Source organism: Tachyglossus aculeatus, chromosome 4 (assembly GCF_015852505.1).
Source record: "Tachyglossus aculeatus isolate mTacAcu1 chromosome 4, mTacAcu1.pri, whole genome shotgun sequence".
NCBI lineage: Eukaryota > Metazoa > Chordata > Mammalia > Monotremata > Tachyglossidae > Tachyglossus > Tachyglossus aculeatus.
In genome coordinates, this window is record NC_052069.1 from 107,666,918 (window position 1) to 107,811,096 (window position 144,179).

The 144,179-nt window shown below is 49.1% G+C and overlaps 1 protein-coding gene and 1 long non-coding RNA gene across 2 annotated transcripts; one reads left to right on the forward strand and one right to left on the reverse strand.

The window, feature by feature from the left end:
• The first annotated feature begins 3,071 nt into the window (after nucleotides 1-3,071).
• LOC119927295 lies at nucleotides 3,072-43,599 on the forward strand. Its single transcript, XR_005450396.1, has 3 exons — nucleotides 3,072-3,189; nucleotides 40,140-40,351; nucleotides 43,209-43,599. It is a non-coding gene; the product is annotated as an uncharacterized LOC119927295 (long non-coding RNA).
• A 7,467-nt stretch (nucleotides 43,600-51,066) lies between these two features.
• On the reverse strand, nucleotides 51,067-119,935 carry NOTCH1 (notch receptor 1). Its single transcript, XM_038745877.1, has 34 exons — nucleotides 119,757-119,935; nucleotides 113,169-113,250; nucleotides 86,660-86,922; nucleotides 85,532-85,870; nucleotides 80,803-80,925; nucleotides 79,902-80,135; nucleotides 79,412-79,567; nucleotides 78,450-78,635; nucleotides 76,998-77,111; nucleotides 75,228-75,341; nucleotides 74,312-74,545; nucleotides 73,711-73,821; nucleotides 72,422-72,614; nucleotides 71,911-72,056; nucleotides 70,834-70,947; nucleotides 68,849-68,968; nucleotides 68,121-68,273; nucleotides 66,885-67,113; nucleotides 66,512-66,713; nucleotides 66,206-66,359; nucleotides 65,493-65,677; nucleotides 64,745-64,877; nucleotides 63,915-64,172; nucleotides 63,687-63,799; nucleotides 61,901-62,469; nucleotides 59,946-60,326; nucleotides 58,755-58,903; nucleotides 57,839-58,055; nucleotides 57,477-57,564; nucleotides 56,989-57,154; nucleotides 55,908-56,203; nucleotides 53,744-53,891; nucleotides 53,521-53,618; nucleotides 51,067-52,770 (listed from the first exon to the last, which is right to left on the reverse strand). The coding sequence occupies exons 1-34, from the start codon at nucleotides 119,812-119,814 to the stop codon at nucleotides 51,334-51,336; spliced, it is 7,563 nt and encodes a 2,520-aa protein (XP_038601805.1). The 5' UTR covers nucleotides 119,815-119,935; the 3' UTR covers nucleotides 51,067-51,333.
• Nucleotides 119,936-144,179: the final 24,244 nt, after the last annotated feature.

The window sequence follows — 144,179 nt, forward strand, 5'->3', positions numbered from 1 at the left end:
GATTGTTCTTCCCAAGCGCTTAGTCCAGTGCTCTGCACACAGTAAGCGCTCAATAAATACGATTGATTGATTGTCCTTCCCAAGCGCTTAGTCCAGTGCTCTGCACACAGTAAGCGCTCAATAAATACGATTGATTGATTGTCCTTCCCAAGCGCTTAGTCCAGTGCTCTGCACACAGTAAGCGCTCAATAAATACGATTGATTGATTGATTGTACTTCCCAAGCGCTTAGTCCACTGCTCTGCACACAGTAAGCGCTCAATAAATACGATTGATTGATTGTCCTTCCCAAGCGCTTAGTCCAGTGCTCTGCACACAGTAAGCGCTCAATAAATACGATTGATTGATTGTCCTTCCCAAGCGCTTAGTCCAGTGCTCTGCACCTAGTAAGCGCTCAATAAATACGATTGATTGTCCTTCCCAAGCGCTTAGTCCAGTGCTCTGCACACAGTAAGCGCTCAATAAATACGATTGATTGATTGATTGTACTTCCCAAGCGCTTAGTCCACTGCTCTGCACACAGTAAGCGCTCAATAAATACGATTGATTGATTGTCCTTCCCAAGCGCTTAGTCCAGTGCTCTGCACACAGTAAGCGCTCAATAAATACGATTGATTGATTGATTGTACTTCCCAAGCGCTTAGTCCACTGCTCTGCACACAGTAAGCGCTCAATAAATACGATTGATTGATTGTCCTTCCCAAGCGCTTAGTCCAGTGCTCTGCACACAGTAAGCGCTCAATAAATACGATTGATTGATTGTCCTTCCCAAGCGCTTAGTCCAGTGCTCTGCACCTAGTAAGCGCTCAATAAATACGATTGATTGATTGTCCTTCCCAAGCGCTTAGTCCAGTGCTCTGCACCTAGTAAGCGCTCAATAAATACGATTGATTGATTGTCCTTCCCAAGCGCTTAGTCCACTGCTCTGCACACAGTAAGCGCTCAATAAATACGATTGATTGATTGTCCTTCCCAAGCGCTTAGTCCAGTGCTCTGCACCTAGTAAGCGCTCAATAAATACGATTGATTGATTGTGCTTCCCAAGCGCTTAGTCCAGTGCTCTGCACATAGTAAGCGCTCAATAAATACGATTGATGATGTGGTGGAGTCGGAATTCGAACCCACGACCTCTGCCCCCAGAGCCCGGGCTCTCTCCACTGAGCCACGCTGCTTCTCACTGAGCCATAAATAATAATAATAATAATAATAATAATGATGATGGTATTTGTTAAGCGCTTACTATGTGCAAAGCACTGTTCTAAGCGCTGGGGAGGTTACAGGGTGATCAGGTTGTCCCACGGGGGGCTCACAGTTTTAATCCCCATTTTACAGATGAGGTAACTGAGGCCCAGTGAAGTTAAGTGACTTGCCCAACGTCACACAGCTGACAACTGGGGGAGCCGGGATTTGAACCCATGACCTCTGACTCCAAAGCCCGGGCTCTTTTCCACCGAGCCACACTGCTTCTCTAATACGATTGATGATGATGACGATGATCTGTAAAATGGGCATGAAGACTGAGAGCCCCCTGTGGGCCAAGCCGATCACCTCGGAAGCTCCTCAGCGCTTAGGACAGTGCTTGGCACCTAGTGGGCGCTTAATAAATGCTTCTCGTCGTTACTACGGTTATAATTATTATTATAAGCGCTTACCAAATGACGTCGAGAAGCCCCAAAAACCACCAACGGCCTCGACGACTGTGATGGCGGGCGAGGCGACCCTCCTCCCTCAGCGGGCGCAGCCCGGGCCGCCGAGCCCCCTCACGGCCCCCGCGCCCGCCATCTTGGCACCTCCGCCTCCGCCCGCCGCCGACGTGTCCGACGCCACGTGCGCTACGTCGTGACGTCACCGCGTCCCCCCCTGCGTCGCCGCCTAGTCCCTCCGCCGGCCGGGCCCGTCTCTTTAGGCGGCGGGCCAATCAAGTAGCAAATTAACGACTAATTACCCACCCCCTTCCCCGGTGTCGCGATTGCCTGCAAGGGCGAAATGCAGAGCAATCCCAGGTTTCCTTCTCGATGGCTGCGAAGCAGCCCGAGGGCCGGGATGAGATGGGTGCGCATGCGCCTTAGGTCGGCTTTTTACCAAAAAAAAAAAGGCCTCTTGCTGAGTCCGGGAAGAGATGGGTGCGCATGCGCCTTAGCTCGGCTTTTTACAAAAAAAAAAAACCGTTCTAGCTACGAAGCAGCCCGAAGTTCGGGAAGAGATGGGTGCGCATGCGCCTCAGCTCGGCTTTTTACCAAAAAAAAAGGCCTCTTGCTGAGGTCCGGGAAGAGATGGGTGCGCATGCGCCTTAGCTCGGCTTTTTACAAAAAAAACACCTCTTGCTCTGGCTGCGAAGCCGCCCGGAGGCCGGGATGAGTTGGGTGCGCATGCGCCTTAGCTCGGCTTTTTACCAAAAAAAAAGGCCTCTTGCTGAGGTCCGGGAAGAGATGGGTGCGCATGCGCCTTAGCTCGGCTTTTTACCAAAAAAAAAAAAAAGACCTCTTGCTGAGGTCCGGGAAGAGATGGGTGCGCATGCGCCTTAGCTCGGCTTTTTACAAAAAAAAAAAACCTCTTGTTCTAGCTGCGAAGCAGCCCGAAGTTCGGGAAGAGATGGGTGCGCATGCGCCTTAGCTAGGATTTTTACCAAAAAAAAAAAGGCCTCTTGCTGAGGTCCGGGAAGAAATGGGTGCGCATGCGCCTTAGCTCGGCTTTTTACCAAAAAAACCCCACCTCTTGCTCTGGATGCGAAGCAGCCCGAAGTTCGGGAAGAGATGGGTGCGCATGCGCCTTAGCTAGGATTTTTACCAAAAAAAAGGCCTCTTGCTGAGGTCCGGGAAGAGATGGGTGCGCATGCGCCTTAACTCTGCTTTTTACCAAAAAAACCCCACCTCTTGCTCTGGCTGCGAAGCAGGCCGAAGTTCGGGAAGAGATGGGTGCGCATGCGCCTTAGCTCGGCTTTTCACCAAAAAAAAAAAAATCCTCTAGCCCTGGCTGCGAAGCAGCCCGAGGTCCGGGATGAGATGGGTGCGCATGCGCCTTAGCTCGGCTTTTTACAAAAAAACCCCCAAAAACCTCTTGCTCTTGCCCTGGCTGCGAAACAGCCCGAGGTCCGGGAAGAGAAGGGTGCGCATGCGCCTTAGGCTCGGCTTTTTACAACGAAAAAAAAACCGCTAGCTCTTGCTCTGGCTGCGAAGCAGCCCTAAGTCCGGTAAGAGATGGGTGCGCATGCGCCTTAGCTCGGCTTTTTACAAAGAAAAACAACCTCCAGCCCTGGCTGCGAAGCAGCCCAGGTCCGGGATGAGATAGGTGCGCATGCGCCTTAGCTCGGCTTTTTACCGAAAAAAGGCCTCTTGCTGAGGTCCGGGAAGAGATGGGTGCGCATGCGCCTTAGCTCGGCTTTTTACAAGAAAAACAACAACCTCTTGTTCTAGCTGCGAAGCAGCCCGAGGTCCGGGAAGAGGTGGGTGCGCATGCGCCTTAGCTCGGCTTTTTACGAAAAAAAACCCCTCTTGCCCTGGCTGCAAAGCAGCCCGAGGTCCGGGAAAAGACGGGTGCGCATGCGCCTTAAAAACCTCTTGCTCGGCTGCAAAGCAGCCCGAGGTTCGGGATGAGATGGGTGCGCATGCGCCTTAGCTCGGCTTTTTACAAAAAAAGAAAACCCTCTTGCTCTTGTTCTGGCTACGAAGCAGACCGAGGTCCGGGATGAGATGGGTGCGCATGCGCCTTAACTCGGCTTTTTACCAAAAAAAAACTCGGTTTAGCTGCGAAACAGCCCGAGATGGGTGCGCATGCGCCTTAGCTCGGCTTTAAAAAAAACTCGCGCACATGCGCACATCGTCGGGTGTCTCAATGACAACCGACAGGAGCGGAAGCCAAACTATCTGGAGCATGCGCAGTCAGGAGGGGGCGGGGCTTTGGTCGGTTGCTTGGATACTGCTTCGGGCGTGCCGGTTTATTCATTCATTCATTCATTCATTCAATCGCATTTATTGAGCGCTTCCTGTGTGCAGAGCACTGTACTAAGCGCTTGGGATGTACAAGTTGGCAAAGTCGGACACCAAACAAAACCTACTAACAAAATAAAATAAATAGACTAAATATGCACAAATAAAATAAAATGGGAGGGTTTTCTAGAGGAGGTGGATTTTAGGAGGCCTTTAAAGTCTAGGAGGCTTAGGGGAGACGTGAGTGTCGGGCCAGGAAGCAGCATAAGCAAAGGATTGAGGGTGGAAAATCAAAATTGAGTATTTTCTTTAAGTCCTGCCTCACCTTAATCCAACTTCAAGAGGGACATTAGTGTTTGACGGAGCAAAATGATCGATAACCCCTCCAATGAACAATGTGGCACTGAAGACGAGGGAACTGAGGCCCAGAGAAGTGAAGTGACTTCCCCAAAGTCACCCAGCTGACAGTTGGCAGAGCTGGGATTTGAACTCATGACCTCTGACTCCAAAGCCCAGTCTCTTTCCACTGAGCCATGCTGCTTCTCTGTATATATATATATATGCTATATAACATATACATATGTATATATGTTTGTACATATGTATTACTCTACTTATTTATTTTACTTGCACACATTTATTCTCTTAATTTTATTTTGTTAATATGTTTGGTTTCCCTTCAAAGCCCTACTGAGAGCTCACCTCCTCCAGGAGGCCTTCCCAGACTGAGCCCCCTCCTTCCTCTCCCCCTTCTCCCCCTCCCCATCCCCCCCTTACCTCCTTCCCCTCCCCATAGCACCTGTATATATGTATATATGTTTGCATGTATTTGTTACTCTATTTACTTATTTATTTTACTTGCACACATTTAATCTCTTTATTTTATTTTGTTAATATGTTTGGTTTCCCTTCAAAGCCCTACTGAGAGCTCACCTCCTCCAGGAGGCCTTCCCAGACTGAGCCCCCTCCTTCCTCTCCCCTTCTCCCCCTCCCCATCCCCCCTTACCTCCTTCCCCTCCCCACAGCACCTGTATATATGTATATATGTTTGCATGTATTTATTACTCTATTTACTTATTTATTTTACTTGTACACATTTATTCTCTTTATTTTATTTTGTTAATATGTTTGGTTTCCCTTCAAAGCCCTACAGAGAGCTCACCTCCTCCTGGAGGCCTTCCCAGACTGAGCCCCCTCCTTCCTCTCCCCCTTCTCCCCCTCCCCATCCCCCCTTACCTCCTTCCGCTCCCCACAGCACCTGTATATATGTATATATGTTTGCATGTATTTGTTACTCTATTTACTTATTTATTTTACTTGCACATATTTATTCTCTTTATTTTATTTGGTTAATGTGTTTGGTTTCCCTTCAAAGCCCTACTGAGAGCTCACCTCCTCCAGGAGGCCTTCCCAGACTGAGCCCCCTCCTTCCTCTCCCCCTTTTCCCCCTCCCCATCCCCCCTTACCTCCTTCCCCTCCCCACAGCACCTGTATATATGTATATATGTTTGCATGTATTTATTACTCTATTTACTTATTTATTTTACTTGCACATATTTATTCTCTTTATTTTATTTTGTTAATATGTTTGGTTTTGTTGTCTGTGTCCCCCTTCTAGACTGTGATCCCGCTGTCGGGTAGGGACCATCTCCATATGTTGCCAACTTGTACTTCCCAAGCGCTTAGTACAGTGCTCTGGACACAGTAAGCGCTCAGTAAATGCGATTGAATGAATTTATTGTGAATCGCCGTAACATACTTTATTATTTATTATTAAATAATTTATTTAGTATTAATATTAATTAATTAATATTATTGATTATATTAATTAATATAAATATTACAAAAACTTTATTATTTCAGATCCCAGTAATCCAAATTTCCTGATAATTCGGGTACCAAACTTAACTCCTGTTTCCTCCCAGAAAGAAACAGGATTTTGCCAAAAGCAGGAAGCATTAAATCTCACTTTGATGAACAAATCCTCAGTTAAGCAGCAATAGGACTACAGACGGTCCTCGACCTAAGGAGTTTCTGGTTACAAGGGGCAACATTTCTGCTTCTAAATTTACATCCTGTTTCAGCTTTACACCACATCATTTCGACTTTTCCTACTAGCCCCTTTATGACAAAGCTCCTGAATGAATGAGTGAAAGGAGAGTGGAAGGAGAGGCTCTTGGGGAGAGATTGAGAAAAAATTTATAAAAGCCACGAAGGGGGCGGGGGGTAGTTTAAAGTGGACAGGGAGTCAGAGGCTGGGGGGATTGATGATAATAATAATGATAATTAAATAATAATACTTTTTAGGTGCTTACTATGTGGCAGACATTGTACTAAGCACTGGGTTGGATGGGGTTTGTGGGAAGATCGTATCTTGGAACTGCCCTCTCTAGCCCTATATGATATTTTCGTCCCTTAAGAAGCAGTGAGGCCTAGTGGAAAGAGCATGGGGCCTGGGCATCAGAGGATCTGGGTTCTAATCCCAGAGCCACCACTTGTTTGCTGTGTGACCTCGGGCAAGCCATTTAACTTCTGTGCCTTAGCTACCTCATCTGAAAAATGGGGATTAAGATTGTGAGCTCCATGTGGACATGAACTGTGTCCAATCTTATTAGCTTGTGTCTACCCCGGCGTTTAGAACAGTGCTTGGCACATAGTAAGCGCTTAACAAATACCATAATAATAATTATTATTATGCAGGATGATCAGATCTCACAGTCGAAGTAGGAAGGAGAACAGGTATTGAATCCCTATTTTGCAGATGAGGGAACTAAGATACAGCGAAGTGAAGTGATTTTCCCGAAGTCACACAGTAGGGATGTGGTGGGTCCCGGATTGGAACCCAGGACCTCTGACTCTCAGGCCTGTGCTCTTTCCACTAGACCTCGCTTCTTCAGCCGAGAGGGAGAAAATGAGGGAGAAAGGGGTTTACCCGAAATAAAGATGGGGCAGCAGAAATCCAGGTTGTCTAGTATAAAAGCAGATGAATGATCACCCAGCTCAATACAAATGCATGAATGTAACTCTTTTACACATCAATAATTGGTTTAGAACACAATGCCAGGTTATGTGGCGAAAACTGGCGTCTCTAACCTTGGTTCAGGAATCAATCTCCCATTTGTACCATTGCTCCTAATGGAAAAATTTGTTCCGATTTACAGCGCTTTGAATTGAAGCAATTTTCAGAAACATTGTGCCTGAATTAATCAATCAATTGTATTTATTGAGCGCTTACTGTGTGCAGAGCACTGTACTAAGTTTGAAGACCGCCTGAATGGGCGGCTGGGAGAAAGGGCTGAGTCCTTCCTATTAACATGGTTCATCTAGGTAAGCAGTGGGGTCTAGTGCAAAGTGTACTAAGTGCTTAGTACAGTGCTCTGCACACAGTAAGTGCTCAATAAATACAATTGAATGAATGAATGCACAAACTTGGGCTCCTGAGCTCACTGTGGGCGGGGAATGTGTGGTTTATTGTTGTATTGTATCAATCAATCGTATTTATTGAGCGCTTAATGTGTGCAGAGCACTGTACTAAGCACTTGGGAAGTCCAAGTTGGCAACATATAGAGACGGTCCCTACCCAACAGTGGGCTCACAGTCTAGAAAGTCCTTAGTACAGTGCTCTGTACACTGTAAGCGCCTAATAAATACAATTAAATAAATAAATGAATGAATGACTGGGTTCTAATCCCAAGGACTGGCAGCTTTTTTTAAGTGGTATTTGTTAAGTGCTTACTATATGCCAGGCATTGTACTAAGCGCTGGGATAGATACAAGTTAATCAGGTTGGACACAGTCCCTGTCCTACATAGGGCTCGCAGTCTTAATGCCCATTTTACAGATGAGGTAACAGAGGTACAGAGAAGTGAAGGGATTTGCCCAAGGTCACCCAGCAGACAAGCGTCAGAGCTGGAATTAGAACCAGAATCTTCTGACACCCAAACCCGTGCGCTCTATCCACTAGGCCATGTTGTTTCTACACAGTTGCTTTTGTGTGACCTTCGGCAAGTCACTTAACTTCCCCGTGCCTCAGTTTCCTCATGTGTAAAACGAGGATTCAACTCTCTGTTATACCTCCTACTTAGTCCGTGAACCCCATATGGGACAGGGAGAATATGTCCAACCTAATTATATCTATCCAAGTGCTTAGTACAGTGCTTGGCACAAAGTAAGAGCTTAACAAGTACCATTATCATTTTTTCAAGAGACCGTCTATCGGTATTATTTAAGCCAATTTGACCTCTTTAGTCTGAGCCCAGCATCGAGGCACACAGAAATACACATAGGAATAAACAGATTCAGGAAGGCACACCCATCGTACTGTGATCAATTTGCATTTTTAAAATTCTTCTACAGTTCAGGATTTTCACTAGTTCAAAGTATACTCATTGTTGCCAACTTGTACTTCCCAAGCGCTTAGTACAGTGCTCTACACACAGTAAGTGCTCAATAAATACAATTGAATGAATGAATGAATGAATGGGAAGAAGGGGTTCTTGCATAGGTTCAGCGATTCCTTTCTGGAGCACCTAGTCCACGAACAGGAAAGGAAACAGATTGAATTTAATCATTATTAATGGACAGGACTTGGTGCAGGTGTATATGTAAGGCAATCTGTTAGTATGTTTGGTTTTGTTCTCTGTCTCCCCCTTTTAGACTGTAAGCCCACTGTTGGGTAGGGACTGTCTCTATATGTTGCCAATTTGTACTTCCCAAGTGCTTAGTACAGTGCTCTGCACATAGTAAGCGCTCAATAAATACGATTGATTGATTGATTGATTGACCGCAGCTAAGTAAAATTAAAAATTCTTGGTGGGCGAGAAAGAGACCAAAATTACTGCCCTCTAAACTGTAAGCTTCTTGTTGGCAGGAAATGGGTCTACCAACTATGATGTACTGCTACTCTCCCAAGAGCTTAGTACAGTGCTCTGCACACAGTAAGTGCTCAATAAATACAATTGAATGGATTGTTTTGGAGTTTCTGATAGCCAATTAGGATTCTTTCTACTTTGATATAGAAGGTGGTTTTATCTTTTCCCAGTTAGAGTATCAACTCTTGAACAGGACAACCAACTCATAACCTGACCCTTGAATAAATGACCAGGAGTCACAGGGGAAATGTAAATATAGTTATCAGCTAATCAGCTAACAAGCCACCAGTCCTGGAAGGTTGATGCATTCTCTTGCCTGGAGGAAGGGAATAGGATCAGTGAACTTCTTAAAGTCCCCTCTGATGCAATCAATCAATCGTATTTATTATCATTATTATTATTATTTATATTTATATTTTAATTATTATTATTATTAAAATAATAATAATGGTATTTGTTAAGTGCTTACTACATGCCAGGTACGGTTATAAACAAATTGGGGTTAGACACAGTCCCTGTCCCACATGGGGCTCACAGTCTCTATCCCCGTTTTAGAGGTGAGATTACAGTTACAGATGAGGTAACTGAGGCACAGAGAAGTTAAGTGACTTGTCCAGGATCACACAGCGGACCAGTGGCAGAGCCAGGATTAGAACCTCTGACCTTCTGATTCCCAGGCCTGAGTTGTATCCACTACACCAGGCAGCTTCTCTTATCGGTGCTTATTCATTCATTCAATCGTATTTATTGAGCGCTTACTGGGTGCAGAGCACTGTACTAAGCGCTTTCGAAGTACAAGTTGGCAACATATAGAGACGGTCCCTACCCAACAGTGGGCTCACAGTCTATGCTTATTGTGTGCAGAGCACTGCAATAAGCATTTAGGAGAGTACAACACAACAATATAACAGACACATTCCCCCGCCCACAGCGAGCTTGCAGTCAAGAGCGGGAGGCAGACATCAAGATAAATAAATAAATTCTGGATATGTACATAAGTGCTGCGGGGCTGGGCAGAGTGGTAAGGTGAATAAAGGGAGAGAGTCAGGGCGATGCAGACTCTGGGATTCTAGGATTCCTTCTTGCCTAAGCATCAGATTTGGGGAAGAGAAAAGAAAATGGGGTTTTACAGACCGGACCTTGGAGATTGCATCATTTGGCCCGTCATCGCCTGCTACTAGTATTACTTAGTCGTTTCCTTAAAAAGTGGTTGGGAAGAACCTCCCCCACTGCAAGCGTGACTCACTGGAGAACTTGATGGCTAGAATCACCGTCTGGGAAACAAAGAAAATTTGTTTTCTCTCTTTTTTAGTGGTCACGTGACAGTCCTTCTTGTTAGGTTCCTTTGCCATCTCAAATCAGTTCATTGCAGAGATTCAGATTTCAAGAAATCTGAATGTACCATAAATCCTGGTAGATAATCATTTTTGGTACCCTCCTCCAGGGCAAGTTGGTTAACATTTAGGCGTCAAAGGCTGGAAATCAATTAATCAATCATGTTTATTGAGCGTGAACTATGTGCGGAACGTTGCACTAAGCCTTTGGGAGAGTAAAATGTAACAACAGCAGTTGGTTGATGACAGCTTCGACGGTCCATTGTGGAGCTATACATTGAGTTGTCCTTGGCACTTAAAGACGTTCCTGAAGAAGAAATTCACCTAAGAGGGAGAATTTTGACTGAAAAGCCCAGTGTAGGTCCCACAGTCCTGACCACGGTGTGCTGACAGAAAGACCATCTTTTTTTAACGGTGTTTGTTAAGCACTTACAGTGTGCCAGGCACTGTAATAATAAAGATGATATTTGTTAAGCGCTTGCTATGTGTAAAAGCACTGTTCTAAGCACTGGGGAGGTTACAAGGTGATCAGGTTGTCCCACCGGGGGCTCACAGTTTTAATCCCCGTTTTCCAGATGAGGTCACTGAGGCCCAGAGAAGTGAAGTGACTTGCCCAAAGTCACACAGCTGACAGTTGGCGGAGCCGGGATTTGAACCCCTGACCTCTGACTCTAAAGCCCGGGCTCTTTCCCCTGTACTAAGCACTGGGGTATCATCATCATCATCAATCGTATTTATTGAGCGCTTACTATGTGCAGAGCACTGTGCTATGCGCTTGGGAAGTACAAATTGGCAACATATAGAGACAGTCCCTACCCAACAGTGGGCTCACAGTCTAGAAGGGGGAGACAGAGAACAAAACCAAACATACTAACAAAATAAAATAAATAGAATAGATATGTAGTAGTAAAATAAATAAATAAATAGAGTAATAAATATGTACAAACATCTATACATATATACAGGTGCTGTAGGGAAGGGAAGGAGGTAAGATGGGGGGATGGAGAGGGGGACGAGGGGTAGTCACATGTCTGCTGTGTGATCTTGGGCAAGTCACTTAACTTCTCTGGGCCTCTGTTACCTCATCTGTAAAATAGGGATTAAGACTGTGAGCCCCACATGGGACAACCTGATCACCCTGTATCCTCCCCAGCGCTTAGAACAGGGCTTTGCACCTAGTAAGCGCTTAACAAATGCCAATCATTATTATTATTATTATTATTATTACAAGCTAGCCAGGTTGGACACAGTCTCTGTCGCACAAGCGGCTCACAGTCTCCATCCCCATTTGACAGATGAGGGAACTGGGACGCAGAGGAAATGAAGTGACTTGCCCAAGGTCACACAGCAGACAAGTAGCAGAGCCAGAATTAGAACCCAGGTTCTTCTGAATCCCAGGCCCAACCGCCATCCACTAGGCCACACTGCTGTCTGTTGTTGGGTGGTCATTCCCGTTTGGAGCATCGCCTTAGCTTTCGCCTCCTCGTTGCTGGTTCCGTCTGGAGCCAGCAAAGAGCCTCCCTTTTCTCGATCGTGGTAGGACACGCTGTTGGATCCTCACCAACCTTTTCCTGGGCTCTTAAAACATTTCTTCTGTCCTGCTGGGTTTTGGTTTCCCAGTACAGCACTCTGGATTCACTCTCGCATGTCCCACGCAGCGTTAAACGTGGTGCGGTGATGCCGGGAGACGGACTTCATTCGAGAACCGCCTTGCCGTTCGACGCCGATCAATCAATCAATCGTATTTATTGAGCGCTTACTGTGTGCAGAGCACTGGACTAAGTGCTTGGGAGGTACAAGCTGGCAACATATAGAGACAGTCCCTACCCAACAGTGGGCTCACAGTCTAGCAGTCTAGTCTACCTCCTTCCCTTCCCCACAGCACCTGTATATATGTATATATGTTTGTACATATTTTTTACTCTATTTATTTATTTATTTTATTTGTACATATCTATTCTATTTATTTTATTTTGTTAGTATGTTTGGTTTTGTTCTCTGTCTCCCCCTTTTAGACTGTGAGCCCACTGTTGCGTAGGGACTGTATATGTTGCCAATTTGTACTTCCCAAGCGCTTAGTACAGTGCTCTGCACATAGTAAGCGCTCAATAAATACGATTGATGATGATGATGATGATAGAAGGGGGAGACAGAGAACAAAACCAAACATACTAACAAAATCAAATAAATAGAATAGATATTTACAAGTAAAATAAATAAATAGAGTAATAAATATGTACAAACATATATCCATATATACAGGTGCTGTGGGAAAGGGAAGGAGGTAAGATGCGGGGGATGGAGAGGGGGACGAGGGGGAGAGGAAGGAAGGGGCTCAGTCTGGGAAGGCCTCCTGGAGGAGGTGAGCTCTCAGAAGGGAGGAAGAGAGCTAGCTTATGATCATAGACCATAAACTCCTTACCACTGGCCTTAAAGCGCTCGGTCATCTCACCCCATCCTACCTCACTTCACACACGCGGCTCATCCCCTATCTCATCATCTATCTCCCCGCCGACCTCTTTCCCGCATCTTCCCTCTCTCCCCCTCCATAAATGCCGGACCACCGCTCTCCCTCCCTTCAAAACATTATTCAGGTCACGTCTCCTCTGAGAGGCCTTCCCCACTTAAGCCCTCTTTTAATAATAATAGTAATTATGGTATGTGTTAAGTGCTTACTATGTGCCAAGCGCCGTTCTAAGCCCTGGGGTAGTTACAAGATAATCGGGTTGGACGCAATCCCCGTCCCACATAGGACTCACGGTCTTGACCCCCATTTTACAGATGGGGGAGCTGAAGCACAGAGAAGCTAAGTGGCTTTCCCAGGGTCACAGCAGTCAACTGGCAGAGCCAGGATTAGAACCCATAACCCTGTGACTCACAGGCCTGCGCGCTACCCATTAGGCCATGTTGCTTCGCATACCCGGCTCACTCTCCCTTCCGCATCATCTATGCACTTGGCTCTGTGACCTTTGGACGTTTGATATCCTCCCCACACCCAGCCCCACAGCGCTTATGTACATTTCTTTAAAGTAAATATCATATATTATAAATGACTTATTCATTCACCTTAATGTCTGCCTCCCCCCGCTAAACTGTAAGCTCTTTATGGACAGGGAACGGGCCTGCCTAATTCTTCTGTATTGTACTCTCCCAAGCGTTCAGTACAGTACTCTCTGCACATAGCAAGCGATCAATAGATGCCATCGACTGACTGACTGATGCATGAGATTGTTGAAATAGTTCCAGGAGTTGGATGTGACACCTGGGTGGAGCCCAGGTTTCATGGTCACAGAGGAGGTCGGGCAATGAACGCTCCACCTCTGTAGACCTGTAGCTTGGCCTGGGGGCTGATTCATCCATTCATTCGGTTGTATTTATTGAGTCATCATCATCAATCGTATTTATTGAGCGCTTACTGTGTGCAAAGCACTGTACTAAGCTCTTGGGAGAGTGCAATCTAGCAACAAACAGACACATTCCTGCCCACGACGAGCTCAGTCTAGAGGGGCAGGCAGACATTAATAGAAATAAATAAATAGATAAATGAATGAATAAATAAATAAATGACATTTATATACAGCTATATACATAGGTACTGTGGGGATGGGAGGGAGGGTGAATGAAAGAGCAAGTAAAAGCAGCGTGGAAGGGAGTGGGAGAAGAAGAGAGGAGGGCTTAGTCAGGGAAGGCTTCCTGGAGGAGATGTGCCTCCAATAAAGTTTTGAAGTGGGAGATTCTGATCCCGTACTGCCTTCGCACTCTTCTGATAATTTCCCAAAGGATGGACTGGTCTCCTCGATTTGGTTTTCTAACTTCTTGGTCTATCCATGGCCAAGTGGAAAGAGCAGGGCCCTGAGAGTCAGAGGACCCGACTCGTACCTGCTGGGTGACCATGGGCAAGTCGCTTCACTGCTCCGTGCCTCAGTTTCCCCAACCACAAGATGGGGATTCAATACCCGTTCTCCCTTCTACTTAGACTGTGAGCCCTAAATGGGACAGGAACTCTGTCTGACCCGATTATCCTGTCAGCGCTTAGAACAGTGCTAGACACATAATAATAATAATGATGGCATTTATTAAGCGCTTACTATGTGCAAAGCACTGTTCTAAGCGCTGGGGAGGTTACAAGGTGATCAGGTTGTCCCAAGCGGGGCTCACAGTCTTTGTCCCCGTTTTACAGTCGAGGGAACTGAGGCCCAGAGAAGTTAAGTGTTGGGTAGGGACTGTCTCTATATGTTGCCAGCTTGTCCTTCCCAAGCGCTTAGTACAGTGCTCTGCGCACAGTAAGTGCTCAATAAATACGATTGATTGATTAAGTGACCTGCCCAAAGTCACACAGCTGACAACCCATGTCCTCTGACTCCAAAGCCCGGGCTCTTTCCACTGAGCCACGCTGCTTCACATAGTAAGGGCTTAATAAGTATTAGGGTTATTATTAATAACATCATCGTCATCACCGCGTCATTGGCGAGTGTTGCCTAGGTAGCAGAATTCTGTGATGGCATTAGCTCTGGGCTGCCAATATAATTTTTTTTTGGTTGAGTTCTTTGGTTTCCCTGGTTCCGGCAGATCCAGCCCCGTAGTTTTCTCTAGACTTACCGTCAACCTATAACCCCTGACTGATTCGGTGAAGTGGTCTACAGCGGGCCGGCATTTGCGTGTCTTCTTGGGCGTGTGGAGCTCAGTCATCTTCCTCAGAGGGTAATTCCTAAATGACTGTCTCTAGGACTCTGAATGGCTCTAGCGTCTCAAAGTCTGGGAGTAGGAAGATTTTCCCGGAGGAGCAGAAGCATATTCTATCACGTGATCCAGCTCTGTCGTCACATCGTCCAACAGGCCTGTTAAGAATAAATTAAATCAGGGCCATCGAGGCATCCCTGCTTTACTCCACTGGCAACAGGGAATGAATCCGACAAGACAGCCTCGGTCTCCCTGGCCAGCCACGCCACCGCAAAGCAAAGGAATAGCCCCAGCCCCGATGGCTCAGTGGAAAGAGCCCGGGCTTTGGAGTCAGAAGTCATGGGTTCAAATCCCGGCTCCGCCACATGTCTGCCGTGTGACCTTGGGCAAGTCACTTAACTTCTCTGAGCCTCAGCTACCTCAGCTGTAAAATGGGGATTGACTGTGAGCCCCACGTGGGACCACCTGATCACGTTGTATCCCCCCCAGCGCTTAGAACAGCGCTTTGCGCATAGTAAGTGCTTAACAAATGCCATCATCATCAAATGATTTCATAAGGCTTTTCTATCAATCAGTTGCATTTATGGAGCACTAACTGGGGGCAGAGCAGAGTACAATATAACAGGGTTGGTAGACGATGAAAGTTATGGGGTTTTTTTCATGGTATCTGTTAATCATCATCAATCGTATTTATTGAGCGCTTACTATGTGCAGAGCACTGTACTAAGCGCTTGGGAAGTACAAATTGGCAACATATAGAGACAGTCCCTACCCAACAGTGGGCTCACAGTCTAATCACTTACTATGTGTCAAACACTGTTCTGAGAGGCGAGGTAAGTACGAGTTAATCAGGTCGGACGGTTCCTGTTCTACATGAGGCCCACCGTTTAAATAGCAGGGAGAGCAGGTATTTAATCCCCATTTTACAGTTGAAGAAACTGAGGCATAGAGAAGTAAAGTGATTTGCCCAAGGTCAGACAGCAGGCAATTGGCAGAGCTGGAATACAGCATCTATTAAGCGCTTAGAACAGTGCTTTGCACATAGTGTCTGTCTCCCCCTTTTAGACTGTGAGCCCACTGTTGGGTAGGGACTGTCTCTATATGTTGCCAACTTGTACTTCCCAAGCGCTTAGTACAGTGCTCTGCACACAGTAAGCGCTCAATAAATACGATTGATTGATTGATTAATAAATGCCATTATTACTATTAAGCGCTGACTTCGTGCAGAGCACTGTACTAAGTGCTGGGAAAGAGTATACAGATGGGAATTAATTAATTAATAAATAATGGCATTTGTTAAGCGCTTACTATGTGCAAAGCACCGTTCTAAGCACTGGGAGGAGGATATAAGGTGATCAGGTTGTCCCCCGTGGGGCTCACAGTCTTAATCCCCATTTTACAGATGAGGTAACTGAGGCTCAGAGAAGTTAAGTGACTTGCCCAAGGTCACACAGAATTGAAAAACAGAGTGACCTGGTGGAAAGAGCGTGGGACTGGAAGGCAGAGGACCCGGGTTCTAATTCCGACTCTGCCACTTGTCTGCTGTGTGACCTTGGGCAAGTCACTTCCCTTTTCTGTGCCACAGTTACCTCATCTGTAAAATGGGGATTAAGACTGAGCCCTCTTGGGGACAGGGACTGTGTCCAGCCCAATTCTTTTGTATCTACCCCAGCGTGTAAAAGTTTTTTGGTTATGCAGACCTGTTTTTGGTTGAAATAACCACAACACAGTGCTATTGTTGTGTTTTAGCATCATGACCCAGGAGGAAATTGCCTTGCTTGGCTCTGCGCTCTTCTCTGCCCATTTTGCACCATTTCTATTGCCTCCCCTAAAATCCACTAGCCCAATTCCTCTTGTTCTGTCCTCAGTGGAGACGAAGAGCGATGTTTATATAATAGAAAATATGAAACGATAAGAAATGCCAAACTCAATACTATCGATTAATCGATTGATCCAGGTCAGTATTCTGCCTCTGACAGTGGCAACTAAGGATGTTTGAAGGAACAGTGTGAAGGATGCCTTCCTTCCTCCATTCTTATCATTAGTCAGAGGGGCCTGGGTTCTAATTCCGACTCCACCACTTGTCTGCTGTGTGACCTTGGGCAAGTCACTTCACTTCTCTGTGCCTCAGTTCCCTCATCTGTAAAATGGAGGCTAAGACTGAGCCCCATGTGGGACGGGGGCTGTGTCCAACCTGATTAGACTGTGAGCCCGTTGCTGGTAGGGACCGTCTCTATATGTTGCCAACTCGTACTTCCCAAGCGCTTAGTACAGTGCTCTGCACACAGTAAGCGCTCAGTAAATACGATTGAATAAATGACTGAATGATTAGCTTGTATCTACCCCAGCACTCAGAGCAGCGCTTGACACATGAAAAGAGCCTAACAAATACAATCTTTGTTATTAGAAATCCATCTTCTAACATCCCAGACTTTTCTGATAATGCACAATGGGCCTAAGAGTTTGTTTCAGTCCTTCCACATCTCTAATGTTTCCCTTTAAGAGCCCCATCATGGACTTCTTAACCTTAAATCTTCTTGACCAAGAAGATTTATCCTTCTTGACTATGTTGGTACCTTCCCCTTCTCAATATGCTGCACCCCTTCAGGTCCCCTACGGGCCTATTTGCTCTTTTCCACAGAATAAGAGCATGTGCGTGGCGTTGCACTCATTCATTCAATCGTATTTATTGAGCGCTTACTGTGTGCAGAGCACTGTACTAAGCGCTTGGGAAGTACAAGTTGGCAACATATAGAGACGGTCCCCGCCCAACAACGGGCTTACAGTCTAGAAGGGGGAGACAGACAGCAAAACAAAACATGTAGACAGGTGTCAAAGTCATCAGAACAAATAGAATTAAAGCTATATGCACATCATTAGACATCTTTTAGACTGTGATCCCACTGTTGGGTAGGGACTCTCTCTATATGTTGCCAACTTGTACTTCCCAAGCGCTTAGTACAGTGCTCTGCACACAGTAAGCACTCAATAAATACAATTGATGATGATGATGATGATGACTGTCTCTATTTGTTGCCAAATTGTACTTCCCAAGCGCTTAGCACAGTGCTGTGCACACAGTAAGTGCTCAATAAATACGATTGATTACGATTGATGATCATTAACAAGATAAATAGAATAGTAAATAGGTACAAGTAAAATAACCCTCCCCCAACACATCATGTGACCCAAGCACCAGGCCACCACTAAGTAAGGAAGAGTGATACTGAGCCACGCTGCTTCAAGTGACCCCCTTACATAACACCTGTATATATTGATTTATTTTATTTGTACATATTTATTCTATTTATTTTATTTTGCTAATATGTTTTGTTCTCTGTCTCCCCCTTCTAGACTGTGAGTCCACTGTTGGGTAGGGACCGTCTCTCTATGTTGCCAACTTGGACTCCCCAAGCGCTTAGTCCAGTGCTCCGCACACAGGAAGCGCTCAATAAATACGATTGAATGAATGAATGATAAAGCCAGAAGCGTCCAGGGTGAGGTGACCCACCACACCTCTCCCACGGCCCCCAAACCTTGCATTTAGAGAATAATAATTACCTGTACTTACCTTTCCATGTCCTGCTCCATATCCTGTCACCTGCCAATTTGGGCTTTGACCTTTTCCCACCCCTGGCCTCTGGTGGAGAAAACAAGTGATATTTTCTGGTGGTGCAAGGCTGTTCTAACAGCCAGAGAAAGCAATATTGTCCCGTTTTACATCCTGCTACTGGGAGTTTAGAACGAAGTCGAAAAGTAGGCTAGTGAGGGAAAACCACACCAAAATAATGATAATGATAATAATAATAATAATAATAATAATAGCATTGCACAAACCACTAGCCACAGTCAAAAAGTAGGCTAGTGAGGGAAAACCACACCAAAATAATGATAATAATAATAATAATAATAATAACAATAATAATAATAATAATAATAATAACATTGCACAAACCACTAGCCACAGTCAAAAAGTAGGCTAGTGAGGGAAAACCACACCAAAATAATGATAATAATAATAATAATAATAATAATGATAATAATAATAATAATAATAATAGCATTGCACAAACCACTAGCCACAGTCCATGGAAGGGGGAGTCCCCAGCCCTCTCACCGCACTCCCTCCCATATGGTCCTAACTCTGAGACTCCGGGGAATCCTGCCCTCGGTCCCCCGCTGTGCTCATTCCCCTAAGACAAGCAGCGTGGCCCAGTGCCTAGAGCACCGGCTGAAGGCAGAAGGACCTGGGTTCTAATCCCGGCTCCGCCACTTGCCTGCGGCGTGACTTTGGTCAAGTCACTTCGCTTCTCCGGGCCTCAGTTACCGCATCTGTAAAACGGGTTGCGTTTCTGACTTCATTGATGTCACACTGCAACAAGTCGAAGAGTACTCCATTACCAGAAAGCAAGAGAAGCAATATGGTCTAGTGGAAAGATCAGGGGCCTGGGAATAAGACCAAAGGCTCACCTTCTCTGTCTCCTCTGTTCTCTGTCTCTCCCTTTTAGACTGTGAGCCCACTGTTGGGTAGGGACTGTCTCTATAAGTTGCCAACTTGTACTTCCCAAGCGCTTAGTACAGTGCTCTGCACACAGTAAGCGCTCAATAAATACGATTGATGATGATGATGTTGACCTCCTCCAAGAGGCCTTCCCAGACTAAGCCCCTCTTTTCCTCAGCTCTCCCTTCCCTCTCCATCCCCCTGACTCACTCCCTTTGCTCTACCCCCCCGCCCCACCACATTTATGTATATATGCACATATCTATAATTCCATTTATTTATATGAATACCTGTTTACTTGTTTTGATGTGCATACCTATAATTCTGTTTATTTATATTGATGCTTTTGATGCCTGCTTACTTGTTTTGATGTCTGTCTCCCCCCTTCTAGATTGTTGTGGGCAGGGATTGTCTCTAATGCTGAACTGTACTTTCCAAGCGCTCTGCACACAGTAAGCGCTCAATAAATACAATTGAATTAATGAACAAATGACCCTGAGCCCCATGTGGGACAGAATAATGATAATAATGATGATGGCATTTGTTAGGCGCTTACTCTGTGCCAAGTACTGTTTTAAGTGCTGGGGGAGTTACAAGGTGATCAGGTTGTCCCGAGTGGGGCTCACAGTCTTAATCCCCATTTTATAGATGAGGTAACTGAGGAAAGTCACACAGCTGACTAGTGGGGGAGGCGGGATTAGAACCCACAACTTCTGACTCCCAAGCCTGTGCTCTTTCCGCTAAACCACGCTACTTCTCCAACCTGATTATCTCGTATCTACCCCCGTGCTTAGTACAGTGCCAGGCACATTGTAAGAGCTTAACCATTACCACTAAAAAAAAAAAAAAATTAGGTATCTCCTCCAAGAACCCTGGCACTTATCCAGGTTTCACAGTCATGGAGTTACCGGAAAAGGCAAAGGAAACGGCTGGGCTCCGGGGGCTATTTGGGCAAATTGAGGGTTAAAATCAAAGGGCTCCTGGGACTGTTTAACTCCAGCTGTGAAAGGATGTTGGGGTAAGAAGCAGAGGGAGAGAAAACCACTAAAGTCAACAGCGTGGGTATCAAGCTCTCTAATTTCTCAGAAATGAGCCATATAAATTCAGGATGTGATAAAGCTGTCAGTTACCCGCTCAGACCACAATTTGCAGCCCGGTGGCCCGAATGCGGGCAGGTTTCAGCTTACCCTGCAAACTGGCAAGGCCGAGAAAGGACTTAACTCTTTGGAAATAAGCAAGTGAAGGACTTTTACGAGAAGTCGGACAACAGAGGCCTACATAAGGGTATTACTCTCCACTTCAATCCATACTTCATGCTGCTGCCCGGATTATCTTTGTCCAGAAACGCTCGGGGCATATTACTCCCCTCCTCAATAATCTCCAGTGGCTACCAATCAATCTGCGCATCAGGCAGAAACTCCTCACCCTGGGCTTCAAGGCTGTCCATCACCTCGCCCCCTCCTACCTCACCTCCCTTCTCTCCTTCTATAGCCCAGCCGGCACCCTCCGCTCCTCCACCGCTGATCTCCTCACCGTACCTCGCTCTCGCCTGTCCCGCCATTGACCCCTGGCCCACGTCATCCCCCGGACCTGGAATGCCCTCCTTCTGCCCATTCGCCAAGCTAGCTCTCTTCCTCCCTTCAAGGCCCTACTGAGAGCTCACCTCCTCCAGGAGGCCTTCCCAGACTGAGCCCCCTCCTTCCTCTCCCCCTCATCCCCCTCTCCATCCCCCCATCTTACCTCCTTCCCTTCCCCACAGCACCTGTATATATGTATATATGTTTGTACCTATTTATTACTCTATTTTACTTGTACATATCTATTCTATTTATTTTATTTTGTTAGTATGTTTGGTTTTGTTCTCTGTCTCCCCCTTTTAGACTGTGAGCCCACTGTTGGGTAGGGACTGTCTCTATATGTTGCCAATTTGTACTTCCCAAGCGCTTAGTACAGTGCTCTGCACATAGTAAGCGCTCAATAAATACGATTGATGATGATGATGATAATAGTGGTATCTATCAAGGACTATATTCAGCAGTGGATGAGATACACAATAATCAGGTCGGACACATCCCCAGTCCCAAATGGGGCCCACAGTCTAAGTAGAAGGAAGAACGTAGTACATTCCTGTTTTCCAGATGAGGACACTGAGGCCCATTGAAATTAAGTGACTTGCCCAAGGTCATGCAGCAGACAGGTGGGAGAGCTGAAATTAGAACTAGGATTTTTCTACCTCTCCTTCCCCCCGACTCCCCCCAGTATCATGTTCTTTCCCTAGGCCATATGCTGCTTCCTGAGAGGAGTCCACATATCCTCTCCAGGGTCCCTTCTGGGTCTCAGGCTCGATCCATTCTGTGATTCAGTCCATGCTGTGGAACAACGTAGCCTAGTGGAAAGAACATGAGCCTGGGAATCAGAGGTTCTGGGTTCTAATCCTGATCCTCCACTTGCCTGCCCTGTCACCTTGGGCAAGTCAATTCACTTCTCTGTGCCTCAGTTCCAAGTGTGGCTCTTTAAAAAGGAAAGTGAAAGGGTATTGGCTAACAGAGAGCGAGGAGGGCAGAGAGAGGAAGGGAGGAAAGCTTGTTTTATTAATAACAACAACAACAATAAAATAATAATAATAATATGCCAGGCACTGTATTAAGCACTGGGGTAGATAATAATAATAATAATAATGATTGCATTTATTAAGCGCTTACTATCATCCTCAATCGTATTTATTGAGCGCTTACTGTGTGCAGAGCACTGTACTAAGCACTTGGGAAGTACAAATTGACAACATACAGAGACAGTCCCTACCCAACAGTGGGCTCACAGTCTAAAAGAGTGGGCTCACAGTCTATGTGCAAAGCACTGTTCTAAGTGCTGGGGAAGTTACAAGGTGGTTAGGTTGTCCCACAAGAGGTTCACAGTCTTAATCCCTATTTTACAGCTGAGGTAACTGAGGCCCAGAGAAGTGAAGTGACTTGCCCAAAGTCACACAGCTGACAGTTGGCGGAGCCGGGATATGAACCCATGACCTCTGACTCCAAAGCCCGAGCTCTTTCCACTGAGCCACGCAAGATCATTGTGTTGGACACAGTCCCTGTTCCACATAGGGCTCACAGTCTTAAAACCCATTTTACAGATGAGGAAACTGAGGCACAGAGACGTGACGTGACTTGCCCAAGGTCACACAGCAGACAAATGACAGAGCCAGGATTATTAATAATAATGATAATAATAATGGTATTTGTTAAGCACTTACAATGTGCCAAGTACTGTTCTAAGCACTGGAATAGATACAAGTTTATCAGGTTGCCCCGGGGGGCTCACAGTCTTAATCCCCATTTTCCAGATGAGGTAACTGAGGCACAGAGAAGTTAAGTGACTTGCCCAAAGTCACACAGCTGACAAGTGGCGGAGCGGAGATTAGAAGCCACAATCTCTGACTCCCAAGCCCGGGTGCTTTCCACTAAGCCACACTGCTTCCCTCTAGTCAGGGTGGTGTAGGAGATAAGAATCAAATAATCTTAGGGCTGGAAGGGACCCTGAATTGTAATCAATTCTTTCACACAGCTCACCGTACCTCCCTTTTCGATCACGGTTCTATCATTCCCTCTAGACCGTAAACTCGTTGTGGGCAGGGAATGTGTCTCCTGACTCTGTTTTATTCTACCCTCCCAAGAGCTTAGCATAGTGCTCTGTACAAAGGCAATGTTCAATAAATACCACTGATTGATTGTTGAGTGGAGGCCCCCTCTTTGTCAGTGGCTATCGAGAAGATGTGGTCAGGAATTTCCCCTTAAAACCCTCCATAAGCACGAATGCAGTTCTATCACTCGCTCAATCAATCAATCATATTTATTGAGCAGCTAGGAGGGTACAGTAAAACAGAATTAGCAGACATGTTCCTTGCCCATAATGAATTATGACGGATAATAGTGGGATTTGTTAAACACTAGGTGTGAAGTACTCTGGCTGATTCAGGATGATTAATAATAATGATGATGGCATTTGTTAATTGCCGACTATGTGCAAAGCACTGTTCTAAGCGCTGGGGAGGTTGCAAGGTGATCAGGTTGTCCCACGTGGGGCTCACAGTCTTAATCCCCATTTTACAGATGAGGTAACTGAGGCACAGAGAAATTAAGTGACTCATCATCATCATCATCATCATCAATCGTCTTTATTGAGCGCTTACTATGTGCAGAGCACTGTACTAAGCGCTTGGGAAGTACAAATTGGCAACATATAGAGACAGTCCCTACCCAACAGTGGGCTCACAGTCTAAAAGGGAGAGACAGAGAACAAAACCAAATGGCAGCAAACCTTGTGACTCCCAGGCCCCTACCCTGTCCCCATGCAGCAGATAAATGGCAGCAAACATTGTGACTCCCAGGCCCCTACCCTGTCATCATCAATCGTATTTATTGAGCGCTTACTATGTGTAGAGCACTGTACTAAGCGCTTGGGAAGTACAAATTGGCAACATATAGAGACAGTCCCTACCCAACAGTGGGCTCACAGTCTAAAAGGGGGAGACAGAGAACAAAACCAAATGGCAGCAAACCTGGTGACTCCCAGGCCCCTACCCTGTCCCTTCGCAGCAGACAAATGGCAGCAAACCTTGTGACTCTCAGGCCCCTACCCTGTCCCCATGCAGCAGACAAACGGCAGCAAACCTTGTAACTCCCAGGCCCCTATCCTGTCCCCATGCAGCAGACAAATGGCAGCAAACCTTGTGACTCCCAGGCCCCTACCCTGTCATCCTCAATTATATTTCTTGAGCGCCAACTATGTGCAGAGCACTGTACTAAGCGCTTGGGAAGTACAAATTGGCAACATATAGAGACAGTCCCTACCCAACAGTGGGCTCACAGTCTAAAATGGGGAGACAGAGAACAAAACCAAATGGCAGCAAACCTTGTGACTCCCAGGCTCCTACCCTGTCCCCATGCAGCAGATAAATGGCAGCAGACATTGTGCCTCCCAGGCCCCTACCCTGTCATCATCAATCGTATTTATTGAGCGCTTACTATGTGTAGAGCACGGTACTAAGCGTTTGGGAAGTACAAATTGGCAACATATAGAGACAGTCCCTACCCAACAGTGGGCTCACAGTCTAAAAGGGGGAGACAGAGAACAAAACCAAATGGGAGCAAACCGTGTGACTCCCAGGCCCCTACCCTGTCCCCATGCAGCAGATAAATGGCAGCAACCTTGTGCCTCCCAGGCCCCTACCCTGTCATCATCAATCGTATTTATTGAGCGCTTACTATGTGTAGAGCACTGTACTAAGCGCCTGGGAAGTACAAATTGGCAACATATAGAGACAGTCCCTACCCAACAGTGGGCTCACAGTCTAAAAGGGGGAGACAGAGAACAAAACCAAATGGCAGCAAAACTTGTGACTCCCAGGCCCCTACCCTGTCCCTTCGCAGCAGACAAATGGCAGCAAACCTTGTGACTCCCAGGCCCCTACCCAGTCCCCATGCAGCAGACAAACGGCAGCAAACCTTGTAACTCCCAGGCCCCTATCCTGTACCCATGCAGGAGACAAATGGCAGCAAACCTTGTGACTCCCAGGCCCCTACCCTGTCATCATCAATCGTATATATTGAGTGCTTACTATGTGCAGAGCACTGTACTAAGCGCTTGGGAAGTACAAATTGGCAACATGTAGAGACAGTCCCTACCCAACAGTGGGCTCACAGTCTAAAAGGGAGAGACAGAGAACAAAACCAAATGGCAGCAAACCTGGTGACTCCCAGGCCCCTACCCTGTCCCTACGCAGCAGACAAACGGCAGCAAACCTTGTCACTCCCAGGCCTCTACCCTGTCCCCATGCAGCAGACAAATGGTAGCAAACCTTGTGACTCCCAGGCCCCTACCCTGTCATCATCAATCGTATTTATTGAGCGCTTACTATGTGCAGAGCACTGTACTAAGCGCTTGGGAAGTACAAATTGGCAACATATAGAGACAGTCCCTACCCAACAGTGGGCTCACAGTCTAAAAGGGAGAGACAGAGAACAAAACCAAATGGCAGCAAACCTGGTGACTCCCAGTCCCCTACCCTGTCCCTACGCAGCAGACAAACGGCAGCAAACCTTGTCACTCCCAGGCCTCTACCCTGTCCCCATGCAGCAGACAAATGGTAGCAAACCTTGTGACTCCCAGGCCCCTACCCTGTCATCCTCAATTATATGTATTGAGCGCCAACTATGTGCAGAGCACTGTACTAAGCGCTTGGGAAGTACAAATTGGCAACGTATAGAGACGGTCCCTACCCAACAGTGGGCTCACAGTCTAAAAGGGGGAGACAGAGAACAAAACCAAATGGCAGCAAACCTTGTGATTCCCAGGCTCCTACCCTGTCCCCATGCAGCAGATAAATGGCAGCAGACATTGTGCCTCCCAGGCCCCTACCCTGTCATCATCAATCGTATTTATTGAGCGCTTACTATGTGTAGAGCACTGTACTAAGCGCTTGGGAAGTACAAATTGGCAACATATAGAGAAAGTCCCTACCCAACAGTGGGCTCACAGTCTAAAAGGGGGAGACAGAGAACAAAACCAAATGGCAGCAAACCTTGTGACTCCCAGGCCCATACCTTGTCCCTTCGCAGCAGACAAATGGCAGCAAACCTTGTGACTCCCAGGCCCCTACCCTGTCCCCATGCAGCAGACAAACGGCAGGAAACCTTGTAACTCCCAGGCCCCTATCCTGTCCCCATGCAGCAGACAAATGGCAGCAAACCTTGTGACTCCCAGGCCCCTACCCTGTCATCATCAATTGTATTTATTGAGCGCTTACTATGTGCAGAGCACTGTACTAAGCGCTTGGGAAGTACAAATTGGCAACATATAGAGACAGTCCCTACCCAACAGTGGGCTCACAGTCTAAAAGGGAGAGACAGAGAACAAAACCAAATGGCAGCAAACCTGGTGACTCCCAGGCCCCTACCCTGTCCCTACGCAGCAGACAAACGGCAGCAAACCTTGTCACTCCCAGGCCCCTACCCTGTCCCCATGCAGCAGACAAATGGTAGCAAACCTTGTGACTCCCAGGCCCCTACCCTGTCATCCTCAATTATATGTATTGAGCGCCAACTATGTGCAGAGCACTGTACTAAGTGCTTGGGAAGTACAAATTGGCAACGTATAGAGACCGTCCCTACCCAACAGTGGGCTTACAGTCTAAAACGGGGAGACAGAACAAAACCAAATGGCAGCAAACCTTGTGACTCCCAGGCTCCTACCCTGTCCCCATGCAGCAGATAAATGGCAGCAGACATTGTGCCTCCCAGGCCCCTACCCTGTCATCATCAATCGTATTTATTGAGCGCTTACTATGTGTAGAGCACTGTACTAAGCGCTTGGGATGTACAAATTGGCAACATATAGAGACAGTCCCTACCCAACAGTGGGCTCACAGTCTAAAAGGGGGAGACAGAGAACAAAACCAAATGGCAGCAAACCTTGTGACTCCCAGGCCCCTACCCTGTCCCCATGCAGCAGATAAATGGCAGCAACCTTGTGACTCCCAGGCCCCTACCGTGTCATCATCAATCGTATTTATTGAGCGCTTACTATGTGTAGAGCACTGTACTAAGCGCTTGGGATGTACAAATTGGCAACATATAGAGACAGTCCCTACCCAACAGTGGGCTCACAGTCTAAAAGGGGGAGACAGAGAACAAAACCAAATGGCAGCAAACCTTGTGACTCCCAGGCCCCTACCGTGTCCCTTCGCAGCAGACAAATGTCAGCAAACCTTGTGACTCCCAGGCCCCTACCCTGTCCCCATGCAGCAGACAAACGGCAGCAAACCTTGTAACTCCCAGGCCCCTATCCTGTCCCCATGCAGCAGACAAATGGCAGCAAACCTTGTGACTCCCAGGCCCCTACCCTGTCATCATCAATCGTATTTATTGAGCGCTTACTATGTGCAGAGCACTGTACTAAGCGCTTGGGAAGTACAAATTGGCAACATATAGAGACAGTCCCTACCCAACAGTGGGCTCACAGTCTAAAAGGGAGAGACAGAGAACAAAACCAAATGGCAGCAAACCTGGTGACACCCAGGCCCCTACCCTGTCCCTACGCAGCAGACAAACGGCAGCAAACCTTGTGACTCCCAGGCCCCTACCCTGTCCCCATGCAGCCGACAAATGGCAGCAAACCTTGTGACTCCCAGGCCCCTACCCTGTCATCCTCAATTATATTTCTTGAGCGCCAACTATGTGCAGAGCACTGTACTAAGCGCTTGGGAAGTACAAATTGGCAACATATAGAGACAGTCCCTACCCAACAGTGGGCTCACAGTCTAAAATGGGGAGACAGAGAACAAAACCAAATGGCAGCAAACCTTGTGACTCCCAGGCTCCTACCCTGTCCCCATGCAGCAGATAAATGGCAGCAGACATTGTGCCTCCCAGGCCCCTACCCTGTCATCATCAATCGTATTTATTGAGCGCTTACTATGTGTAGAGCACTGTACTAAGCGTTTGGGAAGTACAAATTGGCAACATATAGAGACAGTCCCTACCCAACAGTGGGCTCACAGTCTAAAAGGGGGAGACAGAGAACAAAACCAAATGAGAGCAAACCGTGTGACTCCCAGGCCCCTACCCTGTCCCCATGCAGCAGATAAATGGCAGCAACCTTGTGCCTCCCAGGCCCCTACCCTGTCATCATCAATTGTATTTATTGAGCGCTTACTTTGTGTAGAGCACTGTACTAAGCGCTTGGGAAGTACAAATTGGCAACATATAGAGACAGTCCCTACCCAACAGTGGGCTCACAGTCTAAAAGGGGGAGACAGAGAACAAAACCAAATGAGAGCAAACCGTGTGACTCCCAGGCCCCTACCCTGTCCCCATGCAGCAGATAAATGGCAGCAACCTTGTGCCTCCCAGGCCCCTACCCTGTCATCATCAATTGTATTTATTGAGCGCTTACTTTGTGTAGAGCACTGTACTAAGCGCTTGGGAAGTACAAATTGGCAACATATAGAGACAGTCCCTACCCAACAGTGGGCTCACAGTCTAAAAGGGGGAGACAGAGAACAAAACCAAATGGCAGCAAACCTTGTGACTCCCAGGCCCCTACCTTGTCCCTTCGCAGCAGACAAATGGCAGCAAACCTTGTGACTCCCAGGCCCCTACCCTGTCCCCATGCAGCAGACAAACGGCAGCAAACCTTGTAACTCCCAGGCCTCTATCCTGTCCCCATGCAGCAGACAAATGGCAGCAAACCTTGTGACTCCCAGGCCCCTACCCTGTCATCATCAATCATATTTATTGAGCGCTTACTATGTGCAGAGCACTGTACTAAGCGCTTGGGAAGTACAAATTGGCAACATATAGAGACAGTCCCTACCCAACAGTGGGCTCACAGTCTAAAAGGGAGAGACAGAGAACAAAACCAAATGGCAGCAAACCTGGTGACTCCCAGGCCCCTACCCTGTCCGTACGCAGCAGACAAACGGCAGCAAACCTTGTCACTCCCAGGCCTCTACCCTGTCCCCATGCAGCAGACAAATGGTAGCAAACCTTGTGTCTCCCAGGCCCCTACCCTGTCATCATCAATCGTATTTATGGAGCGCTTACTATGTGCAGAGCACTGTACTAAGCGCTTGGGAAGTACAAATTGGCAACATATAGAGACAGTCCCTACCCCACAGTGGGCTCACAGTCTAAAAGGGAGAGACAGAGAACAAAACCAAATGGCAGCAAACCTGGTGACTCCCAGTCCCCTACCCTGTCCCTACGCAGCAGACAAACGGCAGCAAACCTTGTCACTCCCAGGCCTCTACCCTGTCCCCATGCAGCAGACAAATGGTAGCAAACCTTGTGACTCCCAGGCCCCTACCCTGTCATCCTCAATTATATGTATTGAGCGCCAACTATGTGCAGAGCACTGTACTAAGCGCTTGGGAAGTACAAATTGGCAACGTATAGAGACCGTCCCTACCCAACAGTGGGCTCACAGTCTGAAAGGGGGAGACAGAGAACAAAACCAAATGGCAGCAAACCTTGTGACTCCCAGGCTCCTACCCTGTCCCCATGCAGCAGATAAATGGCAGCAGACATTGTGCCTCCCAGGCCCCTACCCTGTCATCATCAATCGTATTTATTGAGCGCTTACTATGTGTAGAGCACTGTACTAAGCGCTTGGGAAGTACAAATTGGCAACATATAGAGACAGTCCCTACCCAACAGTGGGCTCACAGTCTAAAAGGGGAGACAGAGAACAAAACCAAATGGGAGCAAACCTTGTGACTCCCAGGCCCCTACCCTGTCCCCATGCAGCAGATAAATGGCAGCAACCTTGTGCCTCCCAGGCCCCTACCCTGTAATCATCAATCGTATTTATTGAGCGCTTACTATGTGTAGAGCACTGTACTAAGCGCTTGGGAAGTACAAATTGGCAACATATAGAGACAGTCCCTACCCAACAGTGGGCTCACAGTCTAAAAGGGGGAGACAGAGAACAAAACCAAATGGCAGCAAACCTTGTGACTCCCAGGCCCCTACCTTGTCCCTTCGCAGCAGACAAATGGAAGCAAACCTTGTGACTCCCAGGCCCCTACCCTGTCCCCATGCAGCAGACAAACGGCAGCAAACCTTGTAACTCCCAGGCCCCTATCCTGTCCCCATGCAGCAGACAAATGGCAGCAAACCTTGTGACTCCCAGGCCCCTACCCTGTCCCCATGCAGCAGACAAATGGCAGCAAACCTTGTGACTCCCAGGCCCCTACCCTGTCATCCTCAATTATATTTATTGAGCGCCAGCTATGTGCAGAGCACTGTACTAAGCGCTTGGGAAGTACAAATTGGCAGCATATAGAGACAGTCCCTACCCAACAGTGGGCTCACAGTCTAAAAGGGAGAGACAGAGAACAAAACCAAATGGCAGCAAACCTGGTGACTCCCAGGCCCGTACCCTGTCCCTACGCAGCAGACAAACGGCAGCAAACCTTGTCACTCCCAGGCCCCTACCCTGTCCCCATGCAGCAGACAAATGGCAGCAAACCTTGTGACTCCCAGGCCCCTACCCTGTCATCCTCAATTATATTTATTGAGCGCCAACTATGTGCAGAGCACTGTACTAAGCGCTTGGGAAGTACAAATTGGCAACATATAGAGACAGTCCCTACCCAACAGTGGGCTCACAGTCTAAAAGGGGGAGACAGAGAACAAAACCAAATGGCAGCAAACCTTGTGACTCCCAGGCCCTTACCCTGTCCCCATGCAGCAGATAAATGGCAGCAAACATTGTGACTCCCAGGCCCCTACCCTGTCATCATCAATCGTATTTATTGAGTGCTTACTATGTGCAGAGCACTGTACTAAGCGCTTGGGAAGTACAAATTGGCAACATATAGAGACAGTCCCTACCCAACAGTGGGCTCACAGTCTAAAAGGGGGAGACAGAGAACAAAACCAAATGGGAGCAAACCTTGTGACTCCCAGGCCCCTACCCTGTCCCTTCGCAGCAGACAAATGGCAGCAAACCTTGTGACTCTCAGGCCCCTACCCTGTCCCCATGCAGCAGACAAACGGCAGCAAACCTTGTGACTCCCAGGCCCCTACCCTGTCCCCATGCAGCAGACAAATGGCAGCAAATCTTGTGACTCCCAGGCCCCTACCCTGTCCCCATGCAGCAGACAAATGGCAGCAAACCTTGTGACTCCCAGGCCCCTACCCTGTCCCTTCGCAGCAGACAAATGGCAGCAAACCTTGTGACTCTCAGGCCCCTACCCTGTCCCCATGCAGCAGACAAACGGCAGCAAACCTTGTAACTCCCAGGCCCCTATCCTGTCCCCATGCAGCAGACAAATGGCAGCAAACCTTGTGACTCCCAGGCCCCTACCCTGTCATCATCAATCGTATTTATTGAGCGCTTACTATGTGCAGAGCACTGTACTAAGCGCTTGGGAAGTACAAATTGGCAACATATAGAGACAGTCCCTACCCAACAGTGGGCTCACAGTCTAAAAGGGAGAGACAGAGAACAAAACCAAATGGCAGCAAACCTGGTGACTCCCAGGCCCCTACCCTGTCCCTACGCAGCAGACAAACGGCAGCAAACCTTGTCACTCCCAGGCCCCTACCCTGTCCCCATGCAGCAGACAAACGGCAGCAAACCTTGTGACTTCCAGGCCCCTACCCTGTCCCCATGCAGCAGACAAATGGCAGCAAATCTTGTGACTCCCAGGCCCCTACCCTGTCCCCATGCAGCAGACAAATGGCAGCAAACCTTGTGACTCCCAGGCCCCTACCCTGTCCCTTCGCAGCAGACAAATGGCAGCAAACCTTGTGACTCTCAGGCCCCTACCCTGTCCCCATGCAGCAGACAAACGGCAGCAAACCTTGTAACTCCCAGGCCCCTATCCTGTCCCCATGCAGCAGACAAATGGCAGCAAACCTTGTGACTCCCAGGCCCCTACCCTGTCATCATCAAGCGTATTTATTGAGCGCTTACTATGTGCAGAGCACTGTACTAAGCGCTTGGGAAGTACAAATTGGCAACATATAGAGACAGTCCCTACCCAACAGTGGGCTCACAGTCTAAAAGGGAGAGACAGAGAACAAAACCAAATGGCAGCAAACCTGGTGACTCCCAGGCCCCTACCGTGTCCCTACGCAGCAGACAAACAGCAGCAAACCTTGTGACTCCCAGGCCCCTACCCTGTCCCCATGCAGCAGACAAATGGCAGCAAACCTTGTGACTCCCAGGCCCCTACCCTGTCATCATCAATCGTATTTATTGAGCGCTTACTATGTGTAGAGCACTGTACTAAGCGCCTGGGAAGTACAAATTGGCAACATATAGAGACAGTCCCTACCCAACAGTGGGCTCACAGTCTAAAAGGGAGAGACAGAGAACAAAACCAAATGGCAGCAAACCTGGTGACTCCCAGGCCCCTACCGTGTCCCTACGCAGCAGACAAACGGCAGCAAACCTTGTGACTTCCAGGCCCCTACCCTGTCCCCATGCAGCAGACAAATGGCAGCAAACCTAGTGACTCCCAGGCCCCTACCCTGTCATCCTCAATTATATTTATTGAGCGCCAACTATGTGCAGAGCACTGTACTAAGCGCTTGGGAAGTACAAATTGGCAACATATAGAGACAGTCCCTACCCAACAGTGGGCTCACAGTCTAAAAGGGAGAGACAGAGAACAAAACCAAATGGCAGCAAACCTGGTGACTCCCAGGCCCCTACCCTGTCCCTACGCAGCAGACAAACGGCAGCAAACCTTGTGACTCCCAGGCCCCTACCCTGTCCCCATGCAGCAGATAAATGGCAGCAAACATTGTGACTCCCAGGCCCCTACCCTGTCATCATCAATCGTATTTATTGAGCGCTTACTATGTGTAGAGCACTGTACTAAGCGCTTGGGAAGTACAAATTGGCAACATATAGAGACAGTCCCTACCCAACAGTGGGCTCACACTCTAAAAGGGGGAGACAGAGAACAAAACCAAATGGGAGCAAACCTTGTGACTCCCAGGCCCCTACCCTGTCCCCATGCAGCAGATAAATGGCAGCAACCTTGTGCCTCCCAGGCCCCTACCCTGTCATCATCAATCGTATTTATTGAGCGCTTACTATGTGTAGAGCACTGTACTAAGCGCTTGGGATGTACAAATTGGCAACATATAGAGACAGTCCCTACCCAACAGTGGGCTCACAGTCTAAAAGGGGGAGACAGAGAACAAAACCAAATGGCAGCAAACCTTGTGACTCCCAGGCCCCTACCGTGTCCCTTCGCAGCAGACAAATGTCAGCAAACCTTGTGACTCCCAGGCCCCTCCCCTGTCCCCATGCAGCAGACAAACGGCAGCAAACCTTGTAACTCCCAGGCCCCTATCCTGTCCCCATGCAGCAGACAAATGGCAGCAAACCTTGTGACTCCCAGGCCCCTACCCTGTCCCCATGCAGCAGACAAATGGCAGCAAACCTTGTGACTCCCAGGCCCCTACCCTGTCATCCTCAATTATATTTATTGAGCGCCAACTATGTGCAGAGCACTGTACTAAGCGCTTGGGAAGTACAAATTGGCAGCATATAGAGACAGTCCCTACCCAACAGTGGGCTCACAGTCTAAAAGGGAGAGACAGAGAACAAAACCAAATGGCAGCAAACCTGGTGACTCCCAGGCCCCTACCCTGTCCCTACGCAGCAGACAAACGGCAGCAAACCTTGTGACTCCCAGGCCCCTACCCTGTCCCCATGCAGCAGACAAATGGCAGCAAACCTTGTGACTCCCAGGCCCCTACCCTGTCATCATCAATCGTATTTATTGAGCGCTTACTATGTGCAGAGCACTGTACTAAGCGCTTGGGAAGTACAAATTGGCAACATATAGAGACAGTCCCTACCCAACAGTGGGCTCACAGTCTAAAAGGGAGAGACAGAGAACAAAACCAAATGGCAGCAAACCTGGTGACTCCCAGGCCCCTACCCTGTCCCTACGCAGCAGACAAACGGCAGCAAACCTTGTGACTCCCAGGCCCCTACCCTGTCCCCATGCAGCAGACAAATGGCAGCAAACCTTGTGACTCCCAGGCCCCTACCCTGTCATCCTCAATTATATTTATTGAGCGCCAACTATGTGCAGATCACTGTACTAAGCGCTTGGGAAGTACAAATTGGCAACATATAGAGACAGTCCCTACCCAACAGTGGGCTCACAGTCTAAAAGGGAGAGACAGAGAACAAAACCAAATGGCAGCAAACCTGGTGACTCCCAGGCCCCTACCCTGTCCCTACGCAGCAGACAAACGGCAGCAAACCTTGTGACTCCCAGGCCCCTACCCTGTCCCCATGCAGCAGACAAATGGCAGCAAACCTTGTGACTCCCAGGCCCCTACCCCGTCATCCTCAATTATATTTCTTGAGCGCCAACTATGTGCAGAGCACTGTACTAAGCGCTTGGGAAGTACAAATTGGCAACATATAGAGACAGTCCCTACCCAACAGTGGGCTCACACTCTAAAAGGGAGAGACAGAGAACAAAACCAAATGGCAGCAAACCTGGTGACTCCCAGGCCCCTACCCTGTCCCTACGCAGCAGACAAACGGCAGCAAAGCTTGTCACTCCCAGACCCCTACCCTGTCCCCATGCAGCAGACAAATGGCAGCAAACCTTGTGACTCCCAGGCCCCTACCCTGTCATCCTCAATTATATTTATTGAGCGCCAACTATGTGCAGAGCACTGTACTAAGCGCTTGGGAAGTACAAATTGGCAACTTATAGAGACAGTCCCTACCCAACAGTGGGCTCACAGTCTAAAAGGGGGAGACAGAGAACAAAACCAAATGGCAGCAAACCTTGTGACTCCCAGGCTCCTACCCTGTCCCCATGCAGCAGATAAATGGCAGCAAACAATGTGACTCCCAGGCCCCTACCCTGTCATCATCAATCGTATTTATTGAGTGCTTACTATGTGCAGAGCACTGTACTAAGCGCTTGGGAAGTACAAATTGGCAACATATAGAGACAGTCCCTACCCAACAGTGGGCTCACAGTCTAAAAGGGGGAGACAGAGAACAAAACCAAATGGGAGCAAACCTTGTGACTCCCAGGCCCCTACCCTGTCCCCATGCAGCAGATAAATGGCAGCAGACTTGTGACTCCCAGGCCCCTACCCTCTCATCATCAATCGTATTTATTGAGCGCTTACTATGTGTAGAGCACTGTACTAAGCGCTTGGGAAGTACAAATTGGCAACATATAGAGACAGTCCCTACCCAACAGTGGGCTCACAGTCTAAAAGGGGGAGACAGAGAACAAAACCAAATGGCAGCAAACCTTGTGACTCCCAGGCCCCTGCCCTGTCCCTTCGCAGCAGACAAATGGCAGCAAACCTTGTGACTCTCAGGCCCCTACCCTGTCCCCATGCAGCAGACAAACGGCAGCAAACCTTGTAACTCCCAGGCCCCTATCCTGTCCCCATGAAGCAGACAAATGGCAGCAAACCTTGTGACTCCCAGGCCCCTACCCTGTCATCATCAAGCGTATTTATTGAGCGCTTACTATGTGCAGAGCACTGTACTAAGCGCTTGGGAAGTACAAATTGGCAACATATAGAGACAGTCCCTACCCAACAGTGGGCTCACAGTCTAAAAGGGAGAGACAGAGAACAAAACCAAATGGCAGCAAACCTGGTGACTCCAAGGCCCCTACCCTGTCCCTACGCAGCAGACAAACCACAGCAAACCTTGTTACTCCCAGGCCCCTACCCTGTCCCCATGCAGCAGACAAATGGCAGCAAACCTTGTGACTCCCAGGCCCCTACCCTGTCATCCTCAATTATATTTATTGAGCGCCAACTATGTGCAGAGCACTGTACTAAGCGCTTGGGAAGTACAAATTGGCAACATATAGAGACAGTCCCTACCCAACAGTGGGCTCACAGTCTAAAAGGGAGAGACAGAGAACAAAACCAAATGGCAGCAAACCTTGTGACTCCCAGTCCCCTACCCTGTCCCCATGCAGCAGATAAATGGCAGCAAACATTGTGACTCCCAGGCCCCTACCCTGTCATCATCAATCGTATTTATTGAGTGCTTACTATGTGCAGAGCACTGTACTAAGCGCTTGGGAAGTACAAATTGGCAACATATAGAGACAGTCCCTACCCAACAGTGGGCTCACAGTCTAAAAGGGGGAGACAGAGAACAAAACCAAATGGGAGCAAACCTTGTGACTCCCAGGCCCCTACCCTGTCCCCATGCAGCAGATAAATGACAGCAACCTTGTGCCTCCCAGGCCCCTACCCTGTCATCATCAATCGTATTTATTGAGCGCTTACTATGTGTAGAGCACTGTACTAAGCGCTTGGGAAGTGCAAATTGGCAACATATAGAGACAGTCCCTACCCAACAGTGGGCTCACAGTCTTAGAGGGGGAGACAGAGAACAAAACCGAATGGGAGCAAACCTTGTGACTCCCAGGCCCCTACCCTGTCCCCATGCAGCAGATAAATGACAGCAACCTTGTGCCTCCCAGGCCCCTACCCTGTCATCATCAATCGTATTTATTGAGCGCTTACTATGTGTACAGCACTGTACTAAGCGCTTGGGAAGTACAAATTGGCAACATATAGAGACAGTCCCTACCCAACAGTGGGCTCACAGTCTAAAAGGGGGAGACAGAGAACAAAACCAAATGGCAGCAAACCTTGTGACTCCCAGGCCCCTACCGTGTCCCTTCGCAGCAGACAAATGGCAGCAAACCCTGTGACTCCCAGGCCCCTACCCTGTCCCCATGCAGCAGACAAACAGCAGCAAACCTTGTAACTCCCAGGCCCCTATCCTGTCCCCATGCAGCAGACAAATGGCAGCAAACCTTGTGACTCCCAGGCCCCTACCCTGTCATCATCAATCATATTTATTGAGTGCTTACTATGTGCAGAGCACTGTACTAAGCGCTTGGGAAGTACAAATTGGCAACATATAGAGACAGTCCCTACGCAACAGTGGGCTCACAGTCTAAAAGGGGGAGACAGAGAACAAAGCCAAATGGGAGCAAACCTTGTGACTCCCAGGCCCCTACCCTGTCCCTTCGCAGCAGATAAATGGCAGCAACCTTGTGCCTCCCTGGCCCCTACCCTGTCATCATCAATCGTATTTATTGAGTGCTTACTATGTGCAGAGCACTGTGCTAAGCGCTTGGGAAGTACAAATTGGCAACATATAGAGACAGTCCCTACCCAACAGTGGGCTCACAGTCTAAAAGGGAGAGACAGAGAACAAAACCAAATGGCAGCAAACCTGGTGACTCCCAGGCCCCTACCCTGTTCCTACGCAGCAGACAAACGGCAGCAAACCTTGTCACTCCCAGGCCCCTACCCCATCCCCATGCAGCAGACAAATGGCAGCAAACCTTGTGACTCCCAGGCCCCTACCCTGTCACCCTCAATTATATTTATTGAGCGCCAACTATGTCCAGAGCACTGTAATAAGCGCTTGGGAAGTACAAATTGGCAACATATAGAGACAGTCCCTACCCAACAGTGGGCTCACAGTCTAAAAGGGGGAGACAGAGAACAAAACCAAATGGCAGCAAACCTTGTGACTCCCAGGCCCCTACCCTGTCCCCATGCAGCAGATAAATGGCAGCAAACATTGTGACTCCCAGGCCCCTACCCTGTCATCATCAATCGTATTTATTGAGTGCTTACTATGTGCAGAGCACTGTACTAAGCGCTTGGGAAGTACAAATTGGCAACATATAGAGACAGTCCCTACCCAACAGTGGGCTCACAGTCTAAAAGGGGGAGACAGAGAACAAAACCAAATGGGAGCAAACCTTGTGACTCCCAGGCCCCTACCCTGTCCCCATGTAGCAGACAAATGGCAGCAAACCTTTTGACTCCCAGGCCCCTACCCTGTCCCCATGCAGCAGACAAATGGCAGCAAACCTTGTGACTCCCATGCCCCTACCCTATCATCATCAATCATATGTATTGAGTGCTTACTAGGTGTAGAGCACTGTAATAAGCGCTTGGGAAGGACAAATTGGCAACATATAGAGATAGTCCCTAATCAATCAATCAATCAATCAATCGTATTTATTGAGCGCTTACTATGTGCAGAGGACTGTACTAAGCGCTTGGGAAGTACAAATTGGCAACACATAGAGACAGTCCCTACCCAACACTGGGCTCACAGTCTAAAAGGGGGAGACAGAGAACAGAGCCAAACATACCAACAAAATAAAATAAATAGGATAGAAATGTACAAGTAAAATAAATAAATAAATAAATAAATAGAGTAATAAATATGTACAACCATATATACATATATACAAGTGCTGTGGGGAAGGGAAGGAGGTAAGATGGGGGGATGGAGAGGGGAACGAGGGGGAGAGGAAGGAAGGGGCTCAGTCTGGGAAGGCCTCCTGGAGGAGGTGAGCTCTCAGCAGTACCTTGAAGGGAGGAAGAGAGCTAGCTTGGCGGAGGGGCAGAGGGAGGGCATTCCAGGCCCGGGGGATGACGTGGGCCGGGGGTCGACGGCGGGACAGGCGAGAACGAGGTACAGTGAGGAGATTAGCGGTGGAGGAGCGGAGGTTGCGGGCTGGGCAGTAGAAGGAGAGAAGGGAGGTGAGGTAGGAGGGGGCGAGGTGATGGAGAGCCTTGAAGCCCAGGGTGAGGAGTTTCTGCCTGATGCGCAGATTGATTGGTAGCCACTGGAGATTTTTGAGGAGGGGAGTAATATGCCCAGAGCGTTTCTGGACAAAGATAATCCGGGCAGCAGCATGAAGTATGGATTGAAGTGGAGAGAGACACGAGGATGGGAGATCAGAGAGAAGGCTGATGCAGTAGTCCAGACGGGATAGGATGAGAGCTTGAATGAGCAGGGTAGCAGTTGGGATGGAGAGGAAAGGGCGGATCTTGGCAATGTTGCGGAGCTGAGACCGGCAGGTTTTGGTGACGGCTTGGATGTGAGGGGTGAATGAGACTCGCCCAAAGTCACGCAGCTGACAAGCGGCGGAGCCGGGATTCGAACCCTCGACCTCTGACTCCCAAGCCTGTGCTCTTTCCACTGAGCCACGCTGCTTCTCTTAGTTTGGACCACAGTCCCTGTCTCAGTTGGGGCTCACAGACTAAATAGGAGGGAGAACAGGAAATTAATCCTTATTTAAATTATTTTACAGATGAGGAAACCGAGGCACAAAGAAGTTAAGCCACTAGCTCCGGGTCACACAGTATACAAGCGGTAGAAGCCGCACTAGGCCTGTATTTTTCCACTAGGCCACCCTGCTTCTACCGTGTCTGCCTGTCCTTCGCCTTCTTTTCTTTGGGCTAAACAGCTCCAATTCCTTTGTCTCTTTCCTCTAGGACCTATTTTCTAACCCTTTCATGGATCTGTCCATCTTTTCTAGGTCCTCTCCTGGTTTATTCAGAACCCACTCAGGCCACTCCTAAATGTTGGGAGACTTTAGGTGACTGGCGGAGAGAGGTTTTCTATCATTATGGCATTTGTTAAGCACTTACTATGTGTCAAGTTCGGTTCTAAGCGCTGGGGTAGATACAGGATAATCAGGTTGTCCCAGGTGGGGCTCACACTTTTAATCCCCATTTTCCAGATGAGGTCACTGAGGCCCGGAAAAGTGAAGGGACTTGCCCAAGGTCACACAGCAGACAAGGGGCAGAGCCGGGATTAGAGCCCATGTCCTCTGACTCCCAAGCCCGGGCTCTTTCCACTAAGCCACGCTGCTTCTCTGCATAAAAAGTGCAGAGAAGCAGCAAGGCTTAATGAGGATGAACAGATAAGGCGGTCAGATACATCCTCGTCTTACACCCGGCATCTAGCTGCCTAAATATTTGTTATTTCTTAGGTTGGGGGAGGCGGGGAAGGGGACACACAGCCGCCTCTGGTCATCAGCAGGGGGTAGCAAAGCATTATTTGAGGAGCCATGGCCACCGGTTCCCGCTAGGAAGGAAAAGGTTTTCCCAAGCCTTTCCATTTCCTCTAGGCCCAGTCCCACCCTTCCATATAGCTAGGAGAAGCCGCATGGCTCAGTGGAAAGAGCCCGGGCTTTGGAGTCAGGGGTCGTGGGTTCAAATCCTAGCTCCGCCAACTGTCAGCTGTGTGACCCTGGGCAAGCCACTTAACTTCTCTGTGCCTCAGTTCCCTCATCTGTAAAATGGGGATTTAGACTGTGAGCCCCTCATGGGACAACCTGATCACCTTGTAACCTCCCCAGCGCTTAGAACAGTGCTTTGCACATAGTAAGCGCTTAATAAATGCCATTATTACTATTATTATTATTATTATTATTATTGTTGTCAGGACCTGAGTTTCCATCTCTTCCGTAGCCAGGCCAAAAGCGGAGGACCGAAAAGCTGCAGACAGGAGGAACTTGGGGCTTCCTCCCTGCCCTACCTCAATCCATGGAGCCCCACTTTTCTTGGTTACCAGGAAGCAGTGTGGCCTAAGGGGAGGAACAGGGGCCTGGCGTCTCATCCCAGCTTCACCACTTGTCCGCCGCGTGACCTCGGACAAGTCGCTAGACTGCTCCGTGACTCAGGTACCTGGTCTTTTACTTGTATATATTTGCTATTCTATTTCTTTTGTTAATGATGTGCATTTAGCTTTAATTCTATTTGTTCTGATGACTTGACACCTGTCCACATGGTTGGTTTTGTTGTCTCCCCCTTCTAGACTGTGAGGGAGAGAGTTAATGGAGTGCTTTAAAGCCAATGGCCTGCTTCTGATTGATGCAGAAAGGGATGCATGAAAGGCAGACTGTGAGCCCACTGTTGGGTAGGGACCGTCTCTTTATGTTGCCAACTTGTACTTCCCAAGCGCTTAGTACAGTGCTCTGCACACAGTAAGCGCTCAATAAATACGATTGAATGAAAGAATGGTCTGTAAAATGGAGATTCGATTCCTGCCGTCTCTCTCCCCTTGAGGCTGTGAGCCCCAGGTGGGACAGGGATTGTGTCCAGCTTGATTGTCTCATATCTCCCACAGTACCTAGAACAGTGCTCTATGCAGATAAGTTGTTAACAAATCAATCAATCAGTGGTATTTTCTTGAGCACTTAGCGTGACCAGGGCACTGAACTAAGTGATTGGGAGAATGTGGTAAAAACAGAGTTGGTAGATGTGTTCCCTGCCCACAAGGAACTTGTAGTCTAGTGGACAAATACCAGAAGAAGTGTGGCCTGCTGGAAAGAGCAGAGGCGTGAGAGTCAGAGGACCTAATCCCATTCCGTCACCTGTCTGCTGTCACCTAGGGCAAAGTCACTTATCTTCTCTGTGCCTCAGTTACCTCCTGTGCGAAATGGAGATTAAATATCTATTCTCCCTCCTACTTATATTGTGAGTCCCATGTGGAACCTAATTATCTTGTACCTACCCCGGCTCTTAGTAGAATGCTTGACACATTGTAAGCGCTTAACAAACCTTGTTATTATTATTGTTGTTGTTATTAACATTGTTATTCTGGCCAGCAGCAGGGTGACCAGTCTTCTGGTTCCCTACCAGTCTAGTTTTCAGCTGGCCTGTCCCTGTCCAGTTCTGATACGGTACAAGATGTTTTTATATCTGTTTTTCAATGATAATAAGAATAATTGTGGAATCGATTAAGTGTTTACTATGTGCCAGGCACTTTACTAAGCACTGGGGTAGATATAAGCAAATAGGGTTGGAAACGGTCCCTGTCCCACTTGGGGCTCACAGTTTTAAGCCCTATTTTACAGATGAGGTAAATGAAGCACAGAGAAGTGAAGTGATTTGCCCAGGTCCCACAGCAGACAAATGGCAGAGGCAGAATTAGAACCCAGGTCCTTCTGACTCTCAGGCCATTGCTCAACCCACTAGGCCACACTGCTTCTCTTGTCTCCGAGGCCCCCTCCACAGCTCAGACTCTGGGCCAGAGCACTTGCCGAACTCGGAGGGGAATGGAAAGACTCTGGAGAATGACTTCCAGACTCTGGAGAATGACTTACTGTACTTCCAGAGTCCGGCCGGGAAAGCGCCCTAACGCTGAGCAAAGTCAAAGTAGTTCCACAAAGTAACAGCTATGACATCATCACAGGAAGCTGCATTTCCCCGACGTAACGTGTGATGTCACCTGCTCTTCCATGTCCAGTGTGCAGCAGATCTAATACTCAACCCTGTAGTGAGCAGAGACTTGGGATTGCAAATGATTTAACTAAAAAAAAAAAAAAATCCTAATGTATCCAAACCAAAGAGGATGCTTTGGATCATTGAGGACAAAGAGAGGTAAAGAGGGAGATTTTCCCATTTTCTCTCACCAGGCTCACATTCAAGTACTTGAATAACACTAGATAAACAATTTCACCTCTCTATTGCTTGGAAATAGACTCTGAACTCAAAATGAAATAGCTGTAGCTTTATCCGCCAAACCCATGGATTTGCAGAAAATCAGTTCGGGTTTTAGAATGTGTAAAACTGCATCAAAGTGGCCTCGGTAGGTCTCAATACTGCTACCGAACGGCTCTCTGCTTTGTCCCTGTGATACTCTATCCCCTGAAAGAGCCTGACTCAGCTTCTCCTTTGACAGATAACAACATCGTTTAGAAGTCAGATTTCTTTAGGATCACTGGATCTTCACTCAGAGCCCTTCCTCCTTGTGGACAGGGAACGTGTCCACCAACTCCACTGTGGTGAACTCTCTCAAGCTCTTAGTACAGTGCTTTGCACACAGCTCAATAAATACCATCGATTGATTGATTTCCGGCAGCTGTGACACTAGAAAGGAAACAGTGCCGAGTAACTCATGTGATAGGGGAGAATACTAACTTTCTGCTCTGAGAAGTCAGGAATGAGAAAGTTGGGTAGTTTTAATGAATCCCAGGCAGTCCCTGAAAACCATTCTTCTTTTAAGATAGCCTTGCAAGTAATCTATCAAATTTATCAGTATTATATATACGTATATTGCTAGCTCATGCTAGCCCCAGTTAGAAAGTACGTGAACATAAAACCATAAGGAATGCAGTCCTGGGTCAAACAGATGGTCCATCCAGCCCAATATTCCATCTTTAACCGCGACAACAAAAAACAGAAGCAGGTAGCCGTGTGATAGTTACCCTTCTTGTGCTACTTTTTTTAAAGATATTTGTTAAACGCTTACTATGTGTCAGATACTGTACTGAGCACAGGGGTAGATACAAGCTACTCAGGTTGGACACAGTCCCAGTCCCACGTGGGGCTCACAGTCTTCATCTCCAGTTTACAGATGAGATAACTGAGGCACAGAGAAGTGAAGCGACTTGCCCAAGGTCACAGAGCAGACAAATGGAGGAACTGGGATTAGTACCTTCTGGCTCCTCGGCCCGTGCTCCCTTTCCTCTAGGCCACACAGCTTCTCCTTGTGGTACCATTTCCCTCTAAAACCCATCCTTTCTTCCTTGCCAGGAATAAATCGTTCCCTGTCTCCGTGAGTGAGCAAGTGATTACCTGCAAGGTCCATTTTAAGGTGAAAATCCTGGAGGGGAATATAAATTACGGTCATTCGCAAACAAGTCGTCCAACATTCCCATCGGTCCGACCAGAAACGGGCAGAGAAGAATGAGCAGTCCGAGCAGAAACGTTAATCAGAGGTCACAATCAGTACAAGAGCCACTTCCCTGGGGGGCCTGGGGCCCCCCACTGCCCTGCCCCGTCAGGAGTGTCTGATGACCATGCCAGAAGTGGAGCCAGAGAAGTGGCCGGTCCACACGATTTCGCCTCCCCGGGTTTGGGGAAGCATCTTGGCATCAGAGAAGCAGCCTGGCTCAGTGGAAAGAGAACAGGCTTGGGTGTCAGAAGTCACGGGTTCTAATCCCCGACTCTGCCACTTGTCAGCTGTGTGACTTTGGGCAAGTCACTTCACTTCTCTGGGCCTCAGTTACTTCATCTGTCAAATGGGGATTAAGACTGTGAGCCCCACGGGGGCAACCTGATCAGCTTGTGTGTCCCCCCCAGCACTTAGTGCTTCACACGTAGTAAGCGCTTAATATCATCATCTTGGAGAAGCAGCATGGCTTAGTGGATACAGCACACAGGACTAGAAGTCAAAAGGACCTGGGTTCTACTCCCAGCTCTGCCACTTAATGATTAATGATGGTATTTCTTAAGCATTTACTACTTACCAAGCACTGTTCAAAGCACTGGGATAGATACAAGGTAATCAGGCTGCCCCACGTGGGACTCACAGTCTTAAACCCCATTTTACAGATGGGGTAACTGAGGCCCAGAGAACTTCAGCGACTTGCCCAAAGTCACACAGCTGATAAGTGGTGGAGCTGGGATTGGAACCCAAGACCCCTGACTCCCAAGCCCGAGCTCTTTCCACTAAGCCATGCTGCTTCTCAAACTTGTCTGCTGCGTGACCTCGGGCAAGTCACTTCACTTCTCTGTGTCTCAGTTCCCTCATCTGTAAAATAGAGATTAAGACCGTGAGCCCCGTGTGGGACAAGGACTGTGTTCAACCTGATTAACTTGCATCTACCCCAGCGCTTAGAACATTGCTTGGCACATAGTAAGCACTTAACAAGGAATAATTATTATTGTTATCTTGGCAAAAGCTGGGGACTCTGGAGGGTTTGGAAAGTAAGCTACCTTCCCTAACTCCTGAACCATCTTATTCCTGAGCTTCTGAGTTAGCAGTTTGGGAAGGTGACCTAAATTGAGTTGGGGCAGGGGTATCCCCACTCTAAGTTTCCTGGTGGTCCCATTTTTTCTAACCATCAGCTATGATCCTCTCCTCTTGGTTTAGCACTCCTCCCCCCACCTCCTGGCAGTCTGTAAATTCTCTTTGGGAGGGGAAGGGTTAGAGATTCTTTTTTTTCTTTTGACTCCTATTATTCACTGTTTTTGTGTAACAGCTTAACCCTGAAGGTGGTGACCCCTTCTCTAGGAAAAGGGCTTAGGGCCTCATTCTCTCTGCTGGGTTCATGACCTGCTCAAGGCTAGTCCTAAGGAGAGGCAAGTGGCATTTCACCGGAGTGGAAGCTTTCTCTTAAAAATAGAAATAAAATTCTCACTCAGCATCCGACACCAGCCCGACCTGCTCCCCTCCTGCTGGTTTGCATTTGTTTCCTCTCAGTGCTTCAGCAGAGCCAAGACCACAGTGACCCTCTAACCTCTGCTCAGCTACCCAGGAAATGGGAAGAATACTTCTGGGTTGGGCTGCCTCATCAGACAAATCCCAAAGTCAGTTTGGAGTTTCCAGTCTGTATTTTTAAAATACAGAGAGTGATGAACGACTTTTGCTTTTAATTAAAGGAGGACAAATTCAGTCAGTTTGTTCATAGTCATGTCTGTCTCCCCCTCTAGACTGTTAGCTCATTATGGACAGGAACATATCTGCTAATTCAGTTGTATTGTACTCTCCTAAGCACTTAGTACAGTGTTCCGCACATAGTAAGTGCTCAATAAATACCACTGATTAAGTGATTGTGGAATCAAGGGACTTCTGATGTATTGTACTCTCCCAAGAGCTTAGCACACTGTAAACACTCATTAAATACCATTGATTGATTGATTGTGGAATCAAGGGACTTCTGATATATTGTACTCTCCCAAGAGCTTAGTTCAGTGCTGTGCACATAGCAAGTGCTCAATAAATACCACTGATTGATTGTGGAATCAAGGGACTTCTGATGTACTGTACTCTCCCAAGAGCTTAGCACACTGTAAATGCTCAATACCATTGATTGATTGATTGTGGAATCAAGGGACTCCTGATATATTGTACTCTCCCAAGAGCTTAGTACAGTGCTCTGCACACTATAAGTGCTCAATAAATACAACCGAGTGAATGAATAGTGCTCAGTAAATATGATTGATTGATTTATTCCTTGCTACTAGAAGTGGTTAAAGAGGTGGTTGGGACAACACATGTCCTTTTTCATTCATTGCTTTTTCATTCATTCATTTCATTCACAGCATCTCTGAAATTTCCATTCAAGAAGGCTTCCCCAGCTCCCCTCATTTCCTCTTCTCCCTCTCCCTTCTGGATTGCCCTTGCAGCCTTTATTCACCCCTCTGTCAGCACCACAGCACTAATGTACTTACCCGTAATTTATTGATATTAATGCCCGTCTACCCCTCTAGACTGTATAAACTTGTGGGCTGGGAACGTGTCTACCAACTGTTATAGTGTACTCTCCCAAGCGCTTAGTACAGTATTGATTGATTACTTTGCATGCAGTAAGCGCTCATTCAATCAATCAAGGCTATGTAGTGAGTACTTACTATATGCAGAGCACTGTACTAGATACTTCGGAGAGTGCAGTACAACAGAGTTGGTAGACACGTTCCCCTCCCCAAAACAAGCTATGATTGATTGACATTGATTGATAAGTGATATCGAGTTTGCCCCAGTGTCCTGATCAACCAATATTAAAGGAGCTAGTTCTTAAGCCTTAGTTGCTTTGGGGGCAGACTCCTTCCTTCCTCCAGATACTTGCATTTACCTAAAAGATTCCCTGATCAATCAATCATATTTGAGTGCTACTGTATGTAGCGCACTCGACTAAGTGCTTGAGAGAGTACGGTTTAACAGCTGGTAGACATATTCCCCAACCACAATGGGTTTACAGTCTCGAGGGGGAGACAGACATTAATATAAATTATGGTTGTCGACAAGTTCCGTTATGAAAGAAATTTCCATCCTTCACTGCATTTGCGGTTTTTATTTAAGGAGTAGGGAGTTACTTCATTTTGCTTGGATGGTTTAAGTGCTTTAAAGTAAATGATTTGGTAATCCTTTATCCGAGAATTAGAATTACTGAAAGTATGTTGTGAGATGGAGGTTCTGAGCCCTCAATGTTATCCTTCCCCCATCCTCTCTTCTGCTGATTCCCCATTGCATTTAGGTATATATACTCTATTGCTTCCTCCTACCTGTAATTTCCCCTCCCAGGGTCACACCTGGAGAATTTTCAGTACTCTACCAGTCTTGACTATACCGGAGGGAGAGTCAAGCAAGAGGCATACCCATTCCATTCCTAGCTTGGGCAGTAGCTAGAGAGTAGAAGGCAATCTGCTACCAGTCAAAACTCACCTGCACTGGGCAGCAGCGGCATGGGAGAGACTCGGGGACAGAGACTCAAGTTTACTGCACGGAAGGAGGCAATGGTAAACCGCTTCTGTATTTTTACCAAGAAAACTCTATGGATCCACTACCAGAGCGATGGCAGATGGAGGTGGGGCGTTCTGGGAGAGATGTGTCCAAGGCGTCGCTATGGGTCAGACACGACTCGACAGCATAAGCCAAGACCTGTAATCTATTTTAGTGTCTGTCTCCCCCGTTCCTTAAAGACAGGGATCGTGTCTGTGTCTGTCGTACTGTTCCAAGCCCTTAGTAAGGTACTCTGCACACAGCATTCATTCATTCAGTGGTATTTATTGAGCGCTTACTGTGTGCAGATCACTGTACTAAGCCGCTTGGGAAAGTACAACAATAAACAGACACATTCCCTGCCCACAACGAGCTTTCCGTCTAGATGAGGGGAGACAGTCATTAATGTAAAAAAAAATTGCAGATATGTACCTAAGTTCTGTGGGGCTGGGAAGGGGGAAGAACTGAGGGAGCAAGTCAGGGTGATGTAGAAGGGACTGGAAGAAGAGGAAAGCGGAGGGGAGCTGTATGGGAAGGCCTCCTGGAGGAGGTGCCCCTTCAAAAAGGCTTTGAAGGGGGAAGACTACTTGTCTGTGGGACTTGAGGAGGGAGGGCGTTCCACGTCAGAGGCAGGACATGGGCGAGGGGTTGATGGCGAAACAGGATGGAGGCACAGTGACGTTAGCATTAGAAGAGCATTAGTTGAAATCACGTGCTCGCTATATTAATTGATTCTACAACTCAAGCGCACTTCTCGGAGGCCAAAACTTCCAGAGGCACAACTGCATTCCTCTTGACCAATCAACTAATAGCATTAATTGAACACCCATGAGCAGAGCATTGTACTAAACACATGGGAGAACACAAGATCCCTGCCAATCACCTTAATAATAATACTAGTAAAATCTAACCTAGAGATTTAAAACATAGCTTCCTTCCCAGGATGTAATACTAGTAAACTCTAAACTAGAGATTTAAAGCATAGCTTCCTCCCCAGGATGTAATTACTTGTAAAATCTAAACTAGAGATTTAAAACAAAGCTTCCTTCTCAGGATTTCTCCCGTCCCTCCATTGAAGCTAATTTCCACCCACATCTGGTGACAGTACAGTGACACTGGTACGGAGAGCGGGGTGGGTCTGTTGGGGTTTTGAATCTATCCTCCAGCTTCTAAGTTGTTTCCAGGCCCTGTTCCAATTGCCTTTGCAAGAGAAGCATTTACATTTGTTTAAAAGCTGATTCTCACATATGGAGGTTGCCCAGTCCCAGACTTCAGTACGTGGCTTGTTGGTGGGAAGGAAGATTAGCTAACCCTAAAGCCTCAAGATGGTTTCAAAAAGCATCTCCTTTAGGAACAAAGAATGTAGCCATAAAGTACAAAACAACTGTGGGCTTTTTCCTTTTTAGAGGGGGCTTTGCCAATCCTGCTCTACCAAACAGAATTCTAGAACTCCGTGCCTACTCTTTCTTTTCTGACATGAAGGCCATGAAGAGTATAATACCCAATGTCCCTCTGGCCCACGGACAGTGACAGTATGCATTTGCGGGGGGGTTCCGCATATGGGTTGGTCAATCCTATGACCAGCCCAGCCCCAAGAAACTAAAGGTCCCAACAGAAGGTGTTGGCTGGGCTCTGAGCTCAGATCGCCTCACCCGGAAACCTATTTACCAAACTGATGCCGCCCAAGCTGCCCTTGTTTTGCCATCCTGTCCCATTTACGCACTGGTCAGTTAAAATCCTTTTAAATGTTTAATTTTCTCATTGCCACATCACCAAGAATGCGACTCAAGTGAGAAGGAACAGGTAGACTGGACATACATGGAATTTTTACGTTATCCATCACATCAAGACCGCCCCCCCCCCCCCACAGCCAAGGAAAGCCCCCGATCTGCTTCCCTGTTGTTTCCAACTGGAGGACGTGGGTTGCTCCAGAGACATTGGCCACCCTTCTTTCAGCTCACCATTGCATTCCTTCATCCAAAAGAAGCCCTCATTTCCTATCCCCGCCCTCTCCTCCTGCCAGAGTAGAAGACCACATTCAGTTTTAGTAAAATCTAGATGCCGGCGGGCATCATTTATTGCAAATCAGTTAACCGGAAAAAATACATCATTTTTGCAAACTACAACTTTGCAGGAAGGTAACTTTATAACAGAAGTTTTTTTTTTTCGTAAACTACACTCTAGTTTATAAAACACAGAAAGAATCAACACCATAAATGTCTAATCATGCACATTAGCGATGCCAAAATATTGGGACTGGAAGATGCTTTGGGAACCCCAATCCGAGAGAATGGGGGACAGACCAGACTGCTTATTTGGCAATTCACTTGAGAGGGAGAATTTCATCTCCTCTCTCATCTTTTTCCTACGCCCTCAATGAATAAATTTAATTCTGCATATGTTCAACCACTACATTCTTCCTGTCGATGGAACTGTGTTTGACAACAATATTCTGACATCTCTAATCACCATGATATGTTTAAGACTTGCTCATTTAGATTTTTGAAACAAAATCCACCGCTTAAGATTTATTTACAAACATTAAATCTGCCACAGGCTTATACTGTATTACGTTTGCTTTTTTCCCCCTCCAACTTTCAAGGACGCTGACCTTCTCAAAGACCCAGCCCTTGAAACAAGCAAGATCATCATGTCGACATTTAAAGAGAGAAACAAAAGACTCAGCTGCCCAGTTCTTGGTTTGTGTCTTCCATTAGGGCTCGTAAAGTCCCTTTTTACAAAAAGAGACGGTTCACACTCAAAACTTGAAAACAGCTGCAATTCAAAGGTCAAGATCCCAAATGGGAAAAGGGTATCTGGGAGAAACCAAAATAATACAGCCTGGGCAGGTGTAATGTTCTGTTATAACCTTTTATTTAGGGTGTTACGACTGGTCTGGCACACCTCCTGTTAAAACAAACCAAAATAATGACAATTTTAAGAAATGATAAAAGATAAGAGCTGCTATCCTGAAAATAAGGACATGATTCCAAGGTCCAAGTGAAGGGTCTCCATTATTCAGTCTGGAATAAACATTCACGGTGGAATGATGTCTCTTTCTCCTGCACTGATGAGGCCATACACTCCCTTTTCCCCTTTTTTCTTTCCCCTAAATATTACTGGAATTCTTCCCAGTTGTTCTTGTAGCATCTCAGGGTGTGGATGATTTGGGCTTGGCCCCTCAGCTAGTACAGCTCTGCAGTCTGAAATTGATACTAGACAGTGTTTAAATACTAAAAGACAAAACATTGAAAGAAATAAGCTCAAGACCAATGTACAACTCTATAATACTGAAACTTTAAACAAAGATTCATGATTGATGTTGGAAAAAGTGTGCCCTCAAGATGCCCGAGAGAACATTTCAACAATCCTTTTCTATTGAAACTCAAAACCTCATTTTTGGGTGGCATCTCAGATGTAATCATTAAGCCAACCTTGCAGACGAGTACAGGCCCACGTGCCCCAGATCAAAGAAATGTATCTTCCATTTCCTCTCATGATGGAATCAGTTAGTTCACATAGGGATGTGGGCTCTTGGATGAACACTGGAGTCTCTGCCAAGTAGATGATGATGATGACGATGATGATGATGGTATTTGTTAAGCGCTTACTATGTGCCAAGCACTGTTCTAAGCGCTGTAGTAAATACAAGGTGATCAGGTGGTCCCACGTGGGGCTCACGATCTCAATCCCCGTTTTACAGATGAGGTAACTGAGGCACAGAGAAGTGAAGTGACTTGCCCAAGGTCACACAGCAGACAAGTGGCAGAAGTGGTATTAGAACTCATGACCTTCTGACTCCCGGGATGGTTATCTTCAATCTGCCGAAAGCTGTAGATAGCGTTAGGAGTAGAAGGAAGAGACAGGTAGTGGCCCTGGTTTACTCTGGATCTAGTGAAAATCTTTGCAGGCCCACAGATTTCATTAACTTATCTGCAATGCTGATTTAAAGTATTCCCTTTCGCTTCGCAATCCCCCCCCCCCCCCCCCCCCCGGCCCCTCCCGCCCCCGCCTCCCCCCCACTCCCCTGACATACCCTTAATGTTTCTTTCTGGGTTTTCAAAGGAAATCAATAAATAACAGGCATTTTATAATCACGAATCTTTGCTTATACTTTACATGCACAAAAAACCTCATATTAATGAAGGAAAAATCATTTCCTCTACAGACTTACAGGTTTAACTTTCTTAGACCAGAACTGAATCGAAGCTATCGTCTCAAGTCCTAAACGATAAAACGTATAAATAAAAAAGGCAGTGTTTCCAGGTAAAATAAAAGTACATAAATAAATACTAAAAAAACAATTACAATTTTCTGTCTTACTTTGTATAAAAAAGGTAGGGAAAAAAAATCCTTCAGTCAAAAGCCCGGCATCCATAAGAGGGCTAAGAACCCTTCCTCTTGCGTTGTTCGGAAGTTCCAGCGCTCCGAGGTTTACTTGAATGCATCCGGAATGTGCGCTATTTGAGACTGCATACTCGTGGGTGGGCTGGAGATGCCTTCGGACCAATCTGAGATGTTAGAGTGAGGGGAGGAACTGGACCACTGGTCGGGTGACTCGGGGGATGGGGTTAAAAAAGGGTGGTCCGGAACCTGGAGTTGGTGGTTGGGTGTGTTGTCCAAGGGTGAGGAGTAGCTGTGCTGAGACGGCGGGGTTAGGAACTGAGTCGTGGTCAGGGGCTGGGCCAGGGACGACGGCAGGGGCGTCGGCAGGATCTGGGTCTCCTGAGGCAAGATGGGGTGGACGGCCAGGCTGGCGCTGCCCAGCTGCTGCACATCCGGCTGGCTCAACTCATTACTGAGGAAATTCTGGCCCATGTGGCTGCTGGCACCGGGGTTAGCACCGAGGTGCTGCTGTTGCTGCTGCTGCTGCATGTTTTGCTGCTGTAGCTGCTGCTGCTGCTGAATCTGCTGCAGCTGCTGCGCCGGCGCCAGGTGCGGCTGGGTGGTCAGCCGGGTATTAGGCAGGCCTTGGTAGCTCATCATCTGGGACAGGGTGGTGGTGGTGGCCAGGCCGCCGTGGAGCGGGGCCATCAGGCCGTGCTGGAGCGCCGGGGCGGTGGGCGGGTGGGCCCCGGCCTGGACGCCGCCCCTCATCGGGTTATACTGGTTGGGGACCATCCCGTTCTGCAGCCTGGACAGCCACTCGCACTGCCCGCCCACCGGGAAATTCACCGAGCCCCCGCCGCCCAGGGCCGCGCCGGGGCCAGAGACGGGGAGGTGCGACAGGCGCGGCGGCGGCGGCGCGGCGTCGAAGGCCAGGCGGTTGGCGCCGCCCAGCGCCGCCGCCATCTCCTGCTTCCCGGCCAGGTTCAGGTGGCTGAGGCTCAGGTGGGCGTCGGGCATGCCCGGCAGGTGGTTCAGGGGCACGGACGGCGACTGCTGGAACGGGGAGGCCAGCAGGGGCGGGGAGGCCACGTCCGAAAGGTACCCGCGGGGCGACTCGAGCGAGTCGACGGGAGAGAGCACGCCGGAGCTGTCCAGCAGGCAGCCCTTCCCGTCCTGCGACTTCTTCCTCCTGGCCTTGATGTCTTTGGGGTCCTTGCCGGTGCAGCCGGAGCCCTTGGTGCTGGGCTTCCGGCTCTTCTTCCCCTGCACGGCGGGCTTCAGGTTGCCCATGTAGCTGTTGGGGGAGCAGAGCGGAGGGGACAGAGTGGGAGCCCCCAGGGGTCCGTTGTGCAGCGGGGGGCTGCGCACCAAGTTGTACTCGTCCAGCAGCCGCACGATGTCGTGGTGCATGCGCTCCTGGGCGATGTCCCGGGGCAGCCGGTCCATGTGGTCGGTGATGTCCCGGTTGGCAAAGTGATCCAGCAGCACCTTGGCCGTCTCGTAGCTCCCTTCCCTAGCCGCCAGGAAGAGTGGCGTCTCCTCCTGGGGACGTGGGGGGGAAGCCAAAGTTTAGGAGAGTTACGCGAGCCAGAAGGAAGAGCCCCGCGCCGCCAAGAAGGTCTGCGGCCGGGATCGTTAAGTACCTGCCCGGATCCCATGACGGGCAAATGTGGGGTGCTCGGTCAGTCTATCGGTCAACCCTTTTTATTGAGCGCACACTGTGAACAGAGAGCACTGTACTATGTGCTTGGGAGAGTACACTATGACAATAAAAACAGACACGTTCCCTGCCCACAATAAGCTTAGAGTCTGGAGGGGGAGGTTCTGTGGTATCTGCTAAGCACCGTACACATCACTAGGGGAGGGGCAAAATAATCATGTGGGGGTACAGTCCCTGTCCCACGTGGGGCTCCCCTTGGCATTGCCCCTTGGTAACGATAACTGTAACGATAACAAAACTGTTACTCACTGTGTGCCCAGCATTATACTACACGTTAGGGCATGTACAAGATAAGTCAGGACTCAACAGTTTCAGTAGGAGGGAGAACAGGTACTGAATCCCCATTTTGCAGATGAGGGAACTGAGGCACAGGAGTGAAGTGACTTGCCCAAGGTCATGAAAGGAGGGATGAGTAGAAGCCACGTCCTCTACCTCCTGCCACGAGGCCAAGCTGCTGGTACTTAGGACGTGACGGGCTGTGGCCTGTTGGAGGCTACCCTGGTGGGGGGCCGGCACGCTTCTCGGTGACAAGGGACCCATCCCGCACGGGCAGGTGCTCCGCCCCATCTCACCTTGTTGTTCTGCATGTCCTTATTGGCCCCATTTTTCAGCAACACAATGGCAGCATCTACATTATTGACGGCGGCGGCCCAGTGCAGCGCCGATTTGCCTGAGGAAAGGACGCATGCTCAAGCCCGATTCCCTCCAGGTCCCTTTTCTCCCCCTCCCCACCCTGTGTCACACCACCGACCTCCCCCGACCCCAGGGCCCAGCGTTCCCCGAGACCCAACACACCTAAGTCATCGACCGCGTTGACATCGGCGTGGCAGTTGATCAGGTCCTCCAACATGCCCTCCACGGCCAGGCGGGCGGCAAGGATCAGCGGGGTGGTGCCGTCATGCATGCGGGCATCCAGGTCTGTGGCTCGGTTCCGGATGAGAATCTGTCCACGGGGGTGAGAGAAAAGGGGTTGGAACCGGGAAGGGTTGGGTCACCATCCCTTTGGAAGGCACTGTTTAGAAAAATACAGACGTGGGCAAGACGAGAGCGACTGGACCGCAAAGCTAAGGGGACGCCGGGAACACTGTCTGCTGTGTGACCTTGGGCAAGTCACTTCACTCTTCTGGGCCTCAGTTACCTCATCTGAAAAATGGGGGCTAAGACTGTGAGCCCCATGTGGGACAGGGACGGTATCCAACCTGATTAGCTTGTATCTACTCCAGCGCTTAGTATGGTGCCTGGTACTCCTCCCCCTCTCCATCCCCCCAGCCTTACCTCCTTCCCCTCCCCACAGCACCTGTATATATGTATATCTGTTTGTACGTATTTATTACTCTATTTTACTTGTACATATTCTATTTATTTTATTTTGTTAATATGTTTTGTTTTGTTCTCTGTCTCCCCCTTCTAGACTGTGAGCCCACTGTTGGGTAGGGACCGTCTCAATATGTTGCCAACTTGTACTTTCCAAGCGCTTAATTAGTACAGTGCTCTGCACACAGTAAGCGCTCAATAAATACGATTGAATGAGTGAATGAATAGTACTTAACAAATACCATTAAAAAAAAAGTTTCTGGGTCATGGGAGGTGTGACGACAAGCAGTGTAGCCTAGTGGAAAGGGCATGGGTCTGGAAGTTTGGGGAACTGGGTTCTTATTCTAGCTCTGCCACTTGCCTGCTGTGTGGCCTTGGCTAAGTCACTTCACTTCCACGTGCCTCAGTTCCCTCATCTGTAAAATGGGATCTGACACCTTTTCTCCCTCCAGCTTAAGACTATGAGCCCCATGCGGGACAGGGCCTGGGTCCAACCAGACTTTCTTGTAACCACCCCAGTGCTTAATACAGTGACTGCAAACAATAAGAAGGGAATTGGGCTCCTTCTCCCTCTAGTGATTTCAGAAAATAGACTCAACACCTCTAAGTAACATGAAATCAAAAGATCTAGCGATTCCACTAAAGTGAAACTGCAAGATCTGAACTCATTTCTAATAAATTAAAAATTATGCAAGTTATGTTTTCTCTACCACCCCCCGCCACAGGCACACCTTTCTAACCTATAGACAGCTAATTATCACCAAGATGGTAATATTATTATTATTATTATCATATTTGTTAAGCACTTACTCTATGTCAAGCACTGAGGTAGATACAAATTAATCAGGTCAGACATGGGACTCACATTCTAAGTAGGAGGGAGAACGGGCATTTAATCCTCATTTTGTTGTTGGGGAAACTGAGGCACACAATTTAAGTGATTTGCCCAAGGTCACACAGGAGGCAAACGGCAGAGCCGACATTAGAACTCAGGACCTCTGCAGGTCCATACTTTGCCACTGTATCGTGCTGCTCCTCCTGGAACAAGAACTGTTCTCGTTTCCTTGAACAAATGTTTTCAATATAATAATAATAATGATGGCATTTATTAAGCGCTTACTATGTGCAAAGCACTGTTCTAAGCGCTGAATAATGATGGCATTTATTAAGCCCTTACAATGTGCAAAGCACTGTTCTAAGTGCTGGGGAGGCTACAAGGTGATCAGGTTGTCCCACGGGGGGCTCACGGTCTTCACCCCCATTTTACAGTTGAGGTAACTGAGGTACAGAGAAGTTAAGTGACTTGCCCAAAGTCACACAGCTGACAATTGGCGGAGCCGGGATTTGAACCCATGACCTCTGACTCCAAAGCCCGTGCTCTTTCCACTGAGCCACGTATGTAATTTGAATACTGCCGTGAAATTAGGGAACATCAGTCCGATCGGATAGAACGTGGAGTAATGCCGGAAGAAACCCGCCCGGAGAGCGGGTTGGGGTGCGTATTCTGCAAATGCAAAATTTTCCTTCCTGCAAGGTTCATCGCTCTGCTCCTCTCCCAACTCCCAGGTTAGAGTACTGAGGGCTCAGTTCCCTAGAGACACTGTCTCTAAAGCCCGAGGAATGCCAGCAGGCCAACGGAGGGTACCTGGAATACTCCCTGAGCATCAGCAGAGACAGCCGCGTGAAGAGGGGTCCGGCCCATGTTGTCCTGGATGTTTGCATCCGCGCTGGCCTCCAGCAGGCGCTTGGCCGCATCCGAGCGGGAATACCTGGCGGCCAGGTGCAAGGCCGTCTCCCCGGTGCGGTCCGTCTGGTTGTGCAGGCTGGCACCTTGGTAGATGAAGTCTGAGATGACGGCGGGGGCATCTTCCTCCTCTTCGCTGTTGCCCGTCTCCAGGCCCCCACCGCTGCACGAAGCGATCATCAAGGGGGTGAATCCATCTGCGAAGGGAAGAGCAGCAGCAATGAAAGAGTCAGCCACATCCCGAAAGGTGGACACCCCCCCGGACCTCCCCGCAGCCCCGGTCCGGACCTATTTCACCTCAACGAAACCAGAGCCCGTTCTGGTGTTCTGAAAAAGCAGAAACTCTCCCTCCCCACCTAATCGTCTTATCCGATGGAGTGGTGTAATGACAAGAGCCCTGAACAGGAAATTAAGGGTTGTGGGTTCTAATCCCTGCCCAGCGGCTGAATTGTTGTGCGACTCGCACAAAGTCACTTAACCGCTCTGAGCTTCCGCTTCCCCACCATTTAAAAATATTCGCCCACGACCTCCTAACGATGATAAGAGGATAAACTTTGGCTATTCTTTTCAGAAACCCCCAATGGCTTTCCTAAACATTTCCAAAGCAACCACTGCACGGCGAGTCCAAGGAAAATCATTTTGGGGAAACGGCTGATGAGAAGTGCTTCCTGAATTACACTTCTGGGCTGGTAAAGCCTTCTTGAAATCCCCTCAAGAACGGAAAACAGAGAGCTCTCCGGGAATCTGAAATGCTCCTTCTACCCGTTTGGCGGGGCAAGCCTCCAGGACGAGAAGCCTGGAGTTCGGCTGATCGGCACGATCGGCGGGGAGAGATGGGGATGGCACACGTTAGGGATGGGAAGAGCTGCTGCAGAGGTCCCCCTTTGGGGAGGTGTTTGCCTGAGTTGTTTAGCTTAGAAATGAAAAGGGAGAGAGTGGCAGGAGATTAAGGAACCGTCAGAGCCAAAGAGCATCTCCTTACCGGGACCTCTCACATTGACGTCCATAGAATCCGCATCAATCTCGCCCTGAGGCGGAGTGGGGGCCATGGAAGAGATGCGGAGGTCGGCTGCGTCCAAGTGCTGCTGCGTCCATTGACGGTGGTCCGCCTGGTCATCCACGTCGGGCAGCATGGCTTGTTCTTCGAACTAATGATGGAAGCGATGCGGGAACATCATTCTCCAGGTGCTCCGGAGCGAGGGAAGGGAACTAAAGGGCGTTCTTGATCTGTCCCCTCTCCCAGCGGAGACAGGCAAGCCTCCTCCCTGGTCCTCCTTCCGAGGAGGCTCCGTGTGGTGGTCAGATAAGTTTGTTTCCGCCTCTATGGACGTTCTCGATCTATCCCCTCTCCCAGCGGAGACAGGCAAGCCTCCTCCCTGGTCCTCCTTCCGAGGAGGCTCCGTGTGGCGGTCAGATAAGTTTGTTTCCGCCTCTATGGAGCGGGGAGCCGCGCGCGGTCGCCCCACTCACCTTGAATTTCTTCGTCTCCAGGTCGTCATCTCCCCATTCGTTCTGGTTGTCGTCCATCAGGGCTCCCTCCGAGACATTCTTCAGCGGTCTTGAGGGTGGAAAGGGAGGCAGGACGGACACTGAGCCCAGCCCTCTCCCATCCAACTTCCCCCTCCGACCCCAACCCTCTGAGAAGCACTGTGCTCGGAAAGACTATAATCCTCTAGGAGAGCTCTCTATAGAAGGGAGAGGCCTCAGCACCCCCGGTAAAAACGATCCTGAGCTGGTCGCCCCGCTGGTCACCCCACCGCCCCACGCTCCCGACGTCTTCGCAAAGCACCGCGGGTACCGGCAGCCACAAGACCCCAGCCCCGGTGACGTACTTCAGCCCGACCGAATCCTCGCCCAGCGGCTCTCGGCGCTTCTTCTTGCTCGACTCGGTCACCTTGAAGCCTTCCGGGAACCACAGCTGGCCGTGCTCCCGGCGGCGCTTCCGAGACATCAGCACCCCAACCATGACCAAGACCAGTACCACCAAGGGGGCCACCACCACGTACTTAAGGTGCAACTGGGAGCTGTTGGAAGGTTCCACCGTCGCACCTAGAAGAGAGCAGGGCAGGCGGAGACAGTGAGACATGAAGCTGAGCGGCAAACCAGCGAACGGGGAGAAAATGGAGTGAAATTAGTTCATAAAGGCACCTCGCCTGCACTACGCCATTCCTCTCTCCACCCCCGCCCCCCCCCATCGCCAAAAAAGGGTCATTTTATATGCTATTAATCAGAATTGCAAACTATCACTAAATTCTCTCCAGCACCAGTCGACTGTATCTGGAGACAGCTTTACTTTTTTCTCCTTTAAGGGAAAGGATTAGCAAACTTCAAATCACTGCACTCTCATTGAGCTGTTAAGACAAAGGATTTAGGGGGGATTTTCAAGATACAAACTTCAACTCCTCACATGACACCGATCAATTTTTTTTTTTTAAGAAAGAGCTGTAATGATTTTGAAATAATACCCAACAAAGCAAATTAAAAAGAGAGGTAGGCGGGGGGGGGGGGGGGGTGCGTGTTGGGGGAGGGGGGCAGTACACCAAGAACTTTTATTAATGTAGATTTCCTGGCCCCTCCATGCCAAACTCCCCCCCACCCCACCCCAAAAAAACCCCACAATGACAAAACACAAGGTTATGAGGAGTTGGTCAACTTAGTCTAGACTGGGGCACAATTGGTGCATGATTGGCCTGGAGCACGGAAAGTTTCACAGCCCATCCAACCAGAAAGCCCAGTGGCTCCACTTACTCTTGACGTCTTCGATCTTGTATGGGATGTTGAGGTTCCCCATGGAGGCCAGGGCACCCAAGAAAGCCGCCACATCCGTTGCGCTCTGGAAGCACTGTGAGGATGACTGGATACACTGGCGATTGTCGATTTCCAGATACACAATTGATCTGTACAAAAGGAGGCAAAGAAAGACAGCAACAGGGAGAGTGAGCGTAAAAGCCAGTGAGAATTGGGGGGTTTTCCCCCCCAACTCGCCATCCACACCCAAAAGGTTCTGGGAGGAGCACAGATTGATTTCAACAGCTGGGGAGATTTCCAAGGGTTAATGTCCTTGGAAGAATCCACCTGAGGGCCTTTCACTGGAGCATCCCCAAGGGCTGAGCATCATAGGGAAACCTCAAGACCTCTGAAGGCTGCTGCTTCTTCGAAATAGTATTTATTAAGCACTTACTATATACCAGGCACAGTACTTAGCACTGGGATACAAACAAGCTAATCAGGTTGGACACAGTCCGTGGCCCACACGGGGCTCAAGGATCACAGCTGGCCTTTGAACTAACCTGATACTCACTCACCCTGGATCCTAAAAAAGTTCATCTGAGGCAGCTAAGTTGTGGTTCCCTTTAATGTGCCACCTTAGGATCCCATTTTGGATTCTGATTTAGGGACTACATTGGGTATTTACGGATGGGAATATATAACCGGTCCTGATTAGACAAATGCCAGAGGGCAGGACGAACTTAGCGCGATTAGTTCCAGAAGGGGAACTGCCCTTCTGGAACAACCCAATCTCTTGGGGTGGGAGGCTTTTGGAAACCACTGATCAGTCAGAGCTCTAAGTTTCTTTTACTTATTAAGTGCTTACTATGTACCAGGCACTGTACTAAGCGCTGGGGTAGATACAAGCTAATCAGATTGGACACAGTCCCTGACCCACAGGGGCTCACGGTCTTACCCCCCATTTTACAGATGAGGTAACTTAGGTAACAAGAGTTAATCGACTTGCCCTGGGTCACCCAGCAGACAAGTGACTCAACCGGGGTTAAAACTCAGGCCCCAGTGTTCTTTCCACTAGGCCACACTGCTTTCTTCTTTGGGGGTAATCACGAGTGTGGGGCGGGGAAGAGGAGGAGGAAAGGGAGTTGGGACGGAAGGATGCCAGAGCCACCCCGGCTCCACCGAGACCCCCGAAGAGAGCCGAGCGCTCACCCTCGGATGTCCATCTGGTCCAGCTCTCTCCGCTGTCTGCCCGCAACCGCGGCCCTATCCTCGGTCGACCTCTTGATGTGGTGTTTCTTCAGCTCCTCCTCGTTGCCGAAGTAGGGGTAGATCATGGACTCGCCGTTCTCGTCAGTCTTGAAGACCACGTTGGTGTGTAGCACCCGGCTGAGCTCCCGCAGGAAGTTGAAGGAGTTATTCTTCAGGATCTCCGGCGGCGTGAGCACCACGACCACCAGGGTGCCGTCGGCCAACTTCTCTGGCATGTTCTCCGCGCAGTCCAGGCCGTCCCACTCACACTCGGCGTTGTTGCAGCCCTGGTCGCAGTGGCCGTCCCGGAAATGGTCTTTGCAGTACTGGTCGTACAGGGGGCTATGGGGGAAAAACAAATTCGGCCGGTCACCGTGTCGTTCCCCGCTAACCCCCCGGGACAAACCGTCCTCTTGGCCCTGACGATCATAATGATGGTATTTGCTAAGCGCTTCCTATGTGCCAAGCACTGGGGTGGACACACAGCTAAGACTGCTTCAAGAGGCCTCCCTGGATTGAGCCTATTTTCCCAGATTGCTCTCCCTTCTGCGTCGTCTAAGCACTTGGACCTGTGACCTCTGGAGAGTAGACAGTCACTGCACCCCCAGCCCTCAACACTTATGTACATGTCTTTAAATGATACATTATGAATTATTTATTTATATTGTTGTTTCGTCTCCCCCTCTAGACTGTAAGATCGTTACGGGCAGGGAACATGTCTGTTAATTCTGTTGTACTGTCCTCTGCACATAGCGCTCAATTAATACCGTTGATTTACTGACTTAGGAGCCACTGCTTTTTTTTCCCCCCAGGGGTGGAAATGCATCATCAGTGGTGATTATTGAGCACTCAATGTGTGTGGGACACTGTAGTAAGCGATTAATGCATGAAACTCTGGTGTTGGGCAACCTTTCAATCTCTCCTCAGCTCGCCTTTGGGACCATTACTTCCCCAAATCCTGGCTTCCATCCATCATCAATCAATCAATGGCATTTATTGGGTGCTTACTAAGCGCAGAGCACAGTACTAAGGCAGGTGGAAGAATACAGTACCAAAGTATTAGCAGACACACTCCCTGCCCATAGTGAGCTTACAGTCTAGAGGTTTCTGCTGGAAGGTCTCACACTGCCCACCCAGCTTTCTTCCTTAGCGTATCCCTTTCCCCACCAGCTGAGCGTGCAGGTGCCAGCAGCCCAGTCTTTCTCTGTCCACCACAAAGGGCTGGAGCCGAACGCCAGTTTCCTCTTCCTTAAGGACCGTGAGCTCTTATGGAACAGGGACTATGTCCGACACAGTTATATTGGATCTACCTCAGCGTCTAGTACAGTGCTCAGCATGTGGTAAGCTCTTAAATATGGCAAATTATTATTCTGATAGGATTGCAGCCCCTCTTCCCTCCTTCAAAGCCTTACTGATGGCACGTCTCCTCCAAGAGGCCTTCCCTAAGCCCTCCTTTCCTTCCACTCCCTGCTGCGTCACACTGACTTGCTCCCTTTATTCATCCCCACTCCCAGCCCCACAGCACTTAGGTACTTATCTGTAATTTCTCTATTTATATTGTCTGTCTCCCGCTCTAGACTATAAGCTCACTGTGGATGTAGAATGCGTCTGTTTATTGTTGCACTGTACTTTCCCAAGTGCTTGGTAAAGTGCTCGGCCCACAGTAAGTGCTCAAGAAACACGATCGGCTGACTGACTAACCCAGCTGGTCCCAGAAAACGTTTGCCCACTCTGGCACCTTCTTGCCCCAAAGCTCCCGACCTGACTCGGTGAGTGGCCGGCATGAGCATCGGGCTGCTGTTCTGCAGGTCACCGTGGAGACGCAGAGACAGACAGATGCGCCCGTACTGGGTGGTGGTGTCCCACATCGTCCCCGTAACGGATGGCCGGGGGAGCGGGGTCAGGGATGAGCTTACTTGCACTGGACTTCCACTTTCTGGCAGTCGAAGCCATCGAAGAGGCAGCCGTCGTTGTTGCACTGGGCGTCGCAGTTCCCGTCGTTGAAGTACTTCCAGCACTGCAGGGACTGAGTGCAGTTCTTCCAAGGGTCGTTGAAGTTGAGGGAGCAGTCACCCCCGTCCCAGCCGCAGGCGTGGTTATTGCATTTCCCGTTGCAGATCTTGTTGCCCGTGTCCTTCTTGCACTCGGGGATCTCGCAGTTCTCCTCGATCAGGGGCGGGATGATGTCCCGCCCGACGCCACCCACGAAGCCGTAGTCCAGGATGTGGCAGTAGAGCCCGTTGAACTTGGCGGGGCAGTGGCACCGGTAGAAGGGGGCCTCGGGGGTGAACTCGCAGGTGCCCTGGTTGTAGCAGGGGTTGGAGAGGCAGGGGCTGCTGACGGGGTATTGGCACTCCGGGCCCGTGTACGGCGGCAGGCAGAGGCACTTGGAGCTCTTGTGGCCCGAGACGCAGGTGCCCCCGTTCTGGCAGTGCAGGCTGCCGCATGTGCGTGCGTCGTTCTCACACGTGGCGCCCTCGAAGCCCTGTGCAGATGGCAGGGAGCGGGACAGAGGGAGGAGGTTGGGGGGGGTCACCACAGGGAAGACCTCACCACACAACCCAACCCCCCACCCTGAGATTCATCACACACACTGGACCGCGGCTGTGATTCCTGGGATCGCCCGGTCCCCTCCTCCTCAGTCCTGAAAATCATCACACACTGGACTGCGGCTGTGATTCCTGGGTTCACCCGGCCCCCTTCTCCTCCTCCTCTGCTTCAGTCCTGAGAATCACCACCCACTGGACCACGGCTGTGATTCCTGGGAAGGATCACCCAACCCCCTCCCTCCTCCTCAGTCCCAAAAATCATCACATCGGACATTGCTGTGATACCTGGGAAAGAGGAGGGAAGGCTCTAATGTCTGAGAGGGAGACAGAATGTGTCCTGGGAGATTAGACCCTTGGGGTGGGTCACAGCTGGCCTATGCTTCTGCCAAGGCAAATTCTCTCCAGGACTTGGCTTGGGCTTCTTTCCCATACTAAAAAGGGAAATGAAGTGGGTTCCTAGCCTTCTTAGGGGATCCGAGTCCCCACTGAAAGGCCTAGCCGTTCTTCAGAAGCATCTAGTGGCCAATTGGGTCAGACCTCCAGTATCTACAGCCCGTTATTCTGACTCCTCCTTCCAGAGCCAATGACGGCTGCCTGCTTGACATCCATCCTTATGGGTGCCACCAAATCAGTGCCTTGGGCCACCCTGTCCCTGCATGGACCGGATCATCTCTTGCCTGGGCCCTGGCTGAGCAATGCTGCCCTCTGGTCCCCTTCCTCCTGCCTGTCCTCTTAGTATTATGGTATTTGTTCAGCACTTACTATGTCAAGCACCGTTCTAAGTACTGGATTTACAGCTGGGGAAACCGAGGCATAGGGAGGTTAAGTGACTTGCCCAAGGTCACACTGAACTGGGTATCAGAACCGGGACTAGAACTCGGGACCTCTGACTCCCAGGACCATGCCACCACCGCACCACGCTGCCTCAACTGTCAGGCCCCTCGAGGGAAAGGGACCACGTCTAATACCCACCTGTGCCTTCTCTCACAGTGCTTAGCACAGTGCTCTGCATACAATAAGCACTTATGACTTTCAGCTTAGTACTAACACTAGTATTTCCATACCCTAGAGTGCTCTGCTCACAATCCCCCGGGACCTGCCCATCTTGGTACACCTTTGTCCCGGTACCCACCCGCCCAGAGCCCCCACATACCGGGGGGCAATTGCAGATGAAGCCTCGTCCGGTGTTGGTAGCCACGGCACAGGTGCCGCCGTTCTTACAGGGTTTGCCCTTGCAGCCATCGACGACAACATCACAGCGCCGTCCTGGATGCGCCGGGTGGGAATGGGTGAGATGAGGTGAACAGAGAAGAGTGGCATGAGACGGGGGACACCGCTGAAGCCCGCCGGCCTCCCCAGATCACCTCCATCCCCCGCCTACCTGTGTAGCCCTGCCGGCACTCGCACTTGTAGTCGTTGACCCGCTGCACGCAGTTTTGGGTCCCACGAGGGTCGCAGGGATTGGACAGGCACTCGTTGACATCCCCCTCGCAGCGCTCCCCAACAAAGCCCGGGGGGCAGTTGCAGCTGTACCCCCCAACCTGGTCGACGCACTTCCCGTTGTTGAAGCACTTGGGCCCGCGGGTGACGGGGTCGGTGAAGGGGTGACAATCATCCACGTTGATCTCACAGTGCACGCCTGAGGCCACAGAGAGACCGGATGGTGGTCAGGGACCGGGGGACTGGGTGGGGAGTATGGCCAGGGGCACAGGGCGGGGGAGAACCTTCGGGGTTAAGACTATGTGAAGTAATCTTATTTTTTTAATAGTATCTGATAAGCGCTTAGTAAGTGCCAGGCACTGTACTAAGTGCTGGGGTAGATGCAAGCTAATCAGGTTGGACACAGTCCATGTCCTACACGGTGCTCATAGCTTTAATCCCCATTTTACAGATGGATGAGGTACTGAAAGTACAGATAAGCTAAGTGACTTACCCAAAGTCACACGGCAGATAAGTGGCAGAACTGGGATTAGTACCCACGTCCTCTGACTCCCGGGCCCTCATTCTTTCCTCTAGGCCTTGTTGCTTCTCGTGAAAAGTATGTCTCAGGCAGCAGGCACTAAACTAACACTCTGCTGGGACAGATACCACTATCCTACCAAGACCCCGAACTCTGCTGCCTTTCCCTCCCCACTGTACTCTACTGGGACCTGGTCAACGGACGGTCGGACTGTCTGCCCCAGAGAGTCAGGGAGAGGGCTCCCCGTTTACCTTGCGTCCCCCGGGGACAAGAGCACTTGTAGGTATTGATGAGGTCGATACAGGTGCCTCCGTTCTGACAGGGGTGGGAGAGGCACTCGTTGATCTCCTCTGAACAGTTTGTCCCGTGGTAGCCAGTGACACACTACGAGAGAAAGCACATTGTTGGGGGGGGGGGGGGAGCTGTCACAAGCCGGGTTTTCCAGAGGCCCTGGACTCGATTCTCCCGGACTGGAGATGGGCCACGGTCAAGATGGAGACTGCATGGTCGGGTCTGCAGGATGTGTGTTGGAGGGGAGGGGAGGGGAGGGGAGCCCCTCTCCTGATTAAGGGAGCAATGACCCTGGTGGGGCCCCGCAAGGAACCCGTGGAATCCTGTAAACGCTATTATTTAGGTGCAGCCATCCTAGTTCTCGTGGAAGCGATACATCCTGGCAAGACTCCTCTCTGGAGAAAGGGTAAGGGAGTTCCCTCTTCAGCCAGGTTCCCAAGAGACCAGGATCCCCTCTCTGCAGATGGGACCCCGCCTTCTACCACATGCCCCTTTCCCCAACTTTTTAATTGCACAAGACTAGAGGCACTTCCATCTTGGGCAGGGCAGAACAGCCTTCTATTCTGGGGCACTGGGGGACGGGTCTGTTACCCCCACCACCACCACCTCCGATGCAACTCAGACCTCCCTCCCTGCTGCCTCTTGCCCCACCATGTCCAGAGTTCCTTCACAATTCGTTCCTGCCTTTCCGGACACTCCCCGACCCACCTCACACGAGTAGCCTCCCAGGTAGTCAGTGCAGGTGGCTCCATTCTGACAGGGATTGGACAAGCACTCGTCTACCTGCTCCTCACAGTAGCTGCCCGTGTAGCCCGCCTGGCAGCGGCAGTAGTGGGTGTTGCCAGTGTCCATGCAGAGACCAGAGTTCCGGCACAGGTTGGTCACGTCAATGCCTGTGGGACACGGGACCAGAGCAAAGGAGACTCACTTGTGGGAGGCCACGGAGATTTCTGCGGCTCTTTCGCTGGCACGCCTTAAAGGAAGTCCGCTCTCAGTGATCTGCCCGACTTGAATCGGGGGAGGGTGCCTTGTGGATAACGCAAAGCGGCGGATGACCCAATCAAGAGAGCCATCTGGGGGGCTGTGGTTGCGGGAGGGGGAGATGAACAGTAAGGTCGGGGTCAGTAGGCTGTCAGGGGTAAAGTAGATCGGAGGAAGACAAGCTCACAGCCAAGGCGTGCTTACGTGCCCTGCCCCAGGTGATCCATAGAGTGGATCAGGTTCCCTGTGCACAGCCGAGGCCTGAGGGCCCGAATCCGGATGAAAGCGTAACCTGCCACGCAACAAAGCCAAGCTGAGCTGTTTGGCTCCAGTGCCGATTGGTTCCCAGGACAGAGGCCTGGATTAAGCTGACTTCCAGGGGCCAAAGGCGGAGCCGGAATCCCTAGGCTGTTCTCCCCCAGAAAAGGCGGGTGGGTTACCTTGCTGTTTGGCGGCTACTTCGCAGGAAACGCTAGGGACGTCGCAGTAGAGCCCAGTCCAGCCGCTGTTGCATTCACACCGGTACAGGTTGTTGGTCTGCCAGCATTTCCCGCCGTTCTTGCAGGGAGACGAGTCACACCAGCGTACCAGGTTCTGAGGGCACCAAGGGACAGGACACCGGTCACGGCTCTCCTCTAGCCCCAGAGAGGACGGGGAGGGTGGTCCCCTCTGGCTGGTGCCACGGCAGCCTGCCGGGTCAGGGCAGGTTTGGGATTCCCCCACCTAGTCCGATGGGCTGCACTCACCTGGCAGTTCAGGCCTGTGTAACCCTGGGGACAAGTACACTTGTAGGTGCCATAGCTGTCCTGGCAGGTGCCTCCGTTCAGACACGGCCGGGAGTCGCACTCGTTGATGTCGTGCTGGCAATAGCTGCCCGTGAAGCCAGGTGGGCAGAGGCAGGTGAAGGTGTTGATGCCATCGACACAGGTGCCCCCGTTGAAGCAGGAACTGAAAGTCAGGAGAGGGGCGCTGGGTTATCCCTCCAGCCACAGGCTTCCCATGACACTCTGATTTCTCCTCTTCACCCTCCTTGAGCTCACAAGCGTCATCACCCTCAAAGACCTGGGGCGGCCACCCCCTTCCCCACCCCGAGTCCCCACCCCGGGTGCCACCGGCTACCTCTCAGTACAGTCAGGGGTGTTGTTTTCACAATGGATGCCACTGAAGCCAGAGGGGCAGGTGCAAGTATAGCTATTGACGCAGTCGGTGCAGTTGGCTCCATTCTTGCAGGGGTTGCTGGCACACTCGTTGATGTCCTCCTCGCACTGGGGGCCCCGGAAGCCTGCCAGGCAGTGGCAGAAGGCATTGTTGATACCATCGGAGCAGGAGCCTCCATTGTGGCAAGGATCTGAGAGGAAAAGGAGACATGGGACCTTCAGAGTTGGCATCCGTCTTCGTCACCACACCCCGGACAGCACTGGCCCCAGATCCCTGCGAGGCAGGAAGGGGCAGGGATATCTGGATGAGGGACATGCGGTTCCCCGGAGAGGTCAGTGACTGGACTTGCCCCTCAAAGTCACAGTGTGGGATTGGCAAAATCACAGTTATAATGAACCTCGCGACTCCAAGCACACTAAGTTATCTACAAAACTGTCTGATCTCTCGTTTCCAGAATCAAAGTCACTTTGGCAAGCAAATGCAGGCCTAGGGGACCCAAGCAGCCTCTTCCCTGCTCCGTCCCTACATTAAGCAGGAGCTGGAAATCTCAACTTGCAAGGTTTCATCACCCCTGTGGGCAGGAACGCTAGCCTCTGGGATGACCTTTTTCAGGAGAGCAGGAGGTGGCAGTTCTGAGATGGTTGAGTTCTCCGGGGCTTTCCTTACAGGGTTTGGAAACCCCTCTCTGCCTTCCAGAAAGTCTTCCCTACTACTCCTCAACCTTCAGAGATCAAAAATATGTCCATCAGTTCTGGGGAAGGCCAGCCCCAGTGCCTCTCTCTAAGCTCTGGAGAGAATTAAGTTTCTGGATTGGGCTCCTTCCCAAATCTCCCTGAGCCCACATTAGGCCAACCGCCTCCTCCTCAAGAGCCCAGAAGATGGGCTAGATGACCCTGGAGGAGCTGACTGCTTCCCCTACTTGGCTAAACTGTGTGAGTTCCAATCTCTTCCCCGTTCCAAGAAGACCCTCATACAGAAGGACGGATGGATGTCTGAGGCTGATGAGTGCGGAAGGGTCAGAGAGTTTGGGGTTAGAAAATGACAGTTTGGGATTGCTAAACTTCGGGCACTGACATTAGTAAGGCACTAATCTGCAGGGGGGCTCTTCACGTTACGCCTCATTGAGGTGCAGCTCTCACGGATTCGCCTCCCCCCCCGCCAACTCTGGAGTCCCAGGGCCTGGCCCTCGCCCCTTACTTGGTTGGCAGTCATCTATGTCGGTCTCGCAGTTGCGGCCCGTGTAGCCAGCCTTGCAGTTACACCGGTAGCTCCCATTGTTGTTCTGACATGTGGCCCCGTTCCGGCATGGGCTTTTCACGCATTCGTTGATGTCAATCTCGCATGTTTGCCCTGAGAAATGGGGAATGGAGGAGGAGGAGAAAGCTCAGACTAGTGCCTATGACAGAGACAAATCCCCGGGAAGAGTAATCCCTCTGGAGACCGGCTACCATGGGCTGTGAGGGCATTTTTTAAGATAGTGGAGCCCTGAGAACTTAAAAGGACAGAACTTTCAGGACGGTAGCTGCAGCTTACCATTTCCCAGCAGGCCAAAGTAGAGCACTCGAAGCCCTCAGTATCATCCATGTTTCCCCATCCCTGTCCCTCACTCTAGGCTGTAAGCTCCCTCTACACTGTATGCTCGTTATGGGCAGGGAATGCGTCTGCTTTATTGGCAAATTGTACTCTCCCAAGCACTTGGTACAAAGCGCTCAATAAGTATGACTGGGTGATTGATTGATCCCCCACAACTATGCCATTCACAGGGCATGCTGGGAAGCCAAACTCAAGGCAAATCTTCCCCTAATTCCAAGCATCCTGTGGGTATTCAAATGATGCCTCTAGTGACCTCTTCCCAGTCTCCAAAAGGGCAAAATCCCACTTGGGAGTATTGCTGTTGAGCAGTTTGCCGGGGAGACGGGCCCCACCTTGCCAGCCTGCAGGGCATACGCAGGAGAAGCTCTCATAGTCCTCTGATTCTTTGCACTCGCCACCATTTTTGCATGGGCTGTTGGCGCAGGGAGCTAGGACCTCTTTACACGTTGAGCCTAGGGAGGAGGAAGAAAGTGAAAAACAAGCCCCAGAGAGTTGGTGTACCTTTAGACACGTAAGCCCCAAATCCCCCAACGCCCTGATCCTGTGACACAACATTTAGGTGAAGCGCATCCCTCAAAAGTCTTCATCCAAGTTCCAACCCCCGAAGAAGGTCTTCCCACTTCCTGAACCAGTCCCCGGGTATACCTGGGAGTCTCCCAGCCATTTCCCAGAGCCCTCTCGGGGTGTGAAGTAGCAATCCCTCCTCTCCTGGAGGCCTACCAAGATGGCCCATCACTGACTGTGCAATCAGGGGTTTCACCTTTCCTGGAAATGTCCCGCAGGAGGTTGGCAGGGTTCACCCAGTGAAATCTCAGTGCTCGCTACAGGGGTACACCAAGGCCTTGGCCTTCGGTTTTCCTATTTTATAATTCTCTTTGGAAACACAAAAGGATAATCACCAAATTCCTTTTTTTAAGCAAAAAATCTGATTTATAGTTTTCCTGTTTACCGGCATGGAGAAGGATAAATTTGCTAGGAAATGTTATCTTCCTTGTCAAGTTTTATCTCCCAAGTAGGCCTTTTGTGATTTTCCAGAGCCCCTTTTTCCTATCTGTTTCCATGGTGACCTGTGCAGACAGGAAATTCGCCAGAGTTTCCTACAATTGTGCACATATTGCCATTTTGTGTGAGCGGAAGCAGGAAGCTGGCAAACAGGAATCAGGTCAGCACTGATTCCCAGCCCCACTGCAGCCGCATCTATTATTCAGACAATCTGCTGTCGATTTTTCCAAAAAGGAGTGTCGGTGGGTAAACAGAGCTTTCCCCTGCCATGGCTCCAGAAAGGACTGCCACCCAAAGCAGACCGAGACGTATTTTCTGAAATTATACTCGGTCGGCTCTGGGAAGACAAGAAGGGACCGTGGCCTCTGTCCTTCGTCAAAGCAAATATTTCTTTTGTTCCTCGGTATTGTGGAGGGAAAGGCCCAAGACCAAACGACATCTACCACCCCAGCCTGTCCAAAGGCATCCGAGACCTCCCCGAGGTTTCCTTTGTAGCTTTCAGCAGGTTTGAAACAATAGAGGCAGGACTGTGGCTTTGGAAGATGTATTGCTCCACCTCCCTTAAGGCCGCAGAAGTCATTTCCCCCTCGGTCCCGCCACCCCGCCCCCTGCCCTCCCCCAACAACCCCTGCAAGTTGACAGAGCCTGGTTTTTAGGAGTTTATGAATTAATTCTCCCAACGAGGGACATTTATCACCGGATACAAAGCCGATAAGCAAGGCCTGATTGTTCCTGGGGCAATGCTTCATATTTCTTTGCATTCCAATGAAGCGCTCTTCATTCACTGTCACACAAAGGGCCACTGGGAACCTCTAGCTAAAGGCTAGCGAACCACCGGGGCTGGAGGGAGCCAAGGCGCTCAACCTTCACCCCTCCAGGCAAGAAAGCGGCGTGTAGCCGACATCAGAAAGTGGGCAAGTTGGAGCCTCAGTCTACATGGAGGGCAAGGTTTGGGGAGAAATCCCACATGGGGTGATGATAAGCGCTTAGTACAGTGCTCTGCACACACTAAGCGCTCAATAAATATGACAATGAATGAATGTGTCTCTCCCCCCCCCACCCCCAACAACCATCTTCACGCAAATGACACTGCAACTTTCGGGGAGAAGTGGCGTGAGCGGGATCTAAGTGAAGTAAGAAACTGACACGCACACCCATCCATCCAGCTATCAGCCCTCTCTGTGGACTCTCACTTCTCTGTCCCCTCCGGAGACAATGGGAAGTAGGTGGAGAACTGAGTTACAGGGATGCAGTCACGGTGGGAGGCTGGGGAGTCCCGGGGGAGACCTGACCCACCGAACCCCTTTGGCCTTACCAGTGTAGGGCAGGAGGCAATTGCATTTATAGCCGGCGACATCATCGATGCAGGTGCCCTGGTTGAGGCAAGGATTGGATGCACACTCGTTGATGTTCATCTGGCAGTTGGGACCTGGGGGGAGAGGCACAGATGGACTTCAATGCTCCATGGCAGGGGAGCTCCCCTGGGTGCTGGGCAATGGTCTGAAACTAGGGTTGTCTTCCTGAGCCCCTCATCCCCGTCCAGTCACCCTCTCCACCCACTCGGCCTCTGTTTTGGCTCCAGAGACTTCACAGGCTTGCAGGGAAGATCTACTCCCCTGTTCCTCTAGTCCATGGATTTCCGTTGCCAACGGTCAGTCGCATGGAGAGCTGCAGCTCTGAACCCCTGACCCCTTCGGGTGCCCTGGAGACCCCACTACCCCTCACAGGAAACCCTGACCCAGAGTCCTTCACCGAATAAGATCGAGTGTGGATGCCTGGGAAAGCAGTGACTGCTTAGGGGACGTGGTTCCCACATAACTGCAGCATCAATGTAGATCATGACGATGACAGTGGTAATTCTAATAACAGTAATGATAACTGTGGTATTTAGCGACTACATGTACCAGGCGCTGTACTAAGCACTGAAAGCAAATCAGGTTGGACACGGTCCCTGCCCCACATAAGGCTCACGGTATTAATCCCCATTTTACAGATCAGGTAACTGAGCCACACAGCATAGAAGTGAAGTGACTTGCCCAAGGGCACAAGTGGCAAAGCTGGGATTAGAACCCAGGTCCTTCTGACTCCGAGGCCCATGCTTTAGCCACTAGGCTGTGATAATGATATATACTGGTCACTTACTATGCAGCAAGCCAGGACAGACACAAGATCACCTCGGACTTAATCCCTCTTCCAGATGAAGCTTGGTCTAAGAGGGAGGGCAAGAGTCTTCTCCCCATTTTACAGATAAGGTAACTGAGGCACAAGCAGGTGAAGTGACTCGCCCTAGGTCACCCAGCGGACCAGTAGCAGAGCTGGGGTGCTTTGCAATGGCCTCTGCCTCTTTTCTCTTCTACCTATCTCCATCTTCTCCCGGCCTGTGCCTCCTTACCACTGAAGCCCTCCCGGCAGGTGCAGACATAGCCGCTGGTCATGTCTTTGCAGGTGCCACCATTCATGCACGGGTTCGATTCACACTCGTTGTTGTTAATGTCACAGTTAGTTCCGCTCCAGCCGGGGTCACAGTCACAATTGTAGCTGGAGAGAAAAAGTTGACCGGGTGGTTGACCGTCACCCGCTGGGCATTTCCTGCACTCCCGGACGTTCCCCCACCAGGGCCCACTAAAAGCCCCTGCGAAAGAGCAAAAGTTGCCAACCGGCTGAGCCAAGAATGGGCTCATTCTCTCAGGGCTGGAAAAGGTTGCAGCCTTAGAAGACCAAGAGGGTCCAGGATGCACCTCTCTGGCTGCCCTGAGGTGAGATGGGAAGTTGGGATGACATAGGGATGGTGTAGCTCAGTGGTGTATGAGCTCAGATCATGGGTTCCCGATGGGTTCCCATTGCCAAAACCCACCCCACAGCCTCCCCGGAGCCCGCCCGGGCTGTCCCGTTGTCCTCCGTACCCGTTGAGCCCGTCGTTGCATTTCCCGTGGATGCAGGGGTTGCTGTTGCACTCGTTGACTTCCGACAGGCATGTGGGGTCATGGTAGCCCTCGGGACACATGCAGGTGAAGCCATTGATGCCATCCTTACAGGTGCCACCGTTATGGCAAGGGCTGGCGGCACACTCATTTATGTTGATGTTACACATGCTCCCTGTGGGGAGAAGATCAGAAAAATCATCTTTAAAGGCCCTTTAAAGGATGCCTGGGAACAGGAAAGGGAGAGGAGGCCAGTGAACTCTCTAGCAGGGTAGTTGGTCAGAAGGTGTGTTCCTGTTACCCAGGTAGCAGGGTGAATTTCTTGGCCTCAACATTCCTGCACCTGGTTGCTCCCACCCACCCTCGATCCATTCCCCAAATCCCCTCTCCATCCTCCAACAGGGAGTTAACTTTCAACTGCACTCCCTGGTCCCAAAGGTGGAACTGCTCTGTTCCCGGTGATTCCACAACAACAAACATCATCCTCTCCTGCTAATTTAAACCCCTCATTTCTCAGGTTACTGATTTCGGTGGGGTGCGAGGATCTGGAGGGGTGAGGAGGGACCTGATGCCTGCTCCAAGCCAGCAGGGAGACATAATAGAGTGGGGAAACCTGGGCCCAAAGCTCTCACTGCAGGAAGAAAGACCCTATTCAAGGCCCTTCTGCTGGAAGGGGTCGGGGGTTGTGCAGGGTGGGCCAGAGCCCTAGGCAGGTGAGCGGGAAGCCAGCCCGGGCCTGCTTTCATCAAAGGACACTAACATTTTCCAACAGGATCAAACAAACCAGTTAGACAAGGCAGGCAACACGATACCCATGGGACGTAGAGGGGCCGGGATTCTCGTTTCCCCGTCCTCTTGCTCGCCAGATGTCACCAGCTAGGCCCCGGCACCCCACCGGAACAGGCTCCCCGCATCACGTCTCCCCACCTCACAATGCCTTCTCTACTTCGACCCAACCGGCTCCCTGCAGCCTGACGGCAGTGGAGGGGAGGTGGGAAGCAGTGGGGAAGAGTTCGGTGCAATACTTCTGAGTTCCTGTTTCACGGTGGGACTCTTTTTCCGGGAAAGGGGAGGGGTTCCAAGGTCCACAGACCACTGCTGACTGGTCTAGCCCGGTGCTGGGCCCGGCTAATTCTCCCAGAGCCCATCCTCCACCGGGTACCCCCGTCACGCAAAAGGGAAGAAAGACCTTCTGGTTCCCTGTTGGTATATTTGGATTCCTAGAAGCAATCACTGGAGCAGCTTCAGATGGGCCCGGCCCCACTGCTTACCTGTGTACCCGGGCTCACAGGCACACTCGTAGCCATTGATCTTGTCTAGGCACTTGCCATAATCGCAGGGGCTGCTGGCACAGTCATCCAGATTGACCTCACAGTTGGGCCCTGGGATAGGATAGATGAAAGGAGAAAGAGGGGTCAGTTTTGCCCAACGGACTTAGACCCTGCTACAGCCCTAGGTAAACAGCTGATCCTCCAGGACCCTTCTCCCCCAGGACACGCTTTCGGGGTATCAATTAGTCAATCATTGGTATTTATTGAGCACTCACCATGTGCAAGGAACATGCCTATCAACTGTTATACTGTACTCTCCCAAGCGCTTAGTACAGTGCTCTGCACACGGGAAGCGATTGATAGACTGATTGATTACTAAGTGCTTGGGAATGGAAAATACAATAGAGTTGATGTGTGCCTTTCTTTTCAACCCCCACCTTGGGACTGGAGTGCAAGATCCCATACACCCCACTTCCCACCCCGCACAGCCCTCTTCCCGTCAAGTGACCCAGACGGTGAAGCTGGCTCAGGGTGAACCTCCGAGGCTTCCCCGCCCCCACCCCGCTCAGTCATCTCTCGTCTGGACCCCAGAGCGTGAGACCTGTGGTTCCTTTGAGGCACAGGCAGCTGTAGGCGTTGTTTCGGTCGTGGCAGGTCCCCCCGTTTTTACAAGGCTGGCTCTGACACTCGTTGATGTTGGTTTCACAGCGGTGACCGGTGTAGCCGGGTTGGCAGAGGCAGGAGAAGGTCGCGATGCCATCCTTGCACGTGCCATAGTGACACGGGTCCGGCTCACACTCGTTGATGTCCACTTCGCAGTGAGTGCCGGTGAAGCCTGGTTTGGGGCCAAGAGACACAGGGTGTCATCAGAGCCGCCCCTCCCCGGCCACAAAGCAGGATGATCCATTTCCCCTCCTAAACCCCAACCGCGGCTTTTCCCCGGAGCCTGGCATTCACCAGCTGCTAATTACTGACCGCTTGGCAGTGGGATTCCGGGCAAGGGGGCTGCACAAAGGGCAGCCTGTCCGCTGCCAGGGCCCAAGCCAGCGGCCTGGCTGCCTGATCCTTGGGTTACAGGCTTCTCGCTGAGAGAGACGCTTGCATCTCGCCATCGCGAGGCCAGCAGTCTCCCCTCCTGCTGGGCATCGGCTTCCTCGGAGTGAGGGGAGGGGCGCAACCACATACAGCTAAGTGCCCTTGTGCTGGATAGAACAGCTAACTGATGGAGGCAAGGATCGCCCCACCCGCCTGGTGGGCTCAAGGAGGCTTTGGACAGATTGGAGAACGGGGATAGATGTAGTCCCATTCTTCTAAGCACCCCGGGACCACTAGAGACAAAATACTGAGCCTGACAGCTCGCGGGTCTGATCCGGGTTGTCAATTGCTTGTGGCCTTGGGAAATGGGCAAAGGGACTGTGGAGCGCCCGGCGCTGCCGAGGGACACGGACACCCAAGGTTCCAGTGGGCCCTCCCCATCTCCGCCACACCCTCAGTGTCCGAGGACGAGCCTATCGCACCTTCTGTGCACTCGCAGGTGTAGGCGTTGGGTCCGTCTATACACTTGGCTCCATTCTTACAGGGGGTGCTGGCACACTCGTCCATGTCAAACTGGCACAGGTGCCCGTTGAAACCTGCGACAGAAACGGGGAAGCGATTCTGTTGGGACCCCAAATTCAAGCAATATCCGCACCCCCGCCATCTCCCATCAAACAGTGGAGCCCCCACCCTCCCCGAGCTCCATCTGCAGACTGCAGCTCTCAACTCCATGAAGAGAGGACACAAGCTTGGGGCGGGGAACCTTCTTGTCCCACACACAGCTAAACCGGCAGCACCGCCCGGCCTATCCTATCTCGCCTCGACCCCCTCTGGGACCGCCACCCAGGAGTCAGCCTCCTCTTTACTGCAACCCCACCTCCGGCTCACAGGACAGACACAGCTAACTCTGTTACAGCGGCCACCGCCAACGGGCCCCGGACTCAGCCCCGGCTAACGGGCATTCTACTGGTGAATTACTTTCTTTCTCTAAGCTCGTTTCCTTTCTAATCAAAGTCCCTACCGTGCCCAGAGCCAGGCTCTGCTGACTCTCCCCCCACCTCCCCTACCCCGTCCGGCCCGTCTCCCCCCACCCCCCGACCTAGGGAAGGCTGCATTTTTGCAAACCAGCTCCTTGTTTCCATGGCTACAACTGTATGGGGATGTGAATGGGGGGCTCTGACCCAGCGTCTGGAACATCTTATTTACATCTCTAGAGGAGCGAAGTCTCCCGGACTTCAAAAACCGCCTTTCACAGCTTAACCGTCTCCCCCATTCTCTGCTCTCTCGCGGGGAACGTTGACACCTTATTCAAACCCACCAGCTCCACAGCACTCCCTCCTTTTTCTCCCGGGCCCCCAAGCCGGAGCCTTTTCAAGTGCAGGCTTTTTTTTTATTCCGTCTTACTTTCACCCCCCTTGCTTCCAACATGGAGCGGTGGGCAGGCCCCAGCCGAAGGACACTCAGATGAATTGACTGGCCCTGACAGGCGGGGATTGTTCAAATGAGAGTAGCTCTCACCCTCCCTGCCTGGGGAAAATGGCTTCCCCCCCAACCCCCTTCCCTTTCCCTGAATGAATCAAGTCTTTCAGGAGGCGCAGAGCTCAATGCTCCAACACCCCCTCAAGGCAGCAGCCCCCTTAGGATGGCAGCGTGCTCCCTGAGTTGGGGGGAGGAGAGGGCAGCTGGGCACTGACCACGGCAGTTGCCAAAGACTCTGCTTTGAGTTGCGGTCTATTTTGTTGGCGAAGCCATTTATCCCAAAACCATGGGGAGGCCATGGCAGGAGGCTGTTGCTTTGGGGCCGGAGGGAGTGAGGAGGCGTTGGAAGATGACTGGAGCATTCATCTCAGCTGCCCAGGCACTGTGCTAGGGAGGCAGTTAAAAGACTTCCCTCCAGGGTTCAACACGTGGTCCCCATTTCACCGCCTCCCTCTCATCTGAGATACGACCCAGAATCCGAGAGGGTGTCTAAGAGTTCGGGGACACCCTGGCCTTGACACGCAATGGCCATCTTTTCCCGGTCTTCCAGTATGGTAGGGGAGGGGAGAACTCTGGAGAAGTTTCTAAAGTCGAGCTCTCTCAAGTGAAAGTCGTGGGCTGGTTCGGGTTCCTCCCGGGAGTCGGCCTCGCAGGCTGCTGGAAATCCAGCTTTCCTACCTTGCCTCTGGCTGGTGGATTAATTTCAACTTTGTTTCCACTACAAAGGCTTACGCTCAGAGGCAAGGCTATCTATCGACCTCCCTTCTCCTTACCGGTGGGGCACTGACAGTGAAACTCATTGATTTTATCAATGCATTCGCCGTTGTGGAGGCAGGGGCTGCTGGCACACTCGTCCGTGTTGATCTCGCAGTAGACGCCCTCGTAGCCTGCAAGGATAGGGAACAATGGTGTTGGTCCGGATATTCCAGGGGCCCGGAAACTCCAGCACTAAAGCAAGAGTGACCAGCCTGCTCTAGGGGGGATTCTAGACCTCACACCTCCTGGCGGCATGGGACGATTCACCTGGAGAGCCAGGAGGACCGGGACCTGCTGATTTGAAGAAACTGTCTGCCTGAGGATAAATGGGAAAGATAAAATATTCTCTGGTCTGGAAATATTCACGCCAAGAGAGAGGAACAGATAGATGCACTTAGAGTTGTGGAATTTTTGAACTGCAAATTCCACCAGTTAGTCAGTCAAACCTATTTACTGAATACTTACTGTCTGTACTAAGCACTTGGGACGGTACAATATAACAATAGAATGGGCACATTCCCTGCCCACAGTGAGCTTACAGTCAGTCCAGAAGGGAAGGGGGTGGCCCCAGGGGAACCCATTGGGACCTGACGGTGGCAGTTAGAGACAGACACGGCAGGTAGGAAGGGTATGGACTTCATGGTCACGGGAGATCGCACAGGCAGAACAAGAGGGGTTTGGCTAAACTGAGGTATTAGTTAAGGGCTCACTATGTTTTAAGCACAGTACTAAGCGCTGGGGTAGACAGAAGATAATCAGGTCTCACATAGGACTCACAGTCTCAGTGGGGGAGAGAACAGGTACCGAGCCCTACATTTTGCAGATGAGGGAACTGAGGCATAGAGAAGTTAAATGACTTGCCCAAGGCCACAAAGCAGATATATGGTGGAGCTGGGATTAAAACCCAGGTTCTCTGATTCCCAGGCCCGGGCTTTATCCACTAGGCCACACTGCTCGTTATCATTATTATTCTCATTGTATTTGTTAAGTGCTTACCGTGTCGAGCACCGAACTAAGCCTGGGGTAGATACAAGACAATCAGGTCCCATAAGGGACTCACAGTCTCAGTAGGTGGGAGAACAGGCACTGAATCCCTATTTTACAGATGAGAGACCAGGGGGCACAGAATTGACGTGACTTCCCCAAGGTCACACCACAAGGGACTTGGCAGATCTGAGATTAGAACCCAGGTCCTCCGACTCCCAAGCCCGGGTTCTTTCCACTGGGCCACACTGGTATATGGGTTGCTAACAGAAAAGCGAAGTGGTGTAGACCTCTAAGGAGGTACCATCACACGGGTGTTCAGAGACAGAATTAGGGGCTGGCTGGAGTCTACGTTTCCTCTGCTGGAATTCAGTGCCGCCTGGGAGCGGGAAGCTGAATCAACAGCCCCGTTACGGTCCCATCTGAGCTTTGGGATTCTATGGTTCGCGGGGCGATTGTGTCCACCCGGCAGCTCCCGGTCCTACCTGGCATGCATATGCACTGAAACTCTCCGATCTGGTCCAGGCAGGTCGCGTCGTTCTGGCAGGGATTGGAGAGGCACTCATTGACGTCGATCTCGCAGCGGGGGCCAGAGTAGCCTTGCAGACACTGACACTGGAATGAGCCCTGGGTGTTGATGCATTTGCCAGCATGCTCACAAGGGTTGGCACCTGAAAACCCAAGATACGATGTTCCCAAATGGCAAGTTTCAGTCAGTCGGTCGTATTTATTTAGCACTTACAGGGTACAGTAAAGAGCTGTGAGTGCTTGGGAGAGTACAATAATAATCGACGGACATATTCCCTGCCCACTGCGAATCATTCTCGCCTGTCCCGCCATCGACCCCGGCCCACGTCATCCCCCGGGCCTGGAATGCCCTCCCTCTGCCCATCCGCCAAGCTAGCTCTCTTCCTCCCTTCAAGGCCCTGCTGAGAGCTCACCTCCTCCAGGAGGCCTTCCCAGACTGAGCCCCTTCCTTCCTCTCCCCCTCGTCCCCCTCTCCACCCCCCCATCTTACCTCCTTCCCTTCCCCACAGCACCTGTATATATGTATATGTGTTTGTACATATTTATTACTCTATTTATTTTACTTGTACATATCTATTCTATTTATTTTATTTTGTTAGTATGTTTTGTTTTGTTCTCTGTATCCCCCTTTTAGACTGTGAGCCCACTGTTGGGTAGGGACTGTCTCTATATGTTGCCAACTTGTACTTCCCAAGTGCTTAGTACAGTGCTCTGCACACAGTAAGCGCTCAATAAATACAACTGATTGATTGATTGATCTAGAGGATAGTCAAACAACCGGGTCATTGCTGAGCTGGGACGCCTACACCAAGATACCCGCCACTTCCCAGGACTTTCCATTCCCCAAAAGGCTTCCATCCCTGTGAGAGATGGGAGGCAGAGCAGAGACCTCACCTTTCCACCCTATTCCCCAGCTTACCCAGAGAGCACTCGTCCACGTCCTGGTTGCAGGCTGGTCCCATGTAGCCCGAGGGGCAGGTGCAGATGGCCTTGCCGTTGACGGGGTTGGTGTCACAGTTGGAGCCTTCGTTACAGGGGTTGCTGATGCAGGCATCGTTGAGGTGGCAGAGCAGCCCTGAAGAGAAAAAGAAGCGATAAGTTAGAACTGAAATGGAGTGAGGGAAGACGGCACCACCTAAAGACAAAGGGAATGGGAAGGGGGAGGAGGTGCATGCCGGCTCAAAAGCGATGTACAAAAATGACTCCTCGTGGACCCAACCCAGATGACTCAATAAGTTCTGAAGATGCCTGCCCCTCTCCCTCAATGATGCTATACCAATGGTGGAAAGTCTAAGCCAAATCCTTCCTGCTGCAACTTCAGGCCTCTGTCCTGTCACCCGGGAGGGCAGAAGTGGCTGCCAGAGGCAGACCCGGAAAGGCATCGGGGGCCGCGCTCGGCCCCGCCGTACCTGTCCGCCCGTGCGGGCACTCGCAATAGAACGACGCCACGCGGTCGTGGCACTTGGCGCCTTCGAAGCAGGCGGCGTTGGCACAGTCGTCGATATTCTCGCTGCAGTCCTCCCCGGTCCAGCCGTTGACGCAGACGCAGTTGTACCCGCCGTGGGTGTTATGGCAGGTGCCGCCGTTCTGGCAGGCGTTGGGCATGAGCTGGCACTCGTCCACGTCTTCAGTGCAGTACTGGCCTGCAGAGACGGACAGCAGGGAGGGGCAAGTGGACAAAAAGTCCCTCTTCAACAGCTGGAAGGAGATGGGTCGGGAGGGTTTAGGCTTCAGAGCGGACTGACCCGGAGCTGCAGGTCACTCGGATTTGGCGGGAGGCAGCTGCCTGCGCCGGGCGGTCAATCGGACCCTGTGTTTTGGGGCCAATTGCAGCAGCTGCCAGGGGCTGACAACAGCTGTGGGGATCACAAATAACTCCTTCACCCACCCCACCCCGGGGGGGCCGGCACGGGCCCGTGGCGGGAAGCGGTCTCTGCCTTGGGGGCTCTCATGACAGCCCAGGCAGGAGGAAAAGGCGGAGAGGACGAAGCCGGGGCCAGGCTAGGCTGGCAGTCCTGCGAGGCCTCTCCGGGCCACCCACTCGGTGGCGGGCAAGGGACAGGGTGCGGCTTGAACCTGCCAGCCCTGGTAGAGCCCTGAGACAGCCAGGTCTTGTGGGAGGGGCAGAAGGGTTTCACAAAGCTGAATCACTGTGGCAGATGCCCAACTCCGGGGCTTGGAGTTTCCTCCATCAGCAGGGACGACTCCAGGTTGAGCCCCTTAAAAGTCCCCGAGTTGTGCTCCTGCCCCGTCTGGATCCGTGGGCACCCGCCCCCTGAGGGCACCTTCCCTCTTCTTCCCCTGCATTACCAGTCCACTCTGGGGGGCAGCGGCAGTTGTAGGTGTTCACCCCATCCACACAGGTGCCTCCATTCTTGCAGTTGTTCCCGGGGCAGTCATCAATGTTGTCTTCACAGTTCTGACCGGTAAAACCTGACATGAGATAATAATAATTATGGTGTTACCTAAGTGCTTACTATGTGCCAGGCATTGTTCTAAGCGCTGGAGTGGGTACAAGTAAATCGGGTTGGACACAGTCCCTGTCCCCCGTGGGGCTCACAGATTCCCATTTTACAGATAAGGCAACTAACTGAGGAACAGAGAAGTGGAATAACTCACAAGGCCGCGCAGCAGACAAGTGGCAGAGCTGGAATTAGAACCCATGACCTTCTGTCTCCTAAGTCTGTGCTCTATCCACTATGCCATGTTGCTTCTCACAAGATATCATCCTCAGTCCTCTCCCTACCAAAAAGGGGCGGGACCTGCAGTGGGGTCATGGTTCCGGAACTGGCAAGACTCCAGAGAGCTCTCCCTCTGCTTCCTCAGACGCGGATCCCCTTAGATCAGACCCCCCTGGCCCCATGTACTCTAAGGTCTACAGCCCTGACCTGCTTACCTGATTCAAGCAGCCCCCTCCAATTTGGCATTCACCCAAGACTGCAGTCTGGCCAAAACCAGCCATCACCACTCTACAAACCGATTATCGCCAACCAAATCATTCTCTTTTTCTGTGACAGAAGAAGCTACTCGTGGTTTCTGGGGTTTGGTTTTTCACTCTTGCCCTGGCAGAGAATGAACCTTTCTTTGGGCCCTTTCCATTTCAAGGGGCCCGTTTCCCTCCAACCTGGCCCTGGGGCTTTATCTAGAAGCCATCCCAGCGGCTGGTTACCTATTAATCTGTTCAACTCCCTGAAGCTGGAAGATAAACAAGGAGGGTTGGATTCCAATTGCCTCCAAACTGCCATGCTGCAAGACTAACCTGTGGCAGAGTTACTAATTAACACCCCCAGTGCTATTCTTCTGAAGGCTTTCTGCCCTTGAGGAAAGCCAAGACCATTTCATCTTGCTTCTTTACAGCCTGTATTATTGTGCCTGTGACTGCTAAAGCCGTCTGCCAGCCCCACTCAGAGCCGGAAGCTGGCTTCAGGGAAAGGATTCCGGGGAGTGCCGGGAGACCGAACTTCACAGATCTCGCCTGATTGAAGAAAACTTCCACCTCTTGTTGGAAGAATGGATCTGAGCACCGCTCTCCCTCTCTCCTTCAGGAGTCTCTGAAAGGGGACCCCTGTGGAGAACCGGACCAGATAAGGTACAGTGCTCTGCACACAGTAAGTGCTCAATAAATATGATTGAATGAATAAGGGGCAACATATCAGGAACTCAGTGCACCCTTCCGTGGGGGGAGGGTCCACATAACAGCCAAAGAGGCTCCAGCAAATGGGACAATCTCTGAAAGTCAGTGGACATGGGGAGCCATCGCCACCATTCTCATTTGATCTCTTTTTGGCCTTTATTTGATAACTCATCATCTCTCTGGCCTCTCAGTCCCAGGAAGTGTGCAGTAGGAAAACACAAAAGACAAGATCTCATCCGTCTGGGGAAGTGGGGTGGGGGTTGGGGGCGCTTACTATCATCTAGGTTGCCCCTCATCTTTGCTGTGGGTTTAAGCGATGTTATTGATAGTAAACAGAGCCAGGCCTAACCTTTCCAGATAACTCTGACTGAGTAGATGTCAGAAACTCTCCATCTCAGTGACCCCCCCCACAAAAAACACACTCTTTTTCTCCCCCCATCCTGCCTCCCTGCCTCCAATCCCCAATTCCAGGCAGGGGGACAGAGAAGTGGATATGACCACCGCATGTCAATTTCTAGCTGGTACAATCGAATCTATGCTTGCACCACAACAGAAAGAGACATCTCTAAGAAGTGGCTACGTCTGTGTTGGCCAAACCATATGCTTTGCTTGGGTTTTATACTCAAAAACCCCAGAGGAGTTGGTGCTGAACCTGAGGATTATCCACCCTTGTTGCCTGGGCTGTGCGGGGAGAACCCTCCTCAGGGCCAATTTCAATGGACACTGGAAGTGGCTCCAATTCTGGCTTGTTCCTGCTGTTCTCCCTCTGCTACCTCAGAGACTGGGGCTTGACTCCATCTTTCTCTGCACATATTTGCAAAGTACTCCTGGGAGAGAAAGGAGCAGTGTGGCTTAGTGAAAAGAGCATGTGCCTGAGAGTCAAGAGCCCTGAGTTCCAATCCCAGCTCTGCCACTTGCCTACTATGTGACCTTGGATAACTTTACTGATCCATGCCTCAGTTTCCTCATCTGTAAAACTGGAAAGGGGAAGGTTCACTACTACTTTTCTAGAAAGCCCTGGACATTGAAAGGCTCCTAGCTTGGTGTTTTATAAGTTCCCATCAGACCTTGGTCAAGCTCCTCACATGGGCGAACCCACAACAGAACGACCACCAGGACCCCCAAGGAATTGAGAGGGAGAGAGGCTGGGCTCTTATTAAAATGCCAGGCTTCAGGCACCCTTGTCTGCTGGGCGCCCTCCTCTGCAAACCCAACGAGGGCACACCGGGTAATCTCTCCTGAGAGGTAGGGAGAGAGGGAGCCCCCACCTTGGGAGCTGTGAATCTGAAGTTGCCCCTGTGGGCTGAGGGCAAAGAAGCTTTGGCTCTAAAGCCAATCAGGGCCTGGATCAGAGGGAGGGAGGGGTGATGCTGATGAGCAGGCGACCTGGGGACAACCGCAGGGAGCTTACAGCTGGGGGACTTGAGCTAACTCATTCTCTCCTCCCTCCCTGTCCCCCTGCCCCCCCCAATCCTAGCACACACGCACACTGCCTCTCCCTGTCGGGTTTTCTTTTGATAAGTCAAACTGAAGCAAGACACCCACTTGCTTTGCAGGAAGTCTGCTAGTCTCAGTTCCACTTCCTTTTTTTTTCCGGCAAAGACCCGGCCGTGGCTGAACTGCGTGTTGCTGCCCTGCTCAAATCTCCTCTAACATCGGAAAGCGATCTGGCAGAAGTTCGTCCCCCGGAGGTCCAGTGGCTTTCCGAGGAGGCTCATAATTTGGTCAACCAACACCCAAGGCCTCCCCACACCAACCCCCAGGGACCAGAACTCAAAAGGGCAATTGGGAAATTAAAAAAAAAAAAAAATAAAACAACATTCCCCCAACACCTACAGCCTAAAGAGCATTTTCTCTCCTCCTTCCCCCACCCTCTAACCTGTACGTACGAACACCTTCGCCCACATCCCTTTTGGAAGGCAAAAATCTAGGGCCCAGGAATACCCGTTTTGACCGCAGACCTCATCACGAGATTTAGAAATTTCGCCTCTACTTTAACAGCTAGAGTTTAGTAGGTCATCTGCCTGGACCAGGAGACCTCATGAAATGCTCCCAGTCGTCTCAAAGTCTTCCCCTCTCACCTCTACCCTTGCACAGCAGGGAAGAAAAAACACCACCACCACCAGCCCATGACAAACCTTCCGAGTTTCTGGGCTAAGGTATGATAGCATCTCCCCAGCCTCGGGCAGATGCTTCCTTCTAACAGGGCTGGGGCAGCTGGGGAGAGGAGCAATTTATGTTCGAGGCGAGAACCCACTTAAACCAGCTCCTTGCTCCCCTCCTAGCTCCCAGCCTGGCTCGGAGCTGAGAGAAACCTCCCAGAGAGCTGGAGCTGGTGGCCAGTGGGCAGGAAATGAGTGAACTGCATGTCAGCAAAGGTGGGCTGAAAAGCCAAAGGCAGTCGGCAGGCAGGGTGGGTCGGGGCCCGCCTAGGGCAGGGAAGGGGGACGAGTCCAGGGCGCTGACACCCCGCCCCCTTCACACTGCGCACACCCAGACACACACGCAACCCTCCGTGGCACGGCCAAACCGAAAGGTCTCCTAAGGTTCACGGGCGGAAACTGCTTGCACATCACCTCAGGACGTCCCACCACATGTCCTCTCAGGGTGTGCTTCCTCTTTCCGCCAGCCAAGTCCACATCTCCTGCCCCTGCCCCCTGCCCACTAGAGCCTTCAGGTCAGGAAACCACGAGGGAGGGCCAGTCGACAAGCCTAAGGAGCAGTTCTGATGCTTTTACGGGAGGCTCTGGTGGAATCTGGTAGAAAGAGCCCCACGCTGAAACCTGGATTCTAATCCTGACTCTGCCACGGCCCTGCTGTGTGGCTTTGGGGAAGTTGCCGAGCCTCTCTGGGTCTCTGCTCGTAAGGGATGAGATTAATCTCACTCCTCCTTGCCACAAGGGGATGGTGTGGAGGAGAAATCAAGTGCTTGTCGAGAAAGTACTATGGGAATCGAAACGCTACAGAAATTCAAGGCAGTGTTATTGTTATAGTTATTATTACCATTATTATGTGAGAAGACAAAAAAGACAGCCCTTTTGAGACTACAGTCTCTACTAAACGTGGTTAAAGATAATAATAACAACTGTGGTATTTGTTAAGTGCTCAGTATGTGCCAGATTGTACTAAGCGCTGGGGTGGGAATAAAGTAACTGAGTTGAACAGAGTCCCACGTAGGGCTCGCAATCTTAATCCCCATTTGATAGATGAGGTAACTGAGGCACGGAGAAGAGAAGTGACTTGCCCAAGTTCACACAGCAGACCAGTGGCGGAGCTGGGATTCCTTTGGACTTCCAGGCTCACGCTCCTGCCACTAGGCCACTCTGCTTCAAGGTGGGAAGGGTGATCTAGGGAGGGAGAGGACAGGAGAGAAGAGAAGGCACGCATGGAGCACGGGGTGCCTACCTGGCAAGCAGGTGCATTCATAGGTGGTGTCTCCGGTCTGGCGGCAGGTCCCCCCGTTCTGGCAGGGGGAGGGGTTGCAAGGCACATAGAGGTGTTCGCAGTTCTGGCCCGTGTAGGCGGGCTTGCACAGGCACTGGTATGAGCCGACCTCATTGAGGCAGGTGCCCCCGTTTCTGCAGATGGCGGCGTTCTGGCTGCACTCGTTGACGTCCAGCTTACAATTTTGCCCGTGGAAGCCGGGCAGGCACTTGCAGACGAAGCTGGACTCAAATGGCAGGCAGTGACCCCCGTTGGCACAGGGGTTGGAGGCACAAGGGTCGGACTGCTGGCACGTCTTGCCTGGGAGGACACAGACCGGGGACGGGGGCAGAGGGGAAGGAGGCCTGAGTCCGCCGCCTCTCGCAAGGAGGGGACCCAAAGCAGGGAGAATAAAGGAATATCCCACTTGTCCCAAGGGGCAAATGAACAGGGATGATCGGGCCCCATTCCTGAAGACTCCCCAAACCCGGCATTGACACTTCAACGTGGGTTTGGGGGATTAGAGGGGGCCAGGGCAAGGCCTGGAGCAAGACCACAGAAGGAACTTCAAGTCCTGTCTGAGAACTGCAGGGGACAGATGAGTACTAGAGAAGCAAGGATGGGGCGTGGGGTGGGAGGTGGGGTGGTGCTGGGATTCCCTGACTTATTTAGCCTGATGTACTCAAATATTTGTGCTCGACAGCCAAGCCAGATCCTTCAGGCCAAAACAAATCTATTCTGGGGACTCGGGTGATACGGTTCAACCGAGTTATCCAGATGACGGCCAGCGCTCCCCTATTCTCTTTGCGCTGGGCTGAACCAGTCTCCGATTTCTGAGGCCCAAGGGTTCCACTCGTAGGATTCCAGGCCTTGTGGACACCTGGCAGTTACCGGATCTTCATGTCCAGTGAGAGGGGAGGGAGGGAGGGAGGGCTCAGGAACGTCACGGAGGAAACCGCAGTTTAGCCAAGACAACCCCAACTCGGGAAGGCTAAGGCTGACTTCCAGAAGTCAGGGCAACGAGTGGACAAGGAAAGGGGGGACGGGCAGGAAGCTGAGGGGGTGGGTGTGAGACCGTGGGGGTTGTGGCCGCTCGGCTTCCCCACCTACCTGACCACCCCGGGGGACAGCGGCACTTATACTCAGTCAACGTGATCAGGTCACACGACCCGCCATTGCGGCAGGGGTTGTTGAGGCAGGCGTTGTCCTCGGGAGTCAGGCACAAGCGGTCGGAGAAGCCCAGGCGGCAGGTGCACGTGTAGTCCACGGTGTTCCCGCGGAGGATGGCGTGGCAGGTGCCGGCATTCTTGCAGGGGGAGCTGAGGCAGGGGTTGGGGGCTTGGCATCGCTCGCCAGCGTAGGCCCCGCTGCAACTGTCGGGGATGAGAAAATCAATCAGTGGTATTTATTGAGTGCTTCCTTAATGCAGAACGAGAGTACGTTACGCCAGGGTTAGTAGACGAGTTCCCCGCCCGCAACGAGCTTACAGTCTAGAGGGTACACAAGGGGAGATAGCCTGGCCCTGGCAAATTCTGGTTCGGGCAGGTCCTGTGTGCCCTGGATTCGGAGGAGGAGGAAGAGTTGGGGGTGAGATGGGGGTGGACAAAGGAAAGAAAGTCTCGGAATTTCAGCACATCTCTCTTCACCTGTCATTGTGGTCTAGTAGACAGACCCCTGGGAAAAAGGTTCTAGGGTCATATTTGGTCTCAGGTGTGCTGTTTGGGCTTGGATTATTTGCTGCACTTTTCTGAGCCTCAGTTTTTTCCATCTGTACAATGGGGGAAACCAAACCAGCCGTTCCCTAGTTCACAAGGCTGGAGGGAGGACAGATGAGATAAATGATGTGAAAACACTTTAGAAAATGAAACGCTCAATAAAGTCTCCATTTATTAACAGTTTTCTAGTTCTGGCTGGAAAAAAAGCTATGCAGGTGCTAGGAGGAAAGGAAAAAAACAACAAAACAGCGACTACCATGGCACAAACAAGGTGAATCAGGAGCCGGTCTGGCCCTTTTCTGGGCCTTCTGCTCCAATCCTGTATGACCCCAGGTCCAGAGTCACAAAAGCTGAGCTGTTGGCTGAGCTGAGCTGGGACCTCTAGTCTCTTCCACCCTGAGGCTGCCTAGCCTTTGTGGGGAGGGGAGAGGGAAAGGAGAGAAGGCAAGGCCTTCAAGCTGCTCCAGTCCCCCTCCGTCCATCCCAGGAGAGCTGCAGCTGCACTGAGAACATTCACACCAGCCCTGGGATCCACATTCCCACCTGTTGCCAACATTTTCCAGGGCCCGGGAGGGCCATCAATCACCCCAGATCAAAGGGTCTGAGCCATCTTCCAGCTTCCTCTGGCCAGGGCAAGGAGGAGTGGACAAAAGAACAAGCAGAGCATCAGTGGGGGGCCCAGACCCCTGGAGTCCCCTGGAGCAGAGAGGAAGGGCCAGTCATCTGACAGCCTCAGCAGCCACAGGCATCCCCACAGGGTGACCCCCAAGGTGACCGTGCCACCCTGGGGGAAGGTAACATGCTTGTGCCAAGATGATGCCAAGATGGGCTGGCCGGGCAGCTGGGCTCCACTAACCAAAGAGATCCAAATGCAGGGCAAAATCTGCTGAAGAGGGCAATGGACCTTTCGCCATGCACCCGGAAAGGCTCCGGATGCATTTTCAGTCCTGCCAGCCTACCATGCTGCTTTTAACTCCCCCGACAACTAGCCCAATTCCCACACACACACATATGCACTGACCGTTTACAATAAAAACTCCCTGAGTTTGTGGCTGGGGGTAAGTCTTGGCCAAAGATGGGCCTCATACAGCTTTAATTCCCCCACCTCCCAACCCACCCTTGAAAAAGAAACAAGACCTCTACAGACACAAATCAGATTAATGAGGGTAGGCCAATTCCTTCCTCAATCTTCCTCCTTGAGTTGAATGAATATACATGAGTATTTATAAAAAGGCAGATTCCCTAGTTGCTTTTCCACTTCTACTTTTCTCTTCCACTCCCCCGGCCACAGACTTTGGCCCCTTTTAAAGAAATAGAAACCTCAGAGAGGAGGCAGCTGGTGGAGGAATGGGATCACACCAAGAAACTCCAGAAGTTCCCTAGTGAGTTAGATGCCTCCGGAGGAGCACCCCAGAGGTGACAGGAGCACTGTCTTTTCCACCCAAACCAGGTCCCTGAACAGTTGGTTTTTACCCGAGTGGTTTGGAGCAGCTGTGTTGGGGTGGCTGAGCTGGACTGAGAGGCTCTCTAAATTCCCTCCTTCGTTCCTCTCTTCACGAATAATAACTGTTATTTCCTAAGCGCTTACTATGTGCCAAACACTGGAGTAGATAACACAGTCCTTGCCCCCATGTGACTTACCGTCTAAGGGGAAGGGAGGGCTGACATTTAATCCCCACTTTACAGATGATGAAACCAAGGCCCATAGAAGATAAGTGACTGGCCCAAGGTCAAACAGCAGGAGAGTGGCAGAGCAGGGATTAGAATACAGGTCACCTGGCTAAGGCCTTTGCCTTTCCACTAGGCCATGCTCCCCTCAGCCTAGGGTTTACCCCCATATGGGGACCGTTGGCATTTGCTGAGCACAAACATTGCCTCAAGACCCCCCACCCACTTCCCCCTTCCTACAGGAAAATAGAAAAGCTCCAGGGAAGAGGCCCACACATTTTCTGACCTCAGGGGCTGGGAGTTCTATACAGTCCTGGGATAGGAATGTGGGGGGGCCAGGGGGTGGGGCAAAAGGGGGAGGCATTGAGTAAGTGGCTTTAGCCTAGATGACAGGTGGGTCAGATGGGCTGCTCTGGAACAGATGACTTCTCAGACAGCTGCATAGGAGCTTCCTTCAAGATAAAACCCAGTCCCCAAATCTCGTTCTCTAATCTGGCCTGGACAGCAATAAGAGAAACAATCTGTCTTCCCTAACAGACACCTACCTACAAGCCAGGCCCCAGCCTTTATCTCTTCTGATGGCCTCAAAAACAAAAAACAGTGGGGGGGGACGCAAAATGGTCCCTAGGCCCCACCATCTGTTACCAGAAGCCAAAAGGCCCAAACCAACTGGCTTGGGGAAAACAAAAACCAAAATGACTTGTTATACACTGCAGGGGGAGGCAGGGTGGGGATGGGAGGGGGGGAGAGAGGGACACTTGTTTGCTGATATACCACAAGAGATTGGGCCTTTATTGCCAGCCTGGCTCTGAAGGAAGAGAGACAGTGGGATACGGAGACAAGAAGGGGGAGGAGGAGGAAGAGGAAAAGTGGAAGGGGGAGGAAAAGAGTAACGGATGAAGAGAGTAGAAAATGGAGAGTGTTTAGGAGCCAAGATTGGGGAGTGGAGGAAATGGGGAGAAACTCAAACATGTCCCTGTTGAACCTGCCTGGTCTACCATGGCCAATCCTGGCAGGCACTGGGATCCTCGTAACCCAGCCCCGGAGACTCCCGGGCCAGCCTCATGGAGCTGCTCCTGGGGATATCTGCGTTTGTGCGGTGCTCATCCCATCAAACTGGCTCCTCCTCCTCTTTTAGTCTTTATTCCTCCCCTGCCCGAGGCCCGGTGAAAGAGCCAAGCATGGATTAGAAGGGGAGAGCACCCCTCCCCTCTGCCATGTCAATGCCACTCATTGTTCATCTTGGCCTTGGGCACAGGCTCAATGGCAGAAAGGACTTCTCTTTCTTCTTTTCCCAAGCCGTTGACAGCGTCGGGTCTGGAGGAAGCTTGAGGGGAGGAGGGGAGAAGGAATTTTTCAAAGCAGCCAGAGAAATTGCGGCGACGGGTCCCGTCAATACCTCATGGGCATGCGCCCTCCTGTCCGGGCTCCCCATCTTGGCTTGGCAACGCCTGGAGCCGCCCATTTCCCTCACCGAAATTCCCCCTCGTGGGCCAAGACGGCAGCTTGATTCCACCCTGGCCGAGGCTTTAGGGGCCGCACTGGACCAGAAACCCTAGAAGAGGTTGGATTGGGTCAGGGGTCCTTCATCCTCCAAACCCACCTTGGCACCCACCAGGTTCTCACTCCTCCCTCCCTGCCAGTCCCAATCCCAGTATGTTCTGGGCTGAATGCACTAATCCCACCTCTGGGAGGACAGACTCTTAAGAATTGTCTTCCAAGGGTGTTCAGCCACCCCCTTTCCCCGGACCCCCAACCATCTCAATTTTCCCTCCCGAGTGACAGTGCATGAATACTTCGCTGCTCCACACTGGCCCGCTCCAGTCTTTCGGTCGGCCAAATAACACCGGACTGGCCCCCTGTCCTGCCTCAATACCACCAGGAGTTTACAAAACACTGAATATTATAATTAGGCAGGGATGAAACCCAGCAGGCCTTCCTGCTGATCCAAGCCCCAGAGCCACAGCCGAACCCCCTGGCATTCACTCCACCAAACACGCCGGCTTCAGAAAGACCGTGTTGGGGGGAGAAACAAACCAAAAGAAAAAGAAACTTCCAAGTACATTTATATCCTATTCCTCCACCCCCGCTTTTTTTTTTACTCCCCCCACCCCCTTTTTCCTTTTAATAAAAAAAGGAAAAAAAAAACCCAATTCGGATTTCATTGTTGAGGATTGTGTGAGAATTTGTAAGGATTTGGGGACATTTCAAGTTAATGAGATCGTATTATCCAGGCCCAATGAAAAAGAAAATGTGTCTAATAAATCAGGGCATCTGCTGGGCTTACAAAGGGCTGGAGGGAGCAGGTGTGCATGTTAATGAGGGGGAGCAGCTGCTCCAGATTCAGCAGTCCAATCGGAGGCTAGAGTCGGCAGAGGGGCTTCGGGTGGGCTGGGGGCCGGGCGGCAGGAAGCTAGGCTTCTGGGTGGCTCAATAGCATCTCCCTCCATTTGGGAACGCAACAGGTTGCGTTTGGAGGCCTGCTGTTCATATGAGAGACCCCATTGTCGTCCCTGCGCTGGGCTGGGGAGCCAGTGAGAGCATGCTTGGCTTGCAGCTCTTCAAAATCCCCTTCACCTCTGGATTTTCACAATGGCCTGATGCTGAAAATGTCCCCCACTGGAGGGGGGAGAGGGAGGAAGAGAGAGACAGAGAGAGAGATTTCTAGGCAAAATTCCTTCATAACTTTGGACAAGGACTCGTGGTGAAATCCAGCCCTGCTTCCTTTGGTGAAGTGAGCAACTGAAGAATGGAGAAATTCCCAGGAAAAGCTAGGACCTGAGTTGAAGAGATACCATTCCACAGAAAACTGCTGCCTCCAGAGTTGATGGGTGCCTGACTGGGCAACTGACATAGCAGAAAGAGACATGGGCGGCTCAATGTTTCAAACTGTTGCCAAATCTCAATGTTCATTCATTCATTCATTCATTCATTCAATCATATTTATTGAGTGCTTACTGTGTGCAGAGCACTGTACTAAGCACTTGGGAAGTACAAGTTGGCAACATATAGAAACGGTCCCCACCCAACAGCGGGCTCACAGTCTAGAAGGGGGAGACAGACAACAAAACAAAACATATTAACAAAATAAAATAAATAGAATAGTAAATATGTGCAAGTAGAGTAATAAATCTGTACAAACATATATACAGGTGTTGAGGGGAGGGGAAGGGGGTAGGGCGGGGGGGTGGGGAAGGGGAGACGAAGGAGGGGGCTCAGTCTGGGATGGCCTCCTGGAGGAGGTGAGCTTTCAGTAGGGCTTTGAAGGGAGGATGAGACCTAGCTTGGCGGATGTACGGAGGGAGAGCATTCCAGGCCAGGGGGGGGGACGTGGGCCGGGAATGCTCTCCAAGAACACTTAGCCCTCCTAAATTCCACACCCACCAGTGCCCTCAGGAGAAGAGAAAGGCCTCGCTGAAACCTCCAGCCATCAACTCGGACTCATTTTCCCATCAGCCCCCAGACTGGGAAGAGAGGCCAAGAGTACATCGTGCCAGTTAGTTTGGCTATAGGGAATGGAAGCTGACTAGCAGGCAAAGAGGATGCAAAGATGCAGGGAAAACCAGGTCCAGTAACCTAAAGACCTTTAAGAGGGAAAACAATAAACAAGCAGAGTTACATTATGTGTTCTTGCCCAAACTGCATTAATGAAGACTGATTTCAGCCTATAAGGTCCAAGGCAGCCCTCTCCACAGATCCTTCCCTTCAGGAAGCTGACTTCTCTATCCTACAGACCAAGTTTCTCCTTTACCTCCTTTCAGGCCTCCCCAAAACTCACTTCCCCACCCAGACCTTCCGTGGCTAATGTCTGCGCCAGTTATGTCAGTGGGCGCTACATTCCTCTGACACTCCAGGTTTTGTTGACATATAACTTACACGGTAAGGTCTCTCCCCTAAGTGACTGTTTCCTTTACCATTCCTTTCCTACTATAAATAGTGAGTTTCTCTGAGCGCTTACTACTGTAAGTAGTCGGATAGTAGTGATGGGTCCCGTTGAATGCCGCCCCTTCAGAGGTGGGAAGGGACAGCCCTATTTTCTTCCTTGCAAGGTGGGAATCAAAACCCAGGAAGATTCTCTTGTCTCTTCTCCAGCTGCAGGGCCCAGGAGCTAAGATTAGACTCTGATCATTCACAATTCCTGCCTCAAGTGGCATAGACCATGTTGAAATCTGGCACTATTTCACTCACGGTCCTGGGAACTCAGCAATTCCCAGCTACTTCAGACCTTCCTCTCTTCTTCTCTCTCGCTTAAATAAGCCCAACTTGACCGATCACAGACAGCTTGCCCAGGCTCATTCCCCACGTTGACCACTTCACCAGGACCCCGCCTGTTCTTTTCTTCAGCCAACACCATCCCCTAAAACATGTGGATTGGTGGGGTGGGCAGTTCGGATCAATCATATTTATTGAGTGCTTTTGGTGTACAGAGCACTGTACTAAATACTTTGATGAGTACAATGCAAGAGGGTTGGTGGACACACTCCCTGTCCACAAAGAGCTAACAGTCTAGAGGGTTCTAACCAATAGGTACTTGACAGACTTTTCAGTCTACTCCTCTGGCTTTGGCAGAGACCTATCAAATGTGCCACCATTTTCAAGAAGGTGACCAAGGATGCTTGGAACCCCCTCCTCAACTCTAAAGCCAAGAGACCTAAAAGAGAACTTGACAGTTCAGAGACCACCAGAAAGACCCTCAACATCACCAACTTGTGTGGGGACTGGGTATCATCCTCTTCATTTCATTTTATTTACATTTCAACCCACATTTCTAATGTCATCCCCTAAATCCAGAAACTACAATGGGTTTAGACCAGCAGCCCCTTCAAGCCCAGCCAATCCAGGAGTTAAAACTTCCTAGGAGTTAAACTTGTTTAAAAAACAGAGATGGGATGACTTGTTTTCCTCCCTTTCCCAGAAGTAGAGCCTTGAGGTCTCAAAGTAAGATTTTTAAAAATGGAAAGGAAAGGGGAAATTTCCAGAATGTGGATCCAAGAGAAGAAGACTGATAAAGCAAAATGAAAGGAGGGGGGAGGGGGGCAGCAAGAAGGAGGAGAGGAAAGTAAGGAAAGAAGCTCCTGCAGAGCCATGTCTTGGCCCAGCTTGGCAGCAGGGCTTCCGGCAGACGCCCAGAACGCACGCCAAATGGTGTTCTGTGTCTGTCGTTTCAGTGAATATCACCTCCCCTTTTGTTCCCTTCTTTCAATATTTCCACCGGGCTGGGCTTTTCTGTCTCCACCCCACCAGCCCCGAAGTTGGTCCTCTCCATCCGCACTCGCTCTATAGAAATGCAACTCCTGAAAGTATCCCAAGGCAGATGTTTCCGTGACCTTTCACCCAAGACTAATTCTAAGTTTTGCTGTTTTCCTTTCTAAGCTAAGCTGCCATCTGCCACCCCAGGGGACAAATGACAAACCTCCCTTTTAGAGGGAAAAAAAAAAGAAAAACTCCTTCTAACCAGGGAAATAGAAACAGACGCTCATACAGAGACCTATCCAGCTCAAGTTACTATAATGACTACTGTTTCTCGGCATGTGATGGGAGATGACTTGTCCAAAGGCCCCCAGATTCACAATTTTAGTGAGTGACTTCTGTGGGGGCCCAGCGCTTAGAACAGTGCTTTGCACATAGTAAGCTCTTAATAAATGCCATCATTATTATTATTATTATTATTAAGGCAGCTTATTTGATAAGCATCAGGAGGACTCAAAGACATTCTGCTGTATCTTCTTTCCTTCTTCTGGGATTTGCTCAGCACTTACTGTGCCAGGCGCTGTTCTAGGCGCTAGGGTAGATACAAGACACTCAGGTTGGACACAGTCTATGTCCCACATGGGGCTCAGTCTTGATCCCCATTTTACAGATGCGGGAACAGAGAGGTGAAGGGACTTGCCCAGGGTACCATAGCAGACAAGTGGAAGAGTAAGGATTAGAACACAGGTCCTTCTGCCCCCCGCCCCCCCAAGCCTGTCCATTAACCACTAGGCCACACTGCTTCTCTAAGCAATTGCTCTGCTTATAGGGCAGCCCACTGGGCTGAATTGATCTCCTCTGGACCCTTGGTTAGTCTTAGAACCACAATGTGGGCTAGGAGGGAAGCCGCTAATAGCGAAGGGAGCCATTTTTGACCCATCCATAGAGCCTTATTTCAGATGAAATAGCTTCTGCCAGAGGTTTGCCTGAGGCTGCAGAACAAGAGCTCGTTGGTTAGGTTGAGACAGAAGCTGGCTAGGTTCAGATGCCCTCCAGGTCCTTGTGTCCCTTTCTCCATTTAGAGACAAGCAAGGGGGGTATGATGTCAAGGTTGGGGCTCAAGGAGTCTTTGGAGAACACCATTCTGAATTGTGGCACCCACAGGGGCTGGACTAGGATGCCACGGTCTCAGGGTCCATGTCTGAGGAAGAAGGTAGGACCAGCCAGGAAAATCCCACCCTCACAGGGCTCCTTTATCTCCTGCTCATGTAAATCCCCAGAGCCTCCCCTGGACCCAAGGTACTTGGGTCAGATCAGACATCACTGGGAGCGCTGGCTGAGCAGTGAGATGAGGGGTGGAGGCGGAGCTGCTGAGCAGGGGCAAACCCTGTTTCAGGAGAATCGGGGGGAAATTCCTGAGAAAATGAAAAAAAATCCCCAATGTCAGGATTAGATTTACGCGCATCGGGCACCGCCGGTGACCTCTCCCTTACCCTTCTGTTCCAAAACGTCCCCACCACGCTGGCACCCGTGGGAAAAAGCACTTGGAAGAAAGGGGTCATGGCTTTAATTAGCCCTTGCCAACCTCCGACCCCCCTCACCCCCCGCTTTCTAAATTAATTAGCAGGGCCTCTGGTTTCCCTGGCCCGGGGAACAGTCTTGGAAGCATTTCCAGGTGTTGGCAGGTTGGTCCGCTCCCAGCTCTGCTGCTCAGACACAAGGTGGCCCACCCGCCCAGAACACTGTGACTTCTGGCTCAGCCTGCTCTCCAGCTGCGCCCTTACCACTTTTATGAAATGCTGGGCTGGGTCAGAAGTTGCTGGAGTCCCTGCGGGCAAGGAGATAACCCGCACCATAGCTCTGCCCCGCACTCTTGGCCCAAATCAAACCCTCGAGAAAAAGGGGTGAACAAAGCGGCGTTCCAATTACCAGAGACAAATTCTGGGTCTTTCAGGCCCATGCTAAATCTTCACCAGGCGTTTACCTGCTTGGACCCCTTGGCAGCAGAAGGGATCACTCACCTTTCTCCCTGGGTAAGTTCCTCTGACCCCAGGCTTGCCCTACAAAGAATTCAAGTCACCAAACGAAGAGACGTCTTATTTTATTGATCGTGGAGGATGTTGCTGGAGAACAGGTCTCGAGACCATCAGCGATGCCATTACATGGTCAAACAAATTAGTGGTCCCATCCTGCTCCCTATTCCTGGGCACGAAAAATGGGATGCTTGCTGGAACCATGGGATACGTGCCTTCTTGCCCTCTCCATTACCCCTCGGAGGGGGGAAATCCCTTTCTGATGTGAGTTAACCCACTGTCACATGTCCTGGAACCACTGACTTTTGACTGGGCCTAGATGATGTCTTTTGATGGGCAGCTGTTCCTCGACCCTGCCACTGAAATGCTGGCCGCTTCCCCCTCTTCCCTGGAACAGCTGGGCGGGAATCACAGCTAGACTCCAAGACCTGAGTGGGAGGGAGGAGGTACGGAGTTCCGTCTTGACACACTTTCCCCCAGTCCTGCCTTCCCTGGAGCACTTCAGAATCCGCTGCAGCTATAACTACCCCAACTGCACCCTATTTTCCTCCCATCCCCGGTGGCATTTTATGAAGCACTTAAAGAGGAGCGGAATGGAATGACTTAAAGATGAGCATAATGACTTGAAGGCATGCAATCAGAGCAGTTCTCTGGCACAGGATTCCTGCTGTTGCTGCTGCCTGTTTTCTAAATGCGTCTACCAACTCTATTATATTGTACTCTCCCAAGAGCTTAGTACACTGCTCTGCACACAGTAAACACTCAATAAATGACTGGTTGATCGATTGATAAAGGTAAAATCAAATCTCTTTTCTCCAGCAACCCAAACACCTTTCTTCAGCAAAGAGATTCTGGTTCTTACATCTCTTCCTGGGATCCCCAAACTTCTGGCACTTTCTGGACCTCACTAATCCCCCTTCTCCTTTGGGTCACACAGTTACTGTGTCTCTCTCCTCATTTCTCCTAGAGCCAACTCTTTGATCTTCCCCTAATGAAGGATCCTCTAGGCTTGGCTTCAGACAAATTGGGTAGGCATTGCGTGTGACTCTTCAGGGTCTCTTCTCAGTTCCTCCTGCAAGCCTTTTCATACTAGGGATGAGTTGGGAATGATGGGCAGCTAGGATGGTTTAATGCCTAGACTGTAAACTCCTTGTGGGCAGGGGACATGTCTACCAACTCGAACTGTACTCTCCTAAGTGTTTAGTACAGTGCTCTGCACCACTGATGGACTGATTGGTCGCTAGGGAACTGCCATGATGCATCCGGGTGCAGATTTCTCCCTAGGTCTTTGACCAGAGAATCTGTGTGTCCACTGAGCCCCCAGCACCTGGAATCCCTACACCACTCCTGCCAAAGAGGCTGAGGCCTCACAAAAGAAAGAGTCAGAGAACTAGTTCAGGGAGACAGCAGATCTTGAAGGAAGTAACAGACCTGAGGGTTTGTGAGCTAGGTAATCCCAAGGAATCTCTCCCAATTTTAGGGCCCTGAAAATGCTATTTTGGGAAGGATCACTAGTGTAGGGGGGGCTATGTTGAGTAGGAGATGGACGCATCATGAGGGAAATTCTGGCCAGAGATCAGAATCTTTTAAAGATGTGGCTGCCTGTCACCCGGGCCAGTTCTATTTTGGCCATCATATCTGAACAGGCCACAGTGGCCTACAGGGAAAGTGAACGTCAGCTTCAGAGGTTAGGGGTCGGGGGGTGTCCAGGTCCAGGAAAGGTTCCCCTTTCAATCAGAAATTGAGAGAGTACAATACAACAGAGTTTGTAGATGTTACCTGTCCACCATAATGAGCTTACAGTCTTGGGGGGCGGGGGGGAGAAAGAGTATAATACTTAATATGAACATAAATGCTGTTAGAGTATACCCCCTTAGGCTGGTGTTTCCAGAGGGGGTAGCAGAGCAGTGGAGCATGGGGATGGGGAGGAAAAATGATAAGATGCAGCAAGTCAGTTGGTACCTTTTAACCTTTCAATCACCCCTCAGGCGGCTTAGGCCACCAAAACTAAATTAAGATCTATGTTTCACTGCAGTCAATACTCTGTCTTAGGACCTGCTGTAAAATTCCCTACAAGCCTTTGTCCACAGCTGCCCAACCGATCAGTTAAAGCACCCCAACAGTAAACAAGGGCCAGGGGAGAGGGAGGTGTGGCACTTTTATGGTTGAAAGCCTAGTCCTTTTAATCTTACATTGTCTCTCATTTTGCCTTTAGATCAATGGAGCGGGGTGCATTTGGGCATGAGAACTCACTGTTACCAGTGCCCTAGTGTTTTGGGATTGGATTTTTTTTTAATGAAAAGTTGTGAGGATTAGCAAGAAGAGTACTCTAAAGATGTAAGACAGTGATTTCTCCCCCACCCCCTGCCACCCCAACACCTGCTTCTTCAAACCACAAGGCTTCTGTTCAACCTGATCTCTCTTCTGTACAGCCAAACACCCTCCTAATTACAAGGACAGCCCAGTAGGTTGGGGATAATATTACTTTGAAACTTCACCTGCAGTCTTGCATTGTGGTTTCTGGCATCTGCGGCCGTTACTGAACAGCAGAACACTTGGTGGTAATTCCCTCCAGGTTCCCAGGGCTGCAGAAATAGAGAACCCTAGCAGTAAGGGGTTGGGGTGGAGATTTGGTGGGTAGGGAGGGCTGGGAAAAGGGCCTATGGGAAGAGGGTCAATGAAAAGCTGTGTGCCTGGTGGAGGTGAAACGCATTAGTCTGCCCTGTACTGTTTCATCTTTCTCAGTCCAAAATGGCAAGAGGCTGGAAAGAAACTAAACGAGGACTGATAACCCCAGAGGCAGGGCAAGGGGACAGAGACTGAACTGAAACTATTACCCACCCCCAGGGGCTTCAAGCCAGGTGGCAGCAGCAAGGCATCCAGGTGGAACACGCCACCAGCCCCACCGCTCTCCCTCTCCAACCCGAGATGCCCCTTTAGGTTAGGATGGAGGGAAAGCTATTCCCAGCACACCACTAATGGGTGGGAGAGGGGTTCCCCAACAGGCAATTGTGGTCTCAACTTAGCTGGCCCCTAGGCTGGCTTGTGACCCCAGGATCACTGGCCCGGCCTTTCTACAAGACCGAAACGCACCGCAAAGCTGCTTTTTCTGTCTTCCCTTCAGGGTTTTGCATACCAGGACTGTCTGATAACGCCAATTATGAAGACAAGTGCAGGGATTTGCTTTTATCAGCAACAGAGCCTGAAGAGTTTAAGTGTCAGTGGAAGAGATTGCTGTTCTCTCCTTCTCACTCCCACTGCTCTTCTTATTCTTCCACCTTTGCGGGGCACAACTCTCCCCCCACATTCCTCCAGCCCAATAGTCAAAACCAAAAGAAAAGCCTGGTTGGGCAGGACTGGTACCAAATCTTGGCACCAAATTGCCTTTTAAAATATTCCAGTCCCATCCCACCCAACACAACTTATCACAGGTCAAAGAGCCAAGGACCAGATCATAGCCAAGGGTGAGAGATCAATCAATAAATGTTATTTATTGAGTGCTTAGCATGTGCAGAGCATTGTACGAGGTTCTTGGGAGAGCACAACAAATACAACAGAGTTGGCAGACATTCCTTGCCCACAACAAATAGGTATAAGTGAACCATCTTTTTCTTAACCTGAAGTGCCAGTATGATCATTTTAAATGTGCCCAGCTTCATCAGGAAGAATTTAATGCAAGAAAGGAGATAACCAAGAGGGAAATTCACTTTTGTCCATATTTCTAAACAGGCAGCATTGCCCTGAAGACTACTTTAGTGCTGAAATCATGCTTTCTGCCATAAGGAAAACAATCTATGAATTCAGAATTCTATCCTCCGAGTAGCTCCAGGTGTTCAAAGGTGTTAAATATTCTTCCTCTTCTAAAATCAAAGGGAAACCAAGGCCCAGAAGTTGAGCAACTTTCCAAAGGTCATTCATTCATTCAATCGTATTTATTGAGCGCTTACTGTGTGCAGAGCACTGTACTAAGTGCTCGTACTAAGCGGTCACCCAGGAACCCAAGGACAGAACAAGGAATATACTCCAGGCCCTTGCTACTGACTAACCTATGACCTCCCCCTCTCTAGTGGGCTCCTCTTACCCAAAAGGGGATGAAGTGAGTCAGCTGAAACCTTCTAACAAATACACTAGCTGAGTGAGGAGATATTCATTTGCAATTGAAAACAGAAATGAATCAACCTTGAATTTCCCGCCCCTTAACTAGCAGGGACTTTCAGAACCCCCACTTCTGGGCTGATTTCCTGCATCAGTTTCCAACAGCAGGCAGGGACTCTCCTCTGCAGGCCTGTTGCGGCTTTATTTACACTGCCCTAGAGTCAGTCCTGCTAACAGAAGACTAGGAACAGAGAGAGGGATTCCTGGCTAGGTTTAATCCAAGATTAAATTAATTAATCTGAGATTCTGCAGCCAACGCATCTCTCTGGAGTAAAATAATTCTGGCGGACTCGGGCAACAGCAGGGCCAAAACTATAACCACATTCCCTAAAAACAGTGTCCAGCAAAGAGATCTCCTGGCAGGAGAAGGCCTGAGCTCACTTCAGGGAAGCCGAGAAATTTCACTTCACCAGAGAGCGCTGAATAGATGTGGGCAACTGACTAAAGTAATTTACACTTAAGATCCAAACAGGGAGGCCCAGCTTCGGTCAAAATGTTACGGACCCAAAGCCAGTCCAAAGCAAGTCACTTAACTTCACTGTGCTTCAGTTACCTCACGGGTAAAATGGGGGTTACGAACGGGAGCCCCATGTGGAACATGGACTGTGTCTAACCTGATGAGCTTGTATCTACTCCAGCGTTTAGTACAGTGCCTGGCACAAAGTAAGCCTTAACAAATACCATTAAGGTAAAGAAGGAAAAGAAAAGGCTTGCTTCTCCTTCTGGTCAAATTCAGCTGGATCTGGCACCACATGAGGAGCTGTCCGAGTGCCCTGATTTGGGGGGCAGGAGGAGGGGGGCAGTCATGGGCTTCACACCCATAAGCAACTACCCCATGGTCACAGGGTTTGCCCTAGGTGCCTGAGTTGACCAGACGAGGGGCACGGACATATCAGACACAAGCATACCTGTCTCTCGGCCTGCTTACCAGGTGTCACCCACGCAGGATTCTGAAAAGAGGATCTAGGGACCCGGTGGGTACGTGATGGGGAAGGGCACAGAGGGCACAGACCCAGTAATGTATGACTGAGTGGGGACTCTCACAGTGTCATTTCCTTTCAGGACCGTTTTAAGATCCGAAGTGGATCTTGAGAAAGTAATCCAGAAGATGAATAAGCATTGGGTACCGCCCGGCCCTTGTGTTTCCAGCCTGTCACCCCACCCCAGTTTTTTGCAATCCATTTCATAACCTCATCTCCTGAGATGGAACAGTCCCAGGGGAAAGACAATGAGGTCTTATATCCTGCCAAGCTCTGACAAATACAAAAACGTGAGGATAGAGGGTGGAGAGGGGCAAGAGGAGAAGACAAGGCGACACCAATTTGAACAGTTACATTTGACTCTGTCATGGAAGAGGAATCACCCATTTCACTGAGGAGGAATGTTTTTCCAAAAAAGTCTGGGACCCAGGTGGAAACAACATAAGAAAGAATTTTACCTTCAACGAGGGAAGTGAAAGCCATGAGGGTTAAGGTTGTTTAGGGGGAAAAAAAGGAGTGAGAAACAGAAAGGAGGGGGAAAAAAATCTTTCAACCTTCCCAGGAAAAGACAGATCTTTTTTTTCCCCCTCCCTCCTTTCCCGGGACTTCTGCTAAACTTAACCAAGGAAACCACGAGTGCGGGTGAAAGACTCCACATTCTACACCTTCCGTCTGCAGAAATCCCTGTGGCAAACCAAAGCCTTATTGACTAGGCATGGACACAATGCGAGGGGCTCTGCCCTCCGCCTGCTCTCCCACATTCTTCCACACTGTTCCTTAGAAACCTGCCTTTTATTGAGAACAGCAGGCATCCTGAAAAGGACCGTCTGTCATCCCTGCCTTTTGACTCTGCGGCCTGTGTCTAACATTTTAATAGCCGCCCAGGGGCCGGGGAGAGCCCCATTGGGGTCAGCTCTTCCTAGGGTCATCCCCCATCCAGCAACTGTCATCGGTCCCTTTTCTCTCTATCCAAGCAAGCTAATGGCTTTCTCTGCTGAATGTTCAGACAGCCAGAGGACACCCAAGCCACAGGAGCCAGACAACGATTGTAAGGGGAAAGGGGAAACTTCCCTCTGGCTGGGTGATTCTGGGTTCTACCCACATGGTCTCCATTACCACAATATTCTTTCCGTGGGCGGGCACAAATTTGTAGGTGTGAGTCTACTTCACAACCACCCAGGCTCCTGGAGGGTAACTTTTACAAAGACAGGCAGGCAGGCCCGCACACACACACACACACACACACATATATCTCCCCACCCACCGAAGAAACAACGTGACCTAGTGGAAAGAGCACAGGCCTGGGTGTCAGAAGACCTGGGTTCAATCCCAGCTCTGCCACATATCCACTGTGTGACCTTGGGCATGTAATTTAATGTCTTTGTGCCTCAGTTACCCAATCTGTACATCCCACTCCCTCCTACTTATTCATTCACTCACTTGATCATATTTATTGAGCACTTACTGTGTGCAGAGTACTGTACTAAGCGCTTGGGAGAGCACAATATAACAATAAATAGACACAAGGATCTTACAGTCTAGAGACAGGCTTACAGTCTTGGACTGTGAGCCCCATGTGGGACAGGAACTTTGTTCAACCTAATTAACCTGTATGTACCCCAGCTCTTAGAAGAGTTCTCAGCACGTTAAGTGCTTACAAGTACCATTATAATAATAATAATGATAATAATAATAATGGTACTTATTATTATTATTTACACATTCTGTCCAGCATGAAACAGCCACCTGTTTGGAAAAATACAACTGCTCAATAGAAAGTCCAACCTGGTGTAGCTGAGCTGAAAGGGAATTCCACAGTGGTGACTTTTCTGAGCTTCCAAGGTGCTAACCAAAAGTACAGGAAGCAGGAATTCCCTCCCAGAGTGTATCCGCTGAGAAGGCTCAGAGCCGGTTGGGCAACCCAGCCCAGCGCCCCAGCCCCGCAATGACAGTGGCCTTTTGTTATTTACCCCCTTGGGCTTTCCCTTGGGTGGTTTTGACAAGTGCCATCCTGCTGCCTGCCAGGCAGTTGATCAGCGACTCAGTGGTCATCCCTGTCTGGGGAGCACCACCCGGCCGGCCCTCCAATACAATCGCAGGTCTCGCTGATAATTCTGGCGCCTCTAAGATTATACGGGACGGGGAAAGTTTGGTGATTATCGTGTCTCTTCTGGGCATGGAACTCCCATCCCACCAGGAACACCCCACAAGATGAAAGGCCTCCGCTGAAACCAGCTGGGGTATCAGCAGCCAACAGATCTGGGAGCGAAGTTTGTCCTGCACTCTTTAGACAGGGTGGAGGGAATATGACTAGGAACTCTGTTATACTCTACTCCCCCAAGTGCTTAGCACAGTAAGTGCTCAATAAATACCACTGATTGACCAGAAGGATCTGCAGGGTGAAATGCAATCAGGACATAAAGAATGATTCGGTGTATATATTCTTCCCCTTAATTTTCCCAAGATTCACCCAACTGCCCAATCATTAGATCACCTTGCCAGCCCCTCCGCACAATGAAAGAAGCTGGAGCTACTCTTCCAGAACGTTGTCCACTAAAAAGTCTATCAGAAAATTCCAGTCTGCTGGTAAGATGACTGGTTCCGCTCATTAAAAACCAAAAGCAAAATGGATGATTTGAAGGGATTTTTGTTGGTTGTTTGTTTTGTGATTCTATGTGGGTGGAGGGGAGGAGGGAGCGGGTGATGAGAAAACTTTACAGTCACTGTCTCTTAGGCTTCATATTTTTAAAGTAATCTTTCCAAAGATTATTTCCAGGGTAATGTCCACTCAATGATGCCCTCTTCATCTCACAATGATGCCGCCCTTTCAATACTGTCTTAGCAGTGGTCTGGCCCCATAAGACAAAATGCTTCTCCTTCCACTGTTTGTTTACATTCTGGAGTCAGACGGTTATTTAACTGTAACATACTGCAGCTGGCGAACACAGGATGGTGATACACTTCAATATCCCCTCTTGAGGGTAAATAAGACTTAAAATAAACCACTGATTTGAAGAGGGAGCCAGGGAAAACTTGCTAAGGAGAAATTGATTGATGTGCAAAGAATTTTCTCTCCAACTTGATCAAGCATGAAAGTTTGCCTATTAAACTCAGCTCTCCCATGATGGAGAGTCCCAACTCCCTTAACGAGGGCCTGTTGCTCACTGTTTAACTAACTTTCCTAATATTAACTCCAGACAGCCCCAGGCCTCAACAAGAGAGGATAAAAACTAGAGCAAGCTATTAACTCCCATAGGCAGGCTAATGGTTTAACTACCACGTTCAACTTGCCTTACTACATTTGATGCTGAAGCTGCTTTCTGGTTTCACCCGTTGTCAATGACAATGAAAACATTATCAACATAACACCCTCGCCTTGGCTTCTGATGAAAAGAAAATACAATCCTGCAGTGGTGCATACACACACAAATTACAAGTCTATCTCAAGAGGGAATATAAATCAGTTCTGTTACTACTACTACTACTAATAATAATAGTATTTCTTAAGCGCTTACTACGTGCCAAGCACTGTTCTAGGCACTGAGGTAGACACAAGCTAATAAGATTGGACATAGTCCATGTCCCACATCTTAATCCCCATTTTTCAGATGAGGTAGCTAAGGCACATTAGTTAATTGACTTGCCCGAGGTCACATGGCAGACAAGTGGTAGGTCTGGGATAAGAACCTGGATCCTCTGACTCCCAGGCTCCATGTTCTTTTCACTAGGCCTCATTGCTTCTCAAGTGATGAAAATACCATGTAGGGCTAGAGAGGGCAGTTCCCAAGATACGGTCTTCCCACAGACCGCAGGTCACTCTGTCAGAGGGCACTCGGTGATGACCAACTTCCCTCTCGGTTTTAAGGAATGGTCCAGGGATAGTCGTTTCTCTGACATTAACATATCTCAGCATTTGTGTCTCCCCACAGCATGGTGCGATTCAGGGCACCTAAAATGCTCCCCTGCGGACCCTTAGCTCCCCTGGGACTTAGTATGAGAATTTTGCTGGCTTTGCCCTTCCAGAGAAGCAGAGGAAAGGAAGGAGTAACTCTCCATGGTGAAACTCCACAACAGAGACAGCATCAGACCTATCTTTTACTGTCATCCCATAAATCTAGCCAGGATCTTTTGGACTGAGGAAGTTCAAAGCCCTTTGGCATCTCCACTGCCTTTTGTAATGCACTGAAGGGCACCACCCACCAGGTGAGGGAGAACACCCAAATGAGAAAAGACTGCATAGGATTAGGGGGTGCAAAAGGCCTCAGAAGAGGAAAAGAGGCAGCAGAATGTGGGAGTTGCACTGAATCAGTAATTTCCCGGACTGGAAGAACTCTGATCCTCCTAGTCTCTGGGAGGAGCACACCACTTTCCTCCAGGAAACCTGAGAACCCAGGGAAGAAGACTGACTGAATCTGAATGCTCAACCAAGTGCAAACATAACAGCAGCATCCACTTGGTGAGGTGCACTTTACTTGGGAAGAATAGAATAACAAAAGTGATGCATTCCCTGCCCACAAGGCACTTACATTTATTCATTCACTCAATCGTATTTATTGAGTGCTTAATGTGTTCAGAGCACTGCACTAAGCTCTGATACAACAATAGACACATTCACATTCTCTGCCTGAAAAGAGCTTACAAAGAGCTAAGGCTCTATGGGAGCCAACAAACCCAAAAATATTTACACCTAAATGATAGAAGTTACAGAGGGGGCCCACTAGCAGATAGCTCACAAAGGCTGAGAGCAAAAGCACCTCTAGAACTTCTTCCCATTTAGACCTTCAGAAACATCCCATAACCCATCTCGAACTGCCCCTTCTGAAACCAACCATCTCCACGGGCACCACCCACGGAAGGGCTGAGGGAGGGAGGTTGGTTTTCCTGACTGAATAGATACCGTGGTCCTGCCATTTCTCTATCTGCATTCATAATAATAATAATAATAATGGTATTTGTTAAGCGCTTACTATGTCGAGCACTGTTCTAAGCGCTGGGATAGATACAAGGTTATCATGTTATACCACGTATGGCTCACATTCTTAATCCCCCTTTTACAGATGAGGTAATTGAGGCCCAGAGGAGTTAAGTGACTTGCCCAAAGTGTTCGATTAGACTGTGAGCCCACTGTTGGGCAGGGACTGACTCTATATGTTGCCAATTTGTACTTCCCAAGCGCTTAGTCCAGTGCTCTGCACACAGTAAGCGCTCAATAAATACGATTGATGATGATTAGGTACCGTTGCTCAAGAACACCCCGCTCCCCACTGGACGCCCTGAGAGCTAACATCTACGTCAGTCGTCCCATAAATCATGTATCGCTTTCAGTGAGCCACTGCCTTCCTGAGCGGGGCAGGACTCTGGAAAGCCCTGAGGAACACCTGGTGAGAACATCCCCATTTCTCCCTGACCAACCAAACTTAAATGAGCTTCCCGATGGGAGAACCAGCACCACAGCATTCTCCAGCCGCGTAGCTCAGCCTGAATCACCCAACAAGGCACAAGTCAAGGCTTGGGTGAGTCAATGGTCTCTCTACAGGTGAAGGGAGACTGCCCAGGACCACCACTAGTATGGTCACACAGTTCTAGGGTCCCAGCTTTCTCTTTCCAGAGACTGATTGGTCGGGATCTCTCAGGAGAATAACTACACCTCGCCTGAAAAATCTGAAGCAGATTTGAAAAGCCACAACTATGGGGAGGGGAGAGGAAACTTCCAGAAGGCAAGGGCCATTGGGAAGACACAGCTCCATCTTAGGCTAATCAAGAGCACACAAGAAACAGTGCAAAACTACAGAAGAAAGGGCTGGGTCATGAGAAGATAGAGACGAGCACTAAGTACAGTGCTCACTCGGCACACAGAAAGTGCTCAATAAATAAAATCGATCGATTGACAAGATCCCTTTAAAACTGAAAGAACTCTTTCAAATGAAAAAAGTCAACTTGAAGAAACAATCTGTCAAAAGTCCCCCGGCCCAAGTCTCTTCCTCCCAGTCCTGATACAGTCACTGTCTGGGAAAGAAAACCAGCTACACCTGATACACGGCTCAGTTGTGGGAACACATCATAATGATCAAAAGTACATCAACCCTCATTAACTGCTCTCCAATGGCTAGTTAAATTCATTTCACTCATTCATTCAATCGTATTTATTGAGTGCTTGCTGTGTGCAGAGCACTGTACTAAGCGCTTGGGAAGTACAAGTTGGCAACATATAGAGACGGTCCCTACCCAACAGTGGGCTCACTTAAATATGTTTATGCTTTTAAATTTCACCTCCTTCTCACGGATGGACTCGACGATAAACCCGGGCTTCCCCTATCGTGGGCTGGGAAAAGGATTGCAACGATTTTTAGGCTCGTTTGTGAAATTTGTTTGTGGATTTGTGAAATTTTACCTGCTTAAAAATGTGCCAATGGTATTATTGTAGTGTATGCTCACCACTGTATTGAGCATCTACTCTGAGGAGTGCACTGGGCTACGCACTTGGGAGCACACAATTTAAATACTAGACAAGATCTTTCCCCTCAAGAAGCGTACAATCAAATGCAGGAGCTTAGACAATTACCCCTGTTTCTACCAATGGGTTTGCAGGCTCAAAGTGAAAAAGAGAGTGTTTAAAAGCCTAGCTCAATAACCTTCTCTTGCAACCCACATCTCCGTAATTTAGGGAGACCAGAAAAGGCCTATAAGGTAAGAGTTCTGCCCTTGGCATTCCCGGAGGCTCGTTGGATGCCCTGAGACAAGTCAATTCATCTCTCTTTGCCTCAGTTTTCCCACCCGTAAAGTGGGAAGGCTACTGGCCACCACCCCGCGGGGGTGTTATGAAGTCGATTAAGTCAATGTCTGTAAAGTGCTTTATGATCTTCAGATGAAAGAGTCTGTCAAAGTACAAAGTTATTATTGTTACATTATTGAGGAAAGAAATCTAGACTCTCAATCAACTCTGAAAAGCCACATCCTTTCACTATTTATAGAACAGAAACAAGAGACAGGAAAGGTCCTCTCCCTCCCCTCCCGCAAGAGCCAGCGGAGAGGATCACTGCCCACGGTGCAGAGATCCCAAGGTTGATGCCAGGAAATTTACACCCCTCACCCCCTCCCATGGTTAGTTCTAATAAGCTCTCAGTCAGTCTTGACCCCTTTTGGAATAAGCCATATTTACATCCTCCATGACTCCAGATGTAATGGCAGATCTACTCTCCTGGGGGAGAAGGGAACCAGTTAGCATACAAACCTTGGCACACTCAATCCTTTAAAAAAAAAAACCAAAAAAAACCCAAAAAAAAACCCCAAGCTATGACTCAGATCACAAGCACTTCTCAAAATGGCGACCCTCGCTTCCAGTCAACTCATTTGTTAAGGAGTCCAGGAGACTCAGACTCCAAAGTCTCATCCGCCATTACCTCATCTAGATCCAGCCTCTGCAAACATCATAATTTAAATTTGGGTGCCTTCTGGGGAGAAGAGTCTGGTCTTTCATACTATATGGCTACTGGAGCTGGGATTAGGCTATTTCTTTAAGGGTTTCCTCTAGCGTATTGTTCAACCAACTCCACCCTCTTCCTGTCCAACCCAGAGACTTTTTTTATATCATTATTTTTTCATGGAAAAATGTCGGCCTAAGTTCAGCTGAATGCATACTGTAAAGAAACATCCCCCCTGCAAAGCAAGAAGGAAAAACTCAGCTAAAGAGTGGGGCAACTGCAGGGCTAAGAGTCCCTTGAGACATCTTTTCCCACTCAGTCTGCTCCACATCTCTCCGTCTCCCCAACAAGGTTTAAATAAATAGGAGATACCCTCTACTTTATGCTCTGTATTTTTAAACATATATTTTCCTAACCCGAACATCCTTTAACTATAAGACGGTGGAACTGCGTAAACAGAGGAAGTCCTGTAATGGACTAATTTTTTTTCCCTCTAAACCTGAAGCTAGTGATTAGACTTAACCTATTCTTTTCCATAGATGAAAAAACATCCTCTGTAGTCACCCAGCAGCGGCTACCATTTAAACATGAGGGGAGAACTTCTTGAAGTGCGTTCTTCTCGTAATCCATCAAAAACAAAAATCCCTCTAATTTTCAGGATTAGGCACATCACCATGGAAGAGTAGTTCCCTAATTTTTCATCCCATAACACCCCACCCCAAAAAGAAAAGCCTAGATTTTGTTTCTCTCGGACTTAGAGCAGATTTAAAAGTCTTGGAAGCAAAAGAGTGCAGGAGGAAGACATGTTCACACAATTCCTAGAGCCCAGTTTGCTGTCACTACTCCCAACCCCTGACTGGAGTTCAGCAGCCATGTCCACTGTTCCCTCTGGACCCACTCCCATTGGCCCACCCTGGTGCTCCAAAACCTCTCCTCCCTCTGGGGAGATCCCAACTCGAGCCACCGTCTAACTAGAACCTTTCCTGCAGATCAGAAACACTCCTTTGAAAATGTTCTACTCAAATGCTGGTCCATTTCTTCAAGACACACAATCAATCATATTCATTGAGCACTTATGGTATGCAGAGCACTATACTGAGCAGTTGGCAGAGCACAATATAATTGTGGTAGTTGTCAAGCGCTTACTATGTGATGAGCACCGTAGTAAGCACCAGTGAGACCCAGGCAAATCAGGTTGGACACAGTCCCCTGTCCCACCTGGGGCTCATGGTCATAATCCCCATTTGGCAGATGAGCTAAGTGAGGCTGAGACGTTAAGTGACTTGCCCGCAGTCACGCAGCATAGAAGAAGCAGCTCTGGGATTAGAACCCAGGTCCTTCTGACTTCCAGGCTTGTGCTCTATTCACTAGGTCATGCTGCTTCTCTAACAAGAATTGGAAGAATAGAATGAATTCCAAACAAATCAATGGTATTTATTGAGCAGTCACTACGTACAGAGCACTGTACTAAGCACTTGGGAGAGTACAAATGTCACTCTCGTGGAGTAGCAGAGGCGGTTTACAAAAACCCGGCTAGTTTTTTGTCACTTCTCCCAGTGGCTCTAAGACAGGACAAGGGGTCCCAAGGATTGGGTTTAAGGTTAGATGGAATCCCACCCCTCCCTCCTCCACAAGATGCCTCCTTCAGCAGGAGGCCTCCGGGATCCAGGCTCCTAGGGCTAAGTCATTTCTCAATGCCCTCTCCAAGTGGAGAGTTACAGCCCCACGGCTTCTTAGCAAGGACAGCTTCAGCTCCATGAACAATGCTCAACTCTCTCCTTGGAGCTCTGGGTCTGTGGGAATCTTGCAGGCAAGGGGGCACCTGAGATAAGATTTGACCAGTTCTGACAGTCAGTAAAGCAAGCCTCTTCATTTCCTTCCCCCCCACCCCTCCCCACCACACAAGAGGAAACCTTCATCCTATCACAGAGACAACCTTCCTTCCTCAACAAATTGATAACCCAGTGTCAGACTTCTTGATGAAGTCTGGGCGGTGCCTAAGTCCAGCCCACTTTTCTCACTGCCCTCTAACAGAGGACCCCAAAACGTCAAGACATTGCTCTGCAGGAGGAGCTTCCCTCTAGCACGGTATTTATTTCACTTGGTCTTCTAATTGGATTTGTAGGGAAAGTACAATGGGGCCTTTATGGCCCAACCATGTTAAGTGCCAGGCCAAACTGAGACATGGCCTTTTGCCAAAAATGGTATTCTATTCAAGCACCACGGAGAGGTGCCAATTTTCAAATTCTGCTATCTCCGCCCTTGATTCTGCTTCATCTTGGAGGCTTGGAGATAAAACTCTTAAGAAAGAGATACTTGGGGGATGAGCTGGGGGGCGGTGAGGAATTAAAGGAGGTGGGAGAGGCCTTTAAATCTTACTACCTTTGGCTGGGAGAGGCCTTTAAATCTTACTACCTTTGGCTAACTCGAGGTCATGCCTTCTGCATCGTACCCATCCCCTTAAGACCAGGGATTAGGTGCAGCAATGACGAATTATGTCCCAGGAATGGGAAAAGGGTACACTTGCGACAAATCCCCATTACTACCGTGAAAACTTGCAGTTCTGGCCACAAGGACCTACTATATTGACTTTGGCACATCTGTACGCCTTGCGATGCCAACGATGTGATTGAAATGGAAGGACTCCCCCTTTCCTCCCCACCACTTCTGCATTTTCTACAGGACAAGTCAGACCCATGAAAACTTCAGCTCATGACAGCCAAATCCCAGTAAATATGAATAGGGGCTGCCGGGGGCTCTCAAGTTCTGCCTGAGGTCCATCTCACTTCCTGGGGGACCCCAAAGAGTGGTAACATTTAATCACAACCTAGTCCTTCTAGGTTGCTGGACCAAACTCCCTAGAAACTCTGGTGGGTCCTCTGCATGCCCTTCCTCCTTTAGAGAGCATTTTGCACCCATCAGATCCCAATTAAATTCCGCAACCATCTTCACATGCAAAGGAAATTGGAAGGGGTTTGATTTTGGGGGGTGGGGGTGGGGAAAGGAAGAATGACCCAAGGAAAAGTAGGGGTGGGAGGGGCAAACGTGGTGGAAAAGGAGGGTGTGCTGGAAGGGAGGTGGGACATCAGGAGGGGAGAAGGACCACGAGCTTTGTGGGGAGTAAGGGGGAAGAGTTCTGCATTCTGGGAAGCCACACATGATTAGTCACACAGCATTAATCTGCCTCTCTTTAACAATAGCTGCTGAATTTCGACTGAACCCCAGCTGTCGGTCTTTGAAAGAAAGAAAACAAGATTTAGGGCACCAAGCGTCGGTGAGGCTTCTGAAAAAAAAAAAAAGCCCCCAAAAGTAGCGTGCATTCATTAGCAGCTCACAAAGACCCTACCTTTTGTCTATTAAATTGCTCATGTGCCTGATTAATTTGAAGTTTTCCCCCCGCCTTTTTTGGAGGAGTAGGGGGGAGCAGAACAGGGAGATTGTCAAACTGGACTGAGGCAGACGCATAAGCACGATGCCTTGTGTTGCCAAGGAAATTGGTCATTCAACAGTTGGAATGAAATTGCCGCCAAGTTGCAGAACAGAAAGGATGCTTCTTAATTTGAAGTCTCCCTCAAGTTGGCTTTTTCTTTTCCAACCGCCAAATGCATTCTCATTATTCACATCAAGGATGAGCTCAAGGTGAAGAGCAATGTGACTAGGAAACAAAACTTGCTCAACTAGACCTTCAAAAAGAAATATAATGGGAGCAGGGGAAGGAAGGGGAGAATTGACCTGAATTTGGGGTTTCTTTACTTAATAGACTGTCTAATAAGCTTCTCCCTTACTCTCCCCCTACCTCACCTTCAGTGGGGGGTGGGAGAGCTTCGAGCTTCAACAAGTCCATGAACCTTTGCTAAAGGGTTCACTCCTGAACCTTACCCTTGAACTACAGGTGTCAGAGCCATGACTACAGGATAGAGAGACTCCATAGAACATATCCCTGTAGCGTGTTGACCCTTATTTCCTTGTTAAACGTTCAGGATTAAACATTGCTTTTTTTAGAGCCAAATTCTACTTGGGAGATGTGTCTGGGCTCGGGCATGCATTCCAATTCTACTTCTGATCCTAATCTGGTCCTCAGTATGCCTCTCTACAAAATGGGGCCATTCAGTTTCCACTCCTTCATAGGTAAGTCTCAAAAGATTAGTTTTGCATACCCCTATAGAATGGAAAAATACAATGCGGTGTGGTACATGGACAGGAATTCTTCCTGAAACTTTTGCAGTGACAGAAACTTGCTACACTGAGCAAATATTTCTGGGTGGGTTATAATTGGTTGTAATTAAGTAACTGCCACAGTTTGTCTAATAAAAGTTGCCACAGTATTTCCCCCGTCTTCCTGAGGTAACTCCAAGTTAAGACAATGACCTACGGTTCAGGCTAGGGCCTACAAAGCATAAGTCCAGTTCCAGGCCAGATTTGTGGCGAAAGGAGACTGAACTCAGCTGAATACTTACATGCAAACCTCAGTTCCATTGGGGTAAACTTCACACTTCCCTCCGTTTAGGCAGGCATCTGTAGGTTGCGAGCATCGTAAACCTAGAGAGAAGTTCATCAGTCGTCAGACTTCTGAGTTTAACAATATGGCATCAAACTTCTTAACCTTTTGAAATCTTCAGGCACCCCTCCGTGTTGACCCCTACACAATAAGGTGATTGAGAATGCCATGGGATGGTCACTTTTCATGTGGTGGAAAGTCTTAAATGACTGATTAAAGAAGCCACTTACACAGAAATGCTGTGTTTGCAGAACAGAGTGGTTATCTTTCTTCCCAGTGAAATGAAGGTATGAAGCCTGGACACCTCGAGACTTTTAAAGCTCCTTGTGGTCAGGGAACATGTCTACCAACTGTGATAATATACTCTCCCGAGCGCTTAGCACAATGCTCTGCACACAGTAAGCACTCAAATACAATTGATTGATTGATTTGAGAATGGAAGGGACCGGGATACTTGTGCTGAGATGTTTCCCACAAAGGAGGACAACCACCATAAGCCACAACACAACCCACGTGGTCAACCCAACCGGCCAGGAGTAGAAGCCACCAACTGAATCAATAGCCAGGAAGACAGGAAAAACGGAACGCTTTTGGGCAACACGCTTGGGATAAACTTTTCCCAAACTTCTTCTTTTCTCCCTCCTCCCCTCCGGCTCCCTCCCCCTCTTCATCAAGAGAGGCCTACAAACTTTCCAATTGGGAAAAAGGGTCGGGGGGCACCCATCCTATCCTGTGACTACAGAGAGGGCTCTGAAAACGGCTGAATAGCCTGGCTGTTCAAACATGCATGGTAAAGCGACTGTATAGACAGTCCTGAAGAGGGAGTTTGAATAGCAGCAGAGCAAAGAGGCTGCACCCTCCTCTCCTTGCGCGTGGGAAAAAGCAACAGCTGCCAAGCAGAGCTTCCCCTGCTATCCAACAAAGCAGGGGGAAATCAGAGCTCCCCACTGCGGCCCGTTAACGACACCTCGGTGCATTATTGATCGTAGGGCTAGGATTCAATCCCGGGCCTGCCACTCTTGATACCCAATACCTGCGCCTCGGCAGGATAAAAGTTCAGTCAGGATTCTCCCTTCAAGGCCAAGGGAGGTGCTTCCCTTTCCCTGTTTGGAGGGGGTGGGGGGCTGGAGGGGGCATGGGGAGATTAACCCAGGCGTCCCCTCCAGCCTTGACCTCGGGCCCTGTAATGCAAATGGAGAGAAACGAGCTGCACGAAAAGCGTCCGCGGCCCCGGAAGGCGGCAACGACTCTCTCCAGCTATGACTACCCATTTTAGGGGGCTGGGGGCTGCACTCGGGAAGGGAGGGAGGCAGGCCTAAACGCAGCTTCCTGAACCCAGGCCTCTCTGCTCACTCCTTTTTCTCATTCTTTCTCTTTTTTTTTTTTAACAAGTTGGCGTGGGAGGCTTCGGGGTGCCTGCAAAGATTCCCCCGCTGTGAATTTTGGAGCCCTGATGGGTCGGAGGGGAGGGGGATGGTGATAATGACCTGCCCGGCGACCCAAGTGGGCACTTTCTAGGACTGTGAGCCCGTGGTGGGCACGGGACTGTCACTCTTTATTGCCGCATTGTACTTTTCCAAGCGCTTAGTACAGTGCAAAATGGGGATTAATAATAATAATGATGGCATTTGTTAAGCGCTTATTATGTGCCAAGCACTGTTCTAATTGCTAGGGAGGATACAAGGTGATCAGGTTGTCCCACGTGGGGCTCACAGTCTTAATCCCCAGGTGAGGGAAGTTAAGTGACTTGCCCAAAGTCGCACAGCTGACAAGCGGCTTAGCCGCATTTGAACCCATGACCTCTGACCCCCAAGCCCGTACTCTTTCCACTGAGCCATGATGACTGTGAGCCCCACGTAGGTCAACCTATTTACCTATAGAGAAGCAGCGTGGCTCTGTGGAAAAGAGCGCGGGTTTTGGAGCCAGAGGTCACGGGTTCAAATGCCGACTCCGTCAACTGTGTGACTTTGGGCAAGTCACTTCACTTCTCTGGGCCTCAGTTCCCTCATCTGGAAAATGGGGATTAAGACTGAGCCCCCCGTGGGACAACCTGATCACCTTGTACCCTCCCCAGCGCTTAGAACAGTGCTTTGCATAAAGTAGGCGCTTAAATGCCATCATTATTATTGTTGATGTTGTATCTACCCCAGCGCTTAGAACAGTGCTTGGCACATAGTAAGCGCTTAACAAATACCACTATTATTAGTAGTAGTAAGCGCTCAATAAATACAATTGAATGAATGAATGTTCTACACCCAATACGAATGAATGAACAGGACCTCCCTTTACCACCAAGCCCTCTACTCTCCCTAGGGGGGAAAAAAGAAGAAAAGCGTCTGCTGATGGACAAAAAAAGCCTTTTTCTGTAACCGGCAAAGTTTCCTGGAGTTTTTTTTCCGCCCCTCTTGGGGCCGGACTCTGAAGCTGAAACGTTCCTCAATGCTCGGGCAAACTTTTCTAAAAGGGGAGGGGGGAGTCCCCTGCCCAGTCAGGGTCCCTAGGGGCGCTTCCCCCGCTCCGAACACCCCCCCCCCGACCCCCCCGGGGGGACAGGCAGCCCCATCCCCGGCCTCGGCTGAGTCTGAGTTTCCGTTTGATTGTTTCCAAAGGTTAAGGCTGTGCCGAGGCACAAAACACCCCGCCGCTCACATCCGCCCCCAAACTTGCGACAGTCAACAGGAGGGGAGGGAGGCAAGAAAATTTAAAAAAAAAAAAACACAAAAAAAACCCCAAGAACAGGAAACGACGCCAGTTCAAGTTAAAGAAAGCAGGCGGGTGGCGAAAAAAGCAGGCCCTCCGGGCCTGGCTCGAAGAAACCAGGCGGAGAGGAGCGCGCCCCCCACCCCACCCATTTTCCCAAGCGCTTAGTGCAGTGCTCTGCACAATTAGCGCTCAATAAATACAACTGAATCATCATCATCATCAATCGTATTTATTGAGCGCTTACTATGTGCAGAGCACTGTACTAAGCGCTTGGGAAGTACAAATTGGCAACACATAGAGACAGTCCCTACCCAACAGTGGGCTCACAGTCTAAAAGGGGGAGACAGAGAACAAAACCAAACATACCAACAAAATAAAATAAATAGGATAGATATGTACAAGTAAAATAAATAGAGTAATAAATATGTACAACCATATATACATATATACAGGTGCTGTGGGGAAGGGAAGGAGGTAAGATGGGGGGATGGAGAGGGGGACGAGGGGGAGAGGAAGGAAGGGGCTCGGTCTGGGAAGGCCTCCTGGAGGAGGTGAGCTCTCAGCAGGGCCAAAATGAATGAATGAATGAATGAATCCTCCCACCCAACCACCCTTTAGAGTAGCAGCGTGGCTCAGTGGAAAGAGCCCGGGCTTGGGAGTCAGAGGTCATGGGTTCAAATCCCGCCTCCGCCAGTTAGCTGTGTGACTTTGGGCAAGGCACTGAACTTCTCTGGGCCTCGGTTACCTCATCTGTAAAATGGGGATGAAGACTACGAACTCCCCGTGGGACAACCTTATCCCCCCTGTAACCTCCCCAGCGCTTAGGACAGTGGTTTTACACATCACATAGTAACCGCTTAACCAATGCCATCCTTATTATCCACTCCGGGCCCGGCCTGGCAGACCCCACCTTCCTCCTTCTCCTCCGGGAAGGCCGCCCTGCTTTCCTCGCCACGCACCGGCTCCCCGGAGAGGAACATGGGGCCGGTCGGGGGATGCCACCCTCCCAACTGGCAGGGGCTGCTTTCCCGGAAAGGGTTAAGCGGAGGTGGCGACCAAAAGTCCCCCCGAAAGTCGCCGGGCCCAACGCTCTGCACACAACAAGCGCTCACTAAATATCCATAATTTATTGATTTTTTTCCCCGTCCCATCCAACCCTCTCCCAGGAACCCTGGCAGCCCAGATTTCTTCCACTTTTATACCCCGCACCTCTACCCACCTTGGGTCCATTTCATTCATTCAATCCTATTTATCGACCGCTTACTGGGTGCAGAACACTGGACTAAGCGCTCGGGAAAGTACACTACAGCAATAAAGAGGGACGATCCCTCCCCAAAACGCGCTCAGTCTGGAGAAGCAGCATGGTGTATTGGATAATAATAATAATGGTATTTGTTAAGCGCTTACTATGTGCAAAGCACTGTTCTAAACGCTGGGGAGGTTACAAGGTGATCAGGTTGTCCCACGGGGGGCTCACAGTCTTAATCCTCATTTTCTAGATGAGGGAACTGAGGCTCAGAGAAGTGACTTCCCCAAGGTCACTCGAGCGCTTAGTACAGTGCTCTGCACAGAGTAAACCCTCAATAAATACGATTGAATGAATGAATCGAGCACGGGCTTGGGAGTCAGAAGGTCATGGGTTCTAATCCCGGCTCTGTGTGACCTTGGGCAAGTCACTTCATTCATTCAAACGTATTTATTGAGCGCTTACGGTGCAGAGCGCTGTGCTAAGCGCTTGAGAAGTACAAGTCGGCAACATATAAAGACGGTCCCTACCCAACAACGGGCTCAGTCTAGAACGGGCTCACTTCACTAGGCCTCAGTTATCTCATCTGTAAAATGGGGATTGAGTCTGAGTTCCGCATGGGACAGGGACTGTGTCCCACTCAATTTGCTTGTATCCAACCCAGCGCTTAGTACAGTGTTAAGGCACATAGTAAGCGCTTAACAACTACAATCATTGTTATTATTATTGGAGCGAGCAAAGGGAGTGCAGCCCCGGGAAAGTTTCTTTGCGAAGCTCGGACTGAGTCCCGGGCCCGGGCCCTTTGTTGGGTAGGGACCGTCTCTGTTGCTTATTTCTACTTCCCAAGCGCTTAGTCCAGTGCTCTGCACACAGTAAGCGCTCAATAAATGCGAACGATAATAATAATGGCATGTATTAAGCGTTTACTATGTGCAAAGCCCTGTTCTAAGCGCTGGGGAGGTTACAAGGTGATCAGGTTGTCCCACGGGGGGCTCACAATCTTAACCCCCATTTTCCAGATGAGGCCCAGAGAAGTGAAGCGGCTTGCCCAAAGTCACACAGCTGACAGTTGGCGGAGCCCGGATTTGAACCCACGACCTCTGACTCCAAAGACCGGGCTCTCTCCCTCTCCTCATCCCCCTCCCCATCCCCCCCGCCTTACCTCCACCCCCTCCCCACAGCACCTGTATATATGTTTGTAAGTATTTATCACTCTATTTTATTTGTACATATTTATTCTATTTATTTTATTTGTTAATATGTTTTGTTTTGTTGTCTGTCTCCCCCTTCTAGACTGTGAGCCCGCTACTGGGTAGGGACCGTCTCTATCTGTTGCCAAGTTGTACTTCCCAAACGCTTAGTACAGTGCTCTGCGCACAGTATGCGCTCAATAATCTCCCCCTCCTCCCCATCCCCCCCGCCTTACCTCCTTTCCCTCCCCACAGCACCTGTATATTTATTACTCTATTTTATTTGTGCATATTTATTCTATTTATTTTATTTTGCTAATATGTTTTGTTGTCTGTCTCCCCCTTCCAGACTGTGAGCCCGCTGTTGGGTAGGGACCGTCTCTATCTGTTGCCAACTTGTACATCCCAAGCGCTGAGTACAGTGCTCTGCACACAGTAAGCGCTCAATTCATGCATTCGTATTTATTGAGCGCTTACTGTGTGCAAAGCACTGGACTAAGCGCTTGGGAAGTACAAGTTGACAACATATAGAGACAGTCAATCAATCAATCGTATTTATTGAGCGCTTACTGTGTGCAGAGCACTGTACAGAGAAGCAGCGTGGCTTAATGGAAAGACCCCGGGCTTTGGAGTCAGAGTTCATGGGTTCAAATCCCGGCTCCGCCGATTGTCAGCTGTGTGACTTTGGGCAAGTCACTTAACTTCCCTGGGCCTCAGTTACCTCATCTGTTAAATGGGGATTAAGTCTGTGAGCCCCCGGTGGGACAACCTGATCACCTTGTAATCTCCCCAGCGCTTAGAACAGTGCTTTGCACATAGTAAGCGCTTAATAAATGCCACTACTATTATTATTATTACTGGGAAGTACAAGTTGGCAACATATAGAGACAGTCAATCAATCAATCGTATTTATTGAGCGCTTACTGTGTGCAGAGCACTGTACTAAGCGCTTGGGAAGTACAAGTAGGCAACATAGACAGTCCTTACCCAACAGTGGGCTCACATCAAGGCCCTACTGAGAGCTCACCTCCACCAGGAGGCCTTCCCAAACTGAGCCCCTTCCTTCCTCTCCCCCTCGTCCCCCTCTCCATCCCCCCATCTTACCTCCTTCCCATCCCCACAGCACCTGTATATGTTTGTACATATTTATTACTCTATTTATTTTACTTGTACATATCTATTCTATTTATTTTATTTTGTTAGTATGTTTGGTTTTGTGCTGTCTCCCCCTTTTAGACTGTGAGCCCACTGTTGGGTCTCTATATGTTGCCAACTTGGGACTTCCCAAGCGCTTAGTCCAGCGCTCTGCACCCAGTACGCGCTCAATAAATACGATTGATTGATAGATAGAAATAGTAAGCGCCCAATAAATGCCCCCGGGTGAGGATGGGAGGGGGCCTCCCCTTACCTCGTGCAAAGTCTGGCAGCAGTGACAGGCAGAAGACGGTCACCAGGAGCTGCTGCATGCCTTCTGCCCGGCTCCCCCGAGAGGCGCGTCTCTCCGGCTCGTCCAGCGCTCAGGGCACCATAGATCCCGGCTGGAGGCAGAATTTAAAAACCAAAAATAAACCCAAAAGCCCCGGGAGATATCCTTGTCTGTCTGTGTGGTCCTGGGGAGGGCCCAAGCCCATGCACCAACCGGTCCCGGAGCTGCAAAGAGGCACAACCCTGCTGCACCAAGGGCGGCCAACACTCCAATGCTGCGCTTCGGCCCCGGGACCCCCACTCCTGGGCCGCACCCTCTCCCGCAGATCCCTCCGCGCCCCCCTCCCGTCCTTCCTCCCCTCAGCCCCCCAAACGAAGCGATAAAACCACACTGATCGGCTCCCCTCACTTAGGACAGAAGTCCGGGGCCGTTTTCGGGGAGCCCCGGCGTCTCCCGGCGGGGCGGCGGCCCCCCAAGTCCGGGGACTACTTTTCGACCGAAAGTTTGGCTGAAAGTTTGTTGGAGGCGGAAGGATCCCGCTGGGCCCAGTTTCTCAAAGGCCTCTGAGATTTGCATGTCAATGGGCCGCGGCGGGGTTCATTCATTCAATCGTATTTATTGAGCGCCTACTGGGTGCAGAGCGCTGGACTAAGCGCTTGGGAAGGACAAGTTGGCAACATAGAGAGACGGTCCCTACCCGACAAAGGGCTCACAGTCTAGAAGGGGGAGACAGAGAACAGAACAAAACATATTAACAAAATGAAATAGAATACGTACAAATAAAATAGAGTAATAAATCAGGGTGGGCTTAGTTGGGGCGGCCTTGCTCATTCCTTCACTCAATCGTATTTATTGAGCGCTTACTGGGTGCAGAGCGCTGGACTAAGCGCTCGGGAAGTACAAGTTGGCAACATATAGAGACGGTCCCTACCCAACAGTGGGCTCACAGTCTAGAAAGTGGGCTCACAGTACCCTTCTTCTAGCGGCTCGTCTCCTGGAGCGGGGGCTTTTTGTCTGGGTGGTTAGAGAGGAAAGAATAAAGAAGAAAAAAAAGCAAAAAAAAAAAAAAAAACCAACCTGTTACTGTCTAATTGAAATGCCTAAGAGGACCCTGGGCAGGGTTGGCCGTGGGAGGTGGGGAAGGAGAGCGGCAAAGATTTGACCTGGATTTTATAATAATAATAATAATAATGACATTTGTTAAGCGCTTACTATTCATTCAATCGTATTTATTGAGCGCTTACTGTGTGCAGAGCGCTGGACTAAGCGCCTGGGAAGTACAAGTTGGCAACATATACAGACGGTCCCTACCCAACAGTGGGCTCACAGTTCCCTTCTTCTAGCGGCTCGTCTCCTGGAGGGGGGGCTTTTTGTCTGGTTGGTTAGAGAAGCGTGGGGTGAGGAAAGAATAAAGAAGAAAAAAAAGCAAAAAAAACCCACAAACAAACAACCTGTTACTGTCTAATTGAAATGCCTAAGAGGACCCTGGGCAGGGTTGGCGTGGGAGGTGGGAAAAGAGAGCGGCAAAGATTTGTCCTGGATTTTATAATAATAATAATAATAATAACAATAATAATAATGATGGCATTTGTTAAGCGCTTACTATTCATTCAGTCGTATTTATTGAGCGCTTACTGGGTGCAGAGCGCTGGACTAAGCGCTTGGGAAGTACAAGTTGGCAACATATAGAGACAGTCTCTACCCAACAGTGGGCTCACAGTCTAGAAAGTGGGCTCACAGTCCCCTTCTTCTAGCGGCTCGTCTCCTGGAGGGTGCGGGGGAGGGCTTATTGTCTGGTTGGTTAGAGAAGCGTGGGGTGAGGAGAGGAAAGAATAAAGAAGAAAAAAAAAGCAAAAAAACCCCAAACCTGTTACTGTCTAATTGAAATGCCTAAGAGGACCCTGGGCAGGGTTGGCGTGGGAGGTGGGGAAGGAGAGCGGCAAAGATTTGACCTGGGTTTTATAATAATAATAATAATAATAATAATAATAATGACATTTGTTAAGTGCTTACTATTCATGCAATCGTATTTATTGAGCACTTACTGTGTGCAGAGCACTGTACTAAGCGCTTGGGAAGTATAAGTTGGCAATATATAGAGACGGTCCCTACGCAACAGCGGGCTCACAGTCTAGAAGGGGGAGACAGACAACAAAACAAAACATATTAACAAAATAAAATAAATAGAATAAATATGTACAAGAAAAATAAATAAATAAATAGAGTAATAAATACGTACAAACATATATACAGGTGCTGGCGGGGAGGGGAAGGAGGTAAGGCGGGGGGGGATTCGAGGGGGGGATTAAATACGATTGAATGAATGAATACTATGTGTCAAGTACTCTTCTAAGCTTTGGGAGGGGGAGAATAAAAATAATAATGGCATTTGTTAAGCGTTTACTATGTGCCAAGTACTGTTCTAAGCCTTGGGGGGATAATAATAATAAGAATGGCATTTGTTAAGCGCTTACTATGTGCCAACCACTGTTCTAAGGGTTGGGGGATAATAATAATAATAACATTTGTTAAGCGCTTACTATGTGCCAAGCACTGTTCTAAGCGTTGCGGGAGGGGGGAGGACAAGGTAATCAGGTTGTCCCACATGGGGCTCACAGTCTTCATCCCCATTCAAATGAGGTAAATGAGGCACAGAGAAGTTAAGTGACTTGCCCAAAGTCACACAGACAAGTGGTGAGCGGGATTAGAACCCATGATCTCTGACTCCCAAGCCCGTGCTCTTTCCACTGAGCCGTGCTTCTTGTGCTTCTTCTTTTATCAACCCAGGTCTTCTCCTAATCCCGGCTCCGCCACTTATTCATTCGTTCATTCAATCGTATTGATTGAGCGCTTACTGTGTGCAGAGCACTGTACTAAGTGCTTGGGAAGTACAAGTGGGCAACATATAGAAACGGTCCCTACTCAACAACAGGCTCACACTTTTCAGCTGTGAGACTTTGGGCAAGTCACTTCACTTCTCTGTGCCTCAGTTGCCTCATCTGGAAAATGGGGATTAAGACTGTGAGCCTCACGTGGGACAACCTGTTTACCTTGTATCTACCCCAGAGGGTAGAACAGTGCTTGGCACATAGTAAGTGCTTAACAAATACCATCATTATTATTATTATTCTCCTGGCCGAGATAATATTTCATAATCATGTACCAGACGCTGAGATAGGATCCCCTCTTCCGAGGAACAAGATTAAGGATGGTGAAACTATCGGAGACAAAATCTCCAGCAACCGTTGGGGTATACAGAGTCATCATCATCATAATAATAAAAGAAGTGCTTACTTTGTGCCAGGCACTGTACTAAACGCTGGGGTGGATATAAGCAAATCGGTTCGGACACAGTCCCTGTCCCATGTGAAGTTTACAGTCTCAATCCTCATTTTACAGATGAGATAACTGAGGCCTGGAGAAGTGCCCGTGTCGTTTTCCTGCCTTAATTTCTCATCTGTCTCTGGACTCGAGTATGACTCGCTGACCGTGATGACGAAGAGCCTTTAGGGGGTTGAAATTTCGAGGCCGAACTTAAAGAATGTACAGTCTTATCTGATCCCACAATTACTTTTCTCTCGGCCAGACCTGGCCGACTTCTTCGACCATGTCTAACTTTCTTGGAACATTGCCCCACACTTACAGTACCATACACATTCTCTGGTGACATTTCAATAAAACGTCTGCCTAATGAATTCCTTTAAAGCCGAAAAATTCCCATAAGATGACGTTTTAGACTTTGAAAAAAAACTTCTGTAAAACAGTCTCCCACTCCGCCCCACACCCACCAATCAGCCCCTTTAAGTTTTATTACTAGGATGCTTTCATAGAATGGGAAGAGAGCCCACATCTCGCTTTGGGTGGTTAGGAGATAAATTCTAGGAAATTCATAGGGCAAATTAAAATGGATATGAAGATGGAAAATCTCTACCTCTTTCCCACAAAGTAAGAACCTAGAATTTTTGTTTAGGTCAAATCCTATTCATTTTTCTTTTTTTAATCTGCCAAGTGGGAGTTTGCACCTGGGAACACCTGCCCAACAAGATATCCAGCATTGAGAGAGACTAAACTTGGAGATGCCTACGGGAGGGACAATAGAGCCGATTATTCTGCTGCTATGTAAATCTACCGACAATTAAGGAAGCTCTTTGGGTCATTCCTTCTGCGAAACGGCTGCTTCAATGTTAATAAACCTGTCTTAAGGAAAGAGCTCGAGGTAGTCTCTGCTGATTAGGTGAGAAAATGTCTTTTCTTTTACAAATCAGCTCCAAGTATTTACAAGGGCTTTTTACTAATGCTATTTTCGAAGCCTTTCCCCACGCTATTTTCAAATACTTTACAGATGTTTCCAGAGTCTAGATTTGTTTCACAAATAGTCTGCCAAAGAAAATAAGATCCGCAAGATTGTAAACTCCTTGAGGGCGGGAGGGGGAGTCGTTTTCACCAACTCTCTTGTACTCTCCCAAGCGCTTAGTTCAGTGCTCTGCACAAGTAAGCGCTCGATAAATACTATTGATAGATTATTCCAGACTAGCGAAATCAGCACCGTGCCCATCAGCATCCATTAACATTAATGCATGCCTTCACGTGCTCGGTCCTGTAAGAGAAAGGACATTTCTTTCAAGTAGGATCTGATAGTCCATAGAGATAACTGTGTTGTTATTTATCTACCACTTTTAGAAGGGAAACTCTGAGAGGGCCTCCGATGTATATTCCATAAAGGAACACAGTAACTAGAATCCCCCAGCACCAGACTTTTGGGACGCGTATAGGGAATAATTATGGTATTTGTCAAGCACTTACTATATGCCAGGCATCGTACTAAGCACTAGGGTAGATACAAGAAAATCAGGTTGGACACAGTCCCTTTCCCATGTGGGGTTCACAGCCTCGATCCCCATTTTCCAAATGGGGGAACTGAGGTACAGAGAAGTAAAATGACTTGCCCAAGGTCACATAGCAGACAAGTGGAGGAGCCGAGAAAGGAAACCATGACCTTTTGACTCCCAGGTATGTGTTCTAGCCACTTCACCAGATGGCCTTCACGAAAAGCCTGGGCAGATGCCTGCTTCTGCTCTAGGGGCAGAGTGTGTACTTTCTGTTTATATTTTACCCAATGCCAGGCTAAGGGGAAATTGAGTTTTAATTTAAACACACTCGCAGGAAAAATTAAACCAAGTCTTTAAGGTAAACACTGATGTCACACCAGATCCCTCCTTGTTTGGATCTTGTATGGAGAGGGAGAGGGTGAGGGTTTTCAAATAACCCAAAGAAGGGCTGGAACTTTCAGGGAACTTTTCCTTCCCAACTCTCAAGCTCCTTTAGAAAGATCTTTGTTCAGGAAGAGGCAAAGGCAGTCTGCTCAATTTTTCTTTTACAGGCCAGGAGAGCCATCTCAGAAGTAGTAATACTAAATAATGACGGCACTTGTTAAGCGCTTACTATGTGCGAAGCACTGTAGTAGTACTTGGACAAGTACCTTGGGCAAGTCACAACTTCTCTGTGCCCCAGTTTCTTCATTGGTAAAAATGGGGATTACGACTGTAAACCCAAGTGGGACAGAGACTATGTCCAACCCAGTTGTCTTGTATCTACCCCAGCGCTTAGTACAGTGCCTGGTACATAGTAAGCGCCTAGCAAATTCCACAATTATTATTATTATTATCACGAGTAGTAGTAGTCATAGTAGAAAGAACAGCAGCATTTATCGAGGGATCAGTTGTTATGATGCATAGTACTAGGCACTTGGAAAGTACAGAATAAAGAATGTGGTAGATAGTAAAATACGAAAAGATTTGGAAATAAGTGTAGGATTTTACCCAAAGGAAATTTCCGCTCCAAAGTCCATGTAGTATAGTATAGCATAGTATGTTGACATTTAGCCTACAGTTTACCTGCTAAAATTGTTCTTTCTTCAGACTCTTTCAAAATTGTCCATCTAAACTCATTAATGCCCTTTGGCAGAAAAAAAAAAATTCTGGCAGGTTCAGGCCCAGAATTCTAGCCCAGGTCAAGCCCCTCTCCATTTTTTCCACTTATTTTCTGCATTTTTGACATACCATCTGTACCCAGTTCAGAGTAAGCATCCAGGGTGATACTTGCTTTGGAAGACTTTAGCTCAATTTGCCCAGACATGTCCCCTGAATACGTGCAAACTGTAGGTATCACACATATACAGGCGAAGGGCAAGTAGCCATACATTATTCACAAGTTTTCCAACTGGAGATTCCTGAGATAGCTGAAGGAAAAGTATTGAGAGCCTGAAGGAAGGTTTGCCTTCGGTGTGGGGAGGGTCTCCTCTATTAAAATGTAAGCTTCCCGAAGGCAGGGACAATGAATGCACTTTCCTTCCATTGTACTTTCTTCCAGCTGTCTAGGACAGTGCTCTGCACATAACAGATGTTCATTAAATACTACTAAATTGAATTGGGTCCCACTCTCATTCCCCTTTCCTCACCCAAGCCCAGTTTGACCCTTTCCAATCCTCCTAGTTTTCAAGGTCTTCTGCGGGTGAAGTTCAAGTCCAGGGTGTAGTGTGTGTTGAGGAATGGGAAGGGGCTTGGGGAGAAATCTAGGGTAGGGGTATGTCTAAAATCAATATAGTCAAGGTCATGGAACAAGAGATGTGAGAAGTAGCATGAAAGAATACGGGCAGGAAGTCAGGGGGCTTGCCTGCTGTGTGATAATAATAATAGTAAAAATTATGGTATTCAATAAGCCCTTTACTATGTCCCAAGCACTGTTCTAAGCACTGAGGTAGATACAAGGTAGTTAGGTTTTCCCATGTGGGGTTCACAGTCTTAATCTCCATTTTACAGATGAAGTAACTGAGGCACATTCATTCATTCATTCAATCATATTTATTGAGCGCTTACTGTGTGCAGAGCACTGTACTAAGTGCTTGGGAAGTACAAGTTGGCAACATATAGAGACGGTCCCTACCCAACAGCGGGCTCACAGTCTAGAAGGGGGAGAACAGTCTAGAAGGGGGAGAGCAGTGAAGTGGCTTGCCCAGGGTCACACAGCAGATGAGTGGTGGAGCCAGGATTAGAACCCATGTCCTCTGACTCCCAAGCCTATGCTCTTGCCACTAAGCCATGCTGCTTCTCTGATTTTGGGCACTTAACTTGTCTGTGCCTCAGTCTCCTCATTTGTAAAATGGGGGTCAAATACTTGTACCCCCTCTACCTTTGACTGTAAGTCAGGGATCTGACTGAATTCTATCTAACCCAGTGCTTAGTACAGTGCTTGGTGCATACTAAGTAGTTCCCCAGTTATTAACATTATAAGCCTTCTAAAAATAAATGAAAGTCAGGTAGAGCTATCCTCAGCCTGGCTGGCAGAATAGGAACACTTTAATTCAGAGGACCGCAGGATATTTCCCAATGCTTCACAGCAAATTCTCTCTGGCAGGAGAATCATGGTAACCCCTCGCCTGAACTGTGAGCCCGACCTGGTGAGGAGGAAGATATAGACGGCCTACGGCTTTCCCTGTGCTCCTTTTCCTGGGTAAGTGCTCCCAGAGACCTTTAATTTTATAGGTAATAATTCACCCTAATAGGGAAAAGTTTTTTTCCACTGCTTCTACTCAGAAAAGGTCAAGGACTGAGTGGGGAGAGAAAGTGGAAATAACTTTTATTTTTAACCTCTTCTGTTATTTAGCTGCCTTTTCCATGTAAATTGAATTGGGCAGGTTCGACATCCCAAGGGACTATCTTCTCTCCATTTACCTGGGGCTCCTGGGAAAGAGGTGACTCTAGCTTAAACTTTTTACTCCACGATCTGTCTGCTTTTATCTGTTTGATGGCTCTAGCCGTCAGTTTGCTTGGTGCTGGGACCTGTTCCAGGCCGGGAACTGTTATCACAGCAGAACTTGTAGTCATGGCATTTACTGAGATCTCACTATCAATCAATCAATAGCTGACCCTTGTTGAGCGCTTACTGTGTTCTGAGCACTGTATTAAGCCCTCGGAGGGGGTACGGTATAGCAGAGTTGATAGACTTGTTCCCTGCCCACCGCAAGCTTGCAGTCTAGAGGGCAAATTGAAATACCCCTTACTATGCACTTGGGAAAGAACAGTACAAGCACAAGATATGTTCCTCCAGCACAGTGAGTTTACACTCTAATGGGAGCAGCAAACACAAATAAGCAGAATAAATGATTGATTGCATAGGTGATTGTATGGGTAAACCTAAGCGTTGAAGAAGGGGGAAAAGTAATTAGGTGAGGACTGGAAGTAGCTGCTGGACTGAAAATAGTAAGTGTGGTATTTGTTAAGCATTTACTATGTGTCAAGAAGCACAGTTAATTAATTAATTAATAATGGCATTTTATTAAGCATTTACTATGTGCAAAGCACAGTTCTAAGCACTGAGGAGGTTATAAGGTGATCAGGTTGTCCCACGGGGGCTCACAGTCTTAATCCCCATTTTACAGATGAGGTAACAGGCACAGTTCTAAATACTGGCATAGATACAAGATAATCCCACACGGGGCTCATAATCTACATAGGAGGGAGAATAGATATTGAATCCCCATTATACTGATGAGGAAACTGAGGCACAGAGAAATGAAGTGACTTGTCCAAGGTCACAAAGCAGGCAAGCGGTAGAGCCGGGATTAGTAGCCAGGTTCCCTGACTCCCAAGCCCATGCTTATTTCCACTAGGCCATGCTGCTTTTGATATATTTGCTATGCTCCCCGACCCCCACCTCACAACACTAATGAATATATTGATTCATCTTAATGTCTGTTTCCGCCTCTAGATGGTAAGGTCCTTATGGGAAGGAAACATGATTTCTAATTCTGTTGTATTGTACTCTCCCAAGCATTTAGTACAGTGCTCTGCACATACTAAGTGCTCATTACGTTGATTGATTGCTTCTCTATTACTGCACACAGTAAGTGCTCAATAAATACGATTGAATGAATGAATGAATGATATGACTTGGGGGTTGGGAGTTAATCAGGGAAGGGAAGACTCCTGTCTCTCCCCACTCCATTCCATATTTCACTCCACCGCCAAGATAATTTTTGTGTAAAAACGTTCAGGACATGTTACCCCACTCCTCAAAAAACTCCAGTGGTTGCCCTTCCACCACCATATCAAACAAAAACTCCTTGCCTTTGGCTTTAAAGAATTCATCACCTTGCTCCCTCACTCCTCTCCTTCTACAGTCCAGCCCGCACAGTTTCATCATCATCATCAATCGTATTTATTGAGCGCTTACTGTGTGCAGAGCACTGTACTAAGCACTTGGGAAGTACAAGTTGGCAACATATAGAGACAGTCCCTACCCAACAGTGGGCTCACAGTCTAAAAAGCTCACAGTTTGCTCCTGTAGTGCTAACCTTCTCACTGTGCCTCATTCTCGCCTGTCTAGCCGATGACCCCTTGCCCACGTCCTGCCTCTGGGCTGGAACACCCTCAGTCCTTGTGGCTCAGTGGAAAGAGCATGGGCTTTGGAGTCAGAGGTCATGAGTTCAAATCCCAGCTCCGCCAAGTGTCTGCTGTGTGACTTTGGGCAAGTCACTTCACTTCTCTGTGCCTCAGTTACCTCATCTGGAAAATGGGGATTAAAACTGTGAGCCCCCGTGGGATAACCTGATCACCTTGTAACCTCTGCAGTGCTTAGAACAGTGCTTTGCACATAGTAAGCGCTTAACAAATACCATTATTATTATTATTAAATCCACCAGGCAATTACTCTCCCCCCTTCAAGGCCTTATTGAAGGTACACCTCCTCCTTCCCAAACTAAACCCCACTTTTCCTCATCTGACTTGCCCCCTTTACTCTTCCCCATGTCCCAGCCCCACAACACTTATCTAGTGCATATCTAGTATTGATGACTGTCTCCCCCCCTAGACTGTAAGTTCATTGTGGGCAAGGAATGTCACTGTTTATTGTTGTATTGTACTTTCTCAAGGGCTTAATACAGTGCTCTGCACATAATAAGCACTCAATAAATACCACTGATTGATCGATAGGCAGGGGAGGATGTTTCAGGCCAAAGGAGCAGAGTGAACGAGAGGTGGAGGTGGGAGAGGCAGATACAGTGACAATAACAGTAATTGTGGTGCTTACTGAGTGCTTACTATGTGTTAAACACTGTCCCAAGTGCTGAGGTAGGTACAAGATAATCGGGGCCTTACAGTGTCAGTAGGAGGGAGGAAAGAATTCCCAGTTTGCACATGAGGGAACTGAGTTGCAGAGAAGTTAAGCAACTTGCCCCAGGTCACCCAGCAGACAAATGGTGGATCCAGGAATAGAACCCAGGACCTTGACTCCCCAGGCCTGCTCTCTTTCCGTTAGGCCACACTGCTTCTCTAGGTTAGAAGGTTAGTTTAGGAGAATAAGTTGATATATAAGGAGGGATATAATAATAATAATGGCATTTATTAAGCACTTACTATGTGCAAAGCACTGTTCTAAGCGCTGGGAAGGTTACATGGTGATCAGGTTGTCCCACAGGGGGCTCACAGAGAAGCAGCATGGCTCAGTGGAAAGAGCACGGGCTTTGGAGTCAGAGGTCATGGGTTCAAATCCCAGCTCCACCAACTGTCAGCTGTGTGACTTTGGGAAAGTCACTTAACTTCCCTGGGCCTCAGTTACCTCATCTGTAAAATGGGGAGTAAGACTGTGAGCCCTCCGTGGGACAACCTGATCACTTTGTAACCTCCCCAGTGCTAAGAACAGTGCTTTGCACATAGTAAGTTCTTAATAAATGCTATCATTATTATCCCCATTTTACAGATGAGGTAACTGAGGCCCAGAGAAGTGAAGTGATTTGCCCAAAGTCACACAGCTGACAATTGGCGGAGCCGGGATTTGAACCCATGACCTCTGACCCCAAAGCCCGGGCTCTTTCCACTGCCATGACCTCTGACCCCAAAGCCCGGGCTCTTTCCACTGAGCCATGCTGCTTCTCTAAGGAGGGGTGAATTGGTGGAGAGTCTTGAAGCCCTGGAAGCTGAGGACAAAGAGTGGCTCTTAAACTTTAGTAGTTAAAAGGTACTAATGGTGCTTTTTGTGATGTATCATTTAGGGAAAGACTGGAATTGATGGCAATTCAGGCCTTGGAAACGGGGGTGGGGACTTTTTCCTCCTCCTCCTTATCGTAGGTAAGGTTGTTATCTTGCTCAGGCAGTGCTTTGGAGTGTTGAAACAGCAGAAAGCTAATTCAATGAAACAATCAATCAATCAGTAGTACTTATTGAGTCCTGTACTAAGCACTTGAGAATGTACCCTAGAGGTAAAAGACATAATCTCTGCCTTCAAGGGACTTTCAATTTAACAGGGGAAAAAAGACACCAAATTCATTCATTCAATCGTATTTATTGAGCGCTTACTGTGTGCAGAGCTTGGGAAGTACAAGTTGGCAACATATAAAGACGGTCCCTACCCAACAGTGGGCTCACAGTCTAGAAGTGGGCTCAAATCATGTACAGATAGGAAGAAAAATAGATGTTTGAATAGCAACATAAATAAATGGCTATGTACAAAATTGCTAAACGTGGCTAGGAATGCACAGTCCTGAGGTGGGTGTTGGAAATCTATGACCTGGGACAAAGAAAATTAGTCAGGAAATGTCTTCTGGAGGAGGTGGGATTTCAGGAGGGCAGTGAAGGTGGGGGAGGGTTGTCAAGGTCTGGTGGATTTTGAAGGCGGGTTGGGAGTTCCAGTCAGGAAGAAGGGCCTGAAGGAAGGACGGAGGCGGGAGGCTTGAGAACAAGGCACAGTGAGAAGATGAATATGGGAGGAATGAATGTGTACGTTAGTGTGCAGTGGGAGAAGAGGGCTGATACTTGAGTGCAAAATAGTGCAGATCCTAGTGCTGTGAAACTGATGGAGTTTCTCCTTAATGTGGAGAGGAGTGGATGTCACTGGATATTTCAGAGAAATGGAGAGACACGTGCAGTATGACATTTAAGTAAAACTAGCTGGACAACAGAGTAAAATTTAGATAGGGAGGCTGCAGGCAGGAAAACCAGTGGGCAGAAGGCCAAAACAATAGGCTAGCCAAGATAATAGTGATTACTAATAACAATAACAGTATTTGGTAAGGGCTTACTATGTGTCTAGCCTATGGAGTAGATACAAGATAATCAGGTCCCACATGGTGTTCATAGTCTAAGTAGGCGTGAGAGCAGGTTCTGAATCTGGTGGAGTTTCTCCTTGTTATTAAGAAGGATGGTTAAGTTATTGGATGTTTTTGAGAAATGGAGAGATATGTGAAGTATGATTAAAAAAACAACAACCTGAGTATCAGAGTAAAGGGTAGATGGGGAGGCTACGGGCTGGAAAATGAATGGAGAGAAGACTGAAACAATAGCCTAGCTAAGGCAATAGTAAAAACAGTAATAATAATAACAATAATAATAAGAGGTTTGTTAAGTGCTTACGATATGTCAAATGCTACACTAAGCATTGGGGTAGATACAAAATCATCAGGTCCCATATGGGGCTCACAGTCTAAGTAGGAGGAATACCCAATTTTACAGATGAGAAAATTGATACACAGAGAAGTTAATTGTTTTGCCCAGGTGTCATGCTTTTCCCATTAAACCACGATGCTTCTCGAGGTATGATAGGTGCCTGGATAAAGATGGTGGCTGTATAGATGGGGAAGAAGGGCTGCATATGGGGAATGTCATAAATAATAATAATAATGATGGTATTTGTTAAGCGCTTACTATGTGCCAGGCACTGTACTGAGGTACTGAGAGCTGGGATGGATACAAGCAAATTGGGTTGGACACAATCCCTTGTCCCTCGCGGGGCTCACAGATTCAATCCCCATTTTACAGATGAGGTAACTGAAGCACAGAGAAGTGAAGTGACTTACCCAAGGTCACACAGCAGACAAGTGGTATAGAGGGGATTAGAACCCATGGCCTTCCAACTCCCTGGCCCGTGCTCTATCCACTATGTAATGCTGGTTCTCTGAGTCAGAGAGGACTTAGTAACAGACTGTACGTGAAAATTGAAAGAGAGCAAGAAGTCATTCATTCATTCAATCATGTTTATTAAGGGCTTACTCTGAGAAGAGCACTGAACTAAGCACTTGGGAAAGTATAATACGGTCAAGGATAATATCAAAGTTAGGGATTTCTCAACTATCATGGGAAAGCTAGGTATAGGAATGAATTCAGAAGGAAAGGTAAGGAGGTCTGCTTTAATTATATTGAATTGAGGCACTGACTGAATAGCTATGGCTCTATATGAGATGCCCCAGAGGCAAGAGATGATGAGTTGGGGTTAGTGGAGCAGATTTGGGAGCCACCCACGTAGAAGTGAGCTAATCTTGAAGGTGAGCTGAGGCTTGGGGTTGGAGGCAAGAGTTCATTGGAAGGGTAGTGGGGTGATGGAGTTACGTTAGGTGGAGGGGGCAGTGTTAATAATAATAATGATGGTATTTTCTAAGCACTTACTATGTGTCAAGCACTGTTCTAAGCACTGGGGTAGATACAAGGTAATTAAGTTGTCCCACATGGGGCTCACAGTCTTAATCCCCATTTTACAGATGAGGTAACTGAGGCACAGAGAAGTTAAGTGACTTGCCCGGAGTCACACAGCCCATAAGTGGCGGAGCTGGGATTAGAACCCCAGTCCTCTGACTCCCATGCCCATGCTCTTTCTGCTAAGCCATGCTGCTTCTCAGTGTTGTAGGTAGAGTTTGTGCATCAAGGGAAGGGAGAGGTGGAAGGGAGTCCAGGTGGGACATGATGGTTTGAGATCAAGTTGGAGGCCTCTTTGTGGGAAGAGAACTGTTATATGGGGTGAGGGCATGAGGGTCAGGTAGCAGATTAAGAAATTGTGGTTTTAACAGCTCATTCAAGCTCTCATCCTATCCCCTCTGGATTACTGTATCAGCCTCCTCTCCAATCTCCCATCCTCCTGTCTCTCCCCACTTCAATCCATACTTCATGCCACTGCCCGGATTGTCTTTGTCCAGAAATGCTCTGGGCATGTTATTCCCCTCCTCAAAAATCTCCAGTGGCTACCAATCAACCTACGCATCAGGCAGAAAGTCCTCACTCTCAAGGCTGTCCATCACCTCGCCCCCTCCTACCTCACCTCCCTTCTCTCCTTCTCCAGCCCAGCCCGCACCCTCTGCTCCTCTGCCACTAATCTCCTCACCGTGCCTCGTTCTCGCCTGTCCCACTGTCGACCCCCGGCCCACATCATCCCCCTGGCCTGGAATGCCCTCCCTCCCAACATCCGCCAAGCTAGCTCTCTTTCTCCCTTCAAGGCCCTACTGAGAGCTCACCTCCTCCAGGAGGCCTTCCCAGACTGAGCCCCCTCCTTCCTCTCCCCCTCCTCCCCCTCTCCATTCCCCCCGCCTTACCTCCTTCCCCTCCACACAGCACCTGTACATATGTATATATGTTTGTACGTATTTATTACTCCATTTATTTATTTATTTTAATTGTACATATTTATTCTATTTATTTTATTCTGTTAATATGTTTTGTTTTGTTCTCTGTCTCCCCCTTCTAGACTGTGAGCCCACTGTTGGGTAGGGACTGTCTCTATATGTTGCCAACTTGTACTTCGCAAGTGCTTAGTACAGTGCTCTGTACACAGTAAGTGCTCAATAAATACAATTGAATGAATGAATGAACAGCAGTTAAAGATTAGGAAGGTGGAACTGGTGTGGGGAAAGATTGGCTGGGATGAAGTATAGAGGAGTCAAGATTGGATGGCTATCTTATACTGTTGTTGTTTTGGATTTTGTTTCTTCTTTTTATGGTATTTGTTAAGCGCTTATTATGTTCTGGGCACTGTAATAAGTGCTGGGGCAGATACAAGACAATCAGGTTCAACACAGTCCATGTCCCACATGAGGCTCACAGTCTTAATCCCCATTTTATAGATGAGGTAACAGAGACACAGAGAAGTTAAGTGACTTGCTCAAGGTCACACAGCTGACAAGTGGTGGAGTTGGAATTAGAACCCAGGTCCCGTGACTCCCAGCCCGTGCTCTATCTACTAGGCCATGCTGCTCTTTTTCTCATTTTTCTTCTGTTATGTTTTCCCTGTGACCCCTTCCTGCCGTCCCCAACTTTTTCAGATCATGATCCCCTTGTAGGCTAGGTCCCCATTCATGAAGTAATATTCTCATATTCTTCTCAGCCCTCAGTGATTGTAATAACCCTGGGATGAAAAACAGTTCCAGTCCCCCATCTCTATCATCAGTGGTATCCATTGAGCACCTACTTTGGTGGGCAGAGCCCAGTACAGGGTCCTTGAATAATAATAATGACATTTATTAAGCACTTACTATGTGCAAGGCACTGTTCTAAGCGCTGGGGAGGTTACAAGGTGATCAGGTTGTCCCACTGGGGGCTCACAGTCTTAGTCCCCATTTTACAGATGAGGTAACTGAGGCACAGAGAAGTGAAGTGACTTGCCCAAAGTCACACAGCTGACAATTGGCAGAGCTGGGATTTGAACGTATTCCCTGACCTCACTGCGTTTCCAATAAAATGGGTGACACGCTTGCATGAGTAAATGTATATCAATCAATTAATCAATGGTATTTATTAAGCACGTACTATGTGCAGAGCACTGTATTAGTCACATGGGAGAATACAATGCAACATAAGTGCTGTGGGTTTGGGGGGGACATGCAACAGTTATAGAAACTGGGAAGAAGTTCCCTTTAGCAATAATGTGAAAAATATATGTTTACTTAATAATAATAATAATGGTACTTCATTCATTTAGTCGTGTTTATTAAGCACTTACTGTGTGCAGAGCACTGAACTAAGCAATTGGGAAAGTACAGCAATAAACAGTGACAATTCCTTCCCAGAACGAGTTCACAGTCTAGAGGTACTCGTTAAGTACTTGGGTACTGGTTAAGCACTTACTATGTACCAAACTCTTCTAAGCACTGGGGTAGATACAAATTAATCAGGTTGGACACAGACCCTGTCCCAAACTTAATGCCCATTTTTTAACAGATGAGGTAACTGAGGCACATAGAAGTTAAGTGACTTGCCCAAGGTCACACAGCAGAAAAGTGGTGGAGCTGGGATTAGAACCCATGACCTTCTGACACTCAGGCACATGGTCTATTCACTACACCATGCTGCTTCTCTATTGCACCCATTGTTTTCCAACTAAGTATCTTTTTTGTGTGTATTTAAGCCCTTTCCTTTCTATATTTATGCCCCTAATCTTGTTCTGCTCTGTCCCCCATCAGTTCATAAGCTTGTAAGCACAACTGGAAACAACATGGCCTAGTGGATACAGCATGGGTTTGGTAGTCAGAGGACCTGGGTTCTAATCCCAGGGCTCTGCCACTTAACCTGCTGTGTGACCTTGGGCAAGTCACTTTGCTTCTCTGTGCCTCAGTTATTCCATCTGTAAGATGAGGATTGAGACTATGAGCCCCATGTGGGATAGGGACTGTGTCAAACCTGATTACCTTGTATCTACCCCAGCGCAGTGCTTGGCATATAGAATAGTGCTTGGCACATAGTAAGGGCTTCACAATTAATATCATTGTTATTATTATTACTATTATCTCAAAAACAGGGACCAAATCTTGTCTTTCCATTGCATACTATGGGCACCCATGACATGTTTCCTGTTACAGGGGTCAGGCTGTGACTAAAGAGAAGCAGTGTGGCTCAGTGGAAACAGCATGCACTTTGGAGTCAGAGGTCATGGGTTCAAACCCCAGCTCCACCAATTGTCAGCTGTGTGACTTTGGGCAAGTCACTTAACTTCTCTGTGCCTCAGTTACCTCATCTGTAAAATGGAGATTAAGACTGTGAGCCTCCCATGGGACAACCTGATCACCTTGTAACCTCCCCAGTGCTTAGAATAGGGCTTTGTACATAGCTCTTAATAAATGCCATTATTATTATTATTAAAGAGAGGTGATTCCAACCCCTCTGTTTACATTTCTTATAGGGGGAAACTAAGACACTCTGTCTCCTGGCTGTGAAGCAAAAGACACGCAGCTTCAAGGAGGGAAGAAATTTCAGCATTTAAGAATCTCTTTAAAAAAAAAATACAACCGGGTGCTCAACAAGCTCAAAGTGGCTTCTTCATGATTTTTCTGCCTTCACTAGTTGCTAGGAGCCTTCACCAAAAAAGTTCCCCGGGGGGGATGAAACTCTGTAAGGTCCTCCCCAGCTGGGGATTTGGTGTGTAAAATTGAAGGTCCCATGATTAAGTGGGGCTGAGTCATGAGACAGTGAGAAAAGAAGAGAAAGCCCTTAGGATTTGGCCTGTGGGCTAGGTTTCATCGGTTTAAAGCATATTTGGGCAAGGCTACCTTTTACCTATGTCTGGGCCGAGTTAGTGATCCCTGCAAGCAGGAGAAAGAAAGGACCCGATAAAAAGGACTCCGGTAACAGACTTGACAGTGACCTTCTTCATTTCAGGCGAGTCATTTAATTGCTATGGACAGTTTGTTTTGAGTGTGATGGGCACCTGGATTAAAACTAGACTGGCTAGCTTTTCAGTTCACTGCTGTGCTTCTCTGAGCTTAGCTATGGAGTGGAGGAATCAAAATAAACGTCCAAATTAGGAAGGCTTATAACCGATTCCCAGGTGTGTGTGGGGGTCGCCTAGGGGGTCAGGAGGTATGAGAATGTCCTGGGAACGAAAACAAAAATGTCGATAAAAGATTTTTCTTTGATCTGGGGACACGGCTGGGGGCTTTTGGAGTCTTACTCCAGGTCAAAGTCAGAAGGCTGTTGGGGTTCAGTAAAAATGATCTGAGTCTGCACAGGACAAAACTATCATTAACCACTAACCTAAACAGTGTCTTGGGTTGCCCCTGTTAACAGGAGAGACATTCGTGGAGTGTCGTTCCCATAGCCTCTGAGCCTAGCAACAGAATAATTATGGTATTTGTTAAGCACTTACCATGTGCCAGGTACTGTACTCAGCACGCAAATCAGGTTGGATCACAGTCCCTGTCCCATGTGGGGCTCACAGTCTCAATCCCAATTTTACAGATGAGGTAACTAAAGCCCAGAGAAGTGAAGTGACTTGCGCAAGGTCACACAACAGACAAGTGGTAACAATGCAACAGACAAGGCCCGTGCTCTAACCACTACGCGATGCTGCTTCCATGAGAAGCAGCGTGGCTCAGTGGAAAGATCCCGGGCTTTGGAGTCAGAGGTCATGGGTTCAAATCCCGGCTCAGCCAACTGTCAGCTGTGTGACTTTGGGCAAGTCACTTAACTTCTCTGGGCCTCAGTTACCTCATCTGTAAAATGGGGATTAAAACGGTGAGCCCCCCGTGGGACAACCCGATCACCTTGTAACCTTCCCAGCGCTTAGAACAGTGCTTTGCACATAGCAAGCGCTTAACAAATACCATTATTATTATTATTCCATCAACATATCTGCCTCCTTCACAGATGGCATTGCAGGCTTTCTCAACCCCCAGCCTCACCTCTCCACCACACCACCACCCTGAACGATCTCAGAGACCCACCCCATTTATTCACTCCTCGCTCAACCCCACAGCACTTATGTACATCTCCATAAATTATTTATTTATATTAATGTCTGTATTCCCCTATTGACTGTAAATTTGCTGTGGGCAGCGAATGTGTCTACCAACTCTGTTATACTGTACTCTCTGAAGCACTCAGTACAGTGCTCTGCACCCAGTAAACACTCAAGAAATATGATTGATTGACTGATGATTGATTGAGGCCAGTGTTGGCAAGAGGATGAAACCAGCACCTCCAAGCCACAGCTGTCAATCAGGCCACCCACTCCTAAGCCAGTCTCTTAAGGATGCCCTCTTACAACAAAAATACTTTATATTTTTTAAATAATAATAATAATAATTTTGGTATTTGTTAAGTGCTTACTATGTGCTAAGCACTGTTCTAAGCTCTGGGGAGGATACAGGTGATCAGGTTGTCCCATGTGGGGCTCACAATCTTAATCCCCATTTTACAGATGAGAGTACTAGTATTTGTTAAGCACTTACTATGTGTCAGGTGCTGAGCTCTAGGATAGATGCAACTTAGATACAGTCCCTGTCCCACATGGGGCTCACAGTCTAAGTAGGAGGGAGAACAGGTATTGAATCCCTATTTTGCAGTTAAGGAAACTGAGGCACAGAGAAGGGCAGTGACTCACCCATGGGCACACAGCAGGTGAGTGATGGAGCTGGGATTAGAACCCAGGTTCTCTGGCTCCCAGGCTCATACTTTATCCATTAGGCCACACTGCCTATAACTTTTTTCAACCTTTCCTCTTCTGAATTGAGGAAAAAATACTGATGATGATAATGATGATGATGGAGTCTCCTGTTAGAAACAATGACAAATCAATCATGGTGCCTTGGTCATCAGATTTCTAGGACTGAAAACCTGAGAAGAGGAGTTGATTATAGTCAGTCAGTCAGTCAATAATATTTATTCAGTGCTTACTGTGTGCAGAACACTGTAGTGAGCACTTGGGAGAGTACAGTATAACAATATAAGAGACACATTCTCTGCCCACAACGAGTTTAGAGTCTAGAAGGAGAGACAGACATTAATGTAAATAAATAAAATTACAGTTATGTACATAAGTGCTTTGGGGCTGGGAGTGGGGAAGAATAAAGGAGCAAGTCAAGGCAACACAGAAGGGAGTGGGAGAAGAGGAAAGGAGGGCTTAGTTAGGGAAGGCCTCTTGGAGGGAGGAGCTGTGCCTCCAATAAGGCTACAAAGGAGAGAGGAATGTCTGTTGGATATGAAGAGGGAGAGTGTTTCAGGCAGGACATGGGTGCGAGGTTGGCGGCAAGATAGACTGAGATAGGTTGATTATAGTACTAGTGTCCTGCTCAGTGCCACTTGCACTCTCTCGTCCCTGCTAGTTATACTCACAGGGGTACAAAATGCAGTAAGCAAGTAGGTGGGCAGGGGGGCAAGCACATTGCAAAAGGCATGGGTGGTCTTTACCCCTGTGAGCCAGTTACAGGTAAAATCAGGACAAAAGCCCTGGTCTTCTGATTTCCAGAGAAGCACTCTGTCTGCTGGATCAATAGCCAGACTCCCAAATAGCTAACACCACTGAGCCATTAGAGGATATAAGAAGCTTGTAAAACCTCTCCAAACTGACAAAAGACTGATGGGATTGGGACTGTGCATGACCTGATTTTATTGTATCTATCCCAGCTCTTAGCATAGTGTTTGACACATAATTATCACTTAACAGATGCCACAATCATTATTATTATTATTATTATTTAAACTTTCTCTGAGCAGTTAAACTGATCATTAAGGGGAGTGATGGTTATTGTAAAGTCTTGCATAGACCAAATTTGCAGGGGTCCAACTTCTGTGGATAAAGACCAGTCAATCAATCAATGGAAATTATTGAGTGTTTACCATGTGCAAAGCACCGTACTAAGCACTTGGGAGAGTATGATACAATAGAGTCGATAGATGGGAACCCTGCCCACAATGACCTTGCAGTCTAGAGGTGGGGACAGACATTAATATAAATTACAACTGGAAAGCGAATTAAAGGGTCAACCTACTTGAACCCCAAATTTGAAAAGATCACTGGTTCAGCAGTATTCATACCTTTAAGTAATGTGAGCAGCAGTACTCATGGAGTAGGGTAAATAACACCTATTTAGATGGCCTGGACATTCATTCATTCATTCATTCAATTGTATTTATTGAGCGCTTACTGTGTCCAGAGCACTGTACTAAGCGCTTAAGTGGACAAGTGCGACCTTGGGCAAGTAACTTTTCTTCTCGGTGCCTCAGTTATGTCATCTGCAAAATTGGGATTGAGACTGTGAATCCCACATGGGACAGGGACATTGTCTATCTTGATTTGCTTGTGTCCTCTCCAGTGCTTAGTACAGTGCTTGGCACATAGTAAGCCCTTAACAAATACCACCATCATCATCATCGTGCATATTTAGATGTACATTTATTTCCTTTCCTTCCTCTCCTACTTACTGTTTTGTCAACAGGGGGATACAAGCAACAGGATGAGGAGAGTCTACCTGAACTCTATTTGATTTGGCTTTGGGCTAATCTGACCCATTCCACAGAGTTTTGTTTTTTTAATGGTATTTCTAAAACACTTGCTGTGTGCCAGGCAGTTTATTAAGTGCTGGGGTAGATATAAGCTAATCAGGTTGGACATAGGCTATGCCCCACAACGGGCTCTCTGTCTTAATCTCCATTTTGTAGATGAGGTAATTGTGGTACAGAGGAGTTAAGTGATTTGCCCAAGATCACACAGCAGTGAAGTGGTGGAGTCCGGATTGGAACCCAGCTCCTTCTGACTCCCGAGTCCATGCTCTGTTCACATGGTCATGCTTCTCAGACTTGGAGTTCATGAGCTAGTTTACCTTTTAATGGAAATGTTGGGACTAGAGATCTGGTCTTTTTCAGCCAAATGCAGCGGAGAATTGAGAAAATGAACTACCGGGTGGGTAACGGTTCCCCTTGGCGGAGCGGAGGGGTGTCTCTGATTGGGACCGTGTCCTCTAGGGAATTAGAATGTAGGAGCTGGGCTCAAAATCTGGGCTGTCCTTGGATTTAAAAATCTATTGGATTTGGGCTAAATGGACTGGAAAATGGATGGTGAGGATAGAGGGGTGAGTGGAAAGAAGAAGGGAGAAGTTTTATAATGATAATAATAATAATGATGATGGCATTTGTTAAGCACTTACTATGTGCAAAGCACTGTTCTAAGCACTGGGGAGGATACAAGGTGATCAGGTTGTCCCCCATGGGGCTCACAGTCTTAATCCCCATTTTACAGACAAGGGAACTGAGGCACAGAGAAGTGAAGTGACTTGCCCGAAGTCACACAGCTGAGAATTGGTGGAGCCAGGATTTGAACCCATGACCTCTGACTCCCAAGCCCATGCTCTTTCCATTGAGCCACACTACTTTTATGGAAAAGCTTTCTACTTCCTGGCCTGTTCTAAACAGAGTGACCAGACTTTTCTGTTGACGGAGAATCTGACCCATCAGTAGTATATTTCTACTTTAACCCTCTTGACTACTTTTGTCTTGTTTAGTCTTCCCTCCCAATTGACCACACCATGTTCCTCTGGATCTCGTGGCCTAGTAGATAGAGCACGTGACTGGGAGGCAGAAGGTCGTGGGTTTAAATCCCAACTCTGCCCCTTGTCTGCTGTGTGACTGTGGGCAAATCACTTAACTTCTCTGTGCCTCAGTTCCCTCATCTATAAAAAATGGGGATTAAGATTGTGAGCCCTATGTGGGACAGGGATTATATCCAACCTGATTAATTTGTATCTACCCCAATGCCTAGAACAGTGCCTGGCACATAGTAAGCGCTTAACAAATACCATAATTACTGGTAATTATTATTAGCTTTCTATGGGCAGGGAATGTGTCTACAAAGTTGTATTGTACTCTTCCAGGCACTTAGTAGAGTGCTCTGCACACAGTAAGCACACTCAATAAGTACCATTGATGATGATGGTGATCTCCAAAGCCCTACTAAAAAGCCAAGAGACATCCTCTAATCCCCACCTTCTTGGTTATGCCATCCCTTCAGTTTCCACAGTATTAGGGTGCATATCTATTTTTTATTTATCTAAATCATTGTTAATTATAATAATAATGTTATTTGTAAAGTGCCGTGTGCTAGGCACTGTACTAAGTGCTTGGGGGGGGGGGCGGGGGGGATGCAAGCAAATTGGATTGGACACAGTCCCTGTATCCAATGGGTTTAAAGCCTTAATCCCCATTTTACAGATGAGGTAATTGAGGGACAGAGAAGTGAAGTGACTTGCTCAAGTTCACACAGCAGATAAGTGGCAGAGCGAGATTAGAACCCAGGACCTTCTGACTCCTAGGCCTGGACTCTATCCACAAGACCATTCTCTCTTTTTTCTACTACTATTTAGATCCAGTAGTCTCTCCTAATTGACTAAAAACATATTGAGATCAAGGACCAATCAACAAATGATTGTATTTATTGAGCACTTCCTGGGTGCAGAGCACTGTCCTAGGCATTTGGGAGAATACTAGCTAATAGAGTTCAAGGAGCTCCCCAAAGATAGACAACCATTGAGGTTTCTGAGGTGTGGGCTGAAGGGTGAAGAATGATTTTCTTCAAACAAGCAACAGAATCAAATAGAAAAGCAGCTTGCCCTAGTGGATAGAGCACAGGCCTGGGCGTCCGGAGGACCTGGGCTCTAATCCCAGCTCCACCATTCATTCATTCATTCATTCAATCGTATTTATTGAGTGCCTACTGTGTGCAGAGCACTGTACTAAGCACTTGGGAAGTACAAGTTGGCAACATATAGAGACGGTCCCTATTGTCTGCTCTGACACCTTGGGCAAATCACTTCACTTCCCTGGGCCTCAGGTCCCTCACCTGTAAAATGGATATTAATCAACCAATCATATTTATTGAGCATTTACTGCATGCAGAGCACTGTATTAAGGGCTTGGGAGAGTAGAGCATAACAATATAACAGACACATTCCCTGCCTAAAACTCTAATGAGACTGTGAACCCCATATGGGGAGTGACTGTGTCCAACCTGATTAGCTTATATTTAACCCAGTGCATAGTAAAGTGCTTGACAAATATCTTAGGGAAAAATCTATACTAATTATGGTATTTGCCGGGTACTGTACTGAGTGCTGGGATGGATACAAGCAATGGGGTTGGACACAATCCCTGTCCCACATGGGGCTCACAGTCTTAATCCCCATTTTACTGATGAGGTAACTGAGGCACAGAGAAATGAAGTGACTTACTAAGGCCACACAGCAGACAAGTAGTGCCCTCCTGAGTCCCCGGAGTCAGGGAGTCTTTTTTTCCCCAAAACTATATGACCTGGAGAGGGATGAGATCACTTCTTCTGATTCTTTTGGATATTCTCAAGCTTCTAGTTGAATTCTCTGGCCACAGCAGTTGCTCAATAAATGCTGTTGATGATGGTGATGGTTATTGTTCCTATCAACAAAATTGTCCTGCCTTTAAGAGAGAGAGTTTGGGGGAGTTTCTGACAACTGTCTTGGTACCTGTAGAATTTCTTCCTCATCTTCTCTGTGTCTTTTTTAAAAAGATTTGGGGGCTGTTTCTCCCTCCCCCACCCCACACCTGCCCCCAAATGATATTTTCTAACAAATGTAAAAATCATTTATATTTTCCTAGGAAATATCCCCAAATAAACTTTTCTTCCCAGAATGAGAGGATTCCTCAGAAAACACAGCATCAGCTGAAAGGCATGACCAGACTTTAATTCCCTCACCCTGAACTTCATATGGTTTCAGGTATTCTCCCATTCTCCCTTGGTGATTGCAACACATTGCATTGCATTTTATAGAAACACCAGCAGCTAAGCTATGGTTTTCATAAGACGAGTAGTTTTTTTTTATTTGTTCCAGACACATTGAAACATGTTTAGAAACTC

What these genes read in the sequence shown, in the direction of transcription:
- NOTCH1 (XM_038745877.1), bottom strand. Translation starts at nt 119,814, where the DNA reads ATGCAGCAGCTCCTGGTGACCGTCTTCTGCCTGTCACTGCTGCCAGAC. An exon ending in CTGTCCCCCGGGGTGGTCAG is followed by an intron (nt 85,871 to 86,659) that starts GTAGGTGGGGAA and finishes GTGTCCTCCCAG; the next exon opens with GCAAGACGTGCCAGCAGTCC. An exon ending in CTGCCGGGAGGGCTTCAGTG is followed by an intron (nt 70,948 to 71,910) that starts GTAAGGAGGCAC and finishes CTCTCCCCCCAG; the next exon opens with GTCCCAACTGCCAGATGAAC.